This window comes from Xyrauchen texanus, chromosome 5 (assembly GCF_025860055.1).
Source record: "Xyrauchen texanus isolate HMW12.3.18 chromosome 5, RBS_HiC_50CHRs, whole genome shotgun sequence".
Lineage (NCBI taxonomy): Eukaryota > Metazoa > Chordata > Actinopteri > Cypriniformes > Catostomidae > Xyrauchen > Xyrauchen texanus.
In genome coordinates, this window is record NC_068280.1 from 9847334 (window position 1) to 9948550 (window position 101217).

Here is a 101217-nt window from a genome sequence, read left to right on the forward strand (position 1 = left end):
TTTGCCCTATGAGGAACATCCTAAGTTTTGTTGGCCTTTTGCAAAACATTGTGACTTAGCATGCACTGGGACATGATCTATTTTGCATTTGCTTGTTCAAAGTTTTTTTTAACAAATAATGTGACTGTAGCCAGCCGATCATCAACTGAATGGGTTTGAGATTGCAGTACCAGCTCAGATCTTCCGATGTTTCATTTCAAACAGACATTTTAGAAAATACAGATGCATCCATGGTCTCATTACACTTTTACCTGCATTGCATTTCTTCGGTATAATAATCTTGGTAAGTGCAGGAATTATATAAACCCATTACTGAGCTTCGTGGCATTTTGCAGAGGTGAGAGGTGAGCTCTACTCTGCTGTTATCACAACAGCGTCTCAGTGTTATGAACTCTTTAAGAGGAGAGCTTTTTAATAGCTTTAGGTCAACTGGGATAGACCACTGGAGAGGGGGATATTAAGGCCTTGAAGAGGGGAAAGTACTGGAATATGAACAGTTACTTCCAGAAAATGTCAAACTCATTGTTAAGTGCAAATTTTATCATCATAATAAGAGGAATATTTCATGCTCTGTCAAACTGGCTCCATGATGTATAAGACCTCCTCTTTGTCATCATGCAAATGTATTTATGAAAACCTATTGACACCCAAAAAGACTATGGACTTTTATTAGTTGTACTTGATGACTGTCTACTAGTCAATCTGTTTACTCCAATTTGTTTTCAATACAAATTCAACAATTCTAAAGTTTTCACATGCACTTCAATAAAAAATAAAAAAATGAACATTACATAAATAGATTGGGATAGATAGGCCTACTTGAGTAGGCATGTGCTAAATGAGTGCCTCGATTTCTTTTCAGCCCACTGCTAAACTAAATCTTTCTCATCTCTCTTTTTGTTTTCCATTTGGGCTCCTGTGCAAAGTAATAGGCAGGGTTAGGGAGTAATGGAATACATGTAACGGGAATACGTATTTACTGTAAAATTCAAAATAGAATTAACCGTATTCCACTATAGATACAATTTAAATCATTGGTAATTAGAATACAGTTACATTCAAAAAAGCATTTTGATTACTGAAGAGATTACTTTGCATTTTATTGTCATTTGTTTAATTTAATATTTAGTCCTTTCAGATGGAAAACATTTAGACATATAAATGATGTGATCCAAAGTGCATTTGAACAGCGGTGATACACTTTCTTATGAAGTGTTACATTCATACGAGCAGACAGTGAAATTTGGAGCATCTGAAATAGAAATAAACCTTGTGTAAATTGTTAGCTTTATGCTAAGCTAAAATGCTATTTCTAGCCATTTTACATGCACGTCATCAGGCACAATCATATTTGTTTTTATCAAGAAAATTCACATTGGATCATAATTTCTTTTTCTAGTAAGACCTTTGATATTAGAGCAAAATTTGTATTCTTGATTTTATTTTTTGTATTGTTTTCCTGTAAAAATATATTTAAAAAATCATTAAAACAAGATCAATTATAGTGATCTTGTTTTAGAAACAACACTGAATAAGATATTTAAGTTTTTCAGAGAATGTATTTTCAACATGTGTATTTTGTCTTACTGTACTGGCATATTTTTATAGTTAAAACAAGTGGAAAAAATCTACCAGTGCTGAAGAAGTAATCCAAAGTATTTAGAATACGTTATTGACCTTAAGTAATCTAACGGAATGCGTGACAAATTACATTTTACAGCATGTATTCTGTAATCTGTAGTGGAATACATTTCAAAAGTAATCCTCCCAACCCTGGTCATAGGCTATAGTGTGGAAGTCACCACTATAATTGCACATCAACAGGGCAAACCACAATTCTCGAGGTGATTTTGAAAGCACCTGAACTTCTGATAAAGTTTCTACCTCCCTGGTACAATTGATACTCATAATACTATTTGCTGGGGAGTCTATGACTGTGGTTTTGCAGATAATGCTGTATAGTTTGACGGCTTCAGGCAACAACTCGTGACAGTGTTCACAAGCAACTTTCATAATTATTAGGACATTTGGCTACCAAGCTATGAAATAAATGTAAAATAACAGCATTTTTTAATTCATCTATTCACTTTAACAACTAGCTTTTTTCTTGACAAATGTGTTAGTAACAAAATCCAAGAGATGTGTTGAAGAAATTACTCTTGGTTCAGCCGTACATAATGTGGTGCAAAACTTATTGCTGCAATGAAATCAACACATATAGGGGTGCCAAACAAAAAGGGGCAGACAGACTGCGAAACGATCAATGAGGACCCACCTCACGAAATGTTTCCTCAGACCTTTGAAGGGGCTTTGTGAAACGGTTGCAACTCAGGTAGCGGCAATCTTTAGAGCGAAATTTACAACGAAAATCGGACTGTTTTCCATTGTGCTGTTACATTACACCGAAAGCAGGAATGCCACCTGTAGGGCACTGTACACAGTCTGCAGCCTGTTAACTGCGGTATGAGTAGCCTACTATTTCGTGTGGCGCTCTCCATGGTGCTGGATATCCGTGCACATTTGCCGCCAGCTTTCCGCAAACAGCGCGGTGGATGCATTTTGTTTACTTAATGTAACTGTGGTTAATATTAATAAAATATATGACCTATTTGAAATGAGCTGCTATCCACATTCAATGCTGCATTATTTGACACTGAGATGCTTTTAAACCGTTGGAAATTCATTTCAGTTCCCCTGAGAAATTAATTAAAAACATATTTGAGAGACAATACAAATAATATGTCTAAAATCACGGACACCTTAAATGAATATTCCGGGTTCAATACAATTTAAGCTCAATTGTCAGTATTTGTGGCATAATGTTTATTACCACAAACATTTCAACTTGTCCCTCCTTCTCTAGAAAAGAAAAATCTGGGTTACTGTGAGGACTTGGAAGCCAATTCGTAAACGTTAAACTACTCACTGGTCCAAAAGTATATCCAAAAGACACAAACAATATGCATGTTTATATGCATGTATCATTATTTTAGTGTTATAAAATCACTTACTCACTTTGATTGTGTATAAGTTTATATCGAATTTTACAACTTCGTTGCCATGCCAACATAGTCATAAACCCTTTAATCCTGGTAAACTATGATATAAACAACTTTACAGCTCAAATAAAACACAAGTTTTAACAGATTAATTAATGGAAATACAATTATAAGCTTTACCTTTGCCTTTAAATCCTCCAAAAAACGGGCAACATTCACTTCCATTTGTAAGTGCCTCAATGTAACCTCGATTTATTTAAATTTTTTTAAGAAAAGTAAACATTTTCAGAAAAATACAAATTATTATTTTATATTTATTTTTTTAGCAACTAGTGACTTGTTTTGAACCCAGAATATTCAAAAAATATAGTTATATATTATAATATAATAATATAATATAAAGTTGATCATACTTAATCATATGTTGTCTATGTCAACATTGGTTGTCTGGTAAATAAAGTCAAACGCATTCATAAAAATGAAATTAAAAGGGGAAAGGACTGACTTTCGCCTATATGAGCAGCAAAATGTTTTTTAAATCAGGTACACCATATATTTAAAGTAAAGATACTCAAGGCTCTATTAGGTGTTCCTCAGTTGCCACATAGTCGTAACCTTCGGAAGATGCTCCATGCAGGCACTTTTTCAATTGACTGAGAAACTTAGGGTAGACCAAATACAGTTGTAATGGTGTACAGTTGAAACACTGTCAATTTTCCCTTTCTATTGCAAGTTTGATTTTTCATTTTCAGTATGCATATTCACATTTGCATCCTGTGTGGGAATCTGAGAACATAGTCCACATTGATGAGGAACTGTTAGAGAACATACATTTTGGGTGTAATTTGATTAACAGTGAAATGAAACCTGTTCTAATTATTGACTTGTCTACCTGCAGTTGATGTATTTTAGGACATCCAAGGTTGTAAGATCACAAAGAAAATCAGTCAAGGTTCTCAGCAGGGGTCAGATGTAACACTGTGCATTACTGTACCCACTACATAAGAAACAGTTGCCAATGCTCTATCTAGATATAACTCAGGGTCAGTAATGTAATCTAAATACTTCAGATAATTTATAAAAAATTTGATTATGAATAGCTTTGTACAGTAATATATAAAACACATACAAAAAATCAATTCTCTGAAAAAAGCCTGAATATCTTAGCCAGTGTTGCTTCCAAAATAAGATGAAGCAAATTGATCTTGTTTTGTGGATTTTTTTATATTTTTACAGAAAAAAAATTAACAATTCTCATCATGACTACAAGTTTTGCACTAATATCAAAGTTCTTACTAGAGAACAAAAATTATAATCTATTGTCGGTTTTCTTGATAAAAATATATAATCGTGCCTGGTAACAGTTGCATGTAAAATAGCTAGAAATTGTATTTTAGCCAAGCATTAAGCAAAATGTTCACAGGACAATTTACACATGTTTTTTTTCTATTTCTTCTGCTCCAAAGTTACTTCAAACTTACTTCTCTGTCTGCTCGTATGAATGTAACACATCTAAAGGAAGTGTTTCACTGCTGTTCAAATGCAGTTTGGATCACATAATTTATATGTCTAAATGTTTTCCTACTGAATAGATTTAAAATTAAATGGAACTAATGACACTAAAATTCAAAGTAATCTCTTCAGTAATCAAACTACTTTTTGAATGTAACTGTATTCTGATTACCAACGACTTAAATTGTAACTGTAGTAGAATACTAATATTTTGTATTTTAAATACGTAATATACATTATACACTGTAAACAATTGATGTAAATGTATGGCCAAATTCCTACAGCAATCTACTGTGATTCTTAAATACAGTAGTTTGCTGTTAAAAATGTTGCATTCTGGGAGATTAAGAGCATAATAACTGTTCTATGCAAGGCATTAGGGGACAGTTAACATTTAAATTCATGATATCATCTTGGTGAAAGCTATAGTGACATTTTGAAACATATATTTTAAACCCCCCTCCCTTAATGAAAGTTTAGTTTGTGGCACATGGTTAGAATGTTGTCTGTCTAATGAGAAGTCAAATAAATATAATAATAAAATAAAACATATTAAATGTACAATTTTGCCAGGATTGAACAGTGTATTTTTTTTATATGAAAAAAAAAAAAAAACAAAACAATAACAACAAACTAACACAGTAATATAACAGAATAGCACTGTTTTGTGGGTTATAATGGTGAAATAACCGTAAGCCTTTGTGCTTGAATAAGTATGTATGCTGCAATGGGCTACAAAAATAAAAAATAAAAAAACACATACAAATTTTTTTATTCAGACTTAATAGAAGTCTTAATTTTATTTATTGTTGTTGTTTTGTTATCAACAGTTGTGTTTTGTTTGAAGTCACCATTATGGTGATTAGTGTTCTCTTGAGCTGGCACCTTGGACCTTCTTTATTATTATATTTTGTTCTTTCAGCCAGTCAATTTATGTTTAAGTAAAACACAAATTGTTGCACTGTGCTACTTGGAAGACAAAATGGTCAGACTGAATATCTGATCCTATATGTGGCAATAGTGATGCATTACACATAAAAGCAAAAACAGTAAAGGATATTTCAGCAAAATTATATCAGCAAATTGAGTGTTTGATGTTTTTGATAAACATCAAAATCTTGGCATACAAAGCACAACAATTGTGACAATCAACAAGCATACTTTTACGTAAAAAAGTAAAAGCTGAACATTAAAATACAAGTAACTTAGACTACAACAAAAACAACGTCAAAATAAACCAGTAAATAGTAAAACATCTACGTAATTTCTTCATGCCGCAGTGCATGCTGGGAACATATCTGTTAATTTCAATAACAGTAGATAGTATGTAATTTGACAGCTATGCTACTATATTACTTTTGTTTACTGTAGCTGTAATACCAGTATCTAACTGTTCATTTCAGCAACAGCAAGACACAATTTTACAGTAACATGCTGGCAAACCTGATGCCAGTTCTTTACTGTTTTTTGACGAGAAAATCTTTAACAGTGTATGTATTCCGTTACTCCCTAACCCTGTAGAAAGGTATGATTGTAAACAAGAATTTTGGTTAGTTTGGATGTGTGTTCATGTCACAGGATGCTTTGTATCAGGGTGAGGAAAACTTAATGAGTATTATCTTCAGCTGATGTGTTAGAAGTGATACATATACAAGCATTAGAATTTCAAATTTAAAACAATCACAGAGTATACAATGTGTCAGTATATTTCTGATAAGTTAGGCAAATAGGCACAATGCTTTATTTAACATATTGACTGCAGGGTAGTGTTACAACCATACCTGGTACAGGGAGAGTTGTGACAAAAGCATTACTTGTTGTCTTCAAACACTAGTTGTAGAAAATAGGAACAATATATGCAGGTTTTTGTCAATTATTTTGTTAAAGATAAAGGTATCTCATGTGGAATAAATGGAATGTATGTATATTCTGCTTTGTATCAGAGCAGTAACCACTATAGACATTGAGGGGGACATGTCCCCACCAATATTCATCAGCTCTACTGATAAGGGGTTTTTACATGGCTGATTATTAAATTATTACATTTAATAATCCTGAATATGTGGTTACATCCTTGCTTTGTATATTTGTGCAGTACAGCAAAAATTGTTACAAATGTACTCGGTGTCTTAAAAATAAATGTTCCAAAAAGGGTGTTTCACAGCAAAGCCATAGAAGAGCCATTTTTGGTTCTCCAAAGAACCTTTCAGTGAAAGGTTATCAAAAGAACCATTTTGAATAAAATATTCCAATTTAGATGACCTTTTCCCATTGTGCTTTGTGGATTGGGAAGGTTCCATATGTTAAAGGTTCTTTATGGAAACATATGTGCCGATAAATAACCTTTATTTTTCAGAGTATACTCTTAGTTCCTGCAAGAACTCTGTACGGACTGTTAGTGGTTCCTTCGATAACCCAATAATAAAGGAAAGACTTAAAGGCACTTTAAATATATTTTGAAGTTCCATAATATTGGCGGTTCTGCCAGTGTGCCAGCTAAGGAACCACAAATTGTGCGTTAATTATATTTACATTTTTAGAGTCTATAAAATTGCCTAACACATATTGTTTGAATACTAACCCAAACAAAATTATTTATATCACTTATATAGGCCTTTATTTTGAATTAGCTGAGAAACATTTATTTAGCTTGAGTCTGGCTCTCCCTTGTTTCTTTACACTTAACAACACACTTGTTGAAACGTCAAAACCGTAACTATCCTTTTTTGGGGAAACCCGTCATATCCTCTGTCCATATATGGTCACGAAAATGACACGCAGCGGGGAATCCTCTCACTGGAGACAATGAATGGGGAGGAGGGCTGATCGGTTAGACAGAGTGTATAAAAGCCGAGCGAAGGGAAGCCGTTGGTTTGAGAATCAACAGATCTACTACAGATTGCTGAAGAGCTATTGACGCAGATCTCATAAAAGGGGGATTTCAAATTATTTAAATTTCTTTTTGGACGAAAACCTTTACGGACTTTACCATCGGATGCTTTTTGTTTTGCTCTCTCTCTTGTGTTTGCACTAACAGCCACTGGAAATACATTTACGGAAAGATGCTTAACAATATGGATTTGAACTCTCAAGATTCTTTCTACTCTCAGTTCGACAACTGTAACAGTTCTGCTATTGGGCTGGAATCTCACGGCTCGAAAGACAGCCAGGATGTTTTCATGGATTCTGGAAGAACAGCACCAGCTCAGTTTGCACACGGTGAGTAGCTGACAGACTTCTGCATCGCACTTTCTCAAATTGTTAGCTGCATTACCAACAGTTTTTGGATTTGCATACTCTTGCATAAAAACAAATTGTAATCATTTAGTGCAAGTTATTTCAAATATGCTCAAGAAACTATATAGTTAGCCAGTAAATGTAACGTGCAGTTATATAACTGATTGCACATTTCACTGAAGGCAACTCTGTACTGACGCATGGCTGTTTTTCTCCATTGCAGGTGCGCTTATTACCCCCAAAACGGAGCCCACAAGTACAGATCAGTACAACTCTTGTCACGGTCCTAAAGAGAGATACCCAACCTCCTTGGCGTACTCTGGCAGTTTCTATGTAGAAACATCTCAAGGAGCGCCCTGCAGCACGGAAACATTGCTCAACATGATAACCGAAATCGTTGGCATCTCAACAACCCCCATGTCGGAAGCCCATCAGTGTACAAACGGCCAGATGAATACCAGCCATTCCTCTGTTGACAGTGGCCGTAGCAGTTTTGGAGACGAGGGGGTCCAGAGACAGGCCTCCCCGCCGTTGTTTTCCCCAGGTCAGGCAGGCCACAACTACCCGGAGTCCCAGACCACCACCACACAGGCACAAGACTCTTCCGTATCGAATTTGAACTTTTGCTCCACTGCGCAAGCTTCCACCCATGACGAGGAGCCGCTCTCGGAGTCTACAATGTTCCCAGTGGCGATCAAAAATGAATTCGAGAGCAGCTGTTACGAGTGGGGAGCATTTAATAAGTCTGATAACTACTTGGATGCTGGCTTTCAGTCAGAGGCATTCACAATGTCGAATAATTTCCCAACCGATCAACAGGTGGACGTGAAAGAGCTTTTGGACTCATATTCTCCAATTTGCTCAAATCCAGAGATTGAATTCAAAGTGGAGAGCTCCCTTAAACAAGAGCAGTGCTTTGGAGATGCATGCGCGCAGGGTTTCAGTACTCACATGTTTAACTATTCTGCTCCAATTATGGATATCCCATCCAATAATCTCTTGAAACCGACCATATTTCCAAATATTGAACTCCAGTCCAGTTGCGACTCAACCTTCTCGACCTCAACTATAGACTCAGTTCTGTATTCTTCTTTATTGCCGGAGTCTTTCAGTCAAACTTACACAAGGGCTCAGAAACCTAATCGGGTAAGAAAGAGCCCTGCCTCCTCCACCGGACCCGCCAAGGAGAAACCCTTCACATGTCCCATGGAGACCTGTGACCGACGCTTCTCTCGATCGGATGAGCTCAACAGACACATCCGTATCCACACTGGACACAAACCTTTCCAGTGCCGAATCTGTTTGCGTAGCTTCAGCAGAAGTGACCATCTGACCACACACACTCGCACGCACACGGGTGAGAAGCCTTTTTCTTGTGATGTATGCGGCAAACGCTTTGCAAGAAGCGACGAAAGGAAGCGGCACGGCCGCGTGCACCTCAAACAGAAAGAAAAGATGGAGTTGAAGCCACAGGTAGTTAATGCGTGGCCATTCACTTTGCCCGAGGCCATCTGAGCGAGAATTGTAATTAAAGGGCATTTATAGCTCTTGTTGTGCGCGATGTCAAATCTTACCGTCTTGGAAGATTCAAGCTTTCTAAAACAGTTCTTTAAGCTATAGATTAGGATTCCAAAGCTCGACATGAACGTTGTGGCAGCTGTTGCAAGAGACCCGTAAGAGCTATAAGGTCTATTGAGTTGACGGATCGCGTTTCCATGTGATCAGGGGACATCGTTTTAAAAGTGGACTTCCTACAATGAACCTTGCGTGCAGCTTGCAGTGTGTGCAGCAATTGCATAAACTTGTGTTTTTAGTTTCCTCGACCATCGTGTTTCTTAATCGGGGAGCGTGTGTTGCAGAACACATGATCTGCAGTTCAGCACTTTCACTATGGAACAGCTCCAACCTCGACCTTGCATTGTAATGCGGTAGTAAAACGCACAGCTGGAATGTATTGCACTTATCTCCACTTTTGAACTTGTGTTTTAATTCGTGCTTTTTGGTCTTTTATATTTAACGCTGTCAACTGTTTAAGTATTCTTTGAAATGCATGTATATGTTTACGTGATATGAATAATCTCTGATAGAGAAATCAGATTTACCTCGTTTTACAACATGGTGGCATTATTTGTTCACTTGTGCCAAGGTTTTTACAACGTATCCCCCCATTTGTTTCATTTTGTTGCTTTACTATCGAATGGTATTTGTGTTGTACAATTAAAGAAATACGTTCTACTATTGTCAAATTTACACAGCAAGTGGGAAGAAATAAATACATTTATATGCCATTTGTATTTGTATTTTTCTAACAACTGCTACTTTTTACATTTTATTTTTAACTGAAAGTATTTATATCCGTATTTTCAATGTGTCCTATGTGTTATTGACAACACAGGCCACACCAAAATATGTCTTCAATTTATAATGATGATTGAATCTAGTTGAATGTTTTAAGCAGGTTTCAAAATACCATTATCTGCACTTGTGTGTTATTGTTTGAACTTGTCAGCATAATTATAATTCATGAATTAATTATGAATAATTCAGTTATATTTTGTGATATGATGAGTCAAAAGTAGAATAGCACAGGATTCAACAATGTTGTTGAGTGATTAGAGAGCATACGTTGGTGCAGTTTTTTAATAGTAATTTCAGATGGTACTAGAACACTTTTGACACGCCTTCAAACTAAAATCTTTGTATTGTCATAGCTCGAATAATCAATAGAGGTAATAGGCCAAATGTAGAAAAATAATGTGAACTTGCCTTAATATATAATAATTACACTGGAGAAATGATTTTGTACATATCAAGACATTACGCGCAATACTTTGAATGAACATTGATGTTTGTTATTTTTATGACAAAGATTTATGAATAAAAAAAAATAGTGTTTAAAGAGAAATCTGTCATTCAAATGAAATGGGTAGCAACATTTGCAATAAATTATATTGCATACATACTCCTCCCATCTGTCCTGCCCTTCTCATACAGACATCTCCGCTGGCTCTGAGTTCTTGCAATCTGTCGCCAAGAGCTAAGCAGCAGCAACAGGGACTCCTCAGCATGTAGGCTGCCCTGTACACATGACGCGTCCCGCTGGCAGTACATCACTGTCTCCCACTCCAATGCGTAAGAGATTGTGATGCCTCCCTGACACTCAGGCACTGTCAATGATCAGCATGTGATAACCTGCATGGCCTTACACTACAACATTCTGTAACACATTTCATCGGACTGAAGCTTAGATCTCTTTGAAAGTAGCTTCTGATGCCACAACTGTCTTTTTTAAAACAGGGTGTGTCATTAATGATAAGTGGTTACGTAATGCTTTTATACTTCAATGACCATTGTGATAGTGCAGCACTTCATCTACAAAGCATTGTTGAACTGAATAATATTCACATTTACGGGAGTGAAACATATGGAAGCATATATTCATACCATGCAAGAAACCACACATTTTCCATTTTCTAAATATAACCAAGTGGGAGGGCACTTGATGGTTGGCAACCAAGTTCAGAAGTCTCAACATTTTAATGTGTACAAAATTGGAAATTGGAGTTAGGCTAAAATTAAAACTTAAATTGTAAATGCCTCACAGCTAAAGTCTTACTTACTATAGTACTTCCCCCACAGAAACAACAACAATAAATACAAATAAAATAAAACTTTGGTGAACCTTTCAGTTGATATGCCTCTATGTGACAAAAAAAAAGAAAAAAGTGCCTATGTTAAGCAGCCATATGTTTTATACAGATATCAAGAGGCACTTAATTGGTTTTTAAGACCCATTAAGCAAAAATGTGTATTCTTTTGAATAATCTAAATCATCTGCTAATAAATAAACATTGCCAACTAGCCCATAACTTTATCATTTATTTTTATATGATTTAACTCTAGCTCTATAGAGTAAACTACAGGCAGACAGTAAAGTATCGTAACCTCGTGCAACCCCAGATACACATGCGTGGGCATTGTATTTTGGCTACACTAAACTCAGTGCATAATTTAATTTAATTTAATTTAAACTGACTGAACTCAGTTCAGGAGACTCTGGGCTGTCAGTAAAGGGTTGAACTTTTGACGAGTCATTTGATAAAACAACATGGCGCTGATCACAGCAGAGTTTGTCTTTGAAAGAAACGCCAACAAAACTTAATCTGGGAAGACCCCTTATTACGTTTTTATATTGAAACCTATTTGAGTCAAAATATTGTTTAATCTGATATGCCATTTTTTTTAAATGCAAGCAATTTATTGTGAAACACCATGCTGATAAATACAATGTACACTAATGTGTACAAAAGCACAAGGTTTCTATTAGAAATCCTATATTTAGTGTGCATTTTCAAATTAAGAAGAAAAAAAGTTAAGAGGCTTTATATGGAGTTAGGATCAAAATATGGTGTATTTCTGACTTTCTATAGCTGGGTTTTATTCAAAATTTCACAACTTAGCCCCAAAGTCCACATATGTGGACATCCATTTTTAGGAAAACTATTTGCTCTATAGAATATATATATATATATATATATATATATATATATATATATATATATATATATATATATATATATATACAATTTATTTTTGCATGTTCCTTAAGTGCTACTAGTTACAAATCAAAAAGGTAAACGGAAAATGCAAATTCCAGTCACACTCAGGTTCACCCAAATGAAAATGTCATTATTTATGGCCGTGGTGTTGTTTCAACCCAACATGATTTTCTTTCTTCCAAGGAACACATAAGATGTTTGGCAGAATGTTAGGGATGGACAGCCTTAGTCACCATTTACTTTCAGTGCATAGTCCTTCCATATACAGTGAAAGTGAACAATGCCTCATTTATTCTGCTTAACTCTTTTGTGTTCCATGCAAGAAGGAAAGTGAAAAAGATTTGGAACAACATGATGTTAAGTAGGCCTACTACATTTTGACAGAATTTTCATTTTTGGGTAAACACTTTTTCAGTTACATTCTTAAGTGGCAGTTCACAGCCAGTGAGTTTCTCCATGCCCGTCAAATTAAGTGTTTGTTTTATGATACGTTAAGAAGGCCCGACTTTTAAAAGCCGGAGGTCTCGCTAAGTGTTACTAGCTATATAGGTCTCAAGTACACCTTATTAATCATAGTTGCACTTCAGACTAAGCTAAAAGACGATGCGGCCGCTAGACTGATCCGTCCCAGTGCAATCATTGCGTGATTTTATATCCACCTTGACGATGTGTTGCCGGCGTTGCCTGGTCCTCGGGTGGGCTTCGTAATCAGGGTGCATAATCATAAACTACTGATGGCAATCAGCCTTAGCGGATTAATTCGTCGGATGGCTCCCCTGCCCGACAGACCTGTCTCCGATCCTGAAGAAGGGTGTGGGTGTTTTGGAGAGTGCAAATCATTAAGATGGAAAAGTGGCGAGGTAAAAGAGCTCGTTATGCAAACATTTAAGTGTTTGAGCCTCACCATAGTTCCGAAGGCGAATTTCTTCATTAATATTACCGGTCAGGGTTGACACTAGTGGATGGATTCGAGAGCTTGCCGAGGTGTTTTTATTCCGCACTAAATGGCAAGTTAATCCAAGGGGTCAAGGAGTCTTGTCCAGGCTACCGCTGTTATCCACCGTGAAACATCACTATGGCAACATGGGTTAAGCGTCACGGTGCGCCAAAAACGAAATGGAGAGGTGAACGTTTTAAGTGAGATGAATTACATGAAGGCAATTCAGTCACATGGTAGAAAAGTTCAGAACTGTCCTTGATGATGCGGTGGAGGCAAAAAGCCTTTAGACCCCAAAAACTGTTTGAAGTTGAGAGTTGAGTCAATACACAATAATAGCCCTATTGTAAGCTTTGATGAAAGAGAAGATTATGAATTACAAACAAATAATGTGTTCTTTTGTGAATTCCACCATTGCCATGGGCAGTCTTCATTGTAATGTAATGCAATTGTTTTGAGTAGGGAAATATTAAATTATACAAATTAGTTCGAATTTTTTTTTTACATTGATTCCCTCTACTTGAGGTAAAGTAAGCTGTTTAAGTTGATCTTACATGGTAATTTTAAGTTCAGCCAAAGAATTACATTTAAAGTTAAGTGCCATTAGAATGTACGAGTTAGCTTATTTAATATTTCAAGTTAAGAGTGATTAACATGCATGTGTAGTACAAAATCTAAATCTAGAAGTTCCATTAAATTAAACTTGAGAGTTTAATAACATGTTACTGATTGCTTCAACAAAAAAAATTGTTCTGCTAACTTATTAGTGTTTACAGTGTGGCAAAAAGTCACTAAATCACTAAAATATCAGAGTAAGAAATATAAGTATAATATGTATGTGTACAAGCAACTTGGATACTGATAATTCGAGAAGGGTATTTGCTCCAAAAAGCGGAGTAGCCTACACTCCAAATCTCCATTGAAGATATAGGGAGCCCCTAACTTAACCTAACCCTTTCCCTACCCTTAACTGTGAGTGGAGTTGGTGCATCCCCATTTTGGAGGAACCCCTTCCCTTTTGGAGTAACTCCGCCCTCTTTTGGAGATTCTGCCCCCATTTGGAGGTCTCCAGCCTGCAGCTATACCTCATTGTTGTTAATTCATTGTTGCACATAAAATAAACTTGATACACACTGTAATGATTATTTGTATGACTATAGTACTCATTCCTCTAGTAATAAACAAAGAAAAAGATATCATGTGATAGTAAACTTAAATAGATATGAAATAATCAGAAAAAAATATAATTTATGGAAGTGCAAAAAAAAATAAACAAAAAAACAGCACTGTTACATACCTCGAGTGTCTAAAGACCCTATACACCTTTGGTACTTAAACCATTATAAAAATAAAAAATACAAAAATATTTTAGATAGTTTGAGGAATACTAAAGAGGTTTGGGAACAACTTAAAAAATGGATGAGATACATGGTATGGAATGAGGTCCCGAGATATGCGTTTAAGGGTTAAAATAGGACCACTCAGATTTTTTGGGATTGTTTTTGTGACAATTTAAATAAATTATTTAATTTATATCATGATTAATACATATTTACATTTTCAAGTATTAATACATCCTTGTTGCATTTAAAAAAATAAAAAATACTGTATTGAAATAATTTATTGCAGTATTGAGAATCTAATGAGAATAAACATTGAGTGACATTACAAAAAAGCTAAATGTCTGGGCAGTGGGCATATTATGGTGATGCCATTTTGAGGGAAATGTGTTTAATTGTCAAGAAAATAATGTCACAATTAAAAAACAAACAAACCAAAAATCTTAATGATCCTAAAAATCTGCTTTTTTTTCTTATGCAATCTTCCTTTTGATTTTGGGGTGAAATGTGACTTGGACACGTTTTTGTGAGATTCACCTAAATATTTTGAAACCCAATTTTACAATAATCACCATGGTTACCCACACTTCACCTTAAGCTTAAGTGCAAAAATACCCATGCGTCTATGGAGCACATTCTGTAGTTGAAAGTCAGAGAAAGCCTTGAATAGAGGCCGTTTCCCTGTTCTCCTTGGGACAGTGATTGTGGTGTGGCTGACATTTGTGCTGCGATAATGAGGCTTGGCCAGTCATATTGGGCCACCCATGTCAGCGTGTGTCAGAGAGAGAGAGAGAGAGAGGAAGAGGTAAAGAAAGAGAATGAAAGGATGAAATTGGGCAAGATAAAATGAAAGAAACAGCATGACATATATTCAGATATGGAGAGATATTGAGATTGTGATGAGAGAAAGATATATGTATGAATAGAGAGAAAAACAGATTGAAAGTGATTAAGAAAGAAAGAGAGCAAAAAAGAGAGAAAACAATATGGCCTGTCGCACCACTGTCCATGGTTCATGTACAGTGTCAAATGAGTGAAGCAACAGTTACCTCAAATTAAGTTACCACATATGAACACACTGGAATCCACTATTGGAACCAGACTCCAGTACTATGTTGCTAGATTCAGTTCAATTAAATGTCTAACATCTAGTATGTATAGCTTATTATCTTGGCCTCAGTGTTTAGCAAATACATTTCTATGTTGGTAGTATTTCTATATGGCAACAGATTTCTGCATGTGTTTTTCCATTTTGTATACCACCCTCCCCAGCCCCCACCACCCCCACACCATCAGAATGTAATAGTTGAAATCCTGTTCCAAAAGGGCATTAGCAAATGAGTGGGCTGGGTGTGCTTAACTCATACTGTCAGGGCTCAGCAGGAGTAGTCTATACATACCCTTGCTGTACTATTCTTCAACACTCTGCCTGTAAATCATGGTACCATTACATGTGCATGAGCTATATGCACATATATAATTTGTGTGTGAACAGAGGAATTGCTGTTTTATGCTGGAATTGTTATACTGGTCATGTATAGGCTTAAGAATTGACAAGTTTGTTGTAAAAATACTGTGGTGATGCGACTTGAAATCCCCATGGCCCCACTCTTAAAAGATTCTTCAAGGTTTAGGTAGAGCCATTACCAGTCAAAGAACCTGTGAAGAAGAATTGTAGGTAGCTTTATTTCAAAAGAAAATTGCTTTTCTTATGTAGACTTACAGGAAATTAAAGGGTTAGTTCACCCAAAAATGAAAATTCTCTCATCAGTTTCTCACCTTCATGCCATCCATGATTTCTGTCTTCTGCTGAACACAAATTAAGATTTTTAGGAAATATTTCAGCTCTGTATTATAAAAGTTATCCATATGACCCCAGTGGTTTAATGTCTTCTGGAGCAATGCAACCATTTTGGGTGAGAAACTGATCAATATTTCAGTCCTTTTTAATCTATAAATCTCCACTTTCACTTTCACCTTCAGAATGTGAAAGAATGCTAAAGTGAAAGTTGGGATTTATAGTAAAAAAAGACTTAAATATTTATCTGTTTATCACCCACACCTATCATATTGCTTCTGAAGACATAGATTTAACCACTGGAGTCTTATGGATTACTTTTATGCTGCCTTTATGTTGCTTTTGGAGCTTGAAAAGGCTGGTCTCCATTTACTTTTTTTTTGTGTGGCATTGTGTGGACCAACAGAACTGAAATATTCTTCTAAAAATCTTTGTTTCTGTTCTGTAGAAGATAGAAAGTCATACATATCTGTTGTGGTATGAGGGTGAGTAAATGATGAGGACATTTTCATTTTGGGGGGAACTTTAACATTTATGCCCTTAACAGACACTAATATATGTGTTGAAAGTTTGCAATGCCATTGTTTGACAAGTCAAGCTGTAATAAAGACACCTGTCTGCTGCATATTCTGCTATGATGTGATGGCTAAAAGCACATTAATTTAAGAAAATATATTAAAAGAATACTCTTGGTTTAATACAAGTTAAGCTTAATGAACAAAAAATATGTTAAAACTTGCTAGGAATTAAGTGGGGCTAATCCGTAATCCTTTAAATTCTCACAGTTTTAAAAGTATTGCTGCAATGAAAAAATATGCATGTTAACATGATTTAGTATGTTAAAATCATTTACAAACCTTTATATGTAAACTTATATCAAATATTTCTGTTGTTATTTCCAAACTTTGTTGCCATGACAACATAACACGTTAAATCCTAAAACAATTAAATGACCATAAATACGACAATATAAATCATTTTATCAGAATAAGCTTCACATTTCTGCAATAAAACCATCCAAAAATTTATAAATTCCTCACTGTAACCTTGATTTTTTTTATCATTATTATTGTTAGTGAATGACTACTAAGAAATGTAAATGTACTTTTAGTAATTTAGCAGACGCTTTTATCCAAAGTGACTTACAAATGAGGAACATAGCAAGCAATCTGTCATACAAAAGACTACAATATCTGCAGTATTGCACTGCCAAGGTATAAAAGTGTCTGCAGAAGCTAGCATAGTAGAAAGAGGCTGACAGTTGTTTATTTTATTTTTTTATGTTTTATTATTGTTTAAGGGCACCTATTATGCCCCTTTTCACAAGATGTAATTTAAATCTTTGGTGTCCACAGAATGTGTCTGTGAAGTTTCAGCTCAAAATACCTTAAAGATCATTTATTATACCATGTTGAAAATGCCAATATTTGGGTGGGAATAAAAACAAGCTGTTTTTGTTTGTGTGCCTTTAAATGTAAATGAGCTGGTGCTCCCCGCCCAGTATCCAGAATAGGGCGGAGTTTAAACATCTCTGCTTTGGATAACTAGACATCATAAGCAATGTGACTGACAGCGAAAATAGTGGTGTTCAGCCTTATATCTTTGAACCAGAGTCAGACACTGATGAGGGAGAGAACTTTGAGAATGAACCAGGAAGTTTCCGAATGTTTATTTGATAAGTGTATTTATTTGTTGTAGAGTTTTTACGTAGTGCAACGATGGATGAGCAACACACACACACACAAATACTGTTACAACATTCACTATGTGCTATAACGAAACAACACACACAAACAAACATGTCCATCAGCAGTGTCCATCAACAGTTGTGGGCAGGGTCTGTACAAAGTGACACTACTTTTCTGTGAATCTGCGAATGGCTTGTTCTTAGACAGTGCTTATAATTAATGGGGATTTTTATCATTATAGGGTGGTTGTGAACACACTGCCAACACACATTTATGTTCAAACACAATGTAAAAGTGAATTTTGCATTATATGTCCCCTTTAAATATGAATTAAGTACATTTAGTGTGGATTGGTTAAGTGCTATCGGAACAGATGTTTTCAGCTGGTTCTTGAATGTTGAGATGGTTTCAGTGGATCATTCCAGCACAGATGAACAGAGAAAGTGAATGATAGAGAAATAGACTTTGTGCCTCTGTGCGATGGGATTACCAGGCACCACTCATTCATTGACCCCAGAGAGGGAGTTGGGACACAGACTTGGAGGAGTGAATTGAAGTTAGAGGATGCTGTTCCATTGGCTGTCCTGAAGGCTAGAGTCAAAGACTTGAATTTGATGTGCTAACTACAGTTAACCAGTGGAGTGAATTCAAGAGTGGGGTGACGTGAGCCCTCTTTGGCTGATTGAAGACCAGATGCACTGCTGCATTCTGGACCATCTGCAGTGGCTTAATAGTGCTAGCTGGGAAGCTGGCCGACAGAGCATTACAGTAATCCAGACTTGAGATGACCAGAACTTGGACCAGAAGCTATGCAGCATATTCAGACAGGAAATGTCTCATTTTCCTGCAGTTGTAAAGCTCAAACCTGCAAGACCTGACAGTTGATTATATCACCACTCCCAGGTTCCGAGCTGTCATGGTTGGCATAGTGTAGTGTAGAGCATTATATTATAATAAATAGACCTTGCCAGGGAGCCTTTCTCTTTAAGAAGACCTAAACTTGGAACCTATTTTTGTGCTTTTGCCTTCAATTTTTTGGACAGTCAAGGGAGAGAGAGTAGGTGTCACAACCTCAACAGGGATGGTAGCTATCATGTTGGATTGAGCAGGACATAATTGGTCATAGCAATGCCATTTTGGTTTGTGAAACTGACATACATACCAGTGAAGGAACTGATATGCTTACATCCGCTTGAACAATTTATTTCAAATATGAAATCTTATAATTGTATCTCCACTATATTATACATTATATGGGAGATTTAAGAGCATTGCAACGTCATTCTCATGTAAACTAATTACTGTAGCATAAACAGTCCCTGGTGCACAGGTTTGATTTCAGGCTGTGTGCTATTTGTTACAAGTCTTTCGGGAATATATGCAGAGCCTAGTTTTTCTTCTTCTATTTGAGCAAAAACTTTAAGAACCTTGTAATCTCCCCACCCCCTCTCCTTCACATTGGTACAGTCCCTCCCACTGTGGCTTTTTTACTGAAAATGGATTGTCACTTAGATTGAAGGGGGGCCATGAAATGAAGGATGTGGTCCATATTTTCAGGGACCTTGCTGTGAAAACACAATTGCTTTTTAAGGACTCCAATTGACCAGTTAGCAGGTAAGAACATAGCAGAGGGTGAAACTGACCTCCTCTATTATCCTACAGTGCTTGAACACTCATTAAAGCCCTTCAATTACCTCCTTAATTACCAGGCCATTACAAATAGTAAGATTATTTGACTTCATCTAAGGCATGGTGATTACAGAGATGACATAGGTGGTTGGATGTTTGGTGTGTATGTGCAAATTAAATAGGATTTTACCTTTTAAAGTAGAAGAGGAACTGGTGGTTATTTTCTCAATTTAGAAAATATGGTTTCTCACTCTCATGGGGGCAAATAAGGTGAGGTGTTTGTGAACCACTGGGAGGACAAATGTCTCGAGTCTCTTCTCTACAGTAATTATCAGCATTTACTACAGAGAGGAAGTGTTTCCGACAGAGACTTAGCTTCCCATTCTCTGTATAAAATTACATTAGGATATATAATTGTGCCTAGCAAAAAATCATCACTCCCTGGACACAACACAATCTTCACCTAGGTAAATGTGATATTTTCTCACAGCAACGACACTTCTTTTTTCACAACTTAACTTCGATTATAATCTAGTTCATTTTGCTGACAAATCAAAGACTATTTTTATTTTAAAATACTCCAAAGAGGAAGGTGATTATAACATAAAGGGGTACCATACATCAAACAGCAGGATCACCTTTGATCCCTTGATGTTCACTGCTTGTTAGATGCTGTTTACATCCTCTTCGAGTTGTGCGGGGCATTCAGATCTATTAGAAGTCAGTGGGAGACAGATCTCAGTCCTGTTTCTCTTGTCCTCCTCTCAGTGAGCTTTGACAGTGGACTAGATTGATGGCTCAATACATTCATGATATGTCAACCTACTGCCACTGGCAATCACATGAGGAGGGAAACAAACTCTGAAGAGGCAACCCCAATTCTTCACTGGGCAGCTCTACTCCATTTGCTTCTTTGTGCCTAACAGGCTAGTGTCAGGATGTACAGGTTAAATATTAACCCAGTTTAGTGGATCAGAATGCCTTTGGTAAAATTGATGGGTATTCTGATGGCTCAACCTAACAATGGAACATGTCAAAGATCTCCATAGGCATGACGTCCATCGTCCATCTTTATTTTTACAGTGGTACATATCTGCATTCATGTTACTTACAGCCTGTGATATAATGAGCTAGCTCTATGTTCTGTACTCTCCTTTATTAAATTCTCCAGACCTTGATAGATACAGTGGACCCATGTATTTGGGAAATTTTTGGACACTTAAGTTACAGTAAGTCACACTTAAATGTCTGAATGTCATTGTAAGGGTGTGTCACTTCTCACTCCTTATCCTTTTGTCGTATATCAGTTTATCGTGAACACGAATTTGGGCACTGGCACGGGTGTTCATCCGCTAAAAAATGGGATACTCATGACTCAACTGCTTGAGACACAATTACAAGGTTGCGCATTTAAGCAAAGCTGGTATTAATCAACAATAATTTTCTTCATATTTTGAAAATATGATTTACCTTTTGTGCACATTATCCTCGTATGACCCAGCTTACACATGCATGAACATTGTATTTTGGCTTCTCTATACACAATGCATAATTTAAATTCATTTCAACTGACTGATTTCAGTTCAAAGGATTCTGGGCTGTCAATAATGTGTTAAACTATAGACATACAGAGTCATGTGAAAAAACAACATGATACCGATCACAGCTGAGTTTGTCTTTGGGAGAAATGCCAACATAACTACATCTGGAAAGAAACCTAATTATGTTTTTTGCATTGAAACCTGTTTAATTCTCAAGTTTCATCAGATATGCCAGTTTTATAGTGAAACACCATGATGCTACACACAATGTACACTAATATGTACTAATAGGTACTTTAGCAATTTTCTTTCCCCTTAGAAATCCTATATTTACTGTGCATTATCACATTAAGAATCAATGTGTTCTTATAAAAGCTGAAAATGTTGGTTTCAGAGGCTTTATATTGAGTTAGGATGAAAATAAGGTACACCTCGAACTGTTCTGAGATCAGTGCAGACAGACAGCACACTGGACATTAAGTCATTCACTAAATGGGAGAAAATGAGCATCATTTAGCTTTCCTATGCAGCTAAGGACATTCACTCCTAAAATCCAAGCAAAAGTTCAGTTTCAGGATGTTGTTTGGACTATTCAACGTGTTTTGCAGACATTGGACAATGGTAATCAGTACATAGATCTAGAATTTAGAATTTAGAATTTTATTTTAACATTGTTGGCAGTGATTGGATGCTGCTGGCCATTACTTTGAATCAGAATTAATTATGCTCTTTCTGATGTAGTGTCTGTAATGCCTCAAAAACATGAACAACCAACACACCTGGAAACATAATAAACATTAAACTAAAATTTGACTTTCTATAGCTTAGTATTATTTAAAATGTCACATCTTACACACTACATGACTTTCAAAGATGTTGGATTGTGGTACCGTTCATATTACACAACTGTCTGTCTTGTCATGGAAGTTGTAGCGTTTTCAAATTACACGAAGAATCGGCGACATGGGTGAACACATTACAAAACATTTCACTATTGACGAATCCTTGACGACTCTGCCTGGACTCCAAATTATGTTTCACAACAGAAAACATGCGAGAAGTGATACGAGATACGAAAACAAATGCATGATCATATGTAATGCGTTTCAGAATTTGATGTGTACGTTTTCAAGGCATCATATATTTTATTGGTTAAACTATGAAAAAGTACCTCCTTCTAAAAAGTCAACCTATTGAATCATACCGATTTCTCTCCAACTCTTCTCTTTCTCCACCCAGTTGTGGTACATTACAGATGAAACATCAAATAGGGACTGGTGCTCAAGTCAATGTTCCACTAATGTTTCTTCCATTTCCTCAGTCCAAGGAGACTTTCTTGATACCGCTTGATACCAGTTGATGTTCTGTTGCAGGTACATCAGGACTCCTCCCACTTAAACTTCCCATGCCCCATTTCTTGCTATCTCATTGGTTGTAGGCCAATGCTGCAGTTGTATACAGTCAAAACATATTTCACACTGCACAATTTGGAATCGCAGACAGGTCCAGATATTAAACATCCTAGATATCTCGCTGACATCGGCGACGCTTCGGCGTTTCTCTTAAATCGCGTCTTTGATAGTTCAAACATTGCGATCGTCGCTCACGGGAATGAGCTCCGATCTGCCCACGATTTCAGGATTTTGTCGGCGATCTCCACAAAACTGTCGGCGAGCGAAAATCGACTTAAAATCGTGTAGTGTAAACTCGGCATAAGTCCCACTGTCCACTTACACTATGAGGACATACATTTTAAGGAAAAAATATTTTCTCTAGAAATTCAAAAATGTTTTTTGTTTTGTTTAGTTTTTTGGAGGGTTTAAAGACAAAATTGTGAAGCTTCTCATTTTGTTTTTAAACTAAACACTTAAACTAAGTTCTCTGGAAAACATGTATTTTTTAAGATGTAAAGTTGTTTAAATGGTCTTTTTTACTTTTGCATTTCTGCGTAATTCTGTCATTCTGTCATAATGGTAACAAAACTGTAATATTATATGATTATATTACACTAAAATCATGTTTATACTTTTCGTTTATTAACGTTTTTAATGTTTCATTAAATCAAACATTCTACATGGTTGTATTTTTTCTTTTTTTTCTTTCTTTCTTTTTTTTCCCCCACAGATTGATGTCCACTTTTTGAAAGCATAAAAATGGTTTCACATCTGCTGATTCTTCCACACAAAATTCCACAAAAGTACATTACTAAATTTAAGTAAAAGTTATTGTAAAAACTTCTTAAACTTTATATTAACTTTAAAAGTACATGTACTCCATAAATTTTTACCATTAATTATACAGGAAAATCGTACTTTTTACATTATAAAACAAAATTGTATTGTAAAAACTACTGGATTGTCTTTTAAAATATATTTAAAAATTTTTACTGTATATTTTACAGTTAATACTTGTAAATCAGTTAACTTTTCTGTAGCATTTTTACAGCCTTTTATTGTTAAAATTACATAATTTGTTTTACAGTGTAGGCCAGATACTTTCATGTGTTCAGAGCAGCAAATGTTCCTCATTATTTACCATAGTGCCCTAACATCAAAAACCCTCATTATATTTGACAATGGGATATGTGCCAGGCGATTCCCTGAGCTGAGTGGGGGCTATAAAGTGTAACAGGTTCAAACAATTTAATCTTTATGGATGTGCAACATGGCCCGCAGGCCACCCGTCTTGCCTTGTGCTTAGAGATTGTTGAATTGAGGGTAAGAAGGGAAAAGAATTTTGGATGAGTTCCTGTATGCTGTCGCCTCACAGCAGAGCGTCAAACCATGGATTGGAATGGTGTTTTTCACCTGTCATTCATTGCTGCCTAGGATTGTAAATTCCCCCAGGATGCAAACAAGCACAATATTTTAGGAGTGGAATGTTGATCGTTTAATCATTGAAAAGCTGGATGTGTTTTTCTGTGGTGTAAATAAATTGGCTCAATGTACAATTAATACCAATGGCAGTGCGAAGACGACCATGCCCACCCTAATGTTGAAATTACCATTGATTCGCCCTCTTCTGAAGCGACTCTATTTTTAGTTTATAAGGATCTTATACCATTTACATAAAAGCCCATATCAATCCTAATTCAGGCTATATGGCAGTACATTTATGCTAACCCTTGCTAAGGGTTAAAAAAACACACCATAGCTGTTAAATCTATTAACATGCAAATCAGTGTAACAACTCAACAGCCTGTTGTCATACCTACACTGAAAGCCCAAATAAGTTCCAGAATAAAAAATAAATAAATAAACACAAGAGCCATACTTTATAAGATATACGCTGTTACTATGGCAACATCTGTGGCTAAAGCTAAGAATGCAGAGGTCTGTACTGTTGTCATTGCTGAAAGTGATTTTCACACATTCGTTTGCACAGTGTCATTAAGAGAGAAATATTACTTGCATAATTTTGCACGTTTTCACTTCATGCGTTACTGTTTTAAACAATCGCATTTCTGTGAAACTACAAAGACACTCTTAACCAGGAATCCTTGCTTTTTATAGCATTTAGTGCCTAATCTAAGCTGATATGCATATTGTGTGCCAGTCATAATAACTTTGTCTTTATAATGACAAAGCATTGCATATATAAAAACACAAATCAATATTAGTTCCCACTTAAAATATTTCTTATAAAAATGATATGTCTGTATTTTCAAAGCTCTTTGTTTGTTATTGTGGTGGGCATGAATAGAACGTAATGATGATTGAGTAATATACATCAAAAGCCATTTGTATCATATCTGATACACACATTTCAACCAGAGTTTTCAATAAAATAATTTATGAAATTTGATCCATGCACAAGTTGATTCAATTAATCAAATACTCATTTTGAAATATCAGTAACAATATATTAGTTATTGTCATGATCATATTGATGATGAAATAGGGGTGTTAGAAAATCATGCTTCAGATTTGATAAACAATGCATTATAGGGATAACCACTCTATAAACAAGTAGTCTTTTGCAACTTCACATATACATTTGTCAGTCTCAATGACTTAAGCACTTTTGTAGCTTTGGTACACACAGTAATTTGCCCCCTTAGATAGAACCTCTATCTTTTGCTGTCCTCTATTGGTATTACTCTTGTAATACAGGATGTGAGTAATACATATTGTTGCAGGTGTATTCCTTTCCATGGGGTCCTAATAGAAGTTTACATAATGTACTATTATAAACAAAAATACAATGCTGATTTACATTAAGAGTTGCATTCTTTTCACTCTAATACTGCACATCCCCATTGTATAAGTGTTTAAATTATAGCATAAAAGCAGCACATTTCAGACACATGGTATCGTTGCTAAGCAAACTGAAACTAATAATATCCCCACAGTAAGCAGTGATTGCTAAAAAGCTACAGAAAAGAAAACCACGTCATGAATGGAATCCATCAAATCACAAAGGTCTACGACAGGCTAGTAATTAGCCCATAGTGTGGTTGTCATTTTTTGAAATGTCTGAATTAAAAAAGACTATGGGAAGATTGCGTGTGTGTGTGTGTGTGTGTGTGTGTGTGTTGTGTATGTGTGAATGGGGTAAAGAGAACACTTCCTTTAATTTGGAGTGATGAAGATGTTTCATCTACAGTGGGTGTTTAGCAAATACGTGTCTCATTAAAAAAAAAAAAGGTTAAATGTGGCCACCAGAATGCACACAACCATGTAATATGTTTGTTAGAATGTTGTTTTTTTGTAGGGGAAATGTCTGGAGAAATTCCTGACATGTTGTGGGGGAAAAGTCCTGGTTCTCCCTATGGCCAGTCCGCCCCTGTCTAGAATATTCAAATCCACAAAAGGAGGTAGATCCTTTTCCTATTTGGCTCCTAAACTATGGAATAGTTTCTTAGCATTGTTTGGGACTCAGACACAATCTCTCTGGAAGTCTGGAATAAAGACTAATTTCTTCAGCCAGGCATACACCTAATTTATCCATCCATTATCCATCATAAAATTGTTATGCTGCATTAGTCAGGTCGGCTGGATCGGAAACACTTCTTATTTCTGATAACTCTGATTTGAAGTGAATGACATCTATGCTAATATTATTATTTTTTATTTTTTTCCCCTGTTACCAGAACCTGCCAGACCCACGTTTGAATCCCTTCGCTTTGTGTTGCTGAGCAATAACAACTAACTGAAGTCTGGGCCAGCCAGACAGAGGACTGCTTCGATGATAACTGTCTGGATCTCTTCAATCTATTATGAATTTGCAAATTTTCTATCAGATCTTGTAGTTACTGTAGCCAGAGCTTTAATTGTTGCTGACTTCAACGTTCACATAGATCACAAAAATGACACATTGGGATTAGCATTTATTGATATTCTCAACTCTCTGGGAGTTAGACAAAATGTGACAGGACCAACTCATCTCCTTAATCATACTCTAGATTTAATTCTAAAATCTAGAGTTTATGTTGATACTATAGAAATTCTACTGCAGAGCAATAACATCTCAGATGATTACCTCGTCACTTGCATGCTGCTATCAGCTAATGTCAGTCAATCTAATCCACGCTATCATTCAGGTAGAACTATTCTTTCAACCACTAAAGATAGCTAGACTAATAATCTTCCAGAAGTGTCTTGTATAATCAGTAAGCCAAAAAGTGTGGAATAACTTTATGTAATAACAGAAATATAAATACCGCCTTCTCTAGCACTCTTGATAGTGTTGCCTCGCACCATGGTACAATGATCACACCCATGCTCTCAAGAGAGCAGCTTGGAAAATGGAGCTCAAGTGGAAGAATAAGGTATTTCACAGGGCATGGAAGGATAGTGTTGGTAGCTACAGACAGGCACTGGAAAACTCATAGAAAAGAACCACAACAATCCTAGGTGTTTGTTCAGTACTGTGGCTAAATTGGTTAGGAATAAAGCATTGACTGAACCAGATATTCCGTCGCAGCACAATAGTAATAACTTCATGAATTTGTTTACTGATAGATATAATCAGAAATAAAATTGGAATTATGCAATCAACTGTCACTGCACCTCATAAAACAGTGTCTCATAAATTTCCTAATGAGGAACTTACATTTTTTTACATATGTCATGAAGAGCAAACAATACTTATAAAAAAATAAAAAGCCACAACACGTACAGTATGTTAGAACCAATAACATCTAAGCCCTTAAAAGAGGTATTCCCTGTAATCTCAGAACCTCTTCTTAATATTATTAACTCCTTGCTATCCTTAGGAAATGTCCCAAGAAACTTTTAAATGGCAGTTATCAAACCGCTTATTAAGAAGCCACAGCTTGATCCTGGAGAATAGGCTAATTATAGACCGATTTCAAATCTCCCACTTGTGTTGAAAATACTAGAAAAGGTTGTGTCATCACAACTATGTTCATTTCAACAGAGAAATGGTATATATGAACAATTTCAGTAAGGATTTAGTCACTGTACAGAGACTGTACTTATCAGAGTTACAAATGACTTGCTCATCATCTGATCGTGGCTGCATTTCTCTTCTAGTGCTTTCAGATCTTAGTTCTGCCTTTGAAACAGTAGACCACGACATTCTCTTGAATAGGCTAGAGAATTATGTTGGCATTAGTGTACTTGCATTAGCATGGTTTAGGTCCTATTTATCAGGCTGCTACCAATTTGTATGTGTTAACAAAGAATTGTCAAATCAAACAAAAGTTAAGTATGGAGTGCCATAGGGATCTGTTTTAGGGCCTTTGCTTTTCTCCTCATATATGCTTCCCTTGGGAGATAATATCAGAATTTATTCCACTTTTATGCCGACGATACCCAACTTTATATTTCTTATAAACCCAACAAAATTTCATAATTCTCCAAATTAGCAGAGTGTATCAATGAAATCAAAGATTGGATGGTCAGAAATGTCCTTCTACTCAATTAAGACAAAACAGAGGTACTAATTATTGGACCAAAAACCTCTAAAAATAAGCCGCTATAATATCATTTGACTCTCAGTGGATGTACTGTTATGTCATCTTCTACAGAAAATAACTTAGGTGTTATATTTGATACTAATCTGTCCTTTGAAAATCAAATTTCCAATGTTTATAGAACAGCATTGTTCCACCACAGAAATATTGCTAAGTTACGACACATGCTCTCGACATCGAACCTCATCAAAATGACCTGCAGGTTGAACTACGATGCACCTCATTGATCTCTGCCTGCATCGCCTTTGTCTAATGATAGACAACACTCTTGAAATGGAATATATAGACTATCAGTTAATTGCCAACAAAAGCCTTCATCAGCCAACTAACGAAGGACAACGCATCAATGTGAACTTATGCAGTTAATCCAGGATGAACTTTAAAGACATTAGTCATTTATCTTACAGTCGACACAAAATCTTTGTTTAAACACTGGACCTTAACATTTACTTAGTTTACAAATTTTAAACCCTGACTTGCACTGCACACAAATAACTAATATTGGCATTATATTCATGATGTTAGCCAGAGGGGATCTGGCCCCCACAGTGAGCCTGGTTTATCCATTAACCAACATCCTTTGGCTTGCTCACTGGGGTTCTAAATATAATTATTTAATGACTTATTTGCATATGATCTGTTGCCAACTCCAACCGTACAGCAAGGGATACTTCACTGGCCCCTGACTGCAACTTGGATTTAGGATGGACTTCAGCAGAAATGAACTGCCTCAAGCTTGGATTGATCTTTTAAAAGGGAATATAGAGACAAATTATTAAAACCAACCAAAGTCTTCATCAGCCAAATAAAACAAAATTACACTGCATTTACATGCACTTCCACAGTTTATTTTGGGATGGACTTCAAAGACATTTTATCATGAATCTTACAGTTCAATCAATATATTTAGTTTTAAACATTGCCCACTCAGTTTACTCAATTAATATATGACTTGAAAATTACACATAAATAAATTATAATGACATTAAATGAATGCGGTATAGTCAGAGGCAAAGTGCCCTACAATGAACTGGAGTTTTTGATTCTTTGCCACAGTCATCTTTGGCTTGCCCATGGGGGGCCTGAAGACAAACAATTTTTAAAGATGATTTTCAATCATGTTTTTCATTTTATCTACTCAATGAGGACTTTAAGACATTACAGACATTACAGTAAAGCAGTATTTCCTGTAAAGCTGCTATAAAATAATTACTTGACTTGGAGTTTCGGTGATTATTTATTTGTTTATTTTTAAGAATTACATTGTCATATTTTTTTACCTTTTTTGGCAGAACACAGAACTCCAGCCTCTCTTGTTACATTTATAACTTCACATTATTAACTGTGATGATCCAGACAGACAGACCGACAGGCCGACAGACAGACAGACAGACAGACAGACAGACAGACAGACAGATAGACAGACAGACAGATAGATAGATAGATAGATAGATAGATAGATAGATAGATAGATAGATAGATAGATAGATAGATAGATAGATAGATAGATAGATAGATAGATAGATAGATAGATTTTTCTGATGTGGCTCTTGTGCATTTACAATACAGCCACAAGATGACGCTATTGACTTATGTTCTCACATGTCCTCTAAAAGTCATGCACCTGTTCCAGGGTTCAGACTGTTTCTCAATTTCTGCACTGCCCCTGATAAACATGATATGTTCCCCAGCTGTAAAACAAGTTATTTAAAATAACTGAGCAATGTTTATGGGTAATTGCTTTACATTAGAGATTTGGTCTCATTGTTATAGGAAAGCATGTTGTGTATTCACATCAAAAGCTCTCTGAAGAAAATAATGATGATGCTATAATTGCAATACAAGTGATGTGTACGTGATATTGATGTATCTTGTTCATTTTGTGGATTGTATCCAGACATCGTTTTTCATTTATTTGGGATTTTCCCTTACTCAGTGTGTTCTTGGTCAAACTTCTACTCGTTTGTTAAATATTGTAGTATGTCTAATTTACAACTTTGCTTTGAAAAGTTTTACATGATTTCTTTCATTTTGATATGTCTCATTGTAAAGAATGTTATTTGATATTTGTTTTTTGTTTTTTTTCCATTGGTACACATAAAGTTAAGTATGGGAAGAACAAACCTCGATTTTTAATCTTTTAAACAGAAGTCCGACAATCCTTGAAAAATACATTGAACTTGAAAATAAGAAAGCTGTGAAAAGCAGCCATTTAAATTAATTCCTTTATTTAATGTATCCACTGACTGTAACTTATGATATATATATAGGCCTATATACATACACTCACCTAAAGGATTATTAGGGACACCTGTTCAATTTCTCATTAATGCAATTATCTAATCAACCAATCACATGGCAGTTGCTTCAATGCATTTAGGGGTGTGGTCCTGGTCAAGACAATCTCCTGAACTCCAAACTGAATGTCAGAATGGGAAAGAAAGGTGATTTAAGCAATTTTGAGCGTGGCATGGTTGTTGGTGCCAGACGGGCCGGTCTGAGTATTTCACAATCTGCTCAGTTACTGGGATTTTCACACACAACCATTTCTAGGGTTTACAAAGAATGGTGTGAAAAGGGAAAAAATCCAGTATGAGGCAGTCCTGTGGGCGAAAATGCCTTGTTGATGGTAGAGGTCAGAGGAGAATGGGCTGACTGATTCAAGCTGATAGAAGAGCAACTTTGCCTGAAATAACCACTCGTTACAACCGAGGTATGCAGCAAAGCATTTGTGAAGCCACAACATGCACAACCTTGAGGCGGATGGGCTACAACAGCAGAAGACCCCACCGGTTACCACTCATCTCCACTACAAATAGGAAAAAGAGGCTACAATTTGCAAGAGCTCACCAAAATTGGACAGTTGAAGACTGGAAAAATGTTGCCTGGTCTGATGAGTCTCGATTTCTGTTGAGACATTCAGATGGTAGAGTCAGAATTTGGCGGGAAGTTTTCTTGGCACACTTTAGGCCCCTTAGTTCCAATTGGACATCGTTTAAATGCCACGGCCTACCTGAGCATTGTTTCTGACCATGTCCATCCCTTTATGGCCACCATGTACCCATCCTCTGATGGCTACTTCCAGCAGGATAATGCACCATGTCACAAAGCTCGAATCATTTCTCAACCCAATAGAGCATCTTTGGGATGTGGTGGAACGGGAGCTTCGTGCCCTGGATGTGCATCCCACAAATCTCCATCAACTGCAAGATGCTATCCTATCAATATGGGCCAACATTTCTAAAGAATGCTTTCAGCACCTTGTTGAATCAATGCCACGTAGAATTAAGGTGGCTGTGGCGGCTGTGGCTCAGATGGTAGAGCGGGTTGGCTACCAATCGCAGGGTTGGTGGTTCAAATCCTGGCCCACATGGCTCCACATGCTGAAGTGTCCTTGGGCAAGACACTGAACCCTGAGTTGCTCCCAATGGCAGGCTAGCGCCTTGCATGGCAGCTCTGCCGCCATTGGTGTGTGAATGTGAGTGTGGATGGGTGATTGGGACACAATGTAAAGCGCTTTGGTAACCTCTAAGGTTAATAAAAAAAAGCGCTATATAAGTGCAGACCATTTAAGGCAGTTCTGAAGGCGAAAGGGGGTCAAACACAGTATTAGTATGGTGTTCCTAATAATCCTTTAGGTGAGTGTATATATATATAAAAATGCTGTTTTGTTTATACAGAAAAAAATAATAAATACATAAAACAAATATATGTGTTTACATATAACGTTAACACATTAAACGCAAACTGTATGTTGTAGAATACATTTATCATCACCTTGTGTTTACAATCCGCAATGGTCGAATACTTTTTCCTCAATTACTGCAAGAAAAGCTGAATCACAATCATCTTACGCCGACTCCATGACTCCAGGCAGGACAAGTAGGGCATATATTCCATTCGTAGCAGTGAGCAACACACACACACACACACACACACACACACACACACACACACACACACACACACACACACACACACACACACACACACACACACACACACACACACACACACACACACACACACTATTTCCCTGCGCTACGCGTGTTCGCGCTCGTCTTCTGCTGCAGCGAGTGGAGCTCGTGACGTCATCCTGCTGAAGCCGCTGCTGGGCACGGGAGGAAAATGGGCACAGATCTGCGAGGTGAGAGGCACACTTCTGACACATGTAACATGTTTTGGATGGTGACAATCGGAATAGCGCGTTCGATGCTTTCGCTGCAGGGACGAACCCGCATAATATTAGCAAACCGCGAATCAGCGATCATGTAAGGGCGAGAGGAGACGGACTTGGATCGGGGTTCGCTTACGTTTTAGGAGAAACATTGTTAAAATCTGACTGGTTGCGACGTCGGGCACGAATTTACAGCGAGGTAACAGACCTCCAAATATACGCCCATCACCGATTTGCTTGAATTGCATTTGACATTAGCCTACTATCTGTATTTTTGTCTTATTACCAGTGTTGGATCTCCACAGTAAATAAGAAAAGAGGTAGAACCGCTTGCGGTATCATTTTTTACATCCTCAGACCCAAGAGAGATAGAGTGATCTCCATTTCTTATTATATAGTGCCTCCACCCTTTACCGTGCGCACCTATCTTAAATGACATGTTTATCCACGACTTCATCAGCTGTCAATGATGCGGGATTCCGATTATTTAGGGAGAAAGCCCTTGTGAAATGATGGGCTGTGTCTTAAATATAGCGAGCTGCCTATGTAGACAGCATATTTGGCAATTATGTCACCTATCTGTTCATTGTCTGCTGGGTGCCAAAGAGTGTGAACAGTTAACCCAAAAATGTAATTACATTTATTCAGTTATTCAATTTTTGCAGTATTTCTTTCCATTCCGTTTTTGAATAATATAAATGTTAAATGGACCTAGCTAAGACCTGGCTATTTACACTTGCATTTACTTTGTTGTTATAGCTGAATGACAGAAGATATCACTGAAAAACATATTTCTTTGTAGTTATTTTTTTTTATTTTTTGGTTAAAATATCTAAACATTTCTAACACAAGATACTTGAAAAGCAAAATAAAAAGATATCAAGTATTGTTTTCATAGAAATCTAATCATAATTAGGGAATATGAAAAACAAAGCCTACTGGGTAAGGAAAATACACTTATTTCCCCTTTGAATTATGTTTTTATTTAATAAATTCCATTGTGTGCTTGTGTGTTTGTGTTAAGCATAATCCTCCCTAATGTTTTCTAAAAATACACTTAATATTATATGTCATTTTGCTTTTCAAGCAAATGTGTCTTCTTTTAGGGATGTTTAGATATTTTTAATGGAAAATTAAGAAAATATTTTTGCAGTGTACATTTACTGCACACAAAGGTATCTTTTATTACTATTTTCAAGCAGGCTAATTTAATTAGCTAAATAAACCAAATACATTCAAAAGTTTGAGTAATTTTAGTAATTTCAGATTGATGATGAATGCGGTTTCAATATCAATATTAAATATAGCAGCAAGCAGCGATGACAGGCCCAAGCACCATGGGTCCATTTCCACCTGGTGGCTTTCGGAAAACAATGCAAGGTGGACAAATGCATTTGGCATTTGACATTATTCAAAACAATTTTGAAGCAATTTGAGTAAATATGAGAGGTCTATCTTAAAGTCTGTTGTAAGAGCCACACTTCCTGCTGCCAGGTGGTGGTGCGACGTGACCCAAAATAATGACTATGATAATGAAAGTTGTCCGGCTTGATGAGAACTATATATATGTAGCAATTTTGGTGATTGTAGGTTAAAATGGGGGTGCTGCAGAGGCCGTCTTACATGCCGATTTTAAAGCGGGTGCTACAGAGCCCCCCTACATGCCCATGCATGAACTTTTACCCAGCCATAATGGCCAAAACTCTGATATGTGTGCAACATTTCATTTCACTTCAAAAACACCCAAATATAGGAAGAAAGGAATGATAACAATGAATGTGTTGCCATGGCAACACTATTTAAGATATCAAATATTTTTATAATAATATAATTTTAATATAATATTTAATAATATAATAAAGTATATAATATAATAAAGTTTCAACTGCCAGTTGGTGGTGCTATGACCGTGATCACACAATGCATGCAGAAGATATAAGGCAATTCTCTCAGGAAGACTCGCAGACTTGAGACCATTTATTAGATGAATATAAAACAGAAAATTAATGTCTCTATTTTGGCATAGGCCCTGTCTGGCGGTCCAACGAAGTTGAACTCAGAACCGTCATATTCTGCTGGAGATAGGAGGCAGGGGCGAGGAGCCTACCCCCATGGAGGACGGGAATGGTAGGTAGGGTGGTGGTAGGGTGTGAAGGTTGCCGTGTTAGCACACTGAAACAGCAATGTGATAGATTGTGAGCAGACTTATAAAGCAATGGCTTACATGTGATTGGCTAAGAATTACCCAGCTAATGGTGCGATGATGTACAGCTGCTAGTCTTCCCGCTAGAACTATGCTGTGCTTTCCTGTTTCAGATTTTTGCCCTTAATTTATTGCCTCGCCATGGCAACACCATTCGATATATCAAAAGTCAGTTCACAATTTAGGATCTTCAATGTCTTGGCATAAGGTTGCCTAAAATTGGTGACAGTAACATGAATCCCCTAGGAAGAGTATTCAAAAGTTCAGGGCCTGCAATTAAAAAAAAATTCACATTCAATCCAAAATGTTGGGCGAAGCTAATGACTGTCATTTTGAAAGTTGTCCTTGAAGAATATATGTAGCAATTTTGGTGACCACAGAAGAAACTGACCCCGACACTTTTTGTCAAAAGGTGGTGTAGGGTGCACAGGTTGGTTAGATCAGTTTTACTATCAGATACAATTAATAATTCATGTTTATTAATTATTAATTCATAATTAAATTAAATAATATAATTTAATTTGTTAAATTCTATCCTCGGGGCACCACTCTTTGACAAGAGAAAAATGATAGTAAGTGACTGATCAAGTCTCATAAAACTCTACCCTGAAGATTGAGTATTTTGATTGATAATCAAATTAATCAAAAAGGGAAGAAGCTAGTCAAATTATTGCCATATGAATCCAACAGTATTCTGGTTACAGTTGGCTTCTAACAACAACAATTTAACAATACTGAAGTAATACAGGAGTTCTTGACGTGGCAGAGGATGGCTTCAACACAATATTCAAACAAACAACTAGGCGTACTTATTATAATATAACAAGATTTATTATAATCAAACAGCAATGAACACTGCCAATACTAGATGAATATAACACAAAAACATAAAGTGGAAATCTTAACTAAATAGTGGAGCTATATGCTACTGTATGTGTGTGTGTGTGTGTGTGTGTGTGTCTCGATTCGGTAACAAAGACACAAAATGGCGGACTAAACTCCTCATGTGGAACTAGTTCAAAATGGAGGGCTAGGCCGGAAAGGGCGGAGCCAATGATTATTTGAAGGTGTAGGGAAAGAAAGATGGCTGGATCAGATCTAGCACTATGGAGCTAATACCACGTGTGGGTGATAATGAGCAGACACACAAAGGAACTGAACAAAACAATTTGAAAAACACCAGCCTGATTCGTACATAAACCACTATGCTGCTCGCTCTGTGAATTTCAGTGTGTGTGAGAGAGAGAGAGAGAGAGAGAGAGAGAGCAAAGAGCTTTATAAGAAAAGTCACAGTTTCTAAACTAAATCTGCCCAGATATCAAGCCTTACTTGGGGAAAATCCTGTGTGATTTCCGCAGGGTTGTTCGTTGAATCCTGTTGCGTTGAGCGGTCAGGAGAAAACGATCTGGATTCGGTCCTTTGTCTTGCGCTCGTCAGCGAGAAAACACGTCTCTGCGTTGTTTCTCGGGTCCGGTGATCGAGAGAATCGCGGGAGGTAGTCAACGTTGATTGAAAACGATTGAGAAGGGAAGCTGGTTGCCTTTTCCGTTTTCTAAATAAATTCACTGTTGTCTCGCAGTGAAAATGAAGTAAACTGGTTGTACTAAGTACACTACACTTGTACTAAAACCGCTAGGTTTAGAAAAACGTGGTCTGTCTTTGTCCAGAAGGAGGGAAATTCCTTGGTGTCTCTTTAAAGCGCAGCTTGTGCAGTAGTATGCAGCGAGGCTGTATCGGACCGCTAGTTTTGTTACGAAGATGACATCATCGGTCATAGGCCGATGACGTTTGAGATTGAGTCCATGGGCGGGACTTCCCGTTTGGGTGTGAAGCATTCTGGGAAACCGAGTTCAATGTCTCCCCTTCGATCATAGAACAAAGGGCCATGCTGTCTCTGCTGCCATTTTTAGTGGGGCAAGGCCCTACAGTGGCCCTACAGAGCTTCCCAGCCACGCCCAAATGTAAAAATTGTCCCAGATCTAATGGCCAACAACTCTGATGTGTGAGCATAATATCATGAAAATTTAAGCATGCCAAGAACCTCAAAAACATGTGAATTTACATAAAAAGGAATAATGACATTGCCATTTGCCATGGCAACACTATTTCAGATATGAAGAATCCCTCAAAAGGGGTGTGCTACAGAGCCCCCAGAACATGCCCATCTTCTAGATTGCACTACTGAGCCCCCTCTACACACCCATATATGAACTTTTGCCAAGCCCTAATTAAAACGACTCTGATGCGTGTGCAAAATTTCATGAGGTTTTGAGCAAATGAAGTGCCCCAAAATCTTTCTTTTTAGAATAAACAAAAAAAATCCTTAATAGGTCAATAGGGCTGTCACACTTTCAGTGCATGAGTTCTAATAATAATAATCCTTAGAAGAACAATAGGGCCTCCACACTTTCAGTGTTTAGGCCCTAATAATAATCGTTAGAAGAACAATAGGGCCTCTGCATTTTCAGTGCTTTGGCCCTAAAAAAGCAATAGGGTCTCTGCACATTCAGTCCTTGGGCCATAATAATAGTAATACTTAGAGTATGTGTAGATTAATAATAAAGTATAGTTTACCAAAAAAATAGAATTTTTTCATAATTTACTAACCCTCATGCCATCCCAGATGTGTATGACTTTCTTTCTTCTGCTGAACAGAAACAAAGATTTTCAGCTCTGTAGGTGCTTATGAAAGTAAATAGGTACCAAAAATGTGAAGCTCCAAAAAGCACATAAATCAGCATTAAAATAATCCAAAAGACTCCACTGGTTAAATTAATGTTATCAGAAGGGATTTAATAAGTGTGGGTGAAAAACAGATCAATGTATGTCTTTTTTTACTGTAAAGTCTCTCCCGGCTGCAGGCTAATGATAAACACACTTTAAACAGAGGCAAGCCAATGCTGTGGTTATGTTTCTTAATTGAATCAGTTAAAACAGTATAAATGAGCTGTTTCAATATATTAATTCTTAGCATCTGAACCACAGCAAACATTATACTCAATGGTTGTGAATATTTGCTAAATTGTATGGAATATAACATTGTGTAATCAGAATCAGAATCAGCTTTATTGCCAAGTATGCTTACACATACAAGGAATTTGTATTGGTGACAGGAGCTTCCAGTGTACAACAATACAAAAACAATACAAAAACAGCAGCAAGACATAGATAATTAAAAACAAAAAACAAAAAAAAAAGATTAATACAAATAAATAATTATAAATATACGTACATTCACTCACCTTCATACGTACCCACATACACACACGTAGTGCAAATCTATTACAAATCCATTATATAAAGAACAAAAATACAGTATATTATTTACAGTCCAATGTATGTAATGGCAGAAGTGGATATGTTGGATAATATAAATAGACTTAACTATGTATTGCACATAATTATTGCTCAATGGGGCAATTTAACTGTTCATGAGATGGATAGTCTGAGGGTAAAGACTGTTCCTGTGCCTGACGGTTGGTGATCAGAGCTCTGAAGCATCGGCCAGAAGGTAACAGTTAACAAATGTATTGGGCTGGGTGAGTGGGGTCCAGAGTGATTTTATCAGCCTTTTTCCTCACTCTGGAAGTGTATAGTTCTTGAAGGGGGGGGGGCAGGGGGCCACCAATAATCCTCTCAGCAGTCCAAACTGTCCTCTGTAGTCTTTTGCTGTCTGATTTCATAGCTGCACCAAACCAGACAGTTATTGAAGTGCAGAGGACAGACTCAATGACTGCTGTGTAGAACTGTTTCAGCAGCGCCTGTGGCAGGTTGAACTTTCTCAGCTGGCGAAGGAAGTACAACCTCTGCTGGGCCTTTTTCACAATGGAGTCAATGTGTGTCTCCCACTTCAGGTCCTGAAGTGATGGTAGTGCCCAGGAACCTGAATGACTCTACTGCTGCCACAGTGCTGTTTAGATTGATGAGGGGGGACAATGTTGGGGTGTTTCTCCTAAAGTCCACAATCATCTCCACCGTTTTGAGCGTGTTCAGCTCCAGGTTGTTTTGACTGCACCAGACAGCCAGCCGTTCAACCTCCTTTCTATATGCAGACTCATCGTCATCTCGGATGAGGCCGATGACAGTGGTGTCGTCTGCAAACTTCAGGAGCTTGACAGAGGGATCCTTGGTGGTGCAGTTATTGGTGTAGAGGGAGAAGAGTAGTGGGGAGAGCACACATCCCTGGGGGGCACCAGTGCTGATGGTACAGGTGGTGGAAGTTAATTTTCCCTGCCTCACAAGCTGCTGCCTTTCCATCAGAAAGCTGGTAATCCATCTACAGATAGACATGGAAACAGGGAGTTGGTTTAACTTAGTCCGGAGAATAGCTGTGATGATTGTGTTGAAAGCCGAGCTGAAGTCCACAAAAAGGATCCTTGCGTGTGTCTGTCCAGATGTTGCAGGACATGATGCAGTCCCATGTTTACTGCATCATCCACAGACCTGTTTGCTCGGTAAGCAAATTGAAGGGGATCTATAAAGGGTCCAGTGATGTCCTTCAAGTGGGCCAACACCAGTCTCTCAAATGACTTCATGACCACAGATGTCAGGGCAACAGGTATGTAGTCATTAAGTCCTATGATTTTTGGTTTCTTAGGGACAGGGATAATAATTGAGCGTTTGAAGCAGCATGGGACTTCACACTGCTCTAGTGATCTATTGAAGATCTGTGTGAAGATGGGGGCCAGATTGTTAGCACAGGAACGAAGGCAGGCTGGTGAGACGTCATCTGGGCCTGAAGCCTTCCTTGACCTTTGCTTCCGAAAGACACAGCACACATCGTCTTCACAGATCTTGAGTGCAGGTTGGTCCACATCAGCTAGTGGTACAGCATGGGATATGTGAGAGGGCCTTTTAGTGTTTTATTCTCCCTAGACTAGTGGCATGAGATGAGTAGTGGGAAATGATGGATAATTGGCACAGTGAAATCTCATGGATCAATAAAAGCTAGACAAACCTGTAGCCAGTGGAGTTTCAACTTTTGGAATCAGCCATGACTGTCTTTGGACTTGCTGAGGCAGCTGAGGTGGTGTAGTGGTCTAAGCACATAACTGGTAATCTGGTAATCAGAAGGACTCTGGTTCAAACCCCACAGCCACCACCATTGTGTCCTTAAGCAAGGCACTTAACACCAGGTTGCTCCAGATTGTCCCTGTAATAAGGGCTCTGTCAATCACTTTGGATAAAAGTGTTGGCCAAATGCATAAATGTAACTGTAATGCTGTTTACAATTTTCCATGAAAGTTAAGGACTTGTTTCACAAAAAATCATTTCAAGAACAGAGGCTAGTATTTCACAGATTTTTTTGAGAAGGATATAGCTGCAGGCAGAGCTCAGAAAAGAGGTGGGATTTCCAAACTGCCAGCAAAGATATAGGAAGCCCCTAACCTAAACCTTTCCCTAACCTTAACGAGTGGAAGTGATGCCCCATTTTGAAGTTGGCATAACCCCCTTTGGAATAACCCCACTCTCTTTTGGAGATCAACAGATGCTTCAGCTAATAACCCAGCACTTTGAGAGCAATGTTCCCCAAAGACAAATTAGAATGATTTGGGGCATTTCACCCTCTACAATGCACAGTATAGTTAAAAGATTCAAGGAATCTAATCAAATCTTGGTGTGTAAAGGGCAAGACGAAAACCACTTCTGAATGCACATTATCTCTGATCCTGAAGACATCACTGTCTTAAAAAACATCATTCATCTGTAAGATATATCATAAACATGGGCTTGGGATTTATTCAGTAAACCTTTGTGAGTCAACACCTTTCGCTGCTGCACAGATGCAAGTTAAGACTTTACTATGCAAAGCAGAAGCCCTACATCAACACTGTCCAGAAGCTCTGCCGACTTCTCTGGGCTCAGACTCATCTTAGATGTAAAGTAGAACAGTGGAACTGTGTTTTTTGGTCCGATGAGTCCACATTTTAAATAGTTTTTGAAAAACACAGCTGTCGTGTTCTCTGGGCCAAAGAGGAAAAGGACCATCCAAGCTGTTATCAGCATCAGGTTCAAAAGCCAGTGTCTGTATGGGACAGGGGTGTGTCAGTGCCCATGGCATGGATAACTCACATATCTGTGAGGGCACCATTAATGCAGAGAGATATGTAAACATTTTGGAGCAGCATATACTGTCATCCAGCATATACTGTCATCCAGCTATAACTCTACTCTCTCCTCTCTACCAGTAGCTGGTGTGTGGCGAGCATACTGGCTCATTATGGCTGCTGTCACATCATCCAGGTGGATGCTGCACACTGGTGGTGTTTGAGGAGAGTCCCCTGTTCACTGTGTAAAGTGCTTTGAGTGTAGTGTCAGAAAAGCGCTATATAGATGTAACGTTCATTCATCTCAATTGAGAATTTGTGGTGCATTGTAAAGCGCACAATACGGCAACAAAGACCCCATACAATTCCCCTTAAAAAAAATCCACTTTTTAAATGTAACAAACTTGAGTCTTCAGTGCCTAAATGTTTAATAAGTCTTATTAGAAGAAATGGTGATGTTTCACAGTGGAAAACACTCGACTGTCCCAACCTTTTTTGGAGAGTGTTGCAATCATCTGATTGGAAATTACAGTACATAATAAAAAGAAATTCACAAGGTAAAACATCATATAATGTTTAGCCAAATGCAATAATATAATTTGTTTTTTTTTTAAGTTTGTTTGAAGTGTTCATATATTTTTGAGGCCATTATCTGCATTTATTTATTATTTTCAAAGCATTCTTTTTTGTTTGTACTCTGTTCTGCTGTATCTGCCTCCACCCATCTCTGCAAAAACCAATCAATTTTTATTTACCCTCTTCTCTTCCCATTCCAACATTCTTCCTGCGTTCTTTTACTTTTCCACCCTGTCCTCCTTTCCTTGTTACCTTTGTGATGATTCATCATTACTGGCTGTCTTATTTGAATCCATTTATTACTGTTTCACATTCTGAGCTTGTATCCGTGGCAACAATGGACCTCCATCTTGGGGGCAGCAGTTTGTCTCATCAAGATCAGAGCTGATTGCAACAATGTTGATCGTGTTGGAGCATCATACCAGTCCCTCATTCATAGCCTCTGATGGCACAGGGTTGTAAATCACTCTTAGATGGCTTAAGTTCAAAAGAGCTCTTTGATGATTTTAGGTAACTTTTGTTTCCCCTCAATTTCCTAATGCTTGGAAAGAAGGGCCTAATCAAAAGCCTTTTTGTTATTTCATTACAGATCTGAGACGAGAGTCTTCAAACCCCATTAGAAAAAAAAAAAAAAGGTTTACTCTGTCTTCCCGGCTAAGGAGGAAGGATGTAATAAAGAATGAGACAGACCCAGAAAGAGATCATTTGTGCCACAATATGGACAGACAGAGAAGGAGACAGATACCAATAATGATGTGTACTCCTGACAGAATGACATATGAAGACATCCAGATAATGAAACAGATTGCACAGCTTGAGGATTCTCATGTGTTTCTGCACATTGAAATGTGTGTCACAGTAGATGATATAATGATGATGTTGTTAAATCATCATGCAGCCTCAGGACAAGAGCCTAGGTTTTGTAGTGTGTGGGAGAGGAAAGTCACTTAGGTAACCGTATGTGATTTGATGAGCCAAAGACAGTATATGTGGTCTCAGTATTGACAAGATCGTGTGTTGTCAGATTTGTTTTCCTTTTTTCACTTTTTCTTCAAAATATCTACTGTAAAGTGGTAGTTGTATAGGAGATGTGATGGAAGGGATTACTGCTGATACTTGAACTGAAATACAATTCTGCCAAAATTTACTTGCCCTCATGTTGTTCCAAACCCATATGAGTTGTGAGGCAGAATATGAAAGCTTCAATCATCAACTACTTTCATTTCTTTCAAGTAAATGGTGACAAAGGCTAACATTTTTGCATGAAGGAATATTTCGGGTTAAACTCAGTTGATAACAATTATGGCATAATGTTGATTACCACAAACAATTACTAACAATTATTTTTAATTAAAAAAATTAATAAATAAAGCGAACACTGAGGCTAGAGTGAAGTATTTACAATGGAAGTGAATGGGGCCAATTTTTGGAGGGATTAAAGGTAGAAATGTTAAGCTATAATTGTTCCTGTTACTGCTCATGTATTATTTGAGCTGTAGAGTTGTTTAAAACTTTTTTATGGGAAGTTTTATGGTTTATGGCGTTTCGTTTTCATGGCAATGAAGTTGTGAAATTGCATATAACTTTAGACCAAAAGTAAGCAATATTATCAGACAACAATCATGTTAACATGCATATTGTTTACATCTTGTGGCTATACTTTTTAAACAAAGAGTATAACATTCACAAATTGGCCCCATTACAAGTGCCTCAGTGTAACCCAGATTTTTGCTTTCTTTTTAAAGAAAAAAGAGGGGCAATTTGAAATATTTTTTATTTTTTGGTAATCAACATTATGCCACAAATGCTGTCGAAGTAGCTTAACTTGTATAGAACCCGGAATATAATCACAACATTTAGCTTTATCAAATTATATTTATCGACATAACTGATACTTCATAGGCTGCAATGGTTGGTCATAGTACTTTTGACGTTGTTTAAATGAACTGCACATGACCTTCCACAACATATTATTTGGTACAGACTCTTAAATTAATTTGGGAATTGTGCTCACCTAATCCCCATTTGAATGCATTTAAGCGTATGACTGTCTTGTTCCATTGGACCTACAGTAGGTTGAAATTCATTCCTTTAACATGTATGCAAGAAATTCATTCCTTTAACATTTCAGAAGAATTGGTGCTCATTCTTATTTGCAGTGTGCACAGTACTGTGAGAATGAAAGTTGATTAATTTTGAACAAGTTTCTATTTGGGAATAGGCTATTAGTTTAAAACCAGTATCTCTAATTTCACACCATTAGTGCCACCTTTGCCATGTTGTTAAACCTCTAGGCACTGTTTCTAGAATGTTGCCAAACATTACGTTGAGTTATCAGTATGTATTCTGGCATATCGAAAGATATAGTTTCCTTGATAGAGGCTTGCTCATATATAATTGACTTTATTGCACAGAAGTGTACATTCAGCACTTGTCTTGTGAGTCCATTCTCAGTTCCATCAAGCGTGAGATTGAAACCACTCAGAAAGATAAGTGGACCTGACATACAGTATTTTACTTTTTAAGTCATGCTTTAAATTAACTTGAGACTGGATACAAAGAAGAACAGCTGGTTACTCAGATGTAAAGTAATTGAAGCTCATAGATAGAAAGGCAATCATGATAATTATTACATTTAATAAGCATTTAACCTGAAAAGAATGACACACAGAATCTTTTATATACAGTTAGGAAAAATTTGCTCTGATAAAATTTAAAAATTCCCCTGAGAACCAAATGCAGGTTGCAAATATTGGCCTTTAATGTTGTAATATAGTTTAATTTCTGACACTGGTCAGCACCCTGCCACTGTCCATCCTTTGAAACTGTTCAAAATATAGTATATTCTGTTTTGTTTATAGCTGTTGTCTCTTGGTTTCTGGGGCAAGTTATTATTGTACTGCTGCAGAAAGTTGTTTATATTGTATTGTTGCTGTAAATTATTCTTTTTTGGAGCAGTAGAAATAATTAAACTTTCCCTTTTGTGAGGATGTTATAATGGAGCTTCAAAAAAAGAAAGTTTTACAGTTTGTTCTGCTCTGAGGAAGAGAGATTTTTACTTAATCCTTGGTTTTATTCTGTCTGTGCTGCACAGTGTAAAATCAGATGATATCAGCTTTTATATTTGTTAGGTTGCAAACAAAGTATGCCTATGAAACTTTTACTCAATGAGTTTGTGGTACATTTAGCTGTCAAAGCAAAATCAAACAGAAATAGCTTTGTTGGTAAATGGTCTGCGCTTATATAGAACCTTAGAGGTTACAAAACGCTTTACACTTCCAATCACCCATTCACACACACATTCACACTCACACACAGACACTGATGGCGGCAGAGCTTCCATGCAAGACGCTAGCCTGCCATTGGGAGCAACTTGGGGTTCAGTGTCCTCCCCAAGGACACTTCGGCATGTCGAGTCGTGTGGGCCGGGAATCTAACTGCCAACTTTGCGATTGTCAGCCGACCCACTCTACAACCTGAGCCACAGCAGCCCCACTTTTATGAAAAGGGTCATTTAAACATCGATTTTAAAATAATTTATGTGTTTTTCTGTTTCTTTCTTTTTCTAGGACAAAAGGTTGGGACCCAAGGAAAGACAGATTAAGTGCACCAGAAGGAGACCTAACAGTTGTCCAGACCTTATTGAAGAATTAATTCAATAACTTTTACATTGTGACTTAGAAGTAGAATGTGCGATGATCCTTCCTCATCCCCTAGCAAACCCAGCATATGTGAGATGAGTGGTCCTCTGTGGTGCCCAGCCACTGTACCTGCCTGCTCTTGGCAGTGCTAAGTGGCATGAGCAGATTGCTCCAACCTGGCAGCCGCCAGAGCGTGGAATGGCCTCTTTGGACCTCCCGTACCGTTGTCCTCGCTGTGGGGAACACAAGCGCTTTCGAAGCCTGTCCTCTCTGCGTGCCCATCTGGAGTACAACCACACCTACGAGACCTTGTATGTGCTGTCCAAATCCAACAGCCTTTGCGATGCCGCTGCACTGCTCCCCCTAGTGGCCGACGGAGCCCTCGCTGCCGAATCTCGTTTTGCGTACCGCGAGCTTCCCTGTTCTGGCGAAGAGCTTGGCCTTGTTCCCTCCTCTACTTCTTGCTACCTGCCCAATGTAGAATTTCCCCTGGGTGAGATCTTAGTGAAGACAGCCATGAGCTCTGGTGACGCCTTGACCTCCACAGGGAACAATGCTGTTGCGGTGGCAGCTAATGTGGCCGCCAGTGCGGTGGAAGCGGCTTATGAGGAGGGCCTGGCTCGGTTAAAAGCTCGAGCATTTGAGAGGCTAGAGCTGGATGAGAGGCTGGAGAAGCTTTCGGAGGAGGTGGAGCAGAAGATAGCATCCCGCGTTGGCCGTCTGCAGGCAGAGCTGGAGAGGAAGAGCTCGGAGCTCGATAAGGCCAAGCTGGAGAGTGAGAGGCTTAGTCAAGAGAAACAAGATCTAGAGGACAAGGCCACCGAGCTTTCAAGGCAGGTTGATGTGTCTGTGGAGATGTTAGCCAGCCTTAAGCAGGATCTGGTCAACAAGGAACAAGAGCTATCACACAAACAGCAGTAAGTTACATCCTCTTCTATATTCCACCTTAATTCATGATAACAAAAATTGTTAATTCAGTCATCATTAACCTGCTTAACAAGACTAGTATTGCACAGTTAATATTGTCTATCTCTATTCATGACCACCCCCTTGCATACAGACAAAGTGGCTTATTAATGGATTATCTGTAGTTTCAAGTTTCTCAGGAAGTTCCACACATAGTTCATATTTCCATACAAGGTTTACCATTCTTCTATCAAATTTGTTTTGTTATTTTGAATTGTTTTACTCTGTAGTACTCTAGATGATGATTTTGTGTATAAGAATCATCGATTGGATAATGCTTTTCCCTTCTCATGTTTTACATTATAACCTCTATATCTCACTGTTTCTCATACTGGCCTTGATTGCATTGTGATTTGAGATGTATCTGTGTTTCATGTCAGCAGAATCAATCTCTCCAGACCTGTAAACACAAGGCCATTGATTTCATAACTGTCAGCCACAGGCAGTTACAGTATGCTGCATTTAACAGAAAATGGTGAATAAGTATGTGTATGTGTGCTTGATTCACCATAATGCTGTTTTCTAAATTATTCTTCAACTTTTAGGTTGACCTTCACACAGCGCAAACCGATAAAACAGTCAGCTATGACACTAAAGTGACACTAATGTATTTTCTCAAAGGTTGTTTGGGCCAGAGATGGAAAAACCTCATCATATTAATCGAAGGACATCATAGCTGTGGTAGACCAAAATTACTAAACCGTGTAAACTGGTCCAGACCATCCCTGAGCTACAGACTTTTCTGCTTTTCTAACTCTGTCTAAATATGGTCACAGTCTCTGAAAACAATTTTATTTTTGATAAATAAAAGTTTATTGCTCTGGCAAGATTTTATATGGGAGATTACCTTGTGTTTACCGGTGGGTCAGATCAAAGGAGTGCATTTTAGATTTCCTACTATTAATTAAAACAGTCATTTTCAAACATATACATTAAAAATAAAATAAAAAAAATAAAAGAATTTCAAAAGATTTCTCCCAGCAGGGTATCTTCATAAGAACATATAAATGATGTGCCCTGCCATTAGTTTTTGTTTTGTTTTTGTTTTGTTTTGTGAAAGAAAGTAATAGTTGCTCAAAGTTGAGGGCATTTATTAATTCCCCCCTAATCTGCATAGTTTGCGTGTGATAAAAGAAAGGAACCAGAATATTAAGGGCAATTTTACTTTTTGTTTGAACCTAGTGTTTTGACCTTACATAACTTAATTAACATTTTCAGCAGACAAAATCTCTGTTCCTCATTAAAACTGTGTATTATAATAACAAAAATACAATACATTTGTTTATATATGGCATTCCAAAGTACTATAAAACTTAGCTCACAGTTGGCGCCACCAGAGGTAGCCTACTGGGGCTTAAGCCCCAAATGTTTTTAGTAGAACCCTTAATGCTTTTATCAGTTTATAGGGTTGTTAAAATTACCAGTACTTCTTTATTGAGTCAATACTAAAATATAAATATACACTCACTGAGCTCTTTATTAGGAACACATGTACACCTACTTATTCTACTTATGCGAATATCTAATCAGCCAATCACGTGGCAGCAACTAGAGTGCCGAAAACCAAAAACATCCAGTGAGCGGCAGTTCTGCGGATGGAAACGCCATGTTGATGAGAGAGGTCAATGGAGAATGGTCAGACTGGTTCGAACTGACAGAAAGTCTACAGTAACTCAGATAACCACTCTGTACAACTGTAGAGAGCAGAATAGCATCTCAGAATGCACAACACTTCAAACCTTGACACAGATGGCTACAACTGCAGAAGACCATGTCGAACACATTATTAGGACCACAGTATATATATATATATATATATATATATATATATATATATATATATATATATATATATATATATATATAATAGATATATAAACACAGATAAATTTACATTTAATATTGTACAATAAATCGTATTATATTTCAATATTTCATCAAAGGATGGCCCCATATATACGTATCGATGAAGGTCTGTGGCAAAGCCCCAAATATCCACTCACCTTTGAAACACCCCTGCTCACAACATAAACTTGTAATATAAGGTTACTAATTTTTGAATTTGGCAAATCTTCCTGTACAAAGCCACTATGGTGCATTCAAGTCATACATTTTTTTTTTACACATGCTTTCCCTAGTAGTCGAATCAATATAGTTGAGCTGCAGGAACTGCTCTTTATGTCTGTTGTCAACCATATCACTCTATTAGTATCTCTATGGTCATCTCTATCGATTACGCTTTCACCATATTCAGCACTGTTTGCGTCCCTTTGCTCTGTAGCCTGTAGCTTGAACTTTCTTATGGTTTTTCATCACTCTGTATTGCAATATTGTCATTCCTTGCCAGATATTGTGAAGTGAGACTACCTTTGAACCTGGGTTAGACCAAACTCCAAAATTAAATGACAGCAGATATGATGTGTAATGCTATATCCTGAAGACATGCACTCCTGCAGCAGTGCTTGAGAGTTGTATTTTCTCTGTCTTACAGCCAATGCAAATGTTACCCCACCTTGAGGGCCATTGCATCCAATTGCTATTGTCTTTCACCAGTGTCCTCTGCTAATACAACTGCACTGAGACTATCAACCTCCTATCATGATTCTTCTGTAGCAGCTCCTACTAAATATCAGTCATTCATATTAAAATTTCTCTGTCATAAGGGAGTGGTGACACTGAGAGGAAGTGATAAATGGAAGCCTTACTTGAGTGTAGTTTTTTCGCATGGTATGGGATCATAAGATATAAATAGCTTGTAACGTTGAAGAATGCACTGTAAAAGACTTTGAGATTTTAATTCAATGGTTATGTTCTGAATGGAATACTAGCTTCTTACTGAATATTGTTCAGTGTACACTGTATGCTGCCTACTCATTTTTAAGTAGCTAAGTGAAGCTGTAGGCATTATTCAATGCTAATTGTTTCAAACAGTGGTATCTCTTGTCACATGACCTCATCAAGTTATCAGGTGTGTTCGACTTGAACTGCGGCATGAATTTGCCTGTTGCAGTCAGGGAAGGAGTTGAAAAGAACCGTCAAGCCGGACACTTTGTGCTTCTCATTGTATGCTGAACTTACATCAGTCATGGTAGATCACACAATGCTTTTTTTTTTACATACAATAACCAGAAAAGTTATTTATTTCTGGTTATTGTATGTTACTGCTTAATGCAGTCCCTAATATGTGTGCAAGAAGAAGGTCCAATAAAAGCCTATATTATTTTAATTCCAAACAAGGAGCCAGTATTTTTAATAATTTTGAATTGTTTTTTTATGAATATCCATGATATTACTATGATAAACATAATATAACATGAAATAAACATGATGCACTGTTATAAAAACACAAATTTTGAGAGTTTAACGGAATAAACACATTGATAATAGCATACTACTCTTATTATTTCTGCCATAGACTGACATAGCAGAAGTAGTAAGAATAGTATGTGTAGTATGCCATTGCAAACGTTTTCATCGTTGAGTCTGGCTAATCGCAAATAAGTTTTGTCTTCATCAGAGCTTGTGCAGCTACTTTGGAGCAACTGCGCCGGTTTAGCTAGATGGCTGGTCTCGAATCGCTGTTGCGGTACATTGACGTCATGGTTACACGGCTGTGGCGCCGTCTAAAGTCGGACAACATTTCTAACCGACATGCACTACTTCATGTAGCTATCATTGGAATAATATGGTTGTTTTAAATTTTTACAGTTTTTCTCAATCGATAAATTTCTCCAAACTATAATATTAGTGCTCTCAAAACAATTCACACAGCTGTAGAAACAGACACTCAAATTTGCATAACAATTACATTTCACTGCCTAACGAAGCAATTAATTATTTTCTGATAATGTGTTTATTACAATGAAATGCTAATATCAAAGCAATAGATATGTTCTCTATTAAATTCATAAAATGTTCAGCTATAGACACACAACTCAACTATTGGATTATTACATGTACCATAAAATCCACCGTAAAGACCTTTTTCCATGTGTTTTCATAAAATGTCTCTAAACTTCTAGTTGTCCTTGCTCTTCCTCTTCCAACGCCATTCCTCCCTCTTCTTCTTTTATGTTGAGACTGAAGTCACATTAGGCCGAACACTCAGTGTGTCTTAGAGAGTCCATAATTCATAACATGATCAATTAGAGGGACTCTAGATCATTTTAGCCTTTTTTACTCTAATCTTCCACCCTGATGTCCTCCTTCTGTTCACCATCATTAAACCATCTCCATTTGGTCTTTCCTGAAGTCTTTCCATGCACACACCTGAAAAAGTTGAGAAAACTTTCCCCTTTTCTCATCACTTCTTCCTCAGATTTTCTCTTTCTTTACCCACTCTACCACTTCTTCTTCTTCTTCCTCATTGTTTGTTTGCTCTGAATCATGATAGTTGTGTGAAAAGTTAGGTTAATTGCATTTTCTTTGCTGTGTGCATTACTAACACAGCCGATATTAATATGAAGGGATTTGGCAGCCTGATATGTGCATTTGAGAATATGATTTTAGTATAGTTGTCTGTATTAACAAGTTTGTTTTGTTCTATGTTTTTTAAGCATGAGTTTTGGATCTGAGAAATCTGTATGTAGTGTTCGAGAAAATGAGGTAAATCAAGACACATGCACAATCTGTTTAGGACAATTACAAAGTTTTCAGATGGCTGTGTTCACTGTTTTGAGAGCAGTGACATTAGTTTGGAGATATGCATAAAATCGATTGAGAAAAGCCGCAATTAACAATTTGACTGACCTCTCAAATAATGAAGCAATATAGAGACGTTACAATTTCTCTCAGTCGCTTTGGCAATTTTTTTGAAACAGTCTTAAAATTTTCTAAATTGCAAAAATCTATTTAATGGGACATCACAACTCTATAGCATGTCTGTAAAAGTTAGTAACTCACCCAAAACATTTAATTCATGCTTCAAAACCTTGTTGTGTCAGTAAATTTGCCAATGCCACCAAAATATTTTTTTTGTCATCGTGTGAGCAATTCTGGTCAAAATGTTTTTCACCATGGCAGTCAACCCTGGAAATGTTTGTTATGTCCAAATTTCATTTTTGACCTACATTTTTGTTGACACTGACTGCTTACTGTACTATACAAGAATGTCAGTTTTGTCTAGCTGAATGCTATTGTGTATTGTGTTTTTTGGGATAAGTCAATACTGTACAAAACTGTAGTACACAGAAAAATGATATGCACATTTACATTTACATATTTGGCAGACGCTTTTATCCAAAGTGACTTACAGTGTACTTATTACAGGGACAATCCCCCCGAAGCAACCTAGAGTTAAGTGACTTGCTCAAAGACACAATGGTGGTGGCTGTGGGGCTCGAACCAGTGACCTTCTGATTACAGATAGGTGCTTTAGCCCACTACACCACCACTCCATTTGTATGTATACAGTAAATGTAAAATTGTACCTACTCACAGTACATAACACTAAAATTTCCCATCTTCTCGGTGGACATCCTGTCGCTCTTGTTGGTCTGGCCAGAGATTTAACAGACATCACAAACAATCCATGTCATAGATATTTATGGGATATACATGTATGAATGGATCATTTGTCATGTGATGGCTCATGATAAAAGTTGTGAAGAATATGACAATTTCACTGAGAATCAACTCATCAGTTTTGATCAGCAAGCGATATGCATTTAGTTATTGTGCAAATTGTAGACAATTGTACTTACTCTTTTGGCACATTTTTAGAGATTTGAATTTATTGTTTTCAAACATAATATTCTCATTCGAGAATTGAGCCAAAGCGATTGAGAAAAACTGTAAAAATAATGGCTGAAATAACGTACTGTTCATATGTCACACTGGAAATGGATTGCAGAGTCACGTGCATTGCATGATGGTTACAAATGCTTTCCAATTTAGAAACGTCTGATTTTACTTTCAGACCAAATGTCTGAACATTACTTACACAAACTCTAGATAATACTGTTGCCATGAGTCTGAGATCCAAACAGTTTCCAGATATTGAATCTTGAGTATAAAAGCTTTTCAGTGGTATATTAGTTGTCAAGATAAGTTAATAATGAATGTTAAAAAATAAGTTAAAAGTAAAACGACTCCCCCCTTGAGGAGACACCTTGAGTTAACAGGTTAAAGCCCTGCCATAAGTGGTCACATGTTTCTCAACTATCCATTAATTCAAATAGAATATCACATCTCCCAAACTGATTTTTGTTACTTAGACTGAACAAAGAAGTCGGGGCTATTCCCTATGAAGTGATCTGAGTTTTAGAGAGTCATGTGGAGTGGATAGTCTCAGCAGGGCTTCATTTGAAATAAATACCCGCTGTGATTGATTTGCAGCTGCCTGTGGATTAGAGCTACCTTGAGAAGCTGGTCACGCACTGTTGGCAGGTAGAAAGAAAGACGCCTCATGTTCTTCTCTCTCCCTCTCACCTTTCTGTGATTTGACCCTCAATACCCTTCCTCCATTGGCTCACTCTTTTTTCACTCACACTGTCACCTTGATGTCTGATCTGATCTCTTTATTGTGTGAAGTGATGAGTCTCTCTTTCCATCACTTGCTTATTTTTGTTTTACATGATATGATATGCAAAATGTTAGATTGACTGCCAGTTAAATCTTTGTCTTGGAAAAGCAATGTTTCACATTCACAAGAGACAGATCATCCTTATGTGAATTCATTGAGTGCTCATTTGTATTACAATACCCTATTCAACTATTTTAAATATAAATATTCACAGAGCTGATGTCCGTGGCTGCCATTGTTATGCAAACGTGAGGTTTGTGGATCATGATTAATTCATCTGTGTTTTACAATAATAGTACCTTAGTAGGCTACCTCTGCATCGTACCTCTGTTGTTTGCATTTAGAGTGCTATGGTGCCCATCTTGAAGAGGACAGAAGGGGCTCACTCCTTTATTTGCACTCAGATTCACACTAGTGTTCTCTTTCTGATGTCTTTGTTTTTCTCTGTTTGTAGGCCTACTATGAACTGTGTCACCACCACTTTTGTTATTTCTAGAAAATTATAGCTGGCACACCACTGTGACCTATCCTGTCATACAGGTCTCTATTCTAAATGAAAGGATAGGCACAATTTGGGGACATAATCTTGTCGTCATTACCTACCTCTTTTGCAATTTCAGGGGATAGCCCATGCCTTTCTTTATTTATGCATAACCTCATCTGCATATATTTCCATATGGATTAGCCATTCAAGCACATGATCACATAACCTTATTAGTAACTAGGACAAAAATGGGACGATAGGAAATTACAAGATCTTTAAGATAGATAGATAGATAGATAGATAGATAGATAGATTAAATGTTTTGGGTGAACTATTCCTTTAATAACAATAACTGCACAATGTTAACAGCAGGGCCTATGAGCGACAGCAAAGAAGAATGTCTTAAAAGTACACGCATGTTGTATCTAGAGCTCTATGCTCACTGTAAAATGATGTATATAGACATCACGCTTGTTTGAGGGTCTACTCAGAGTTACTAAACCAGTTTAGTCAAGCTTTTGAATGCACAGTGCACACCCACAAGTACATGAAAGTTGTCATGTATAAATGCATCAGCATACTTCGTAAAGACCTTTTTACCCACTCCTCACTTCATTCCTGCCAACTCTTCTCTCTTCTATTTCTTGTATCTAATTATCATACATACTCTGTGGGGACTGTGTGTTACTTACAGTCTTACATAAGCCTTTACTAGACACTGAACATAGTGAATGGACCCACTTTATATTAGGTGTATTCAAATTCTATGTACTTCAGCATCTGATACAATGTACTTAGTGTTGTTGCATTACTATCCCTAACCCTACATTTAAAGTACCTGCATTTAAATACATCTGTTGTTACACTGTTAACCTTACCCCTAATTCTAAACATAACCTTACCCCAAACCTAACCCAAAACCCTAACCTTTACCTTCTCCTAAACCTACCTAAACCTGTGAATCTTGTGAGAATTTTGCAGAACTTAGTTGCACAATAAGTACATTGTATTGTATGTATTATTATCTTAGTACATAGTAGTTAAAGACACTTTATATAAACTGTGACAGAAAAATGTTACACAAAAATATCATAGTGTCAATTGTCGGTCTTTTTTTTACACTGAGATAATGGAATTCAGCCAAAAAAATAAAAAAATGACCAAATTTCTTTCTTCCATGAAAAAGAAGATGCTAGGCAGAATGTTAGGGACTGATAGCATCAGTCACCATTCACTTTAATTGTAGGGCCAAAAGATAAAATAGTTTTGTAAATGGGACTATCATTCTGTCTAACATCTCTTTTTGTATGCATAGAAGATAAAAAGTAATATCTGTTTAGAGAAACATGAGTTTAAGTAAATGTCGAAACTGTTTGTGTACTAAATTAGTTGACTTGTTCTTGCTATGTGTCCTATCTCCCCTACTGGCATTGTAGGAAATAGTAGGTTCTGTTCTGTACAGCCATGGCCAAAAGTATTGGCAGTGACATAAATTTTGTGTTTCACAAATGTTTCTGCTTCAGTTGTTGTGGTGTTGATTCACATTGTATTTAGATTATTGTGCAGAGTGATCAGATGCATTTTAGATAATTGAAAAAAAAAACTGTATCACAAAAACCCAAATTTTACTGTTTTTTGGTCCTGGCAAAAAATGACCAGCCAACATCATTTCACTAATCATATTAGCAGCACCGGGAAAAGTGTGAATGAGTACTAGTCTGGTGAAATCACTCTATCATTCTGATTGGATTATAAGAGCAGACTGATTCTATAAAATGAGGGATGAATCCCGGATCATCAAGAACTTCAAGGAGAGAGGTTCAACTGCAAAGAAGAAGGCTTCAGGACGTCCCAGAATGTCCAGCAAACACCAGGATGTCTCCTCCTGAGGAGTTAGCTACAGAGTAATGTCACCACCAGTGCAGAGCTTGCTCAATATTGGCAGCAGGTTGGTGTGAGTGCATCAGCACAGTGAGGTGAAGACTTTTGGACAATGGCCTGGTGTCAAGAAGGGCAGCAAAGAAGCCACTTCTCTCCAAGAAAAACATCAAGGTCAGACTGAAATTCTGCAGGAAGTACAAAGATTGGACAGCAGAAGACTGGTGCAAATATAGTTTCTCTGATGAGAAACCTTCCAACTGTTTGGGACATCTGGAAAATCGATAGTCTGGAGAAGAAAAGGTGAACGCTACCATGAGTCCTGTGTCATGCCAACAGTGAAGCATCCTGAGACCATCCATGTGTGGGGTTGCATCCATCCTTGGATTGGGAGTGGGCTCTCTCACAATTCTGCCCAAAATCGCTGCCATGAATAAAGAATGGTATCAAAACATCCTGCAAGAGCAACTTCTCCCAACAATCCAGGAGCAATTGCTGATGATCTGTGCATTTTCCAGCATGATGGAGCACCATGTCACATGGCAAGAGTAATAATGAAGTTGCTCGGAGATCATTACATTGAAACTTTGAATCTGTGGCCAGGCAACTTCCCGGATCTTAATCCCATAGAGAACATGTGGTCAATCCTCAAAAGGCAAGTGGACAAGCAGAAGCCCACAAATTGTGATCAACTCTGAGCACTAATAAGGTAAGAATGGATCGCCATCAGTCAGGATTTGGCCCAGAAGCTGATATCCAGCATGCCAGAGCGATTTGCAGAGGTTATGAAGAACAACGGTTAACACTGTAAATATTGACTCTTTGCATAAATTGAGTGTTTTTGACAGTAAAAGCCTTTAAAACGTAAGAAACGCTTATCATTGTTTTCCAGTATACCATTGAAACATGTGAAAATATAATCTACAAATACTGAAGCAGCAAACTTTGCAAAACACAAAATTTATGTCACTGCCAATACTTTTGGCCATGGCTGTAGAATATGTCACTGATTAGAAAAATAAAAAATATGAATTATTATGCAGTATATATTTAGTAGGTGAATTTTCTTTATGTATATGATACCCAAATGATATTCCATTACAGCTTTTTATTAATTATGAATACCCGTGAATGTGACAATTATGCAGTGTAGAAGTTAACAGGTACTCTGTGTTGCATAATGTGTATGTACTGTATCATATTAGTATATTTCAAGAACAGCAAGTGTTTCAAATTCACTCATCTCATCACAATTTCTGTTTTATGCAAAGAACATTCCAGAACTCATAACCTTAAGTGAATGGAATATCATCCTTTCAAACTGAGTGAAATGGCTAATGAAATCATTTTACCATTGAATATATTGTTCCTACAATTTTTGTTGTAGATGTTGTAGCAATAAAATACATTATTGTCTTAAGACATATCTGTCATCCAACCAATAGTTGTTCCCATGGAAACCAGTCTATAGTCACTGATAGATCAAGGTTTCTTTTTAAACATTTTCAAGCTGTTATAAAAATCTCTGAATGCAAGATGAATCTAGTCTGCTTACAGCAGAGGGAACATCATATCTGAACAGTTAGAATTTTTTGCACTCAGATAAGTGCAGTTTGGAAGTATCCAAGCACAAAGGTTATCTTCTATCAGTCTCTCTAAACACTGTGGTCTAGTTGTGTCCTTCATATTTAGTTTGATGTCTTGAGGCTTCATTCACATAATGCCATAAACAGACACAAAACAGGATAAAAGCATCTCTTCCTTGTACATTTTTTTTTCTCCAAACCAGCTGCGACTGTAACTCGCAACAGGACATTTTGTCGATTGCTTAGTTTATATTTCTATGGCAACAAGCAGGGTTGCCCTGCCCGCTTACTGTGATCTCTTATTGGTCCATAATTGACTGTGACTGTACTGTGCAGCACTTTTAAATTTAGTGTGAACAAACAAATTGCTTGTCGCTGGAATCCTATCACAGCACACCTGTTCAGGGATACGTGTCATGCATTAACATTTATGCATTTGGCAGACGCTTTTGAATTTATCACAAAATCGTCTCTGTCAATAATGCAAATTTGAGTAGGTGAGACTTTATTTCCAAATAATATGGTTTATATATTATAAATGAAATTTCAATTTATGGATGAAATACATGTAATTTTTTTATTTCTTATGATACCAAAATGATAAAAGAGAGAGAGAGAAAAAAATGATTAAATAAAATGTGTAAAATCTATACTATATATACACACTTAGCACTTTTTTAGGAACACCTGTATACCTACTTATGAATGAGATTATCTAATCAGCCAATCGTGTGGCACCAGTGCAATGCATAACATAATTCAGATACAGGACAGGAGTTTCAGTTAATGTTCACACCAACCATCAGAATGGGTAAAAACCATGACCGTGGCATGATTGTTGGTACCAGAAAGGCTGGTTTGAGTATTTTCTGTAACTGCTGATCTCCTGGGATTTTCACGCACAACAGTCTCTAGAGTTTACTCAGAATGGTGCCACAAAAAAAAAAACATCCAATAAGTGTCAGTTCTGCGGACATAAACTCCTTGTTGGTGAGAGAGGTCAACGAAGAATGGCCAGACTGGTTCAAGCTGACAGAAAGGCTATGGTAACTCAGATAACCACTCTGTACAATTGTAGTTATATGTAGAATAGCATCTCAGAATTCACAACACATCGAACATTGAGGTGGATGGGCTACAGCAGCAGAAAACCACATCGGGCACTTTATTAGGACCATAATGTACCTAATAAAGTGCTTAGTGCGTAAAAAAAAAAAACCCTGTGTAATTAACAGCATTAGCTGAGAGAAAATTGCTTTCCTAGGTAAGCATGTAACAAAAATTTACCAAAATGAATCAGAATCAAATTGAGAGCCTGTGATTCAGAGTCAAATCAGGAAATCTGTGTCTATACCTCACCCTAGTTTTGTAATTATCAGCATTGGCCGATAACCATGGCTGCTTGGCTAGTGAACAGAAGTGCTACCTCTCTCCTCAATAATGATCCATAGAGAGGCATCACACAAGAAGGACAGATAAAAACATTTATCAAGCTGACCAAATAAATTAGGTGCTGTCGCTTTAATTACTGGAAAGTCACTACTGTAGTTCAAGATACAGTAAGAGGCAGACTTAATGCATTGTATGTACAGTATGTGTGTGTGTGTGTGTGTGTATGTGTTATGGTACACAGTGAACCCACACTGTTCTGGCCTGCCTCCAATTTGCATGTAATTAGCTGTTTTACATACTGTTGATTGACTGTCATTCTCTTGTGTTGGTAAACAAAAAACATTGTACTCCACTTACAGCCTATATACACACAACTTCAATTTGCTTTAATTTCCCTCAGCCAATTAAGAGCAGTCATGACTTAAAGAATTGATCGCACAGTATACAGAAGATCTAAGGCATGGACGTCTTTTTTTTTTTTTTTTTAGGTTTACAGTGGTTATTGTCTGTATTCTGTAGTTTGTTTGTTTTTTAGTTTTTTTTTTTTCTGTTGTACTACTACTGTTTCCTATTATTTATTGTTTATTCATTTAATATTTATTGTTCGTTGTCTCTTTATACAGCTCTTCTGTCAAAATCCCCTGTGCATATTCGTGTTGAGCTTAATGCACACAGCTTTTTGTTACAAAGTTGTTTTAAGTTATTATCTATAATTTCAAAGTTGTACAAGCAATAAAGTGTTACTAGAAGATATTTAAAAATACAATGTTGCTCTTCAGTGAATGAGTGCTTTGGCAGTTTAATCCTACTTTATATGCTCAGCAGACTGAATTTGACCTTGTATACATCATCTTTCAGACCTGCTGATGTGTCAAACTGACTCGCTGGCTAGTGTTTTTTATAGTGCTCAGCCGAGTGTCCTTTTGTCCTTTGTCAGTACACATGATATGTATAATTTTTTGTTAAAACACTTTCTCTTATCCCACTGCTGCAGCCTTTGTTTAATTCGGTGATCTGGAGTACATTATAGTCAGGGGATGGCATCCCTCTTGTATCATGTCTTGTTTGATAAGACTTTTCAAGTTAAATGGAACACAGCACTACTTTTCAAAACTTGATATCACACTGAATCCTCAAGCAGCCTAATTTACACTTAGACAATTCACTTAACAATGCAAAAATCACATACCAATTTGCTTGAAGTGAAAATGAATCCTCCTTTCATGATTAATAAATAAAGCAATCACACGATCATGCAGAACATCTTAGGTTTGTAAATCCATAAGGATCTCTTTCTCAATGGCTATAGCGGCAGTAATGACAGTCGGCTCGTCAGCAAGATCTCGCGATCTTCGCTTTCTCTTAGAGCGTGATTGGAACTGTGTTGATTTGATCACATAAAGCATGATTGCTTCACTCAAGGCCAGCTAGAAGACCTCGACTGGGACATATCCTAAAGATCACACCCACCAAGAACAAATAAATCAATCTGATTGGCTGATGCATTTGACAATCTGACTTTAGTTGCCCATTCATTTGCACTGTTGAGGGATTCTGTGGAAAATTTGAAGGCCTGATGGGGTGGAGCTCAAACTCATGTGCCGCTTCGGCTAACGAGCTTGGCTTTGGGCATGGGATTTGTTAAACAGCTGTCCTGCTTCACTTGTAAGCATTAAGCAATACATTCTGACTGGATAAACTTTTATCTTTTCTCTATTTGTTTGTAGAATCTTTGTAGAAGTCTATGCTGGTCCTGACAATTCACCACTGCAAATAAGCATCCCCCTTGTAAAACCACCATCCCCCCTTACATCCCCTTTAGATCAATTGTGTCATGTATTACTTATAATATAAATTAATATAATTAAACATTTTATATTTTACTTGCATGATTAGTTCTATGTTTGATAAATAACAGAATTTAAATAAGGGCAATTAGCCAGTCAAAATTAGATCCTGACATGTTTGTGGTTGCAAGATTTCTATAGGTGAATCCCCCAATCAGATCTGGACACTTTAGTCCCACAATCTGGCAACCTTGAGAACGTGAGTTCTCTCTTCACTGTGAAAAAAGGCACCGGTTTTCTGAAAACACTGTAAAATATGCATGCCTGTTACGTTCCCGTGTTGTCTGCCCGTGTTTTCTGTTTCACTCTCCACTGTTCACGTTCCATGTCACGTTTTCCTTGTTGTCCGCCCCGTGTTTCACTGTCCTTTTATAAACTACATTTCCCACAATTCCCGACCTCCCTCACTGCCTGCACTCATCATTGTTCTCACCTGTGTCTCGTTTAGTCTTCATTGTGTCTATGTCTTTAACCCTGTTTGTTTCTCCATTCCCCTGTCGGTCCTTGATGTATGTGGATGCCTGTTTTCCGTGCCTTCCGTCAGTGTTTATCCGGCCTGTTAACCCTATGTATGCCTTCCGTGTTTTTGTTTTGTTTCCCCCTTGCGGGCATTTCCTTTGTTCCGGTTTTGTGTCTGTCTAGTCCTCATTTCTGGTTTTATTAAATAAAGACTGCTGCAAGTAGATCCTCGTCCCTCGTCTGCCTTCACCTACACTCCTAACAATGCCAGAATTTGTGATGGGTTGATTTGTCCTTCCTAGTGTTCGCCACAAGTTTTCATATGTTTCACACACTTTCAAACATGGTAGTAGAACTTTTTCATGACCATAACATAGATTTGTTTTTCACAAAATTCATCATAAAATACAATAACAGAGGGTAACAGGTGCATATTATGGCCATGTGTCATAAGGGTCAATGAAGTGATGCTCATTCTTGTCCTTATCCATTAAATTAAAAGAACATTAAAAAAGCAATACACACAAACCATTTACTTGAAAACACCTCTTATATAATGAACATCATTCAACTGCTGAGTTTAAAGTCATATTGATATTCTTTCTTGGGCTTAAAGTAAAACATGTCATGTGGTAAGACAAAAAAAAAAAAGTCATATTAAAATCTGAAATACCTGGAAAAAGAAATATTGGAATGACTAGTGCAGAATAATATTTTATTGTAAAAAAAAAAGAAAAAATTAAACAATTGTTTTAAAATATGATTCATATTTAAAAATGCTTTTTGTCCACCAAATCAACATCTTTTTGAGTAACCAACATGTAGGTAGCCATTTTGTTGTTTTTGTTGACCATAAAAACTATAAAAAACTGTAAAATAGTGTTTGACAGTATTTATTTTACTGAGATAAACACTGGTACTGAGACTAATTAGTATAGACGGGCCACTTCTATTAAAAATAAATGGGAGAAATTGAAATGCCCAGCTGTCAACAGATGTGGAAATGAAGATGTTTAAAATAAAAAATCTGATGTTTATTTTGACATGTTTATGAAAAGGCACATTTTATTCAAGTACTGTAACCCTAAAAAAAAAATCTTGATTTTTTTTTTACTGAAATGTATAAATATATATATATATATATATATATATATATATATATATAAAAATCCTACATTTTTTAATTTTTTTAGAAAATGCTATAAAGGTTTTTCAAAAGTGTATGAAACCATATTGGACAAAGATTATATTTCTTAGAATATGACATGTGTATTATACCTGATTTTTAAAAGGTTTCTCATTTTAATTTAGGGTGACCCATATGTTATTGACCCCCCCACCCCCAAAAAAAAATTGTGTCAACATTTACTCACCCTTGTGTTGTTTAGAACCGTATGACTTTCTTTCCTCTATGGGAAAAATAAAGGGATAAATTAGACACAATATTTGCTTGTATACTTTCAATGTATGGAACAAGATGTAATTAATGGTGACTAAGGCAAACATTCTGCCTAACATCTCATTTTGTTTTACAAGGAAGAAAGAAAGTCAAACAGGTTTGGAACAACATGAGAGTGAGTAAATGATCAAAGGATTGTCATTATTGGGTGAACTATCCCATTTTGCGGCTTTTCATTATTGCGCAAAAGAAACATCCTGAAAGTAATAATGCAAATATGATGCTCTCCAGATCCCTGAATTTAAAAAAGATTGCAGCACAGACTATAGTCAGACATGATAATTGAATACAGCTTGATCTTTATCATCGTTATTTATTTACAGGATCATTTGAGATTACACAATTACCTAAATGTCATTGAGATTAAGGTCATGTGCATCCATTTGTCCATTTAATAAACTGAGGCTTTTAATTCTTGTGGCTAATCAGAGAGTTACGGAGAGAGTAGTTTTGCATATTTAAAAGAGGGGGGAAGAGAGAAAGCAAGTTGCCTAGAATAGCAGAGGTGATGGTGTTGATAGAAGTACAAGCCAGTATTTACATGTGTAGAGACATTTCCTTCACAAATATAACAGTGAGCATGCTTTCATTGGATGTCTGCATGCTCCAGGGATTTTCAGAATGCTGGTGGAGATTAACAAGCATGAGTAAATGGGCAAATGGGAGGGAAAAGGCGGTGAATATCATATATATAATTTTCCGATTTGGTCCCATTTTCCCAAGGTGTGACAGATTTTAAATTAGCATGCTATGCAGACTTACATTTCTTGAAAGGAAATGTCTCATCTTATGATTGGGGTATGGATCGATGAATTTAATTTCCATTATAAAACTGATTGTTCAGTTTAATTCAGTGTTTTTTAATGACTGGATCTTTCTGACTGGATCTTTAGACTTTTAGTACACATTCTCATAATTTACTCATTTTCATGCCATCCCAGATGTGTATGACTTTCTTTCTTCTGCAGAACACAAACAAGAATCACATAAAGGCTGCATAAATGTAATCCATACAACTCCAGTAGTTCAATATATGTTTTCAGAAGCGATACAATCACTTTGGGTGAGAAACAGATTCATATTTCAATCCTTTTGTACTTTAAATCTGTACTTTCACTTTCAGAATGTGAAAGTGAAAGTTGAGATTTATAGTATAAAAGAACTAAATATTGACTGTTTCTCACCCACATCTGTTATATCGCTTCTGAAGACATATATTTAACCACTGGAGACATATGTATTACTTTTATGCTGCTTTTGTGATTTTTGGAGCTTGAAAGTTCTGGTCACCATTCATGTGCATTGAAAGGGACTATTGAGCTGAGATATTCTTCTAAAAATCTTTGATGATGGGATGATATGAGGGTTCGTTAATGATGATATAATTTAAATTTTTGGGTGAATTATCACTTTAATACTCTTAATACAAAAAATAAATAAATATTGAAGCCTACATTTGATACATTGATCAAAAGTAACTGACAAACTACCACCACATAAGCAACAATATATTCTTAATCCTTACATCCATTCTATCTTTCTCTTTCTCCGTCTCACTCAGAGAAGTGACCCAGATCGACCAATTCCTACAGGAAACAGCTTCGCGTGAAGCCAATGCTAAAGTGCGCCTTCAGCAGTTCATAGAGGAGCTGTTGGACCGGGCCGACCGTGCTGAGAAACAGCTCCAGATCATAAGCAGCTGTGCCACCACCCCAAATGGCAGCCTGGGACACTGCAGCCTGCAGGGATCCAAACGTAATGGACGACAGGTAAAGTAACTGTGATAAAGAGACAAAGGTGAGGAACATGCCATCAGAGCAATGCACTTGGGGAAATCAGAGATTATGCTTGTCTTTGTAATAATTTACTATTGCAAAACAGTTTCAGTTCTATTGTTAAGTGACAGTGTTTCTTTATCATTTTAGATTTTTTTTTCCTTGTGTTTCCGGTAAACATAAATCTAATCAAACAACATCTGAAAGTGCAGAATATGTTCTATATTATTCCAAAGATGCAATCCTGTTGAGTAAAACAGTATTTGGTCATTCCAGAGACAGTATAAGGAGAAGGAAACGGACCACTTGTAGAATAATGCATAGGATAAACCGTAATGCTTAATATGGCTATTGGAATGGAAGTCCTGCCTTTCAGCTAAATGAGCTAATTGCTTGTTTGATAGCGTTTGTTTACTCACACATGAGCTTAGTTGTCAAAATGTGACTTTGTTCACATTCATAACAAACGTCTTAGTTACTGTCATAACCTCTGTTCCCTGATGGAGATAACGAGACATTGTGTCGATGAAGTGACACTAGGGGTCGATCTTGAGAGCCTGCAACACCTTCAGATCTTTGAGAAAAGGCCAATGAGAATTGGCGAGTTGAATTTGCATGCCACTCCCCCCGACACACGGGTATAAAAGGGAGGCCAGCAGGCAAGTTCATTCAGGTTTTGCACTGAGGAGCTAAGACAGGGTCCCAGCCGTTATGTTAAAGTTCTGTCTATGGCAAGAGGAACACAACGTCTCATTCCCTCCATCAGGGAATGGATTTTACGACAGTAACCGAGGAGGAGACGTATCAAATATGGGAGCAGCCGCTTCCTTTTCTCTCTACATTTTCTCTCCTTAGAAAAATAGATTCAGCAGGGGCCTAAAAAATGCTCATAAAACGTGCAGGGGAATGCATTCTTTTCCGTTCCTATACTTTCAGGGGGAAAAGACCACGTGGAGGCCACACCCTGCCCTGGAGAGGAGGGGAGGGTAAAGAGTTGCAAAAAACACCATACGGGGCAAATGGCAGGACATGGGAGAGGCGCGGTAGTAAATCCGGCCTTTTGTGGGGGGGTTCTATAACACAGCGACCGGGCAGAGAGGGCTCTGCCAAGGTAGACGCGGGTCTACCACAAGGAAGGGGGAGACCATGCCGCATGTAGCACAAGTACCGGGTCTGACCATGAATTCCTCTGCAGAATTTGTGAGTCAGAGGGCTAGGAGGAAGAACATCCAGGGTTCACAAGTCGTGAACACGCATGGGAGAGAAGAACGCGTGGCTTCACCTTCTTGGAGGGGAAAGGCGCTATGCACAACCGGCACACCCGGCCAGCGGTCCGTGTAATGAAACTTACTTACCTACTTGCAAATGAAAGAACACGAGATGAGACTGGCTCATCCCGGAGATTGTAAAATCTTGCAAAGGTATTGGGTGTTGCCCAGCCCACTGCCCTACATATGTCTGCTAGAGAGGTGCCCACGAGGATGCCACACTCCTCATGCAGTGTGCTCGAAGCGGGCAAACACTGACTGGACCTGGTAGGCCAATGCTATGGCATCCACAATCCAGTGGGCAAGCATCTGTTTGGAGACAGAATGGAACTCTCCATTGGTCGGGAATGAACAATGGAATTCTCATTGGCATTTTCTCAAAGATCTGAAGGTGTTTCGGGCTCTCAAGATCGACCCCTAGTGTCACTTCATCGACACAACATCGAGTGAGTAACAGAAGGGGAATGGCAGTTTTCAAAATTTCTGTTACATTAAAAATGTTAAGATTAAATGAAAATAAGAGACTTAGAAGCTTTGAGTGATTAACATTTTATTTTTACGAAGCTAAAATATCTTTCCTTATTAGCTTTATCTTGAACAGTACATTGAGTATTAGTATTTGAACTAGGAAAGGAAGGCCTTGTTGTCTGGATACAACAATTTACCATCACTTCCAGAAAAAAAAAAAAAACTACAATTGCTGACTGCATTCACTTACTGTAATCTGACCATGCTGAGAAGCCATTTCTCTGGCTTTCAGAGATTTATTCAGTATGTGGTTTCTCACAGGTTAAGGACATTTCTGTATAGATACAGTGCTGTATAACTGCAAGCCCCAGCGTATGCATTGGAAATGCCCTAAAAGTGCTTTGTCATGGCAGTTCTGTCTGAAGTGGCTGTTGGATAAATACTTCTTATTTCAGCACTCAGAAAATGTCTTCTACTAAATGCTCATCAGTGCTTACCTGAGTGTTTATTAATCCTCCAGGTGCCCTTAGGGTGTTGATAGATTGCAGTGGGGTACCAGTCTTATTTTCTTATATCTAGAAAGGGTTGAAAGTATGCTTGTTTACTCAACAGTCTTTCTCATAACATCGCCTCCACCAAGTCTAAATGCATTCAGAACACCAAGGACCTATTTTGACTGTTATTACCTGAAAATAATGTATTTAGTTGAGAGCTTTCCAGGCTCTTCATCCACTGCTAGCGGCACATTCGTTATATCCAACACCCCTTCATCACCATGGAGACAGCAATGGACATTTGTCATTTGTTCCTACAGTCTATTGCACACAGCAGTATTGACTCAGTTTGAGTTCACATGCAGCCTGTGTTTCCAAATTGCACCCAAAGCCTTCCAGTCCAGAGTATGCTCAGTGATGTCAGAAGCAGGGTACAGTGTTACAAGATCATACATGCTGTGATCCAGGACATTTCACCTAAATTAGAGGACAGTCAAGCACAGTGGTGGAATATGGCAACAGAGAAGGAAGGAACCAATAGAAAATAAAATGACAAAGTAGGTCTCTTGAATATCTCAATCATTTATCCTAGACAGCAATGTGATTAAATGGAAAGGAAAGAAAGAAAGAAAGAAAGAAAGAAAGAAAGAAAGAAAGAAAGAAAGAGGAGCCACTTTCTTGATCTTCTAATATAAATTATTTTCTGCATCTCGGCCAGCCCTTATGAATAGTTCTGCTTCCCTTCTGCCCCATTTTTGTGGGCACTATGCTCAGTGAGTGTTTGTAAATATGTGTGTGCCCTGTCAGGACTATGGCACCTTGCTTGGCCCACATTTTCTTGGGTCTATCACATTGCCCTCTACAGCAGTTATTTTAAGGCACAGTTGTCGCATTTCCTCTGATTGATCAGTCTCTGATTGATCGACCGATATAGGTTTTCAACGTACTGTATTTATATGGTATTTTTCACACAATAGACATACAATTATTTTCTCAAAATTAACAAATAATTTGAAAACAGAAAGAATAAGAAAAAAATTAGAAGAAAGGATAGATTGAAGGACGGAAAACTAGAAGCAAGAAATAAACAGGCGTTGTTTCGCATGTCAAAATTCAAATGATCATAAACTGATAAACTGGCCTGATCGCCAAACACAATTGCAAAAACGGCAAATGTTTGTGTAACCAGTTCTGCCGACCTGCTCCGAGTGGGATTTGAACCGGGGTCTCTGGCATGGGAGGCGTTCAGCCTCTAGCATCAGTGACTGGTGTGTCTCTTGAGGCCAGGGGAATGAGGTTTACACACAGCACAGTTACCTACCAGCTGGTTACCATTACATTTGCAATTTCTTTAGAAATCTTTCAAAAGGTTTTTCCAAATACTCACCCTGTCTACCAATGGTAGGTCAAACAGATAGTGGTTGAGCAATGGTGGGCTGGTCAGGATGCTCAAAGAATTGGAACAATGCTTAAATATGCTGAATATTCTGTGACCTAGGTATACACGACGTGTTTCTCACACGTAATGCTCTAGCCTCCATCCAGCTTGAACCATTGTGACAGCTCAAGTTTTTACCCTTCCTCTGCTTGCTTTGTTTCTGTTGATACTTAGCAGGCTGATGTTGAGCTATCTCAGATGTGATCAGTGACAACTTGGAGCATATTGGCTGGAAAATTCTAAGGCAAAGTCTTTCTCTTACGCTCTCTTTTTCTTTCTCTCTCACTCTCTCATAGAGAAATTCCAGTATCTCCAGGGCATCGAGGGGAATGTACCAAGTGTCCGATCGACGTTCCTCACCCAGTACTGCGTAAGTCTCAGGATATCAGAATTCTGCCTGCATGAGTTTACAACAGTATTCATGTTAAGGCATCGGCCAATGGCCATATTTATTATTATTATTACTTTGTTTTCTATGTAACATTCTAGGTCAGGATTGTTCTAAGCCCTAAGTATTACTCTAAATGTAATCAAATAATTGATCTCAAACCACTTAATGTACACACGCCATTGAAACTTTGTTTTCTAGATAATTTCAGCATTAGGTGTAATACGTTTGTGCAGCTGTCTAAAAAAAACAAGACACATGCTATGTGCCATGACAAAAGTAAACCAACTCTGATGCAGGAAGCATTTTTGTTCAAAAAGAACAAAAGCCTAAAACCTAAGCTTACCTAAAACTTTGACACTATTATTATTTATTATTTATTTTATTATTAATTTATTTTTATTATTATTTATTTAGTTATTTTTTGCTGCTTGGCAAGGCCTTTTATTTCCTTCAGGAAATGCAAACTTGTTTTAATAGAGCGACTTGAGTGTTGATTGAACTGTATTCCATTGCAATTGCAACTGAAGGAGTGTTACATTGGCTGATTACAGTAGAGTCAAAAGTATACAATTTAACCTTAAATTTGGCTCCAGAAGTTTTGAAGCTCAAACATGGAAGAGCAGTAAGTCTGGGTCTTTTATCTACTGTGAGTACTGGATATGTTGGAGTCTGGTTTGGGATTTATATGGGGATAATTGCTAAATTGTTGTATTTCCTCAGGGTAAAACCAGTCTGCCATCTCTCAGCAATGCAGAAGACATGCGGAAAGAGAAACTTACACAGAGACACACTCATAAAAACACATTCCAAAATGTTACAAAACTGTTCATTATGACCCCTTTAAGCCATGAAGTAAAACTAATGCATGTTTATTTTATGCAGTAGCAGCCATAACGTGATGACTAACAGAATCAATGTCACATTAAGGTCAGTTTTACAAATGCTAATTTTTAATGAGGGTTTAATTGGGCAGATGAAAATGAAGACAAATTAGAAATATTGCGACTATTACTATGTTTAAGATGTAAGACCTCGAATTGTTCTCTTAACTGGTAACCCTTTGATAGCATTACTAATATCCTGCATTAATGCCATTTATATGCATCAAAAACAAGATACACAACTAGTTTATTTTTAGATCTTCACCCTTTGGTGCGATTCCTCATAACATACCATAACCGACCTTTGTGTAGCTGCTCTTTTCTCAAGGTTCTGATGCGTGAATGAGACAAAACCATCCATCTGTTAAGCATGTACGTCTGCATGTTTGCCCCTGCGCATGGACCATCATGCATGTGTATTGAGCCATTTGGTGCACCGACAGGGAAATAAGGAGCGTGGGTTTGTCTGGACTCCTCTAAATTTGCATCACACATGCCACAAGTCTTCTTCATGAATCAGACTGGAGATGATGGAAATACCGGACAGTACATTATTACTGCTGTTCCCCCTCATTATGGCCTAACCCCGAATCCCAATAGCATTAATGAACAAGCGCTATTAATGTAGTCATTCCATTCAGCAAAGCTATATGGTAAATGAGTTAAATGTTAAATTAAATAACAAAACAAAGACTTAAGTTCACCCAGTAATGAAAATTCTGGCATCATTTACTTTCCCTTATGCCGTCTCAAACTTTTTTCCAATATAGTGTAAGTCAATGTGGTCTAAAATATACAAGCTCCAAAAAGGACATAAATTCAGCATAAATGTACAATGTAAATGGTTTAATCCATGTCTTCTGAAGCAATGACGTAGCTTGTTCATGCCTCTCTGCACTTGACACATACGCATAGCGCTGTACACAAACCAGACACAGTGTTGCCAGGTTCGCAGTTTTCATGCCCAAATGGGGTATTTTTTAAATCTAGCCGTGGGTTAAAATGATAGAGTCTCGGGTTTCGTTTTTTATTTTTTATTTTTTTGGAAGGTTCATGGTAAACACTAGAAAATGAAATTGTACCTGGGTACCGCATGCAGCGTCAAAGCATTTTCTTCTTAAAGCCTGCACTGTGTTCCTGTTGGGCCAGATGTCAAGATTTATAGTGAATAAAGTCTTTAATTTTGGTCTGTTTCTCAAGCAAAGCGTATCGTAATCGTATCGCTTAAGAAGATGTGGAATATACCAATCAAATTGGATGGATTACTTTTATGCTACCTCTATGTCATTTGTGGAGTTTGATCCACATTGACTTGCATTGTATGCCAAAATAAAACCTCATGCATTCTACAAAATATCTTCGTTTGTGTTCTGCAGAGGATTAAAAAGTCATACATGTTAGGAATGGCGTGAGGGTGAGTAAATGAGAGAATTTTCATTTTGGGGTGAACTATCCCTTTAAAGGCTCTAATTAGGTCTACAGTGAATATTGTCTACTGTAGTAGCTTTTAAACTGTAACATCTGGAGATTGATGAAGTGTCTGGCTGGAATCCCCGGTGGAAATTCTGTCCCCGCCAAGCCTTGGAAAACATTTCTGAGCCACAATCCTATGCAAACTGTTCCCTTGTTACATCTCTGATTTGAGTTTAGTGATTTCTTATAATAAGTAAGCAAAGGTGGAATGTGTTGTGTTGGGATGAGAATAATCTTCAGCTGAGCAGTGTTTTAAATCAAAACTGCCATGACTCAACTTCATTTGTACAATTTATGGAATAACCCATTACTCATTCAGGCTTAAGAACAATATTCATAAGAGGAGAGTTATAAATCTTTCTTCCTACAATGTGAATTAGCAAAGTCTCATATTTCTAAATTAGTTAGTGTGTTTGTGTTTGTGTATTTTATGTAGTCTAGACAGATCTGGTTATATTTCGCAGTTAAGTGACAGTATCACTCACACTGTTCTTTTTACACACTCTTAACACATACCCTGTCTGCATCATAAAGAAGGGTTTACCCTAAGGGTTTGTGAAATTGTCATAGGCTATCTTCGGAATGGCATACTCGCATACAATTTTTACTATTTCTGCAGTATATACTGTATCATACGGTATAACTCTGCACATTATGCCCATATTCTGTATGCATAGAATATCTGGATCCTACTACATTTGGTAAAATGAGCTGTATAGAGTAGAGCACACTAAACAGAATATGGTTTTCCAGTGTGTCAAAAGAACCAGAAATATAAGCTGTGAGGGAACACTTTACAATAAGCTTGTAATTGTTAACATCAGTTAATGCAGTAGTTAACATGAATTAACAATGAACAATATATTTACAGCATTTATTAATCTTGGTTAATTTTTACCTATGTTAATTTTAATATTCTAAGTTTTACGTGTTAACATTAATAAATGCATTATGAATGAACATGAGCAACGAACAAGAGTATTTTAATAATTAACATTAATGAAGATTAATAAATGCTGTTCATTGCTAGTTCATGATAAATAATGCATTAACTAATGTTATTGAACTGAATCTCATCGTAAAGTGTTACCGGCCATAATCTTTTACTTCTCTTCTACTGTACATCTCTATATCTGACTCATTATTTGTTTGGAATGCCAAAAGTTATGACATTTGGACATAAAATGTCTTAAATCATTTTTCAACAAAATGTATGAAAACAATGAAATCCAAGAGAATATAACTGCATACCACTCGCTATATTTAATAATGAGGTCATGTGACAACTTTGTTAAACACTAGTTTGAGAAATTTTCATAACACATTCCTTTTCACATACAATTTTATTTTTATTTTTTTTTTCAAATTAGGCAGTATAAAGTAGACAAAGAAATGTCAGTGTTGAATTAAATTAGATTAAAAAGTTGTAAAATTAAAACACATAAATGTAAAAAAGTTTATTAAAATGTAAAAAGAACAAGAAATATACAGTATATACATACACACACATATATATATACGTATATATATGTAAAAAATTTTAAATGTTCTGAATATTTAATTAAAATTTTTATTTATATATATATATATATATATATATATATATATATATATATATATATATATATATATATAAATAAAATATATATATGTGTGTGTGTGCTTCTCGGGTGATCCGATCACATGTGGTCAGGTGAGACACATCATTGTTTACACCTGGTCCCATAAATGCATCTTCTGTGACCACTTGTGTTCAGATTTGGAGAGCAGGGTCTCTGTTTCATGACGACATACATCAGTCACTCTGTCAGTGTGTTGCTGCGCTGTTTCTACCAGATGCGGTTGAAATGTAATCTAAGCTCAAACGCAACATGTCATGCAGAATTATCCATTATTTTAGTGGATTACCTGTATTAAAGGAGCTTCAGGTGTTCGTGCTTCTCATCTGTGTTGATGAAGAATAACAGTGAAGAATAACAGTGAAGCTCTTTTGATTGTGTGTGTATGTATCCGCTTTTTTAACATTTCCGATCGGACAGTTATTTCTTTTTAAAGCCGCTTATAAACTTTGAAGTTTAAACTCTTGTTTTAGCGCAGCAGTTGATTGACAGGTGAAGGGCAGTGCTTCACTTCTGCCAGGACTCATACAGGATGGATTACTGTTTACACCTCAGATGTGATGAGGTACCATGTGTTTTTGACCACATTCGAATGTGGTTTTTGTTTTCTGATCACAAAATGTTTAGATCTGTATTTAGCACTGAGTCCGCTGACCACTTGTGATCGGATCACCTGAAATGCATCTTAATAGCCTATCAGGTGGAACCGATGTCCATCATTTAGGTCCTCAGCATTCAGCTGGCCCAAATGTTTTGAACTCCTGTCCTAAAGAATTTTTCCTTTTACTAATTAATTACTGCAAATTAACCACAATATTATGCCTGACTGTTTGTTTTTTCTTCTCTAATCTGTGCTATTCTCTGTGGGCTTTTCCTGTACAGAGCATCAGGTCGAATGAAGTCTGTGTCTCAAGGTTCAGGAGGTTATGACAGTGACAGTGTGGACCTCCACGCTCTGGAGGACTGCCCTGATGCTCAGTACTATCACGTCCAGTGCCGACTTGGGGAGGGAGATGGAGGGGGAGGTTACGAAAGGGCAGCTGTTTCCCAGAGCTGGGGCCTCCGCAAACAGGCCATCCAGAACTGGCAGCGCCGGCCATACAGGAACAGCATGGAGGGAGAGGAGGGTGACATATCCGATGTGGGCTCCCGCACCACAGAGTCCGAGGCGGAGTTGTGGGAGCAAGAAAGGAGAGCAGACTGTCAGCAACACGGGGGAAGCCGTGGAGGATACAGATTAGCTACAGGTGTGTTGTTGACCTGCATGCATGGGCTCACTAGGGGCGGGGCTTCTGGAGCTTGAGCCTCAGTTTTTTTAGTAAAGCCCTAAATGTTATTTTTTTAATCAATTTGTCTGTACCACTATGTTTTTATGCCCAGTAGTTTTTGACACTGTTAAAGGAATATTTCACACAAAAATGACACAAAAATGGAACATTATTTACTCACCCTTATGTCACTCCAAACCTCCGTAGATCACGAAAGGTGAATTTTTAAAAAAGTTTTACAGTTTATTTTCCATGATATAATGAAAGTGAATAGTGACTCCTGTTTAAACAAATCCGGAAAATGTTAAAGAATAAAATAAAATGACACCAAACAAATATAGACCTTATTCACGGTAGTGCCATCTTTGATTTAATGGGAATGACAACGAGGCTGTGAGGGATAGACTTGCTATCTCTTCAATGGCACAGACAGTATAAAGCTGTAAAAAGCTCCTAGATCTCATCTGATATCCCTCATGTTGTCTTGAGTTTTTTGTCTGCTGATTGTTCTTGGGAAGATGTTTTTTTCAATGTTTTGTCTGCTAAAGGATGCAAACCCCCTTTAAACTGCATTACAACCCTTTGAAGAGACTGTACGTCTATCCCTCACAGCCTCATTGTCATTCCCGACAAAAAATCAAAGATGCCGCTGCTGTGAATAAGGCCTATTGCCCTGTTGAAGTATGTAACTTTGTGATATGAAAGTGTTGCAAACAGTTTATCTACCAGTTTGTCAGGCCTGGGGCCATAGTACCTATTGTGCTCACTCTCTAAGCAATGACTGTACAGTCAGGTCAGAGGACCAGGGTACTGACTAAGGTCAATTAAGTCAGAAGGAATGTAACTGCTGTTGGAAACACAGGGCTAAGAGCAGTGAGCGCATGTGTCACAAAGCCATGAGTAATGATCAGGGTTTTCCACCTACGGACTCAAGGTCATCGTGGGAAGAAGGCAGAATGAGTAACCAAAAGTCTACTATACAACCGCGGAAATAACTACACACCATGTCACAAAGAATGTGACCTAAGGCCATGATATATGTTTCTCTATGTATATGTGCTTTAAAGTTTTATTGACTAAGGCTAATGTGTGCTGTTTTGAGATTGTTACCTTTCCCTTCTCCCCTGTCATATTGTATGCCAGAAAATGTAATTATTAACCTGAGCAGGAGGAGTCTCAGCCTCAAATGGCACGCCCATGGGCCGCCCACAATCCATTTACTGACTGTCTGATGCATATTACATACAAAAATGCACTTGTGTAAATCGTATGCTCCAATCAGAATTTCCAAATTAATATGCATATTTCAGAAAACAAGAGGCATTACATTTTTGGCAGATTCTCATAGATGATTACTCATAAATGAGTACATGCTACCTACCGAACAGTTATAAGGCACTATTTGGTGTTCTCACTGCCTCCTACTGGTGCTGTACATCCTCCAATATATGATGTGGAGGATGTACAGCACCTGTAGGAGGCAGTGAGAACACCAAATAGTGCCTTATAACTGTTTGCCTTATGGAGCTCTTGCGCCACCATATGGACATATTTAGCAATGCAGCATGGAGGCAAATAATTGTAATTGAGTGTACATCATTGTTAATGAGAGGTTTGATTTTTCTCCTATTTTAAAGAGTTTTAAGCAATCATGTGCATTCAAATAGAATTCATTGGCATTGTCTTTGCTTGAAAGGCAATTTTTTATATATAAATAATTTATTTATGTGATAATAAAGCACATATTTTACATTTGCCAAGACATGATACATATTAAGTACTAAATAGCAATAAGAAAACAGAACCAAAGAAGTATAATACAAAATTTAAGTCGACTAATGAGACAAGCCAAGTGTAAATAAGGAATTCAGAACTAAATCAACTGTAATGTTGTATATAACAATGTAAATATGATATGTCATTATAAATGAGGATGAAGTCATGTTGTTTTTACTTTAAAAAAAAAAAAAAAACAGTTTACCCTTGCATCTTAAAGGGATAGTTCACTCAATTTTTATAGCCTTCATAGTGAGTCCGTCAAGCACCAAAAGGTCAAAAAGTGCCAAAAGATTTATCTATACCATGGTATAGATTGCAATTGCAATTGAGTGCAATATGCAAAGACTGAAATTCTAAGTCATAATTCACAAAATATTTTCAGTTTCGGGTGAACTGTCCCTTTAAGATTGCTGCATCTTCTTGTTTGTTTACCTCTCGCTCTCTCTCTGTCCTCCGGTTGTTCTGAAGGGGGATACAAGCATTGCCGGCATGAGAAAAGTCCCTCTAAAGTCAATGAGGTGATCAGTCCTGAGGTGCTAAAGATGCGTGCCGCTCTGTTCTGCATCTTCACTTACTTGGACACTAAGACACTCATGTGGGCAGCCGAGGTGTGCCGGGATTGGAAATTTGTGGCTCGTCATCCAGCAGTGTGGACCAGAGTGCTGCTGGAGAACGCTCGCATCTCTTCAAAGGTTGGTTCAGGAAGTCATTTCCATTTCAGAAAATTCTTCATTAAAGTGTTCTAAACCTTTGAACCAAACCAAATAGCTCAGAGATAAATCACAACATACAACATTTGAAAGAAATCAAAATTATGTGGGAATATATGAAGTATTCATCCCATAAAACAGGTCTGAGGACCACCTGGGGGGCACAAGGTTGTGCTAGGTGGCCCGCTGAAAATGACAGATAATAGGCATAAAAAACAAAAAGTCTTCAGGCTTATACATGTAACATATTACTCTTATTGTGGGCAGAAAAATATGCTGTCAATTTAACACAAAGTGAATATTTCCATTTAATTTTGTAATATTTCTTTTCTTTGTAAAATGTCAATATAAAAGCCATTTAATTTTGTATGCAACATGTTGTCTTTATATCACACTTACTATTTTTCATGACACACGGTATAAATAAGTCTTTATACATGAAAGAAATATTGCTGCCTTCCTATATTCCTATTTTAGGAAGGGGTCTCTTACAAAGGAGTCGTAGTATTTAGGGGTATCAAAAAGGGCAACAAGAAGTTTAAAAACCCTGCCATAAAGCATTGTGAATTATGAAATTGAATCCGTCTGGATTTAAAAAATGTAATTCTCTCATCATTAACTCACCTTAATGCCATCCCAGATGTGAATGGCTTTTGTTCTTCTGCAGAACACAAACAAAGATTTTTAGAAGAAAATTTCAGCTCTGTAGGTCCATACAGTGCAAGTGAAAATTTGAAGCATCCAAAAATTATATAAAGACATCATAAAAGTAATCCATATGTAGATAAATATTTAACACATTTTAACTATAAATCTCCACTTTCACTTTCATATTCTGAAGTGAAAGTGAAAATGGAGATTTATAGTTAAAAAAGGTCTTTAAATATTTATCTGTTTCTCATCCAAAGTGATTGCATCACTTCAGAAGACATCAATTTAACCACAGGAGTCATATGGATTACTTTATTGTGGCCTTTATGTGATTGTTGGAGCTTCAAAGGTCTGGCCACCAGGTCTGGAACTACATTTTTCTTCTAAAAATCTTATTTTGTGTTCTCCAGAGGAAAGAAATTCATACACATCTGGGATGGCATGAGAGTGTTAATGAATTTTCATTTTTGGGTGAACTGTCTCTTTAATGTATTATACTGCATTCTTATCAGAAAATACTATTACTGTAGTTTAAAATGTAATGCTAGAGCATCACATATTTACTTTTATTTGGGATCTCCGTTTCCATGGTAACAGCACCTCTTATTGTTAAATCCTTCTTTAGGTTTACCACAAATGTGTGCCATCCTTTTAATTTGAAGTTTGTAATTTTCTTTGCCACTAGCGGGAACAAAGAGATATGCCAAAGCAATGACCATTTTCAAACACTGCCCCTTCCACAGTTGGGACAACCAGGTAGTCCCACCCAAAGTCACAGCATTGGTTAAGATTGGTTCAAGGCTTAGTCAAACAGCTCAAACAGATTGCAATTCTGTTTGGTCATACGGAAATTACGCACTGCACCTTTAACAATCTTGGATGATGGGTTAAGTCTTAAGAGGTTTTTATTGCTATAAATACATTTCTCTATGGTGATTTTGTATGGGATTTTTATTTCCAGAACACTGCTGATGCAGTCTATTTGCAAAGCTGCTGTAGGATTTAGCCATGTGTAGTGAAACTCTCCAATCTAGAAAAAAGTTACGCATTTTACTTTGAAAGCAATATAAGCACACAAAATGCTCTTTGCAAAAAGGGGACATAAAAATGCTAAATAGAAGCATCTTCAAAGCTGAAAGTCCTGGGAAATCCTTCACCCTCTAATTTTGTTTCTCATTGTTTTTGTTTAGTTATTGTGCACTCTGTCTCAGTGGTGCACACAGACTCATTCCCTCATCCTGCAGAACCTTAAACCCAGACAGAGGGGCAAAAAAGAAACAAAGGAGGAATATCTAAAGAGCACACGGTAACACTAGTCTCCCATTGCACCTGTTGTTTACTGTACCACATTGACCCTGTTGTTTGTGTGGCTCCTGCCTTCCCACAGCTCCACACACCTCCACCTCTTCTTTCTACTATTTCATTACTTTCTGCACTTTGTCCTGATGTTCTCATCTCTCTTTCACACCAAACAGATACACACTCACTTGCTCACACAGTCTGACACTTGTGAAGTGCTTGTTTAGGGTTCTAGCGTTAGGAACAGGGATCTGAAAAAGCAGCCTGTTAATTGCTCTGCTAAATCACCTCATCCAGAGTGCCTGTCTAAATCTAGGGCTATAAAAAACCTCACTAGAATTTAAGATCTGAATTTTTAGCATTAGAAACAGAAGATTAGTATCTTTGTGGATTAAAGTAAGAGGACACTGTCTAGACAATGGCTCAGCTTCTAATCACAGTACATTAAGGCTATACATTAGATAATTTCTCTGAGAATCAAACCCATGACTATGACCCATTGCAACCACTATACTCTACTAGTTGAGCTGTAGGAAATAATTCATGGATTTTGCCAAACATTATTATATACTTTGGTCTTTTGCACCCCGGTATGTATCTATCACAAATGGATCTACAAAATGCGTCAAATTTTCAAAACATTTTCATGAAAATGTGAAAAAAATAAATACATAATTAATTGAATAGAATATATTCTAATATAATTTGATGTTTTATTTTTCAACGCACAGTTTTCTTAATTTCAGTACTACACCCAAATGACAATAGCTACGTCATACTGTTCATGTTACACTTGCTATAGTTTACTTCAGTGTTGCTTCTGCATGAAATAGCAATGTCAAATATAAATCAAGTTAATCACTGAAACATCAGCGCCATCATAAAAATATGATTTATGGAAGTGTAAATAAAAATAAAAGAAAGAAAAATGACACTATTACATACCTCAGTGTAAAGGGGTCTTAAAGGGGTCATGACATGGTTTTTTTTATTGTATTATTATGTTCCCTTAGGTGCAATAATAGTATTAATATATTTTTTTTTAAGAAAAACTTTTAAAATCTAGTGATTTATGACCTTTTCCCACCCTGTTTCTCATCCTCTAATTCAAACAGTCTGTTTTGGGGGCGTTTTCCATTTAAGACTTCAGTGTTAACGCCCACTGTTATGATTGGCTAACGTCAGTGCCTATGTATCAATTATTGACGCCCCCAGCCAGAACAATATGCAAGTAAACTAAGTAAAAACACTGTGATTATTCATAATGAATGAAATTGCCCTTTAAAAAGTAGTTTTAAAGTTTAAAATAGATTACTTACAGTTTGCGTCGTCGTTGTTCCCAGAATAGTCGGCACGGACTTATCTTTGAGCAACAGTTTTCTGGCAAAGCCAGCATCATATTGAGATTTGTTCTCAAAACAGTCATCCTTAAAATGTACAGAACAAACGCTTAAGTTAACACTGCCGTGACTGGAACGTCCGCAAAAAATAAACTGCATCCATTTTTCCCTGACGTCTGGATCTTTCGGCAGCTTATTCAGAGGTTTTGTTTGACCACAGCCAGGAACAGCACATCTGTGTGGCATCGTAATTTTCCTGTGCACAAGTAGTCTCTGTCAGAGCTCGCTGTCCATCGACTGAACACTTGTGAGGCGCACGGCGATACAAAATGAGCGTAGTTGTCTTGCGCTTATAGCGTAGATATGTTGTGCTGGAGGCGGTCATATGCAAACGCTGTTACGTCACTTCTAACCGACACGTCACTTCTAACCATGAATCCAGAACGAGCTGTATTTTGAGCTTGATTAAATAAATGATTCGTTTAGAATGGGGAGGACGTCTTAAAATATTAAACTTGCAGGACGTTTTAATGATACAAAGACCTCTTATATACCAAAAGATCAAGGCAAATTTGGTTTCTCATGTCATGACCCCTTTAAATGACCATGTACACTTTTGGTAATTAAGCAGTTTAAAAATATTTAATTTTATTATATATATATATTTGTTTTTGTTGCAGTTTTGCCTTTTTTTATGTTACACCATTCAGAAGAGAAAGGTTGAGGAATATTAAAGAGGTTGTGGTATAACTCCAAAGGGGGTTTAATGAGGTCCCGGGTCACTAAAGACCAGAGTTTTCTTTATAGGGTTAATGCATGTTCCTTATGGCACTCGGTTGATCAGTACATGCAATTCCAGATTTAAAGAATGTATTAATAAAAAAATATTTGTAAAATATTCTTTACGATCTTTGGTCCACAAAGTAATTTTCTAAATAAAAAAATATTTATAAATACTATATTGCACATTTTAGGTATTTATTTTTTCTATTTTTATATATATTTAGGATTGTATTTTAGTATATTTCTTTCTCTCTATCTAATCTATCTATCTATCTATCTATCTATCTATCTATCTATCTATCTATCTATCTATCTATCTATCTATCTATCTATCTATCTATCTTTCTTTCGTTCATCTAGTGGGTGTCTGGAGGAAGGTCTGGAGGCCTTGCTGAAAGCCACTGGCAGTAATCTGCTCATCCTGAAAGTGTCTCATTGTCCTAATCTATTGACTGATCGCTCTCTGTGGCTGGCGAGCTGTTTTTGCCGGGCACTGCAGGCTGTCACATATAGGTTTGTTCTCAGGGTGGCACTATTTAGTTTTATATATAATTGGCATAATTTAACTTTATTCAGGGCATAATGTCACAAAGATGAGTTTTCTCATGTAAGATACTCACTTGTGAATCTTTAACCATGTGTTTAGGGAATTCATGCATAATATGATTTCATTACCTGCCTGGGGAGTATAAGTCAGAGTCAAATAGCCATTTTAATTAACATGTGTGGTCATTCTGCAGGGTTTGCAAATGCAGAAAAAAAGGAAAAAAATATTTGTTCTGCATGTTTGTCTAATGTTTTATGTTTCTTAGGAGTGCAACAGATCCTGTGGGACAGGAGGTTATCTGGGCATTGGGAGCAGGTTGCCGAGACATCATCTCACTACAGGTGGCTCCATTACATCCATGGTAAGACAGAAATATGAAGTGATTGGTTTAAAAAAAATGACAGCTGTTTTTGCTAAATTGTATGCTTTTATATGGCTTTATTAAATCAATTTAAATGCATTAATATATAAATCAGTGTAATTATAGTTTTTTTGAATTGCTAAAACACTAAACCCCCTTCTCTGAACCAAATGCTCAGTGACCTAAACCCATTTGTTGAATCAATTACTCTTTTGGCAAAACCTTAAACAAGTTCAGGTAGTTAGACACCATTTGCAAATCTCATCCACTCTTTTTGCAAAACTCACATTCTCACTCACTAAAACACATTTCACACTGTGATGCAAAATGGTTTTTCAGTTGCACAACATATTTGAGTGTACAGTAATGTGCTTTTCATTTAGAGATTTCTTTTTTTGGGGGGGGGGGGGGGGTTTGTAAATGAGCTACTGTATTTTACAGTATGCAAGTGCTGAATATACAGGCATTCAATACTGTATTACTTGCAGTATTTACAGTATACAATATGTTAACTGTAATATACTTTTTTTTTACCTAATTGCAAAATGCATTTACTAAATACAATACGTAAAAAAAAAAAAAATAAATAAAACTGTAACTACATGCCCTGGACGCTGTATTCTAGTGCCTAGTGAATGCTCTGTAGTGTATATATATATTGTCTGGCTGTGTGTATAATCTGAAAGCATTGTTTGATTTTGAGCACAGATGGAATGGTTTTGAGGCGATTGTTTGATTTTGCCAGAAGAGTCTTGTGAACATAGTTTAAAGATTTGGTTTTGTGTTTAATGTTGTGAGAAAGTGGGTGAAAGTTTCAAGAAATGTTTTTTAGCAATTCTGAAAAACAGTAATAAAAATATAACTATTATATGTTTTTTTTTTTTTTACAGTATTAACTCCATTTAAATGCATTTTTGAGCATTTTAAACGTTTGAATCAACTAACAAGAATTTTCTAACATTCTAAATCCACTAAAATTACATTTGAAACATAACTGGTTTTAAAAGGCTTGTTTACTCAAATATAAAATTTGGCATTTTGTCATTATTTTGAAAAATTATGTAATAATTTTTTCTCTCTAATGATTTTTCTGCAGTCAGCAGCCAGCACGCTTCAGTAACAGGTGCCTGCAGACCATTGGCAGATGTTGGCCACACCTCCGAGCTTTGGGTGTGGGCGGGGCTGGCTGTGGCATACAGGGATTGGCCTCTTTGGGTGAATGAGAGTAAAACATATCTGACCTACAGCTTATAACAAACTAGTCAGAAAAGATGCATAACAACCCAATTGCTATTTTTTAAGATGGAGCATAGATTGTGCTAACAATGAAAAAAAGAGGGTCAAGTCGGAGACTTGGCCTGGCATGAGGTGTGAACTTTGAAATGTTGTGCATTGTTAGCAACCCAAGTTTGTATCCGAATAGGGTAATTTATTCAGGGTTCCCACAGACATGGAAAACATGAATTGTCAGAGAATTTTAGAACTGTAAATGTCAAGCCTAGAAAAGTCCTCAATCATTTTCATTGCACACTAGGATACAGAGACACAGGAAATAACACTTTTAACATGCTGCTGTGATCAAACCAAAGACGCATTTTTATGGTATATGACTTAACGAAAATATACATGTTTTGAGTGAAGAAGGGCAATTTTCTGCTCTGCTTTCTGTTATTCATTTTACCCACTTTACTGTGCATCTACATTTAGATATAATGGTTTTGACCTTTCTAAATCACAAGATGTTATTATGTCTGTTGCTGCTGTTAAGTTAAAATCCACTCAGCTTTAAATAGACCACTCAGAAGACTGAATCAGGAATATATACAGATTATTACTGACGAAAAATGGTTCTCATGTGATGACATTTTTGTGTGTAGCAGCACTGAGTCTTATTTTTATGTTGGTATTTCAAGACGTTTTATTTTTGTAATGTCATTCCAGTTCTTTACTTTCCTCAGTATCCCACATTTTATATGGACTAGGATAGAATACCCTAGTGTCATACAGTAAAATCGTAAATCAGTAAAATATTAGCAGCATTACTAATGTGGTCTCCAATCAGTTCAGCAATAGACTGGCTATAGATTTTATATGTAGTCATTGCCGATAAAGAAACACTATAATGACCGTCTTTGTGTGTATATCTCGCAGCAAGGAACTGCATGAGGCTGCAGGTGCTGGAACTGGACCACGTCAGTGAGATAAATCAGGAAGTAGCTGCTGAGATGTGCAGAGAAGGTCTGAAGGGTCTGGAGATGCTTGTGCTTACCTCCACTCCTGTAACTCCTAAAGCCCTGCTCCACTTTAACAGTGAGTGCACACTTCCTATAGAACGCTGAATATTATTTTGTATTGTACTGATGCATTATGTTTTAATAGTACTTAAGAATAAAACCTCTTAAGTATCAACCAAATGGAACAAATGGAATTCTGGTTTCAGGAGCAGATCTGCGTAATAAAAAATGATTACATTTGATGATTTGCGTCAATTTAATAATGTAATAATAATGTATGCACATTTTTCATTTAGATACTAATTAATGTTTTTGAACCACTTATGCTGATTATTCATTACTGCACATCATTTTAGTGGTATTTAATGGCCTGAAAAGTTTTTCTTTTTTTTTTTCTTTCTATTTTTTAAATGTTGGTGGGAAATAAGTTAAGAAGAATCCCTCCTGAGCTTAAAGGAAATGTGAAAATTCTCTCATCATTATCTCACCCTTATGCCATCCCAGATGTGTATGACTTTCTTTATTCTGCAGAACACAAAGATTTTTAGAATAATAGCTCAGTTCTATAGGTCCTTACAATGCAAGCGACTAGTGACCAGACCTTTGAAGAACCAAAAATCCCATAAAGGCAGCATAAAAGTAATCCATAAAACTCCAGTGGTTAAATCTATGTCCTCATCTATATAATAGGTGTGTCTGAGAAACAGATCGATATCTTAGTCGATTATTACCATAAATTTCCACATTCACTCTCACTTTTTAAAATGTGAAAGAACATGAAATTAGTGATTGATAGTAAAAAAGACTTAAACATTGATCTGTTTCTCACTTACACCTATCATGTCATTTCAAAAGACATGGATTTAAACACTGGAGTCATATGGATTACTTTTATGCTGCCTTTATGGGATTTTTGGAACTTACATTGTAAGAAACAACAGAGCTGAGATATTCTTCTAAAAATCTTAATTTGTGTTCTGCAGAAAAAAGAAAGTCAAACACATATGGGATGGCATTAGGGTGAGTAAGTGAAGAGAGGATTTTCAGTTTTGGGTGTGCACCTGCTGATTAATGTACATGTATTAATCAGCAGGTGTAGAGAAAGTTTTTGTTAAAGTAAAATTTGTTATCTGAGCTGACAATGGTCTCACTAGAATATTCCTACACAATTTTTCTTGTAAAACATCTGGCCATACACTGAAACAAAACTCTTTATCATTTAAAACTTGAACTTTTATGCAAGTGATATTCTTGTACAAAATCTAATCTACCAATCTAATTTTCAAAATGTGACAGTTCCGCAATTTGCCTTATCTAATATTCACATTCAAACCCTTGCATGATTACAACATCATTTCACTCAATTATGGCGCCCCCTGCTGGACATGTCACTGGGAAACTGCAGCCAAACGTGTAATGAAGCACGTAATTTTGTTTGCAAAAATGTTGCCATTGTCACGGAAATGTCATGAGATCAGGATGGGCAAAACACTTTAAAGTACTATTTCAGGTCGTGCCTAAGAACACCTCTTACCTGTGGCAAATTGATTATATAAAAACATTTCATAAAGCTGAATTTTCCTAGAGATTTGAGATTCCTTCTTGGGACCTGGTAATACCTTTTAGATTTAGGCTTTGTATGGCATAAAATACTCCCACACCTCCTGTGAAATAAACTCTCTTCCCTCACTAACTCAGTCACTCAACCTCTCCCCGCTCTTCTCTCTTTACAGGTGTGTGTCGTAACCTAAAGTCTATTGTGGTGCAGATTGGTGTAGAAGATTACTTTGAAGACCCCAACAGTCCTGAGGCCAGAAAACTCTTTGACGAAATGGTGAACAAGCTGCAGGTATGGAATCATCTATTTTCAGAACTTTGAGACTGAAACATTTCATGATAAGGTACTGTAGGCCAACAAAAATATGACCTCTGATTATTCACTGCCAGACTAAAATTACCAGCGAAAGCTGTTCTGTAATAATTCCGTTTTGGGCCATTGGGGTTTCCTGTGTCTGAAACTCAATCATCAAAGATGAGTAAGTGAAATCAGAAGAGCTCCCTCGCAGCTGCCTTGTCGAAGAACCATGAGTCAAATGATAGTGATTCATCTCATGCATTTGCTTACTTTGAGGGCACAGGAAGTTGCCTCTTCTCTGCTTCTAGATAAACTGTGAGAGGAAGTGTGGCAAGTGGAAGTGGGGTTACACCCGCCTACATTAAAACTCCAGTTAAAGTTACTTCTAGGATGCAGGCTTGCTGTCTTACACAAGCGGTGCTGAAATAGGCTGCCGTAGATGACAGAGCGCATTGCTCATCGTATGTCATTTTTAAAAGAGGCTCAAAAATATTTTGTACTTGTTCAGGAACTGCCCACTGTGGATTTCTACCTCAATGCTGATGCAAATTTAAGTGTCCACAACTATAAGCAGATCAATATATTCTTGGTGATTTGGCTCCTTCTTGTGGCTCTAATGATGAACATTCTTTCATTTTCTAACTTAGAAAATGCTAAATGTTTCACATTGGATCAGTTTGGTACTTGCCATTATTTAAACTTACATTTATGCATTACTATACATTTTATCAGTACATGTGGAAATTGAACCCACAGCCTTGGATTTGCTAGCATCATGCTCTATTATCTGAACTACAGAAACTCCCTTTCAAATGGTACTTCATATAAGTTTATCTGTGACAAATAAGCAATTAAAGGATTTGTTCACCCAAAAATTACAAATTTCTCATGATTTACTCACCTTTAAGCCATCCCAGATGTGTATGTCTTTTCTTCTTCAGAAGAAACCGAAATTAAGATTTTTATAAACACATTTCAGCTCTGTGTATCCATTCAATGCAACTGAATGGGTGCCATCAGGCTGTTGGCTGTTCGATGGTCCAAAAGTTATATTTAGGCAGCATAAAAGTAATCCACATGACTCCATTCAATTAATGAATGTCTTCTGAAGCAAATCAATAGGTTTGTCTTAGCATTAAATCGATAATTAAAATGTTTAATTTAAATCGTTACATCCTGCCAGCACTGTTTTAAATGACCTTACTCTCACTTGATGTTTGTTCTTCTGTTGTAAACAAAGTGCACGCTTCTGTGTGTGTGTGTGTGTGTGAGAGAGAGAGAGAGAGAGAGAGAGAGAGAGAGAGAGAGAGAGACACGTTTGAGACAGAGAGACGTTTGAGAGAGTGTGCATTTTCTCAACCAACTTCTTGATGTATCACCCTGGGATGCTTTTTAAATAGTATTGAAGGAATTCCCATCTATAATGGGCACTTATTGGCTGATTTTTTTTTATTATTTGGTCCAAGTCATCATTAAAAAAAAAAAAAACATTTAAATAAATTGTTGTTTTATAATGAAATAAATTAATATGGTGGCACAATTATAAATATTTGTCTACAAATCTAATTTCAAACATTTAAGCATACACCTTCAGATCAAATGATTTTTAAGATCATGAGAAACATTTCAGTCAAGTGTTTCAAAAGTTTTGACTGGTAGTGTATATAGACAGACAGACAGACAGACAGACAGACAGACAGACAGACAGACAGACAGACAGACAGACAGACAGACAGACAGACAGACAGATAGATAGATAGATAGATAGATAGATAGATAGATAGATAGATAGATAGATTTCATTGCAATGGGTAGTCAATCTCTTAAATTATTGCAGTAGACTGCAGAAATCCTCAAGACGCGTTCATGATTCACATCAGGGCGTCAACCGCAGTGTCCAACACCGCTTTGAACTCCACATGAAAATCGCTTGAAAACAAAACCATCTCATTCAGCGTTTTGGTGATATTTAAGACTTTATGTGCTTCTGTGATAATTATAATGTGACTTACATAGGCTGAAAAATACTTGATTTCTATCACAAGTCTCTTTTTGACTTGCTTTGTACATCAAATTGTGTTAAGAGCTCCTTTCCCTATCATTTTATTACTGACACGAAGTGCTGTGTGTGTTTGTGGTGTGTGCATTATTATAATGACTGGAGCTTTAACGCCTTTGGTGGAAAGGCTTCTAAAAGACCACTCTAATACCTGTACATTTATACTCATGTCTTTTTTCTGTCTCCTCTCAGGCATTAAAGAAGAGACCTGGTTTCTCCAAAATACTCCATGTGAAGGCTGATGGCTTGTGCTAATGCTGTTCTACTGAGGCCATAGACACATGAAGGTTCACAGAATATTTCAACCTGATCGAGTCACTCTGTCCTCAAGGAAACAAGGAAGAATCAAACACCTGTTTGAACTCTAAAAACCAGTCTAACATATCAAGACTGGAGCACATCTGTTAGCGGTTTGACATTACCAAATACAGGACTCTATAAAGACAGCTTCAACAAACTCTACAAGAAGGCTTGATCACCTTGGATGCCGTTCCAGTTAAACAAACACTACGAAATACAGTTAGACCCATTTCAAAACAGTATACAGAGGCTTTTTTCCCTACTTGACAAATTGTAATCAGATCCCAGAGATAATGTCTCTCTTCATAGCACAGAATTGCAAGGTTTGAGCAGTCTTATATTCCAGATTGGTAGACAGGTTTGTCACCTGAAACATAAAATCAACATCCAAATCTAATTAGCACAATTTAAAATGCACATTTTAGGCAGGGGTAAGTTAATAAGATGTGTTCACAAATGTGGTCAACATGAGAATTTAGTAACACCTGCAAAGAGACAGATTAATACATTACTTGTCACTAAAGAGCATTATGCTTTAAACTAGATGCACCGGTCAGCCATATTACTAGGACAATTTCAACAAAACATAATCACCAGCTTCAGATTAGGCTTACTGAGACCCTTATTTAGGGATGCCTTGTCTCCATAGAAACTCGCAGCTATCTTGTGCCCATAAGTGGGAGTTCATGCAGAACGAAGAAGCCAATAAACACAAGAACTTCTCCTCTGGCAAGCTGTTCTCACATCAGCACCTCTGCCTCATTCATGTCAGACCTTCGAGTTGTTTAGTCATACTTCCGAGACCGGAGTAATTCTGGCAAAGAGTTGTGGCTCTGACTTCTATTCATCATATATGAGCTGTTGTTCTTCAATGAGGTTCCAGTGAGATTCGCAATGCCTTGTCCATAATGTGCCATCCTACGTGCCATTCTACGTGTTCTTGATTTTTCCCAGTGTGTCATTAGCGAATTAGTTGAACATCAAATGTATTTACAGTAAGTCATACCATACCAGGTGTGCACTTACCAAAAGGTAACATAAGGGAAAATTTGTGTTTTGAGGGAATGGTACAAATCCACATTCAGATGTCATGGTGCTGTCATTTCAGTGTACTGTCACCTCAGATATATATGTCTCCATCTCTGTATTACTGACCAGTCAAACCTTTGATGAACTCACATCTCTTGATTTATATGGAACTCAGGCTGGTGTTAATTAGCAGATCAGAGATTACTACTGCATTACCAAATTTGCTCCATCGGTAGGATGCATTTAAAGGGGCCGTTCACAACGAGTGCAGTTTTGCATCCATCGGTTTTTCAATTAGTTTTTGTATGTAAACATGTGCGAGAGAGGCGTCTTTGATCATTTTGCGCTGGAGTGCCGCACTTTACACATTTTTTACACTATAAAAAGGTAAAAGAACATCAAATTTTAAAAACATGTCTTGAGATGCCTGCGTTCTTTTCTGTTCTAGCTAATGCGTTTGGTCTGAACGGCCCATAAGTGTTTTAAATGTAGATGCTGAGAAATGGACAGTTCTGAACATGAGTTCTGAATATAGACACTGCACTTACCAATAGAGATTTAGAGACATATTACATATTAATCTTTGAAGGAACAAACATATTTTCAGGGATTAAATTGGGTTCTTTCAGACTCTGCAAGAACCTGATATCTCTGGGTTAGAGGTTGGCTTTGGTTTCTGTAAATAGACCTTAATGGCACTTTCCCACTGCTGGTTACGGTTCAACTCGACTCGCGTCAACTCTACTCATTTTACTTTTCTGAGCTTGCATTTCCTTTGCAGTTTAGGGCCATCTCAGCATGGGTGGGATTATAGGCTGATCGTCATAGTTGCGCCACCTCTACTGCCGTTACATCATCTTAAACACAACACAAACTGACCAAAACAATAACACAACCGCTACCTGTTAGCTACTAGCTCATTGTGCTGCATAAAGCAGTTGTTGCATGGCGATTTTACACAAGTGTAACAGTTAAATTGGCCTGTTTGTTTTAGAAGCAAGCTTCCAGTAGCTGGTCAACTAAATAAAGTAAAGCTTTCAAGCAGAGTATAGAGTTAACATAACAAAACATACCATCCTCCATCGCGGATCAACGCCAGTCCAGGGCACTCTCCATTTGGTCGAACCACTTCCACTTTTCCTTGATGGTTCTGTAGTAACTTTCTGATACACTCCCTGAGAGACGTTTTCATTTCGCTCATCGCTAACGAGTGGACCATCTGCACCTTGTTTATTGACCACGGCGTGGTTTTGCGCACAGCCATTTCTTTCTTGTCACGTGAACAAATGATACTGTTATCGCTGTTGCTAACTTTAAAACTAGCGGGTTGATATCGCGTGTCGGATATCCAGTGATGCTGGTAGTGACGATTCTCCCCGACCAATCAGTGATCTGCAGGATTTTGATGTCATGTTTAGTATCAGCTCGGCTCGCTTGGAACCTCGACCGAGGTGGTACTTAAAAAAGTATCAGGTACCAGGTACTATCCACAGTGGAATACTTCAAAATAGCAAGCAGAGTCGATTTGAGTCGAGTTTTACCTTGCAGTGGAAAAGCCACATAAGTGTTCTAAATTTGGAGAGAAGTTATAATAATATCCATAATAGGCCTGTGTGGGACACGTCAAACTACAAAAATCAAAAGGTATAGAAATGATTCTGCACAGATGATATTTAATTCCATTTCATAGACTCTCTGTGTCTTCTCTCTGAAGTTAAATAGTTAAATCTCTGTTGTTTTCAAAGGGAAAAGTTTAACTATAAATCTATGAAGAATTCCAAAATTTAGGTCCGATAGTTGTTGTTTTTTTATGGATAACTGATATGATATTATATTATAAATTTCCAATCTAGAAGTAAAATCAAACATAAAAACTTTAAGAGTCTAGTACTTTTGAATCCTGGCATTGATAAAAATGTTTAGATTTAGTACTTATAGTATCTGCTTCCAATATTGGATGAATCGGAAACACTTTACAATAAGGTAATATTTTTTTAACATTAGTTAACACAGTAGTTCAAAGGAACTAATAATGAACATAGTGTTAACATTTACAGCATTTATTAATCTTGGTTAATATTAATTGCTACATTTATTTTACAATATAAGTATTTGTTAACATGCCGATGCTGATATAGTCACCGATATTTCCTGCATTCCAAAAAAAAAAATGTTATGGGTATATATTGGTGTGTTTTTTTAGTAGGTCAACTGATGTAATAGGTTTAGCTTTCACTATGTATAATATTTAAGGGATAGTTCACCCAAACATGAAAATTCTCTCATCATCTACTCACCCTCATGCCATCCCAGATGTGTATGCCTTTTTTCTTTTGCTGAACACAAACAACGATTTTTAGAAGAATATTTTAGCTCTGTAGGTCCTTTCAATGCAAGTAAATGGAGGCCAGGTCTTTGAAGCTCCAAAAATCATAAAAGTAATCCATACGAGTGGATTAATCTAAATCTTCTAAAGTGATGCAATCACTTTGGGTGAGAAACAGATAAATATTTAAATCCTTTTTTACTATAAATTTCCACTATCACTTTTACTTCCAGAAAGTGAAAGTTAAAGTGAAGATTTATAGTAAAAAAAGGACTTATATATTGATCTGTTTCTCACCCACACTGACAATGTTGCTTCTAAATATATATTTAACCACTGGAGTCATGTTTATTTATTTGATGCTGCCTTTATATACTTTTTGGAGCTTAAAAGGTCTGGTCATTTGTTTGTGTTCAGCAGAAGAAAGAAAGTCATAAACATCTGGAAAGGCATGAGGGTGAGTAAAGGATGAGAGAATTTTCATCTTGGGGTGAACTATCCCTTCAATACATGGATGGGAAGAGGTTAACTTTAACGCTGATGCACCTACATCTACATATGTCAATGATACAGAGATACTTCAATATGCCATGTTGATGCAATAAGTCTGATGCAAGTAATGTTCTCTGCTTCTCTCTTTGCTCTCAGTACTGTACCACTTACCCGTCAGGCATTGCTGCTCCCCTTGGCCTGCCTAAAATCTTACATAACACTTACTATCCAAACTGTCTACTCTAAGTGCTTTAGTCAAGGCGAGCACTCCCATGGTGCAACGTTCTACGTCCTGTCTTAAAATACATTATGGGGCTTGAATTAACACGAGAGGAGTATTTGCATTGCATACGGCATAGGATGAATGAGTTTCATCCATAATTACTATGATTTTTTTCTGGAAGTGGTTCCACAAACTTGGTGTTGGAACACGACATTAACTTAGGCGACCTCACAATCCATGCTAATGACTTTTTGAGTGTGCTGACACTCTTGTCTTCTGAAGACTTTAAAATGTGTATGTATACTGTATGTTGTTTCTATAGGAGAGGTGTAAATATTTGAAATGTTACATAAAGAAAGATATAATTGGTGGTGTTTTCAAGGGTACCAACTCTTCTTGAGATTTTGTGCGTGGTGCCCATATTGACTAGACATGACTTTCAAAGTTCAAAAGTATTGAATTTGCAGTATGCTGTGTATGATAGATGCTTTATATTGAATGTGTATCAGAGTCCTATAGAGATGGAAATAATTTAAAAAGAGAGAACATTTTATTTCAACTATTTATTTCTATAAAAAGAGATGTTTATGATGATGGCATGTTTGTGCTATAGCATTATATATATACAGTATCATGTTGCCTTTTCAACTGTTCTGCTCTAGATGTTATTAGATTATTAGATCTAAGTGCTCTGGATTACTGCTTGCTGCCTTTCATTTTTAGTCTGAGTAACCGTTGCACCATTATTATAACTGCTGATGTTTAGTATTAAGCTGTGGATGTTACATTTTATTTAATGTCAAGCCTTTCTAAAGAACGTTATGCACTTTTTTTAATCAGAGCGCTCACAGTGCTCTGTGATGGTTAGTTTCGTCCAGTTGAATTCATGTGCAATTCCTCTGTTCCTAAGCTTTCCTATATTGCACCAGAAGACTATCAGCTCTCAAAGACAAACATGCTCATCACGTGATCTTTCCATTCATAATTTTTGACTTTTTATGAAACCATCGGAGTGGACATATTTGACGCATATAACCTGCAATATAAAATAAATAGTAATTTTAATATATTGTTATAATGCTTTATCATGTAAACACATTATATCATGTTTTTTTATTTATTTTATTCATTTGCTCTGCTTTCATGAGGTGGTGCACTTGGTGATGTGCAAGATTGGTAATGTGTGAACTGTGCACTTTGAATTTGAAAATGAATTTGGCCAAACTGAATGAACTGAAAGCGCTTGCAATATGCCTGATTCAGTACATTTGGACAAGAGATTCTGAACGTTGTGGATTTAAAGGGATACTCACACTTATGCCATCCCAGATGTGTAGGGCTTTCTTTCTTCTGCTGAACACAAACAAAGTATATTTCAGCTCTGTTTGCCAATCTTACAGTGGTTAAATACATATAATCAGAAGCGATATGATAGTTGTGGGTAAGAAACAGATTAATATTTAGCAGTCCTTTTTTACTATAAATTATCCTCAGTGCCCAGTAGGTGGCAGTATGCACGAAAAATATTAAGGGCCAAAAACAAAAGAAGAATGTGAATGTGGAGATTTATAGTAAAAAGGGACTGAAATATTGATCTGTTTCTTACCCACACCTATCATATCACTTCTGAAGACATGGATTTAACCGCTGGGGTCATATGGATTACGTTTATGATGCCTTTATATGCTTTTTGGAGCTTCAAAGTTCTGTCCACCATTCACTTGCATTGTATGCACCTACAGAGTTGAAATATTATTCTAAAATCTACGTTTGTGTTCAGCAAAAGAAAGAAAGCCATGCACATCTGGGATGGCATGGGGGTGAATAAATGATGAGAGAATACTAATTTTGGGGTGAACTATCCCTTTAAAGGAAATTTCTTTTTTTGTTTTTTTAATTACAGAAAACTAATTTTAGAGAAATGGGATAAATCACAGTATGCTAATTTAGCAGGGAAGAACTGAAGTAATCAGAAAGACAAATGTAACTTGTTTTTTGTTGTTTTTGAACCACTGAGCAACTTCTCAGTTAAAGTGTTGTTAGCTATAGTTAGGTGACAGGTATTGTGAGATTTTATACGTAGCTGTAATTGTAACCATCACGAATCGGTGAGCTATTTCTAAGAGTATGTCACAAAGACATGGATCAATAAACGAATGATTTATTAGCATTAAATTATTATCGTCATTTGAAACTTTTTTTTGTTCCATTAAGATTTATGGAATAGCCTGCAGTAAAATATGACAATGTGTACGAATAGCATTCACAGTCTGCTATTTCTTAATAGCCACATTACAGTTCTACAGCACTGGAATGATTATACAACAATGCATACATCTCTGTACATGCACAACGATGTGATCGAGTCCACGTGTCTTTCATTTGTCTGTTTTCTTATGTTTCTGCTACTCTGTCCATTATAAGCAGCTTTCTGTTTTTCAAACTGTACTGTGTACTGTACTTTATCTGACTGCTTCTCCGGTGTCCAGCTTTGTGCCATGGTGTTCTTTAGCCATGATATATTTACTGGCTTGTCATTACCTCTTAGGATATTGTTTGAATGATTGTATTTTACTTCCACTTGTCTGAACTGCTTTCATGCATTACCTCAAACATCTTTGGGCAACAAAATGTTAATTGTGTTACTTTAAATTTTTTATACCAATAGATCAATGTGAATTGCATTGGCATTGCTTGTTTTGGCATTGAGTGCCCTGCATATGCTCTTGCACACAAAGGCAATTCATTACCCAAAGTTCGTTGGTTTAATAATGGTCTATAAATGTCCATGCTTAAACTCTCCTTTCTTGCCTGTGAGAACAACTGACTGCAGAATATTTTATCATTGGTTGTATTGCTGTGGCCTGCTTTGTAGCATTTCTAATTGTCTGTTCAATTGGTTATCACCGTTTGCAAAAAGCTGAATATATTGTAAGAGTGTGATGAAATTGTTTACATTCCAAATTTCATGCCATTTTATTCTAGGCATACCCTTATGAGTTATAATAAAACCCAGATACATATAGTCTGATCATGTGTGGAGATCTTTGTATTTTACAGTACAAGTTTACATTGCATGTATGAATAATTAATAGATGTACTAGTTTGTTTCTTTAGTTCAAAAAATGTTTGAAGCACCAACAATTGCAATGGAATCGAATTGACATTTTTCAGTTGTTACCAAAGTTTGTAAAGACTGTAAAAACTGTCACTGCCAACACTACAAATCAGATTTGTTTCCCCCTCTAGTTTTTCTCTGTGAAAAATCTACATGCATATAAAACTCAATAAGAGGTACATTGCACCCTCTGGGAGTATCATTAGAGTAGTTTTATCACATTTGGCAAGAAAAAACAGAGCTTATTGTCAACAAATGTTTCTAATTGTGGGCTCATTTTGTATGAACCATGGACTGAATATTGTGTGAGCCTCCTTATGAATTGTTTGCATTTAAAACATGTGTCCACCAGAGGTCAGTAGTGTACCTCTTCTATACAGCAGCTAAAGGGCAGACTGTCTCAATTTTGTACTCTAGTGAATATTTCTCAAAAAGTTTTGGCAACAAAACTATTTTTGCTGTTATTGCTCAGTAAAAAAAGTTACGGTTCACTGAACACACTAATACAAAACATGTTGTCACAATAAATGGGGTATGATGACACAATTGGCACCTGCCTTTAAATAACCTATTTTAGGTTTTTCAGCTAGATTCAAACATGGATCCACAAAAATATAAAAGGTGCATACAGAAACCTTTTGGTTTAAATCTATACCTTCATCCTATAGCCCAGTAAAGACTATGTCATTTTATTGTATTCACTTGTTTTCCCAAGAGCTAACAAAAATATGATCGTATTGGAAATTTTGTTTGGAGAACAAAGTTTTTGAATGTGACATGAACATGAAACGACGACGTATACTTTTAAAACCAAGATATAAAACCACAGAGATGTGTGTTGTGTATTTGGTGGACTTTTTAATTGTTACTGAGGATTAGCCTTTGTGACAACTTCCCCAGGTCACAACTATAGCCCAAGTCGACTCTACCATATAACTTAATTCATCACTTAAAACCAAATAAGCTGAAAATATTGTGTCATGTTTAGTGTTTCTTTTCCAGTGACATGAAAATAATTTATTATCGTGACATACAGTAAATGATACATTACTTATTTGTTACACCATGCATATCACACATTTTGTTTTTATATAAACATCTCTTTATCACATCATGTTTGAGGTTAGCACTTCTGTAAAAGCCTGTGTGTGATGAAAAATACAACAGTTTCCAGGTGGAATTTATCCTTAGGAAAGAAACTGATAACTGTGTGTATTTATTTGTGTACAGTACAGCCTTCTCATTGTGTCAAGCTCTTACTTGCACTCCTATTGGCTTATCAGTGAAGGAAGGTGTGTAGGGTAAGAACTTGCAGGTGAAGTGTTTGATAACATGAACGTGCTGGCAGTGTGAATTTAGTTGGTCAGTAGTGCGGAGGACAAAGAAAACACTATGGATTGATTTGTATGTAATGCAGATGACAGAGATGGCTCTGATGTCTAAAAAGGATCTTGCACTGACTATGAAGGGCACATAAATATGTTTAAAGCTTACAAACGGTGTATAGTGCAATAGGCATGCCTCTCTGCATGCCATGGCCCTCCTGCAAGTTCACCAGGCCAAGGCACTCAATGATCTGCATTTGGGTAGTCCTGACCCCGACGTGTTGCTGGAACTGCGCTCAGCGACCGACCTTGCCCTCAGGGACCCTCGTGGTCCAGGAACGTAATTTTTGGCTGAACCTGGTCGAGATGCGGGACGTGGACAAAGCACGCTTCCTCAACACCCCTGTCTCCCAGTTCGGTCTCTTCGGCGACACCGTGGAGGACTTCACCCAGCAGTTCTCAGCGGTGAAGAAACAGATGGAGGCCATTTCTCACAACATGTCTCGTCTTCCCCGATGCGTGTGATAACGTTAAGATGGCCCCAGCCACTTTTACTCTATGCGGGAAACATACAGAGAAAACGCACAGCTGGCGTAGCCTGATCCCATGCTTGGCACGCCGCTTTGTTCCCCCGTTCGGGGTGCCAAGGTTTATGATGATTTTATGGGCTGTTGGGGAAGGGTACGTGCAGTCTGAAGCAGCCTGTCGCTTTGGCATGCAACTGCCTGCCCGCACCAGCATCAGCAGCGCACGTACACGGTTCAGCGCATGCCGTGATTGAATATGGACCCCTAGTGTCGCTTCTTTGACACAATGTCGAAGTGAGCGACAGACATTGAACGTCTAGGTTACTGTTGTAACCTCCATTCCCTGATGGAGGGAACGAGACGTTGTGTCCTCCCAGCCACGAAGCTGAACCAAGCCACTGTTATGTTCGAACTTCATTCTCGGCTCCTCAGTACAAAACCTGAATGGACAGATGCATATTTCCCTCCCTTTATAACCGTTTGTCCCGGGGAGGGACATGCAAATTCTGTCTGCCAATTACTCATTGGCCTTTTCTCAAGTTCAGAGATACGCGAGGCTCTCAAGAGAGACCCCTAGTGTCGTTTCTTCGACACAATGTCTTGTTCCCTCCATCAGGGAACGGAGGTTACAACAGTAACATAGACGTTTTTCCATTCAACTGTCTATATTTCTGTGTTATTTTTTGTCATCCTTATATCATATACTCAGCACTTGTGTTTCTCCCTTACAATGACTCATTAGGGTGTACAGCTGGAACGCAAACAGTTGAACATATGAACATAATTAATGTTTTGTATATTATATAATATATATATATAGGTAACACTTTACAATAAGGTTCCAATTGTTAACAACATTAGTTAACATGAACTAACAATGAACAATACTTTTATTGCATTTGTTATTCTTAGTTAATATTAAGAATGAGTTATTCTGAGCTAAATTTCACAGACCACATTTCAAAAACTGCAAGATCATGTAGATTTACACTCTACAATATCAGGAAGATAAGACCCTTCCTCTCTGTACATGCCACACAACTGCTCGTTCAGTTCCTTGTCATAACTAGACTGGACTACTGTAACGCTCTCATTGCAGGCCTTCATGCATGTGCTATTAGACCTCTCCAAATGATCCAGAATGCAGCAGCACGTCTGGTCTTTAATGAACCAAAGAGAGCACATGTTGCACCACTTTTTGTCTCTCTGCCGGCTGCCGGTTCATGCACGTACTAAATTCAAGGCCCTGATGCTGGCATACAAAACAGTCACTGGGTCTGCTCCAGCATACCTAAAAACATTTATGCAGAGCTACGTTCCCACCAGAAGCCTGCGGTTGGCTAAGGAACGTCGCCTTGTCGTACCAAAACAAAGAGGCATCAAAACACTTTCCCAGACTTTCAGTTTCATCATACCACGGTGGTGGAATGAGCTTCCCAACTCAATCCGGGAAGCTAACTCGCTCTCTATCTGCAAAAAACGGCTAAAAACACATCTTTTCCAAAAGCACTTAACCGGTCACTAAAAAAAATTAAAATAAATAATAATTATTATTTACATTTCTTGTTGCACTTAAATCTGTTTTGTATACTATTCTGATGATAGTGAAACTTTGTAATATGGCACTTTTTGTACCACTGTCTCCCTAAGATGATTCGCTGATGTTTTTCCTCTTTTGTAAGTCGCTTTGGACAAAAGCGTCTGCCAAATGAATAAATGTAAATGTAAATATTCATTTCAACATACTAATACATTTTTAAACATTAGTTAATACACTATGAACTAGATTATATATATTTTTATTTTTATACATATATTTTTATTAACAAACATTAACAAAGATTAATAAATGCTAATAAATGTTTGTTCATGATGCCAAATGCATTAACTAATGGAACCTTACTGGAAAGTGTTACCATATTATTTTAGGAATATGTGTAGCCCATGTAATGTACTTAAAAGTAATTAACTTGATTGAAAGACAATAACTGTAATATGTAAAATTTAATTTAAAATGCAATGCATTACACTACTTTTTGACTATTGTTTATAGTAACTAATTACTTTGTTAATAGTGGATTACACCCAACACTGGTTGTCTGATTAGGTCAAGTGAGAATACTTACATATGTGTTAGCAATCTGTTGGTTCATACTACATACTACAGGGCAAACTTGTCTTTCCACTTTTCTTTCAGAACACGGTGACTATCCTTATAGTGTCATTCTGCAAATGTTGTAAATTAACTTAAATGTAAGTGACAGATTGTAAGATGTACATGCTCACAAATCTCACACAGAGGAATTCCCTCTCTACTCCTAGGCCTAGATTTAAGTAAGTGGTTTAAAGAGATGCACGAGTGTGTTTACAGCTCAGTCAAGCAAAAAGAAAAAAACTTTTATATTATTGCTTTGTATTTTGTCAGAGTATTAGATAAAGGACACTTAGATAATCTAATCTGCAGAATCCATTGTGTTGGCTACAAACAGTTATCCAGTGTGCAAATGCTATTTGCTTACATGGTTCTGCAGGTCAGCTTCTCTTACACCTGCTTATCAATCTGTAACTAACATAAGATGTATCAAATAAGTACTTACGGTATGCATATGCATTAAAACAGTGCTTCATTCTCCATAGCTTTTTAGTTAAATCTATCAGCGGGAGTCCATAAAGGAATGACGTCCTTTAGACCTACGCCTTCACAGCACTTATTTGATGCACTTAATGTTTCACACAGTCAAGACATTGACACAATGTAACTGGTGTTATTTTTAAAATATGGATTATTTTCATTTCTTATGAATATAACAGTATATACCTAACGATACAGTAGATGATTAAGCTCATATGTACTATATATGGCAGTTGTCTTAATTTCACTAAAATGTGTCACCATATGGAAATGCATTTGATATAAAAAGTTTTTTTTTTGTAACATTTAAGTACACTTATTCAAAACTAAGAAAATGGTATAACAAAAAACGAACAACAATGAAAGTTCTATTTAGATTTTATTGTTACGCTTAATCACAATTTTTCTATTGAATCTCAGAAGCATTAGATTGGGCTGTTTCATCAATTTTGAATTCTCTTGGAAGCTATATTTTTATAGCCCTATTAATTTCAACCTGACAGAAAATGTAAGGTACATAAAGCTTGAGTATGCAGAATACGACCAGATGTTTGCTGCATGCACATCCCCAGTGACCCACTTCTACATTTCTGCATTGCAGAGAGAGCAATGGTAGATGGTGTTTTGTAGATGCATGCACCTTAGATAGACACAGCATTGTTTTAAAAGACAAATGCATATTATGAAACTCTTCATTTACTAAAAAAATCTCTATTATAGTAATCTAAGCTATTTTGGTCGGAGGATCTGGGACAATAGCGAGTGTGGTCTTGCTTTATTATCCTATCAATCTATGCTCACACCTTACATAAGGTCACCGATCCTGCAACCAAAATAGCTGTGGTAGTAATCTGCTCCGATTGGGGAGTGATGCTGCCATGCGTGCTATCGGAATTACCCTACGAGTATTTCACTCACGTTGAAGTGTTTTGTTGTCAGTGAGAAAACCAGGAGGATGGCAGTTTCTTTCTTGTATGTTTCTTGAGTCTTATTTTGACAGACACAGAATGCTTTCTCTCCTCCGCCTTGTTGAAGATTACAACTTCTCTCACCTCAAAAACCGGGTATCTTAAAGGCACCCCAAGAGTGTTTGATTACTCCGTCTATCGTGACGTAAGTTACCAACGGCAGTAATCCTGAAGCTGTTAGTTTAGCTCTATTTCTCAGCTATAGTGCAGTAGTAAACTCAGCGACCATGGAGTGAGAGACAATTCCTTACTGACTACAGTATAACTTACTGATGACACCATTTGTCAACGTGAGCTCAATTAGCTCGTAACACACTTACACACACACACACACAACAGACTTTTTTTTGCCACCTGCAGGCTCAAATCTTTAATGTCACAAGATTTTATTAAAAATATACACATCTAGCTGCTCTTACACTTTTGTTTTGAACACCACGAACACAAGTGGAGTGTCCCAGTGCTGATGTTTTGAGCTATCAGCGCTCTTGGAATGCCTCTCATCCAATCAGATTCGTGGACCGGAACTAACTGTTGCCTTAAAGGGTCTAATGGGTTTGTTGGCTTTATCTGTGGAGCCATATGGAGGCCACAGCAGGTCCCAATGCCTCCTAGAGAGTTCTGAGAACTAAAATACACACCAAAAGACATGGAATATTTGTCCTTGAGACATCTTAAATGTCAATTTAAAGAAAGACAAAGGAGATATGGTTTATTTCAAAAACTTGGCAACTTTATTTACAATTCAAGTCAGTCACATGCAACATATTTTAATGAATATAACACAAAATTAGCACACAAAAAAAAAACATATTTGCAGTTTTATTTTTTCTTTAAAATATTGATTAAATATACAAAAATATAGATTACAAATACTGTACAGAAATAATTCTGCTGCAGAATTCTTACTTTTACAAACATGTTTGTGAGATCCACAAACATTAGCAGTGTTAAAACAAGACTGTGTTGGGAAGGGGGTGGGGCTCATATATGTTTACATATATGAGGTCACAATGATGGGAATGGCGAGGGGTGGGGCAATATTCGGTGATCTTAGCATGAGGCAAAAGAGTTGTGTGTGTGTCAAGAAATTCAAGATGGACAGAGGTGGAGAACACTTGGCATTTTCATGGTGCTTGACAATAATGGCTGATAAATTGGCAGTTTATTTTTAATAGTAATCTTGTATCAAATCATTTCAGAAAGCATTAAAATGATTACTGCTCTACAACAGATATTCTGCCAATCTCTACCCAAAAACAGGACACCACTGATTGAAATGAGAGCCATAAATCCTAACTTTTTCTAAATAAAATTTGGTCATCCAGATGTGGCACTTTCAGTAATGATCAGTAGAAAACATAAGTTTGAATATACTGAGTAAAGATATACTTTCGCCTATTACTTAACATTTCCAACTTGCTTGAGGGCTTTTTACAAAGACATTGAGGGGTGAATACAGGACAGAGGGAGAGTTTCTGATAATTTGTTATTGCCATTGTTTTTAAAATATGATCCAAATGGCTACATTAATGTCATCCCATACTAGTTTATGATGACCGTAATGCCAATTTTTAGTAATATGAAAATACAAACATGATAGATGATTAACCTTAAGTGTCCCACTTTACCTGTATTCACCTGTTTTTACTTAATACACAATCCTGATTTCTAGAAATGCTTTCAAACTTAAGATTATTGCTGATTTATTTTTTATTTAAACGTACTAAAAATCCCAAAAGCCTTTATCTTGGCCTAATCTGCATATTACTAAATTAAAGCTGTTAGATAACACTAATGTTATGGGTTTAAAATTATAGCACACAATAAATGAATTTTTTGCCCCATTTCTGTTGTGCCGCAATGGCTAGGCACCAATACCACCAAAACTGAAGAGTATGAAAAGTGCAGTGACATAACTCTTAATTTTAGACACAATCGACTTCTTTCACATTATAATGACACAGCTCTCTATATGCATACATTCATTTTCAGAGTGACTCTTTGTACACCTTTAAGACCTGCTGTATTAAAAAAATGGCAAAGAGATGAAGAAATCCTAATTTAGGACCCAAAATTAGCAATATTTTTCCATGATAAGGAATTACATTTGACACTTTAGTAAGGCAATGACAATGTACCAGAGCAAACCAAAAAGACGAGCCA

The 101217-nt window shown here is 37.0% G+C and overlaps 2 protein-coding genes across 2 annotated transcripts; both read left to right on the forward strand.

Moving 5' to 3' along the window:
- Nucleotides 1–7552: 7552 nt before the first annotated feature.
- On the forward strand, nt 7553–9263 carry LOC127644437 (transcription factor Sp9-like). The gene is made up of 2 exons (XM_052127623.1): nt 7553–7730; nt 7972–9263. The coding sequence occupies exons 1-2, from the start codon at nt 7574–7576 to the stop codon at nt 9261–9263; spliced, it is 1449 nt and encodes a 482-aa protein (XP_051983583.1). The 5' UTR covers nt 7553–7573.
- Nucleotides 9264–32303: 23040 nt separating this feature from the next.
- On the forward strand, nt 32304–86831 carry LOC127643585 (F-box only protein 41-like). The gene is made up of 13 exons (XM_052126371.1): nt 32304–32327; nt 44753–45741; nt 62980–63187; nt 67158–67231; nt 72108–72472; nt 74741–74964; nt 76824–76939; nt 79416–79568; nt 79868–79963; nt 81060–81178; nt 82115–82273; nt 83931–84046; nt 86304–86831. The coding sequence occupies exons 2-13, from the start codon at nt 45023–45025 to the stop codon at nt 86364–86366; spliced, it is 2412 nt and encodes an 803-aa protein (XP_051982331.1). The 5' UTR covers nt 32304–32327; nt 44753–45022; the 3' UTR covers nt 86367–86831.
- The last annotated feature ends 14386 nt before the right edge of the window (nt 86832–101217 follow it).

Excerpts from the sequence above, each read along its gene's own strand:
- LOC127644437 (XM_052127623.1), top strand. The coding sequence starts at position 7,574 with ATGCTTAACAATATGGATTTGAACTCTCAAGATTCTTTCTACTCTCAG. Across the intron at positions 7,731-7,971 it reads ACCAGCTCAGTTTGCACACG|GTGCGCTTATTACCCCCAAA; the intron begins GTGAGTAGCTGA and ends TCTCCATTGCAG.
- LOC127643585 (XM_052126371.1), top strand. The coding sequence starts at position 45,023 with ATGGCCTCTTTGGACCTCCCGTACCGTTGTCCTCGCTGTGGGGAACAC. Across the intron at positions 74,965-76,823 it reads ACGCTCGCATCTCTTCAAAG|TTATTGTGCACTCTGTCTCA; the intron begins GTTGGTTCAGGA and ends GTTTTTGTTTAG. Across the intron at positions 81,179-82,114 it reads ACAGGGATTGGCCTCTTTGG|CAAGGAACTGCATGAGGCTG; the intron begins GTGAATGAGAGT and ends TATATCTCGCAG.